The sequence below is a fragment of the Corvus hawaiiensis genome, chromosome 4 (genome assembly GCF_020740725.1).
Source record: "Corvus hawaiiensis isolate bCorHaw1 chromosome 4, bCorHaw1.pri.cur, whole genome shotgun sequence".
In the NCBI taxonomy this organism is placed as follows: Eukaryota; Metazoa; Chordata; class Aves; order Passeriformes; family Corvidae; genus Corvus; species Corvus hawaiiensis.
Window position 1 is genome coordinate 32,491,418 of NC_063216.1, and position 104,739 is coordinate 32,596,156.

At 39.4% G+C, this 104,739-nt stretch overlaps 3 protein-coding genes across 9 annotated transcripts; all 3 read right to left on the minus strand.

The window, feature by feature from the left end:
* Positions 1-2,728: 2,728 nt before the first annotated feature.
* GAS2L3 (growth arrest specific 2 like 3) lies at positions 2,729-20,856 on the minus strand. 2 transcript variants are annotated; one of them, XM_048302362.1, is made up of 11 exons: positions 20,791-20,856; positions 17,826-17,987; positions 16,948-17,075; positions 15,545-15,591; positions 14,421-14,589; positions 13,904-14,022; positions 13,052-13,193; positions 10,443-10,506; positions 9,634-9,772; positions 8,688-8,795; positions 2,729-7,306 (listed from the first exon to the last, which is right to left on the minus strand). In XM_048302362.1, exons 4-11 carry the CDS (start codon positions 15,560-15,562, stop codon positions 5,933-5,935), a joined length of 2,133 nt encoding a protein of 710 aa, XP_048158319.1. In that variant the 5' UTR covers positions 15,563-15,591; positions 16,948-17,075; positions 17,826-17,987; positions 20,791-20,856; the 3' UTR covers positions 2,729-5,932. The 2 variants fall into 2 exon arrangements, with proteins under 2 accessions (XP_048158319.1, XP_048158318.1); XM_048302361.1 differs by lacking the exon at positions 20,791-20,856 and adding an exon at positions 19,665-20,482.
* Positions 20,857-21,316: 460 nt separating this feature from the next.
* Positions 21,317-58,551, minus strand: NR1H4 (nuclear receptor subfamily 1 group H member 4). 6 transcript variants are annotated; one of them, XM_048302428.1, is made up of 11 exons: positions 58,400-58,545; positions 54,472-54,628; positions 53,495-53,634; positions 44,630-44,992; positions 38,533-38,685; positions 34,411-34,544; positions 33,780-33,878; positions 33,089-33,188; positions 32,004-32,150; positions 23,221-23,334; positions 21,317-22,170 (listed from the first exon to the last, which is right to left on the minus strand). In XM_048302428.1, exons 3-11 carry the CDS (start codon positions 53,577-53,579, stop codon positions 21,932-21,934), a joined length of 1,434 nt encoding a protein of 477 aa, XP_048158385.1. In that variant the 5' UTR covers positions 53,580-53,634; positions 54,472-54,628; positions 58,400-58,545; the 3' UTR covers positions 21,317-21,931. The 6 variants fall into 6 exon arrangements, with proteins under 6 accessions (XP_048158385.1, XP_048158388.1, XP_048158384.1 ...); XM_048302431.1 differs by lacking the exon at positions 54,472-54,628 and having other exon boundaries at positions 38,545-38,685; positions 58,400-58,544; XM_048302427.1 differs by lacking the exon at positions 54,472-54,628 and having other exon boundaries at positions 58,400-58,544.
* A 13,119-nt stretch (positions 58,552-71,670) lies between these two features.
* Positions 71,671-100,938, minus strand: SLC17A8 (solute carrier family 17 member 8). Its single transcript, XM_048302469.1, has 13 exons — positions 100,876-100,938; positions 100,321-100,528; positions 93,837-94,089; positions 91,137-91,255; positions 87,720-87,834; positions 87,162-87,249; positions 85,220-85,306; positions 84,161-84,300; positions 82,493-82,642; positions 79,801-79,933; positions 78,972-79,082; positions 77,483-77,610; positions 71,671-76,867 (listed from the first exon to the last, which is right to left on the minus strand). Exons 2-13 carry the CDS (start codon positions 100,461-100,463, stop codon positions 76,529-76,531), a joined length of 1,806 nt encoding a protein of 601 aa, XP_048158426.1. The 5' UTR covers positions 100,464-100,528; positions 100,876-100,938; the 3' UTR covers positions 71,671-76,528.
* Between the last annotated feature and the right edge of the window lie 3,801 nt (positions 100,939-104,739).

Sequence of the window (104,739 nt, forward strand, 5' to 3'; positions counted from 1 at the left end):
TGAGGTGCTCCATCCCTCTAATCATCTTCATGGCCCTCTTAGGACTTGTTCCAACAGGTCCATGTCTTTCTTATGCTGAGGCCCCAGAGCTGAACACAGTACTCCAAGTACTTCATTTATGCTAGTGAAACAGTTGCACTTACCCATCTGAATTACAGGTTTCTCTAAACTGTGAAGGTTTGACTTTACAGTCCTAATATGTTACTTTTACAGACCAGTGTGAATGGAATGGGACTTAGGGACCCAAGTCTTGGGGAAACTCATTGGGTTTTAAGCAGGAAATCACAAAGAAACTTCCCAATATTTTTCTTTAAACAACAAAGCCCATCCATAATCTAGCAGACATTCCTAAGGCCATTGTCATGTAATCACCAAAAATGCTTCTTCGTGCATATATTTGTAAATATTTTAACCTAGCAAAATATCCTGCTACAGCTAAGGGTGTTTTGAAATGCCAACTATACAACTGTGTAGTCACAAAAGTCTCCCAAATCGAATGTGTTATACAGGAGCTTAATTCCAGGGCTTTAGACCCAGACATGTATATTTAGTTTGATTTTTAAATAAACTCATTCTGCTGCTCTTTCATTTGGTTGCAGCAATAAATAATGTCATGGTACTTCAAGGGTCAGTGCTGCAATGTGTACACAATAAAAGTAATTTATTATAGTTTTGTTTCACAGGTGTCTATAGAGTAGTGTACTCAGCAAAAAAAGGAAAAAGAAAAGCTGTGAAGCAGCATATTGTTCATCTGGATGACACATCACAGTAATTATTTCTGTTCTTCTGGGAATATAGGTCCAAGGCACTTTTTGTTAACAGCAGCAGTTCAGAAAAGTAAATAATAATAACAAAGCTTATATGAAAGATCAGCAAATTAGAGGATTCTGAACCTGAATTTCAACAATTACTTTTCTCTTAAAATGCAGGAGGTAAAGGATATGCTTTCACTGAAAGATGCATGTAACTGACTTTAATATAATTCTTATGAGGTGCCATGTCTGAGTATTTTGACAAACACTAAAGTATTCCACTTTTCCTGAGTGAATATCCAAACAGGGTGTTTGTTTGAGGGAGCATGGAAGTTTGGCTTTGTTAGTAGGACCTCAGCTTTGCACAGTACTTTCTGACCCAGCAGTAAAGGCCAATTTTACAACAAAAGTTCTATGCTGCAATCCTACCTTCTAAAAACTCTTAGCACAACTAACTTGTCAATACTTTCTGCCTAGCTACATTCCTTGGAGAAACAGCCAGTTTCCCCCATGCTGTAAGGTTTTTCTTCCATCTGGAGCAAAATACTTCACACAAAATACATGATAGCATTGATTTAGACATCAGTACCCCTCCCCAAGCAGAAAGCCATGCACTGCTGGCATTCCCACCAGGTGACACACTTGAAAGTTCATTTCTGAGTTAATGGGGATTACTGGCTAGCCAGATCTGAACTGTGGGCAGATCTCACCCCTAAAATATTTTAATGTTTTGCTTTTTATTAAGACATCTGAAATGTATAAGAATTGAGCTTATTTACATTTCACACAATTTATTTTCATAACTTTTAGTAAGGAAGTGATCTTCAATCTTGGCTCTTAAAAAAAGAAAATAATGAAAAGGAGTTTTTCAAGAATGTATTTGCATGAAATGAAAGGGTCTTACAGCATTAAACAGCTCTTGCATTATTTATTTCATGCCAAGTCTGGATTTTGTTAGCTAAAAGTTTTATTTGAATCAAAGAGGAAAGTTTTGCCTGTGCATTTCTAGAGAACCTAAGGGGATTACATTGCCAGAGTAGTCTCTATAAAATTAATAGACACCAGAGGGCCCCACAGCACTCAGTCATCTAACAAACAGATTTCAGTTTCCCTGTAGAGAAAAAGAGAAGGAGCTGCACGGTTTGATGTTCAAAGCTATGGCTGTTTGAAATTTTAGAAGGAAAACTGTCCATATATATCTATTATATATATGATTAGGATATATAAAATAGGGTTAGGATACTTACCTGAGAAAATCTTGGACTGCCTTTGCATTTTATTGGCCAGCTGTAACAGCATCTCTTAAAAAAAAAAAAGCTGCAACACCTCTGCAGAGCTTGGTCCTGTAGGAACAAGGATGGCAGATGCCACAAGAATGTGCTTACTAGACAGAGCTGCAGTGGAAGGGTAAGTCTATCCATGTGATTGGGCACCAGCATCAGACTGGCAGGAACTAAGACACTTGGGAACAGGCAGAGAAAGGCAGGCATTAAAAGAGTTTTAAAAAAATCAAAATAGGGAAGGGAAAAAAAAAAGTTAATTAAGTGGCTCCAGTGAGAACACCCAATTCTCTTCTCAACAAAACTAATTAAATTTCTGTCATTAATGGCAACAGACACAGAGATAGGTCTTAAGTTTGTTGACAAGATATAAGCATGACAAATATTGGCATGAAAGTGCTTTATATTTCAAGTAGAGCTGCAAATACAACTTTCAGAGGTATATCTGAAACAATTAGGCTCACTGTCAGCTAGGAAAGAGTAGGAAGCCCCTTCTACACAATCAGTCACACTGAGACCAGGATCAGAGTCAAAATGTCTTAAACTCCAAACAAAGCAATGGGTTAGATGCAGCTATTTATGCCTGAGATGGAAGCTACTGTTTGTGTGGTGGTAGAGAGAAAATGTGAGCCTTCTGAAATGCATTCTCTTTCCCTCCCCACAAAAAGATGTCAGGAGAAAAAACACGTGTGCACATTAAAAGGTGCAGTGTTTGTTTATTTTAAATAAGTATTCATACAGAGAACATCGATATCACATGGAGAATTCAGTCAGATTCTTTCTCCAAATTATCTTTCCCTCACAAAAAGTAATATAAACTGAAGATTAGACTTGCTATTTGACAACATAAACATTGCAAAAACAGTATGTATTTCCATTAGGAGGTACTTTGTTAGACCTTATTCTTGGCTCACCTTGTGTTCCATGACGCAGTTAGAATGCAATTATGCAGTTGGTGACTGCAATTTTCACAGAAGTTGGATCATGCATAAATACACTGTTTTTATAATAAAACAAAACCAAGTCTACCCATGTGTAATGGGTGAGATCTTTAGATTAGCTGATTAAGGTTTCAACTGCAACAGCTTATGCATTTTTATTTCATTTTGAACTTTAAAATTCAGTCTATTACATGACATAATAAATCACAAAGATGAAGTCATTTGCTTAATTTTCTCTGTAGTTCAAAAAGGTAGATGTTAAAGTTGCCCTACATTGAGATCCAAGAGCCTCAGTCTTTAAATTGCTGCTAAAAACCTTGTAAAGGGTTTAAAAGGTGCTGTGGGTTGACCCCACCCAGCAGCCAAGTGCCTGTGCAGCTGTTCACTCTCCTTATCTCTCCTCCATCCCCGGCAAGATAAGGAGAGAGGAGCAGCAAAAGCAAAACTCGGTGGCTGAGATAAAGAGTTTAATGAATGGAGGAAAGATGAAAAGTAAACCACCAAGTGATGCAAAGGCAATCCCTCACTACCACCCACAGACAGACTGATGCCCAGCCAGCTGGCAAACAGCCACCTCAGAAGCCACACAACCTGCACCCCCTTCTTTCTCTACCTCTTCCTTCTTTTTATTGTTCAGGTGATGCTCTATGATATGGAATAGCCCTTTGGCCCATTCAGGTTGCTCAGTTCCCAGCCATGTCACTCCCAATCACTTGCCTACTCACTGTGGGGGCAGAGCAGGAAAAAGAAAGACTTGACCCTGGCAAGGGCTGTTCAGCAACAGCCAAAACATGAGTGGGTTATTTTAGATTTTAAATCTAAGACACAGCCCCATATGCAATGCTATGAAGAAAGGTAACTCCATCTCTTCCAGACCATTACAGAAAGAGACCCCAAGAATCAGCTATTAATCTGCATGAGATATATCCCATGTAACTCACCATTTGGAAGCCCAAAAGTCAAAAGCAAGTCATCTACTGTAAAATGCTTTCAGCATATGAAACCCTGTGCCAGATTTATCAAACCTGACAGCAATCCACTATAGTCAATACTCTGCCTAACATTGTAGCAGAGGCTTTGACCAGTGTACTTAAAAAACAAGCAAGCCCAAGGCCTTCCCCAAACATACAACTTTGTATGTGATCTTGTGGGACCTGTGTCCACGTTATCAAAATTGATGTTTTCCTCCTACAGTTTGGATACTGGCATCTACTGCTTACTCCCAGCAGGTTGTGAGCAGTATTGTACAGTAGATATGCATAAATAGAATCATAAATTAAATAAAATAAGCTAACAAGATGCTCAGAAAGGCAGCTCTATGACTCTGCCACAGCGCATGAGAACGCAGTTTACGATACTTGCTTACTCTATTCCGGGGGAAAAAAAAAATCAAAAATAAAACCCCATAACAACAGAAATTACATATTCCATGGAATTCTTCTCCCTTTAAAAAGACTTCCCTGTCCCACCATCCAGGAGCCTCTATGGCAGACACACCCACTCCTCCCCATATATAGACTGGGAAGGGAGGGCAGAAGTGATGGTCTGTGGAAATCATCAGTGTCTCTTCCCAGACCTTCAGAGCTCCTCAATGTCTGTAGGGACAGCTGTTCATTAAACCCAAAAACAACTCAAACAGCATTAGTCCCAAAGACAGTAGTTTTCAATCTACCATGAAGCTCACTTCTCTTAAGGGTAAAGGTGGTGAGCACCACAGATGTTCAAGCCACTGAAAGATTTCAGGAGCTGAGTGCAAACAGTGCATAGCTTTCTGGCACTTTAAGATGCTTAAAGGCAAACGCAGTCCTACATTCCTCTTTGGGGAAACTACTTCTCACTCCAGAGAGCGATAGAGGAGAGCCAGGAAAGAGGTCTCCGTAAATAAAACAAGAAAGGCCACTGCAGACTAGAGTGCCCACAAAAATTAACCTGTAGCACTGAAAAAAGTATTTAGCAATTCAGTCTTACATGCAAAGGCCACTCCTGCAGAGCAGTAAAGCTCTGCTAGAGCAGGTCAGTGCTTACAGCTCAGTGTTGCTGCAGCAGGAGCTGTTTTGGGGCTCCAGCCCAGGAGAAGGAGCTGGTATGGGGCTCCAGCCCAGGGGAAACTGTTTTCCCAGGAACTCAGGAGCATCTCTCCATGCAGCAAGAGCTTTCTAGGAAAGCTTGGGCTCACTTACAGTCAGATTTGAACATGGACTAAGCAAGGTTATCTGCCCTGGGTTTTAAAGGCAATATTGCTCACTGAAGAGTTCTGTTCTAAATTTGAGAGGCTAAGGCACAACAAAAGTGAGAAATCAAGGCCATGATTACAATTTAAAACAAACCAAGCTCCACTTTCAAGCGAGCTGAATCCACTTTAAGGCATATGGGGGGGGGGGGGGGGGGCACAGTGAACACTGATAACAGCATCTGTCAAATCAAAACGACTAGAAATTTCTTTCTCTTCTTAAACATGTGACCCAGATTTGGGTTCTGGGATACCAGTGAACTAAAACCCACAGTTTTGTTTGAGGTATTAGAAATTTTACAGCTTGTGCACGGCTCTGTTGCTTGCCACACACCTCAGTGTAGATGTGTCAGAACCACCAGAGTCACCAAGGCTCTGCCCTGGATAGATGTTTCTCGGGCAGGCTCCACTCCCTTGAAAATGAGCAGCAGCAAAAGCAGCAGCCTTAACTCCCCTTTCCTCTCCCACTCTTTTCTACAGCAGGTCAAGGATATTTGCTACTCCACAGCGCTACAGAGCGAGCAAGCTCACTTCTAAACATGTCCAAACAGAAGTTTCTAAACCGCAAAATAAACACAGCTCTTAGAGTAAGTTAGGCAGCAAAAGGCAGGTTATACCAAAATTTCTTATTAAATGTAGTGTTATTTAACTTTTTTTCCTTGCCCTCAGTGAAGCAGAAGAGGCCCCTTTGAACAAAACAGACACTTCCACAGAAAGTAACAAATTAGTTTACTTTCTGGGCTTTTTACTCCCTGTCATAACAAAATAGTGATCATCTTGCCTGCTCTTCAGAAGAGGAACTTTTGACACACCAGCCGTTCCTTTGTTGTACACCTGCTCCTTTGGGAGCGGCTTCTTGGCTGGGGCTGAGCTTTTGCTCGTTTGCAAGTTTTTGGTTGAATGCTGACCTTTTGTGGAAGGCTGTGCTGGCTTTTTGGCCACTGCTGCTTTGGCTGAAGTTTGAGGAAGCCGTACAACAGATAAAGGCGTGCGTTCAGCAGGTTTGGCTAAAGAGGGTGCAGCCTGAGGGGGATTACTGGCATTTGGCTGCTTACTGCCAGCTGATGACACATTTTTGCTTGTAGGTAACAATGAAGGTGGTGACTTTGATGCTTTGCTAACTGGGAGGGAAGGTGCAGAAGCAGATAGTTTTAGGTCTGAAGCAGTTTTCAAGTTCCTTGCTAGGTGAGAAGTTGTTTGTGGGACTTTTTGAGGATGCTGAGACCTAGCACCTGAGATCTGAATATCATTTTCAGGAGGTTTTGCAAGGAGCTGCTGAGAATGTGCAAACTTGGCAACAGCACACAGATTTGTAACTGGCAGCCGAGCACCCCTGGGAACGACTGAATTTGCTTTGGTTTTAGTGGCAGATACAGGTTTGCATTTAGCAGGGACACACTTCTGCTTTGAAGTCGTTGTTCCAGCTGTCCCAGACAGGAGAGATGGTTGTTTTTTAGAGGGTGAGAGGGCAGGGTGGAGTGCAGGCGCTGGGGAACCCCGAGGCATGGCAAATTTCGCCTTGGTAGCATTGGGGGACTGAATACGTTTGTGCAATATTTCAGAGGGAACAAGAGCTGTTCTTGTTCCAGCACATGAAGAACTTTTGCTTCCAGCCTGTGAAGGAGTGGAAGCTGGTGAGTTGCATGCAGGAGACTCCAGCTTCTTTGAGGTGCCAGCTAATGGTTTGAAAGGAGACTGCACACCTGTCACTGAAGACCCTTGTAATTTGGACCTGACTGTCGATGACTTGGCAGTGGAAGATGGGGTCACTGGCACTCTTGGTGATGCCAGCGCAGGGGACTGAGGGCATTTAGATAAAGCCTTCTTGGCACTGGCCCCAAGACCTAAAACAGGAGCAGGAGGTTTTGATGGCTGCTTTTGAAACATATTGACAGCTGACATTGGATTCATAACAGGAGGCTCTTGATTTCTGGCTGACGAGCTGGGGACACTGCCACTGGTGACCCCTTTCTGAAATGCCAGGATTTTTTGTTCCAGAGTTGCAAACTGAAGCACTCGGCATGGATCATATTTGAGAAGAAAACCTTGAAGAGTGTCCCAGCCTCCACCAACACGTACCATCACATGCTTGCCATGTAGCATCTGAGAATGGGAGAAGAGGGGGTGGGAGCAGAAGAACAAGAGACATCTTTATCTTGTTTTATTTTTCTTCATCTTGCATTACCACCTATTGAAATAGACTAAAAATAACACCTCCTTTCTTACAGAGAAACATTTTAAAACAGAGAAATGATGTGATAAACAAGGTTTCTGCTTCCCAATTATTTTATTACATAGCTTCTCCTGCAGAGACAGTAATTCTGTGTCAGGAAATAATGGAAGCATCTTTACAGAAGACATTTTAACCATTCTGTAAGAATCTTTGTTTAGTATACAGAGTTCTGGACATGGGTTCAATTTAAATTATGGATGTCCTCGTAACACAACCTCTTATGACTGCTGATGGGAGTACTCAACTGACACTGAACCATGCCATAAATCAAATCCCTCCTGATGGGAGAGAATTTTCTAAAAGTCCTTGCAAGGAGTTTCAAAGATAAACCAAGACTTTTCCTTGAGTTTCAGTGCTGCCGGATAGTTGTTTGTTAAGTCTTATCAGAGGAACAGAGCCACTAGCGTGACCCAGGTACAGCATAGAGCACAGAAAGCAGGAGTGAAGTCTCTAATTATCAAGATTTACACAGCCTTTTAAAGATAATTTAACCAATAGTTACTAAAAACATATATTATTTTCACTTTCCTACCAATTATTCAGTAACATGGGCAGGAACTGCAGAATTCTCTATCCAATCATTCCAAACTACTTTTACTGCAGAACATGAAGTAGTAGAAGAAGGAGAAGACGGTTTAGAGAACAACAACAATCCTCCATTTTGATATTTTTTACTCTTATCTATTTAGTACAAAGAGAAGCCCAAAACCTCTAAATTTTTCACCCTGTGACAATCTTACATAGTAGTCTATAACCTAATTCACACCACTGTATTTTCTAGTTCTTGTCTGATCGTTGGTAATTTTTTCCAAGGTTGGAGGCTAAAACAGTGCTGTTCAGGGGGCTAAGAACCCTTAAAAACAGGCAGAGAAATATTCTTGGCACTCTGGGTTCCTACACTCAACTACCCCACAAATTATAAACCCCAAGAGCCCAGGTTTTGAACAAGCAATATTCTCAGGAAATTCTGTGGCATTACCCTTATTTATGCTGCAAGTCATTACTGAAATTTTAGAGACACCACAGATAAGCATTAACTTAGTTTAGTGTGGTTGTAAAATCAATGTTGGTAGATCAAAGATGTAAAGAATGGAGTAACTACAGCTATTTAGAATAGGGGTTGCATGACAACTTGTCCCAACCTAAATAATTCTGTAATTCTAAAACAACTCCATAAAAACGAGGTATTTCACTTAAAAGCATTTCTCTCCCCAGTATAAATATAAATTGGAGTTCTAAAAAACTACTTACTCGTATGAAGAGTATTTTATCTCCCAGCCTATAACGTCCCTCTGATAAGTATTCAATTGAAAATCGATGGGAACAACTGCAGGGAGGATCTTCTGCTATATGTTTTACCTAGTTATTAAAATTGAAAGCATTTGTTGGTATTTTGACAGAAGCATGAATTTAACCATCTTTCAGTTAAGTTTCTATTAAGAAGGAAGACCCAAGAAGGAAACCACTGAAAAAAAGGAGAAAAGGAGTCCCCAAATATGTGCTGGGTTAGAGAAGATCTGCCTCTTAGAAATGTAAAAAATTGGAAGGTCAAGACTATTGCCAAAAAGGACAAATAGTGAGTTTTCAGAGAGAGCAAGGATCTGGTGGCTGACATTCCCAAAGAAACAGAATTTTTACATGAAAACACAGAGGACCTTTAGAAACAAATAAATTTTTAAACAGAATAGGAAAATAGTTCATAATTTCCTTTGGACCAGTTCACAAGCTGTACAAATAATTTCCTTTTCTGCATACATATTAATTTCAAATTGGTACTGCTACAGAGGTTTGATTTAAAATCTTTTTTCAAAAGATTTTCATCAAAGCCTACTTTAACATTTGATGAAGATTTATGAAAAGATCAAATTGAAAAGAAACATTACAGTTGTAGAATATTGACAAACCAGAAAAATTGAATGAGAGCATTTCTTATACTCAAAGAAGCAATGAAAAGGAAGAGGGGAAAGGAAATCAATGTCGGTGATATGCACTCCAAAATATATAGAACAGCATTTTATTTACATTTTCAAAACAAAACAAATTGCTAAAAAGAGGTGCATACCCTTCTGTTTTCTGTTTGAGGAGGCTTCCACATATTAGATGAAAACCAGCCTGTGCTTACTGAGTCAGATCATACAAGCACGAAACTTAAGAGCTTAATTTAAAGCCCATATCACACTAGGCAAGTAGCACTTACTGCCTCGTGTAGCTCCCCATGGTGACAACATGACTTTGGTGTGCTAATGGGTGATGGTGGCCCAGAGGTCATCAGCAGGGTTTCTTCTAGCTCAATTTCCTTCTCTAGTTTTACAAGTACAGGAGGTTCAACGCCATACCTTAAATACCAAAGCAGAGTTTAATTACTTATTTACTAAAGAAAACAAAAAGAAACTGATGATAACAAACTTGCAAGATTATAAGTGGCTTGAAAGACAGGGACATCTGAATCAGTCAGAGGAATAATTGCCTTGATAATCCAAAGAGAAGGAGCATCTCTGAGTTTCAAGCAGAAGCCCTTCCTAAGGTAGCCTTGGTGTTACCAGAGGATGCAGTAAAAATACTGCCAAAACTACACAATTGAGGTCACATCCAATATAGACAGACTATCTTAAAGCTTCCAGCTCTGCACTTGAAATAAATTAAAAGCCTAAATTTAGAGAATAAAGAAATACCTCCCAGAAAGCTGAAAAATTTAAACCCTTAAAATCATATTTAATGCTCAGTGAGTTCTTCCAAGGGGTACACATAAGCTGAACGTATCATTTAAACACACAGCTATAGAATGCAGCATGGAACAGCACCTCTCCATGGGAAGTCTGACAAATACTCGAAAAACCATTCATATTGTATGATGGTCCTAGAAAAGCTACTCATTGCTTTCTGCACAGAATTAACATCCACTGTGTTGCACTTAACAACTGCAGATAATGTCTTAACTTTGTCTTAGCTTTTACTTAGTAGGATGCATCCTCAATTTCTCATTAGGAGCACATGTGGATCACGTACCCAGATACAATGCGGCCAATTTCCAGCAGACAAAGATATACTTGTCTTGGATCCTTGTGCAACACTAAAAGGGAAGAGAATAAAGAGGAGTTATAGTTCATATTTATTGCAGGAGGTCTATGCAATTAGGTACAGCCAAGAGAAGGGAAAATAAGGTATCCATGACTATAAATTGCCCATTACCCTACTCAGAGGCAATGTACATTATCACTGATAAAGCACTACATGCTTTACAACTCTAATTTTCTATTCTGTAAAATCTTTAAACCCATACTGGCACTCCTGAAACCACTCTTCCTCCTAAGAGAAATATGTTTTATGATCTTCCTTCTTGATGAGAACAGGAAATAAAGAGATGTCAATGCTTTCCCTTCCCTACCCCCCAATGCAATATCGCAGTCTTAAAGATGAAAAGCATTTAACAACTACCAATAGGAAAATACACCCATCTGTTCATGCTCATGCCTACAGACACAGCTAGGTACATGCACTCTGGAGGTTACCATCTGCAGGAGGATACACTGCTAGGGCCCTAGCTGACAACTGGATGGCTACACAGCCAGTCAGCCTGAGTGGTTTTAAACCTTGGCTGGGAAAGAACAATCTGGGTGACTGTTACCAGTTCAGTGAGCAACAGATCTTTTTTCTTATCACCAATTCAGAAGTTCCAGCTCTATATTTACAGATGAAATCCAACATCTTTCTGACGTTCAATTTGATATTTAGAATGCCTTTGCTTTAAATGTGTTCCCTAAAGTGTAAGTCAGATATGAAGTCAGATTTTCTTGTTTATATCATCTACTCCAGTTTGTAAGTCTGCTTTTTAAAAGATCTGATTATGAAGGGTAAATCCAGAATAGAAAGTTTTCACAGCCATAATCTAAAAGCTACTAGAGGTCAATTAATCTTTTAATGTGTGTGCATATTTGCCAGATGTAGCAGAAATGCTTTAATTTGCCTGAATCCAAAAGGGAAAAATCCAAATATACCCTTAGCAGAGATCAAGACATTTGTTTTGGTTTGATGTCAAAGGGCACCCCACGATTCCTACTCTTCCTTTCTGCTGTCTCTGGAGCCTCTTGACTTATTTCCTTCCCAGTCATCTACACTTTTCAGGAGGTGTTGCTATATGTACCTGATGGGAAAAAGACAATTGTCAACTTATCCTTCCCCTATTTCATTCATGAAGCATGGCTTGAAAGTCTGATGGAAACCATCAGTGGAAAGAATGTTTCATCTAGGAGGCTGCAAGTCTGCTCATTTCAACTGCCAAAAAGGCCCACAGAAGATACTTACACCACAAAGCAAGCTTGTGTCAAGAGTTACAGACTTCAAAACACTTCTTTGCTATGAGTGAAAGCCACAGCACTAGGAAATCCTGTCTGCTTATCTCAGGGAAGCTGAACAGGTTCTAGTTACCCATCCACTTACAGGAACTAATATGTTTAAGCAATACAATTCATACAAGGAACTAAAAAAAAAATTTAAAATATTCTTGTAGCTCAGTTCTACTTATCTGTATTTCCTGGCACTGAAAAAAGATACACTCAGTAGTTAATCAAAATGAGACAGATCTAAATGATGGTGTTTTCTTGACTATTTTAAAAGATGACTTATCCAGCGGAGATGCATGGGCAGTACAACAAGCATGTAAGTGGAACAAAGACTTCAAAACCCAGTAAATATTGTGACAAATTAATTTGATTAGTGAAAACAAAGGTAATTCTCAATTTTTTTGCTATTCTGCTGACAGGCAGATATTTTGCTTGTTAAAAAAAAAAAAAGCCAAACAACAAAAAACAGTATTTGGCTTGCCACATATTGCCACACACAATAAGTTTTGTATTAATTAATTTTTACTGACATAATAACTGGTAGAAGAGCACTTCCTTATTTATCATGTGATGGAAGTACAATCCTCTTAACTAGCAGTCAAAAAAAATTTATTCCATCTGTATCAGTCTAGAAGCTGTTTGTTAATAAGGCACCAATTGTGCACTGGGGCAGGCATAGTCAGAGCTGGCAATATTTATTTTCATAACTATCCTATTAAATGGGAAAATACAAATGGTTTAGAGTCATGTTAAGTGGGTCCTGAAGTAAATGTTAATTACCAACAGGCTGTTGCCATTTCAGACACAATGCCCTAATATCATTACCAAATTTAACCATCATGAATGTATTATTCTGAGGGATTTTTGCAAGAACGAGCTCTAATACCAAATAAAGGATCTCATTGTGAGTTGACTCCATGGCCCTGTGGTCTTCCCACACACAGAAAGAGAAACCACACTTTCCTCCTCTGTTTCTCAGTGGTTCTTTTTACTGAAGAAAAACATGGTATCTTGTTGCACAGCTCTCAGTCCCTGCTTCATCCCACACAGCAACTTTCAGAAGTCTGGAAAAGCATCGTGCAAGTTATAGCAGTCACTGAACTGATTTTTTTTTTAACTTGGACACTTCCTTAAGATAAATAAAAGCATTAATAGTTTGCATGAGACATGCAGAGTCAAGAGAAAAGGTTCAAAAGTGTATACATAAGGCATCTCCCCGACCAGGGAGCTATCCACACAGGGATCAAAGCAAATCTTACAAAAAGAGAGAGTTACCTAAACCTTCAGATTCAAAGAGATAAGTCTCATCAACTCCAATGGCCCTGCACCAGTTAAGAAAGTTGGCTGTATTATCTCTGGCAAAAAAAGATCCCGATGGAGCATCCTTCTTACATGGAACTTTTCTCATAGGAAAATTCTGGCAAGGGAAGAAAACAAAAAGTACATTGTGCACATCAACATTGCCAACAGATTTCAAAGCATATTTGCAAAGGAAAATACACCCTAAATTCAGAGTACAGAAACAGTTGTAACTCTTCTGTGTCCACCTCACTATGTATTCCATCAAAAAAGCTACACTAATATAGAAGGCATTCTACCTTATCACTGTGAACACTCACTGAGTGAACAATCCTTAGTTCTGCAGCCTTTGTACTCTAAAGTAACAGAGACTTGCTTGAGATTCACATTTCAACTAAGCATTGGTTGTCAATAAAAACACTGAAGCCCATCTCCAGGTTTGGATATTTTTATGGCTGACCTGTACACTTGAGTTCAGCCACCACTTTCTGGCATAAAACATACTACTAAGTGCCAATGGATATCTTATTAACAACCCACACTGATGTCAGGGGAACAAACTCCAGACTTGGACTAGACCTTCTGCTGGCAAGACTTCTACTGAAATCAAACTAAAAACCTAGTAAAGACCTTAGGATGTGATTAGCAAAGCAAGTAATTTGTTGCATGAGTTTATCAATGTACAAAGCCACTTTGTTGTTAATCAGTCTCTGGATAGAGAGCATACAAAACACTTCTTTGGGAAGCCTCATTCACCTGCTTTCCCTATAACTACTATTAAAATTTAAGACTTTATATACCCATTTTAAAAATCATTATATGACTCACCCTTAAGTTATTTGTGCTACAACATTTCTTAACTGTGTTTTGAAGAACACCAATCAATTGGCAAAGCAGAACCCCATTATCAAGTTCTTCTAGCAGCTGTTCTGCTTTGACTTCCATTCCTTTAAGAAAAAGAAGGTCAATATTAGACTTACTGCACAAAAGGTAAAGAAGTTTCACGTGAACTTACAGGCAACTCAAACAGCATTCCAGTGTTAAAAACTGAAAATGAGTAGAAACACCTAAGTAAAATAAAATAAAATAAAATATTCATTTAATTAGATTTTAATTAGAATAACAAGATTCAGAAATATAAATTAGAATTATTAATTGTGCAACCCTTAAGAGGTGGCAGCTAATAAAACTGAAATCAAAGCATGCACTTTAATGCAATTCTCCCAGCCATTCAAACTCAAATACACCAGATCTTAATAGTACTATAGATATTAAGTGTCAGTGCTGACTAGAATATTGGAAGTGCTTTGAAATTCATTCAACAGTGATTTATTTTTATGCTCACCCAGCAAGCCAGACAGCCAAATTGAGAGATCTTCTTGCATAGGCACTAAAGTGGCTTCATGCCGCACAGAGATCCACTGGTCATACAGGCACACATCTGCCAAACCCGGCCCGTGTCTCGGAGTCAGAGGACTTCGGGGACTCAGGGGAAGGTCATCTCCAAACCACACCTGCACAAGATTTCAGTAAGCTGAAACAGGAAGCTCTAATATTTGCAGTCAGATGACAAAAACTTGTGGTTCTGAATTACACCGAGGAACTATTATTCAAAGAGTAAGCGTTCATTTCCCTTTCTGCAAACCAACACAGCAATCAAATGGTTCTGCTCTTGTTAGTAACTCCTGCATCAAAGTACTATTGCACTCGTTCTCATGACTTCTTTGGATTTAAAATTACATACTTTCCTGAATATAGAATAACGAGAACATGCATTATATGCTTGGGGGTTTTTTAACTCAGCACATTTTAAGTTACAAAATCTGCAAATTATCATACCATTTACTGCAGACTTCCGATTTCTTGATCAAACATTTCAGAGGCATTTTGTGCTTAAATCATTAAAAATTGTAACATTAAAAGAGGAAATGTTCCCATGCAAGGACAAAACACACTTCTTGAACACAAATATCTAGCGTTTCTCTTCAGGACTGCATAATTTCTAAATGACAGGTAACTTACATGCCAAGAAAAGGACCACACTGAAATTTCATGAAGAAAAATTTCCAAAGACAGTATTCTTTCTGGTATTCTTACCTATTTTCCTTCAGTTCAGTGTGTATATAAAATACATTTATTTTATTTATACTTAAATGATTAAATAGAATATAAGGTTTTTTAAAAAAAGCTTCTTAATCGTCATGGAAATTTTTCAATAATCTCAGCCTTTGACTTCAAAACCTTCTTACCTAACAGCACTAAGAAGTGAAAGGGTCACCTATCTCATAATAACAGTGGGTTATCCATCTTGTCACATTGCTCCTTGTAAAAGGGAAAAGTATTACTTTTTTTTTTTAATCAGAGGTAACTAGAGAATCTAGTATTTCATCTGCTTCAGAGTAGACTTTTGCATTAAAAAAAAATTATTATACATGTATACAGGATTCAAACACTTCAAAAGGCATTTACCTGAACTGCATTCTGCATGGTCACCTGCTTTACATTAGTTTCTCCTCCTGGGGAAAAATAAGATTTTTAATACAGTCTCTCCTGCTTTCATGAAAATCCTGAGAGAAACCCATCAGTGCTGTTTTGGAAAAATAAGAACAAGTCTTATAGGAAGGGAAGGGGAAAGAGGGAAATATCTTAGTAGCTAAGGCTTTGATCCAGTATTCAGTACACTTCAGCTCTCTGCCCTTAGGTAAAAGTGCAGTTATTACAGCACAAAGTAGCAACTAACTCTGTATGCATAAACAATACTCCAAAGTTGGCCAGATTTTTAGGAGCTGTATGGCATTTATTTTGCCAAAAAGCAATACACATACTTCAAGCCATTATTGAATTTAACACTGTTGGCACTGATTTTTCTTTTTAAGTTATCACAGCTGTATCCTGTACATGTGTGCAGACAGATATATGCACCCTGAGTTTACATTAAATACTTGGAAGATCATGAAAACCTTAAAGCAAAGAAATAATTTTGAAGAATAAGATTCTTTCTTACACATTCTTAAAGACTCTTGTGGGTTGGAAGGGACCTTAAAGATCATCGAGTTCTTGCATAGATACATGAAAGAAATCAATATTTTTATTAATCTCTGTTGGGATTGCGACATTGCAGGCAGCATGCATACACTAAGTTTTCAACAGAGTACTGCAAACTTTTGCAGCAATATAGTTATCAGGATAAATCCCTGGCAAAATTAACATTAAGGAAAGTTTTAGAGACAATCTGGTCAATGCTTGCTCTCCCAAAGCCAACACTGTATTTTCCAGCAATGCTTTCAACCATGGGAAAATCCAGCACAAGCTCTACACTGGGCTGAGGATTAGTAAATCTTTCCCTGGAGGCTCCAGGTCTAGAGATGTGCAGCATTGCCAGGTTGGCTGCATACACATACACAGAAGGTATTTCTCCATAATAATTTTCCACAGTGGTACTTTCCAATGTCAAAAAGTTTCTATCTGTGTCTTGAAGCCTGTTAAAAACAACTTATTTGCTCTGTTACTTAATAGCTGCAATAAAATTTCATCTTCCTGATTAAACTGAAAACCAGATTGCAGACATTATCAGACATTTTTAACTCATCTGTTTTCATTTAAAAATAAGTAACTTTCCTCTCCTGTCCCAGATATTTAAGCTTTGTATGTAGACAGCATCCTTCTCTCCTGCACAACCTGACCTTCCTATGACAAAAAGGCTGAATCACAGCTCATCACAGAAAACACAATTCTTGTAGAAATTCTCACCCTTTCATCCTACATAGAAAGCACAATGGTGTGTGTCATTGTCTCCCCCTTGTTCCTTCCCCCTGCCTTAAACCTCGCACACTAAGTAGGACCACATGTATCAGGCATTTCAAACAACTTACCTCTATGACTGGCAAAAGAACAACCAGTTTGGTTTCAGGTGAAGCCACTTCCTTGTACCAGGACTGCTAGCACTTCTCAGACCTTATCAGAGACACTCCAAGTGATATCTTTCCCCTTCCTTTTATTTCTAGGGAAGGAAAAAAAAAGAAAAAGAGAGACATCCTCTCCTTGATGTCATTTTTCCTTCTATGAATGAACAAGGGAAGGGAAGGGTATATACCAAGCATTACTAATGAGCATGTTATGCTTCCCACAGCTTTGTCCAGGGGAATACATTTTCCTTTGGCATAAGAAAGCTATTGTCCTAAGAGAAGCTCAGTAAGAGGCTTCATTGATTAAAAAAAATAAATAAAACAACAGCAGAACAGCCAGTAGAGAAGTTGGTCTCATTAAAATAAGGAGTTCCATATAGGCTAACAAGAGCTCTAGCATATTAACTGCCAAGGGAAAACAAAAGGCAGCCTAATTCACAGGGTGCACTCAAAACATGAACAAAGCAAAATATTCACACTGCAGCTATCACAGGAATGCTCAGCATCTGCAGTTTAGTGGCATGCCTAACAAAAATCAGTCTTGCCAAAAAAAAAAATAGAGGAGATTGAGAAAAATTGTGGCACTTGAACTTCAAGGGCCTGCTCTTCTAAAACAAGTTATTTTGTAAGCCCATATGTCAGAGTTCCCTAGAAAGTCAAATGGCTTCACTTATTATCAGGGCATCTGAAAAACACTTAACAAAAACCCCCTCTGATGATGCAGGCTACAGTGCATGAATTTTGAGTTGAAAAAGTAATATAGTAACAATTACCCATTTTCAGATGCCAAAGAGCTCAGCTCAGAGATTGCAGGGAATACAGATTAATGTAGCATTATCACTTACTGTGAGAGACACTGGATGAGAAGACCCAGATCTGCCACCTTCAAGTAGTCAGCCTGCAAATGTGCAGAAGGTGCTGTGTTGAGGTGAATACTGCCGTACCAGGCAGAGTCATAACCAAATCTGACTTCTTCTAAAACCAGTTGGGTTCCCTGCATCAAAAAGCTGTACATAATGAATGAAGTAAGTATTTGATACTGAATTTTGGCAGCTCCAGATAAGACTGTATCAGTTCCCACACATGCCAGTTTTACCAACTCTCATTCAACAGCCATTTGATGTTCAGGCACTGAGGTTTGTGGAAGAAAAGACCTCAAAATACAAGCACACTGTAACACATCCCCCGCATAGCTTTAGGCCACGCCATTCTCATTTCCAGGCAGACCTTGATACCCTCAAGGTCCCTTGGGACAAAAGACTTAATAAGCCCATCACAGTAGAAACAATTATTTTAATAATTTTTCCCCTTCTTTCTGGTGTTTCCTCCCCATTTTTCCATCCCTGCTTCATCCCTTAAAACAAGGAAAACACCAGAAACTTGCAAGAATTTCCCAACCAGGGGGCAACCAGTCCAGTTCCAAGCTCAGCAAGCGTAGAGGTCCCCCACCACCAACCCCCCTCTCAGGAAACACCTCATTTCTGCTGGTACTTCTGCTGCCAATGGCTCTGTGGGATGGAAGGAGAGGAGATGTCACCTAGCCACACCTTACAGCTGGATCAATACAGAGACACTGATTTACTGGGAGACAGGTGGTCAGCCCCAAATGATATATCAGGAGAGGCAGGAACTGCCTTTGGCTGGCTGAGTGCCAAACCTCCAGTGAGGGACTAATGCTATGGATCAACACTAGGTAAGAGACATGAGAAAAACATCCCTATCTATTGACACATGGCATAGGGACAGGCATTCTTTGGGAAAGGGGGTGCAGACACACCCTGGACATGACCCACAGTCTTGTGAGACCACAGTTTGCCTCTGCTCTCCACAGAGATGCCCAGCACTTTGCCCCCAGACAATGTGAGAAACAGCAGAGTCAGCAAATACTAAAGCATTTTACACAAATACTTAAGGGTGCTAACACATGCTCTTAGATGCTACATGAGATAGCCTGCTTAGAATCAGTTGTATCAGGATTTATAGATCACTCACTGGGGCCCAACCAGCAAGACATGCTACACTAATTACAACCCATTCCGTAGCACAAGATGAACCGAGTCCAAATCCCATTTTACTTGACTGAACAGTTTACAAATAAACAAACAAACAAAATCCACAACCCTACAGATAGCTGAAACATTGATGAAGCAGCCATTAACCTAGCTTAAGTAGAACTTAAAGGCATTCACAGGAGGCTCATTAAAATGCCTCCGGTTAATAGGCTCATTAAAAAAAACTTGGATAGAAACACTTTTACATCTTCACCCTATATTTAAAATATATAGCATCATCTTCTATTCCATCATCACCCAAAGGCAGTCACAACAGTCTAACCCAGAGCAGCTGGATTAGTCTTGACAGTACCTACTGAAACCCACGTTTATAAACACACCAAAATGAAAGAAGCTGTCATGTCAGTATCTGTTGAAACCTACTACAGAATAGTCAAGATTTTTTTATGGACACATCTGCTAACATGCAGAAGAAAAGGGGTAGGCACTAGAGACATCCACTGAACGGAGCGCTACTCCCTCCATCACTACAGCAATTACAGAGCCTTTTTGTTTCATTACTGAGTCAGCAGGAGCTCTGCTTCCCTGGGGAGGCCTCAGAGGCACAAAAGAGAAAGAACCAGACTAGTCAGTCCGAGCTCATTGGCTTTAAGGTGGCAACCAAATCCTTACATTAAGGCACGATGACTGCTCTCCTCAGAGACTGACTTTCCACACCTCTCCATGAAGTGCACACAAGCAGAGGAAGTGAGCACGCTCTCCCTTTCCAAATGGCAACAAAGGCCCTGGATACACCTGTCAGGGCAGAGAAACCCACTTGAAATCAGGGAGGAGCACTTCATCTCAACAGCTGGCATCTCTGCAGGAGACATGCAGATGGCTGCTTTCCCACAGGAGCATCCAGTTTGGGCAGAGGCTGGTTAACACCAGACACACTACCCCAGCTTCTCCCTCACGTTCACAGGCAAGCTCTTCTCTCCCTCCTATTTCTTCCCCACACTTCTTCCAGCAAAGCAACACGGACGGGAGCATTTTTTGATGCCCGTTCAGCAGGATGCTGGCTGTCCACAAACAGGAGGAGTTTATTATGACTTCAATATAAAATCGTGTCTTATTCTGAAAGATCCACCCAGTACAATTTCAAATGCATAGGCCAGTTAGGCCTTATAGCTCCTAAAGGAATACATGTAGTTTTTCCCACGTCTTGATCTGATACTATGCCAAAGGTGACACACAGCATCCCTGGAACACGGCCAGCTTTTGAGCAAAGAAAGGAGCCAGACACTTTTCGGCTGATTAAGCAATATGAATGAGTGTTTTAGCCAAGAGCACTGGGGCAAATTTCCTGCAGAAACAGCACTGCATCCCCAAACGCCTGCGTAGGGCACAGGAGAGACTGGTTTGAAGGCTGTTATGCAAAGCCTCCTCCCTCTCCCTTCCCCAGGGTAAGTTTCTGAGGCACTTCCCTTCCGACATCCATGACAGGACAGAGACGCCGGATGGGAACTGCTGCCGCTGGACGGGTGACCGGGCCGATCCCAGTGACCGGCTCAGCCCAACACCGGGCTCTGCCTGGGGCTCACCGGCAGGCGGGACGCTCAGCGCGTTCGCACGCTGACCCTGCAGACAGGCGGGACTCCCCGAGCGCCGCCGCTCCGGAGCTGCGCGCCCGAGGCACGGACGCGAGCGCGGCTCCGCCGCAGCGCCGAGACCGGAGCCGCTGCCCCGCGGCCGCTCCGCACCTCCCCCGCGGGCCGGGCTACCGCCACCCCCCGGTACGGGCTGCCGTGACACCCACCGCTCCGCCGCGCTGTGCCGTCCCGCGCTGTGCTCCGCCGTGCCCTCACGGCGCACCGCACGCCGCCGCGCCGGCCGCTCCTTTCGAAAGCGCCAATCGGCGCCGGGGGGCGGGGCCGTGCCGGCCGCACCTGGCCCGGAGCCGCGGCACCGCCCCGCTCCCGGCACAGCTGCCGCGGGCTGGGACATCGCCCCCGGGCTGGGACATCGCCCCCGGGCTGGGACATCGCCCTGCTGCACCCCCGGGAGCTGAGAGCCGAAGGGGCCCCGTGGCAGTCGGCGTTCTGCGCCCGGAGCCTTCCGCCGCGCAGCGCTCGGCACACCGCTGCTGGGAGCGGACCCCGGTACAAGGAAACCCCGCACCGTGCCTGCAGCCCCCGGCCGCATCAGAGAGTCCGCACCGCCGCGCGCAGCATCCAGACACACTTACCAGTTCCAGGGATGCTGCTGATGGTGTTTTTCAGAGCCATTAAGCACCAGCAATCAAAGTCATAAAGCAAAATAACCTGTGACGCACTTCCACAAAGTAGAGATACTCTGTAATTTTTACTTTGAAATAATAATGCAATTGAAGTTACATGTATCATGAAAAGAGATTTTGTGTGTGTGTGGCTATTCTCCATTACATAATTCTTCATCTTGTGAAGAAATAACACCTTGCATACCTCACATGAACACATTTCAGAGTTGAACAGCAAATGACCGTGGTATTAACCATTTCAGCTGGTTTATTACTGTAACTATCTGGAATATATTCTTTGACAGATGTAAAGAACAAAAAAGCCCTGCAATGAAAAATTATTAATGGAAACTTACTTTTCCCCATTTCTTTCCAGAGGAACTGTAACTGCAATCAGCTTAGTTGCAGCCGGAATTAATTGGGTTCCTCTGAAGAGCTGGAGGGCTCTTTCTGATCAGAGGGTATAAATACAGAAAAAGTTATACTCATGTGTTAGGATCTGATAGCTGTACAATATTCTGTGCATAGTGAACAAAATGACTTCTATGAATCCATGGCATGTTTCTATAAAAATGCAGTAAAGAAAATATAATGCACCGTGGGATACTTTTCTATGAAAATAAATGCTATGTGGTCCTTTTAAAAGATATATCTCCCAAAATAAAATTAAAAAAAGTATCCATCACTGCACATCCCAGATCTCACAGAGAAGAGGTGTGAATTTGTGATCATTCACTCTCCATGACATCAACATCTCTGCGTGATGATGGTTAAATGTCCGTAATTCTGTGAGACGACCCAGAAGACATGCAAAGTGTTGAGGGTTATCTGGATGGTGAAGTTTGCAGACTTTTTGTAGAATATCCAGTAGTGGTTCTTGAAGCCTTTCCACAGAATCTCTGTCCTTTATGTATTGTCGATCTGATTATGGTTTTAAAGAAAAGAAGTAATTAGCAAGTATATTCTCTGATACATTGCAATTATTTGCACTGATAACTTAATATAAAAATATTCAAATATTTTCACTGACCACTGATGTTCACAAAGAATATTTATTCTGAAAATAAGATGAAATAAAAATGTTTAATGCTGTATTTTTGCTTTAGGGCTTTCATGTAAGCTTCCCACTTCTAGCTAGAGAAAACATTTAACCTTCTCAAAAACCAAAGTGTTTTAACTCTACAATGTTTCACTGGAGTTCTATCATCATCTTTCCATGTGGTTCTGCACCAGAGTATGTCTTGCAGTGCATTGCAAGAACTGAGCAACACCCTAAGTTCTTGGGGGTGTAGTACTCCTGGGGAATTTAGCCAGTTGAGAAGAGTGTACAAGCAGGTCACCAGGGCAAAATCAAACATCTTCATCCTCATATTAAATTTCTTTGTTAGAAAATACTTATCTTTTTATTTTGTTCATATGGAAGCATGTGTTTGGATACTTGGATTGGGAGGGAAAGAGGAGAATGGGATTTTTGGTGTAAAAAAATCTCCTGAGACACACTGACTCAAAGAGTGATGGAAATGCTTCACGTTCCCATCCTTCATGAAACCTGATTTGGAAACCTCCCAATAAAGGCTGAAGACCTTCATTGTCATACTCTATTCTAAGCTATAGGGTTTCCCAATTTCCCTCCAAAAAATGTGGCATTCCACGGTGGTCAGTAGTGATGTGCATGTAGCCACATCTGGGGTTTTCTGAAGGAGGAAGCCTGTTTTGCTAAGCAGTGAAGAGATACCAGTAATTCTTTAAAGCAGGTTATTTAAGCAGTTTTTTCCTTGTATGCAAAACCAAATGGTGTAGCAGGACATTTGGAGTTTGTATTTGTGTGCTTGTTTTCTGGTTTAAATATGACAGAATGAGCACGTACGCTCTCTTACTCCATGTAGAATGTAAGTTTTTACAAATCTCACATCATGCTCCTCATGCTTTCTTTCCAAAATCACTAATATTTAATTCTGGATGAGAAGTTACCTGGAGACAGGATAACTATGGCTGTGAGCAGTGCATATTCCTCCTGTGTCATCTTCAGCTCTCCAATGCTTTTATAAAAATTAAACATGGGAGTTATGAATTCATCTGAGATACCTGTGAGAAGGAAAAAATAGTTACAGTATGTCTTAATTATTGAAGCAGTCGGTTTATTGCTACCCAGCAATTATTTCATATTTTGTATTGACTGTTTTGTGGGAGAAATCTACTACAGAAATCATGATGCAAGACAATTAGTTACAAAAGTGCAAGCACATCCTTGTTTTCCAGAGCAAACTAGACACAGGCAAGCACTGGCAATTTCTTTTTGCATAGTTTCAAAGTCTTTCTTTCAAACAATTTATTTAACTCTGCAGGTTTGTCCATCTGGCTCTTCAGGACAAGTCTCATACGTGGTTTTCTCGTTGTCTGCTGATAATCCTCTTTGCGAAGCAGTGCCTGTGTTCCCTGTCTCTGCATTAGTTATACGGAAACCTCTCAGGGTGTATGGTTTAATTCTAGCCCAACTCTACTCTACAGCTAACTGCCTTGGGCAGTTGCTTCAGTTGTCTCCATAAAGATGCTTAATTACTCCTTTTATGTAGCCTGAAACTCTTGTTAGGTCTAGGATTACCTGTACTCCAAGATCAACTTGCTTGCAATAACTATTACCTTAAAGCATGAAATAATTATCAAAATATTATTTTATTATTATAAAATACAGAGCCAAAAATAGTTAAAATCCAGGCCTATTTAAGAATGGGATCATGTGATTCTCTCACCATCAGCGAAAGCCTTTGGGGTTTCCAAACTAAGGCATACCAATGAGGCTTCTTCTTGCTGACTTTGTCATCAGGTCACAATGTTCTTAGTTAGCCTTAAATTACAAATGTACTCCATCCTGCTCTTTGGTGTAAAAGAGAAGTAAGTCTTGTGACATCAAAATTATTCTTTTTTTAAATGGTATGTGAGTCACTCAGAGCAGACACTAGACTATTGACAGCAGCTGCTTGCAGCTCTGAAGCAGTGTAGACATCCAAACCAGTGGTTCTGCAGCAAGAGTCTTTTGGCCTTCCTTGGCTGAAAGGATGGAAACCTCCTTGGTTCCCACAGATGAGGGCCATAGGATGTCTTGTCGATTTAATCTTAATTTTGAGCTGTTCTAGAAGTCTTTATAACTTGCCTTGGAAACCACATGAAATAATGCAGTTTTGAGTGTTATGTGCAACACAAAGCTGAAATCCAGGACTAGGGAGGTTTGGAGTGCCTCCAGTAGGGGAAATTCAAACTGAAACTCAGCAGGTGGAACTCAAAGAAAGGAAACATGAAGTCACTTGACTTAACTATGAAATAGTCACATTTTGCTGTGACAGTGAATTTACTTCAAGCAGTGGAATAGTTTTGTGTCCCAGCAGTGAAAGAATGGTCTTGCAGGGTGTGGTTTATTTTATGGCTGAGTCATGTGTTTAAACACATGACATAAACAACCTATGTTCACTTCAGATTACAAGCCACAAATCCTGTTTTTGTGATGAGTTCAATACTACTGAGTCTAAGTAAATTAAGCAGATATATATGATGCGGGTCAGCTCGTCCTGTAGAAGTTAGTAACACAGCTGGACCTTCTTACAGAGCAAACAATAGTCATAGCATCTAATGTGCTGCAAGGCTTATGTTGTTAGTCATCAACCTTAACTACTTAAAATTTTGAATACTTGTTATTGCTAACTTTTTGGGAACCACCTGTCTTTCCCTTGGGTGGTTTTAAATGCCAAGGTTCCTTATAGTGTGTAAGTAGCACATATATGCAGCACAGTTTGCATGAAACTAGAAACAAAAAATAATAAAAAGCTGGGCCCTAAAGAAGAGCAAATGAATTCCTTTCATGGATATGAGTACCTCAGCAACAGCATGAGAAAAGTCCAAGACAAACTTGATATTTTTATAAGTCTCTGTGCAAGGTATTGTGCCTCTGGGCACAATAGTCTTGACAGGAAACAAGAAATGGTAGGAAGTGATCTGTGACTAAGACTCCCATCATTTGTTTCTCATATTCATAATTTGATTTTTTTTTTTGAAGGTCAGGTTTGCTTTCAGCTGGATGAAATAATTGCTTTTGGTGATCCCAAACTCCTCAAATCCTGTTGTCAATATAGCAGAAGAAGGATGAAAGTGTTGCTGGCAAACAGGATGTGGGAAAACTAATTCAGTTCCTCACTGGTCCAAACAATGCCTAAGCATATAGTAAAACAATCCCTGCCCAGAAAGCTTATAAGCTAACCTTAAGAAACTGAAGTATAAATAGGTGAAGAAAAAATGAGTATAGATGTGGAAGCAAATGAAATTACTGCCGAGAACTCTGCATTAGTGTACTGCAAACAGAGAAATAAAACCGTAGAGATGGGAGGGAGTAGAAAGGGATGTTTCAGCAATTCAAGTGTTTTATCACTTTTCCTAAGGAGAACAGAACTTCAAAATCTTTGAATTGATATATGTCACAAGGCAATAATGAAAAAAAAACCCCATTAAAAATTAACAATTACGAAACTAGGATAATGGACTCTTTCCTTGGTTAGTAGTTTTGCTGTCATCCCGCCTATGCTGGAGTTTCCCTGTTAGTACTTCATCTTCCTGTATGCACATTACACAAATTGCTTTTTCGTCACAAGAGGGGGCTGTTTTCTAATGTGATTGTAAACGCTTCGGTTTGGATTTAATAAGCTCCAACAGAAAGAAAAAAAAGGCAGGAAACATAGGAAACAGATGTTTATAGTTCTTACTTTTTTTCCTAGCTACTGTACGAGATGTTGTCACTTCAATTCAGATTATCAGAACAAGAATTAAAGGTGATTTGGTGCTTGTAACTGGAAAGGCTAGAGAAGAAATGAGTTATGTGATTTTCCCAATGTCATTAGTACAAGTTATACCCAAAAGTGAAAAAAAAAATCAAATAGATGAAATTATATTTCTGGCCTCATTGAGAACAGAAAAGTTAGTTCCGCCTAACCCTCTATATTTAGATCAGACAAGAGCCCTGCACAGTGCTGTCAGGCAGGCAGAGCTTCCTGGTCACTGCTAATAGTACCTCCTTCCTAACTTTTTTCAAAAGGGTTTCAAAACCCTTGGTTCATGCAGCATTGTGGCAGTAAGAACATGCTCATCCTTCATATGTCATTGGGCATCTTTCCACGTTACACAGATCCCTACCTAACCGCCAGCCCAACTCCGTCAGCATACTGCAGGTTGTTTGATTATTTCTTTATGTTCATGTATGTCTGGCTGTAAACCCAAGCGTAGTCAGTGGGAAATAAAAGCTTTACTGAGTGCAGCTTTGCAGCATCAGACTAGAGCAGATTTAAACCCATGAACATTATTCATTCAACACCCCTTCCTTGCACAACTTCATCTCCATCTGTAGCCCAAGAAACAGCATTACTCTACACCTTGCCTTTTTTAGAGTTTTGTTGCTATGATTTTTCTATGAAGGTAAGATCACTGATACTTTCATAAAGTTTGCAGTTTCAGGCCGTGAATAATTATCTGTTTAACATAATCCTGGAATAGGTGTTTTTACTGTTATATCAAGTCAGTATTGACAGCTTTTTGAGACAGCATTCTGTCTTCTATTTTTTTCTGTTTTGTAAAACTGAATAATTAATCTATTGCAAGAAGAAAGCTTGAGAGTAAATGCTAATTAACAGTAACTAGCACTGTGTTATTAATATAGATAGAGATCGTTTTTTCTTGATAAAGATTGAGGTGTTAGTGAATATGAAACCAAAGGTATATTAGTAGCTGCTTTATGCAAATAAAATATTCTAATTACTCACAAACTTACATTTTATCTTTCACATTGTTCCATCCACCAGAATTGCTTTTCATGCTGCTTATTAGCTCTCCCTTCTGAGCTATTCAAATGCATCAGTGATCCTTTAAACACTGATCAAATTCACCCCCTTGATGCTGAGTGCCAGATAGGGGAAAATCTAGCCAGGAGAGAAGACACAGCAGAGCATAGGCACATGCTCTTCTGTCTGTCATTATCTTGTAGGGGTTAAATAGCCAACTTAAATGAGAAGTTAGCATGTGTGGAGCAGAACTCAAAACGAAGTAGCAAACCCCCCCCCCTTCTTTAAAGCAATCCATAGGACCTCTGTTAAGTCATAATTGCAAGCAAAGAAGCCTTAGCTTAAAAAAACCCAAACAAACCAAGCCTGCAAGGAGGGTGCAAATGACCTTGCCTCATACCCTCCTTTGGCAGTGGCCTGAGTGCCTGCAGTCAGGAGAGAAATGTGGTCTGGCACACAGTTAGCAGCATCTGCACTGCTTGAGCTAGTCTTCATAGGCAGAGTCTAAAAAAGTTTTTGGCCTGAAGAAGCACACTTATGCAGAAGAAAAGAGGTCAGGTCCCTGACGTCTGTTCTTGCTTTCATGGTATAGATCTATTCTGTATATATGATTTAAATAATTTTAGCAACTGTATTTATTACTCAGGAACCTATCACTGGAAGAGTCGGTGTGGTAGATTGTGCAGGAAAGGTGTGTGAACAGAAAAGCTCTTTCCTATATTTTGTATTTTAAAGTGGTCCAAATTTCTAAATGTTTTGGGCAGTGTGCCAGTTTTGCCTTGAGCCACAGGATGATGTGTCTCCTTCCACGAGGATGCACACGACTGTTGGGAGAGTTAGACACTTTGGACACGTCAGTGAAGATCATTTCATTTCTCTGCACAAACCCCGGCACAGTGGGGTCCTGAAGCAGCACCCTTGCTCAGTACTAATAACTAAATGATAGAAGACAAGGGCAATGGAAATTATCCGTGTTCCAATAACAAACTTTGCTTTTGGTTGCAGGAGCCTCTTATCCAAATCAATGTGAACTTTGTATCCCACATTCAATGGCAAAAGGTGGTCTCTTGCCAATGCTTTGAAAGTGCAGCTATTTTTTTTTTTTTTACTTTGGATCTGAGTGTACTTCAGCACCTGTAACCCATCCAGGAAGACAACAGTGTATTTCACAATGTCACATGTCCTGCTGCCAACTTAAAATTTGGGTCCAGATATTCCTTTTCTGTCAATACCAGGTAGTATTTTATTTCCCAATACTCAAATTCCTAGAATTGCTCTGTAGAGTAAAATGATGAAATAAAAATCTCTGTCTTTTCATGACCACTGAAACCTGGTATCTTTAGCAAAACAAACTACAAATGCTCACAGAGAAAAATTTCTGTATCTCAGCTCTGTTTTTTTAAAAATACTGTACTGCTCAATAATGGGGAGAATTTGCTTTCAAAATAACAGAAAAACACTAAGCATTAAATTACTGGAATGTCAGCCTTTCACCAAGTGAGTCAATCACAATGTGGTATATGCACAGTGAAGCATCAAATAAGATGAGTAAATGGCACCAAATCTCAGTAACATTAAATAAAATGTCTGTATTTCTCATTAAGTCTCAATATTAGAGTGCGTAGGAGAGGATTTCAGTCACACAAGCAGCTGATGCACGAATTTTCATAAGGGGTTATGGAGAAAGACCATCAGGGCACAAAGGCAGTCTCTGAGGTGCAGCAGGACTTGAGCAATAGGCACAAGCTGAGAAATAAAAATACACCTCATCAGCATGAGAATGAAAATGAATGCTGATAACGCTCAAAGGTCATCACCACCAGATCTCTGACTTCCTTATCAGAAAAAAAACCCCAACATTCCATACAATCAGACTGGAGAAGACATAAATATTAATAGATGAGAGCAGCTTCAAAGTGGACATGGTGGCAGGTGACAGAAGTCTGGACAGCTTGTGACTTTTAGGCAGGATCACCACCACCCTCCCTGATTTTATGGATACAGGCATCAAAGCTTGACAATAGAACGTATGTGATATTCAAGCATTAGTCTGTACCTGAAAATATACGGACAGAAATTCTGACTAACAGCAACAATTAATGGCTGCTGGCATGAAAAGGTTTAGGACCTCCCTAGGAGCCATAAATAATCCTGATGCTGTTTTTTCATTTATTACCTATAAACTTGATTTTTAAACTCCCACTCAGCCATCACTGAACTTCTTCTGATGCTCTCTATTGTCTTTGTAGGTTTCAGTTTGCTGCATTTAGCCTTTTTTGTTTGTGTGTTTGTTTTTTTAGATTTTTGTTTGTTTTCCAGTGAGGTGTATGTAAAAAGAGGGATATAATCTCTTCTGGCCAGTCCTATCTCTTGGACCAGTCTATAACATAATGGGCAGTAGTGTTTGTTGTTACTGGTTAACACTGGAGAAGACTGCTTACATTTCTACTCTAAGGTCACATTGGGTACAGGCTATTATGAAACCTAGAGCCCTGGTGTTGAGTCCTATGACATGCAGGGGTGTGAACTGCATAATATTTGATATTTTTAATATTAAATATTTGTAATATTTTTATTTTACTCTAATTTATATTACATATTACTGAAATAACATTGAAAGCTGTATGTGTAAACAATGATAACAAAAGAATTCATATGCCTTTCCTTCATTTTGTTCAAACTTGGACACATGAAAATAATGAGGATTTAAGCCACAAAAATAAGCTATTTCCATAGTAGATATTTTAAAACTATTTCAAAGTTTTATTTATCTAGAAATTAAATAGGTCTAGTAGCAGTAATTAAACTACAAATGCAAAGATTTACAAGCTGCTTTTGTTATTTATTGTCACAGCCCCCTTAAAGGCAGCAGGGGAAAATGTTTTAAAGTAGGCTTGAATTTGCAGAAGTAGAGAAATAAACTATAAGGGAAAGGTTATTTTTTTCTGTATTCTGGCTCTTAATAGAAGGAAAGAATGCAGTCAGCAGCAGTAAGCTGGATAATACATTATCTTCCTGTAATACAGGGAGGGAGAAGTTCTAATATCAGTGTTTCCTCTTATGTCTTCAACTTGATCCTGGCTTGAGGGAAGATGGTTTAGAAAGCGTCTTCCAAGAGCAAGAAGATACACGTTTGTGTTTATACACGCACACATATTTTAAAAGGTACTGTGTTTCATTTCTTTAGAACTATTTAGCCCTGTTTTTTGGTCTAAGAATTTGCTTTTAATTTACCTTGGTTTTTTTCTCTGCAGAAAAAGTCTTCCTTTGGCATAAACAATACATTTGAAATTGTTACTTGTCTTGAAAATTTGTTCTACACTAAATGTTTCTTTTTAAAATCTGTGACATGACAGGTAAATAATACTAAGGCAGGATAAAATGTAGTATTCCAGCCAGTTGTGTTGTCATGAATCTAGTACAAACTAAAAAAAAAAAAATTGCATCTCATCTGGATTCAGTAGTTGCAAAGAATTAATAGAATATTTTAAAATTATGACTAAGGAAAGATTACTGGTATGACATAATGGCTTATGCTATGTTCTGGCTTCAAGTATTTCTTGCTTCTGGGGTTTATTTAATGAACAGTTGATACCCTGAACAAAGAAGCTTGATATTCACTGTACAGATTAGAGAAGGTTTCAGTAATCATGTTGCCATATGGATTTCTTTCTCTAAAACCTATTTTTATCAAAAATGGGGGTTATAATCCAGTAAAAAAATCTCTTAATGAAGACATTTGGATCCATGACAACTCATTACAGTTTCCAGGAAATATATCTGGCCTTCTTGGCATACTTCCCTGCCTGCAGAACTTGGACCAGAAGCTATTCATATCACTCTGGAAGTCCCTGTTTCCAGTTCATCAAAGAGTAACCTCTTATAATCAATCAAAATGAAAGAAATATAAAAACCTACTAATTATAAACTTAGAAACGAGTGTGCTAAGCCGAAATAAATACATACGTTCAGCTAGTGCATTATTCTCAAGTTTTCTGACTCCTTTTCAGTGCATTAAATATATAAGCATTGGCTTAATTTTGCTTACATCAGTAGAACTTTCTGAACTGAATTCAAGTCCATTTCCATGAATAATATTGAGGTTACATGTTCTTCTGTCTCTTCTCTTTCTGATCCTTAAAAAGGAAAGTCAGAAGCCAGAATCTACAGACTGACTCTCTGATTCAGAATTGTTGATTTCTTTGAATATTCAGCAATAGGTAGCTGAGGGTTGGATAAAGCTTGCTGATCAATACAGAAAAATGCAAAACATTCAGTATTGCATTGGTGGAGCACAAAGAATGCATAATAATGCAAAACACAATTTTCCTGCTCTTAAGGAACAATATCTAGCCCCATTTGGCTTTTCATAATTATTAATATTTATGTCTAGGACCAGTGGAATTTATCAGAGTCACTGAGCTTTTGATTGACTTTAAGAAGCAGAAAACATACAGAGAAAATGCTGTATTTGTAATTCTTTTATGCACTTTGTGCAGTGTGATTCAATTTTACCAAAACATCCCTAAGAATAGGTGCTTGCCTTCAGTCATCTCCAGTAACATCCTAAAATCTTTTTTTCTTTTCTTCTTATAGGGATTGCCTTTGAAAGCATAATTACCAATACTGTGTGTGAACAATTTGAAATGGTACTATTTCTTCTTCATCATTCTTTCATGCTTATCGTTGGAGACATGCACTAGTTTTATTTGATGTAGCGTTATTGATAATACTTGCAAAGTACTTGTAAAGAAACCTTTACCTTATGAACTTTAGACTCAAGGCTGAGTTAGATTTGTTCTAGTTAACATAAAAACATTCAGATAAATCTGTCTCAATGCTACTAAACAATCTTACTCTAGCTTTCCAAGGGCCAAATACTGACACAGAAGTTGCAATGGTGTGGTTTGTTTTTGCCTCACTAAACAAGATACCTACCACTATTGCGAATTCTTTCTTCTAAAAGGAAAGTATGTCCCGTAGGAAGTTTCCTGCTGAAGATCTCAGCTGAACGGAGGAACATTGCTTCTACTGCTGAGCCCTTCAGCAAAGCAATCTGGTCTTCATGATCAAGGGTTTGGAAGCCTGAGGAGACATTAGAGATAAGTCAGACAGTAGAAGTTCCCACTTCTTTCTGTCCTGAAATTCCTGCACGTGAGGTGCCACACATCTGCATAACCTTGATGCTGGTGTCAGTAGGGTTGCCAAGTGCTGCAGAAATTGAAACCCAGACTTCAGAAAGTGACACTGATTTGAACCTCCCCAAAGTTTATGAGGATTACACGTGTGTTTGTTTTCAGGGTACTTTTAGAGGATAAGCAAAATGTGGTGTAGCATAACCAATAGTGAGAATTTTGTCTAGCTCCATAATATCTTCTGTCATGTTTCCACCAGAGCTCTCTACGTGCCTTCCCCACTGCCATGCTGCTTTCAGTGTTACAATGCACCTTCCTTAGTTAAAGGGGACCTCTACCATATGCCCAGTATTCAGTCTTGAGGTAACATCAACTTGAGAGTTGAAAAAATGCTAATAAACTCAGATTTTCAGCATTTGTCCATAACACATTGTGCCAGGACCATAAATACTGGTGCCACCAACTAGAGAAAGTTCTTGCATGGGACTCACAATTCAGTGGATGTTATAACCTAGAGGCATTTCTAGAAAGGCAGCAAAGGGCATGAAGTAGAGTCTAGAAAGTGTTAATTTAGAGGCAGACTATTTGGCATTGCAGCAATATATAGAAATAAAATCTCTCTACAGACACAATCCCTTTTCTGAGCATTTTGTTTGTCCATAGCTAAAGGGTGCCACATCTTGGAGTGGCAGAGTTTGGATTGCTCAACCTACTATTCTTCTGAGAACAAAGCACCTTTGTGCTTTGTATCTAAAGTATCTAAGCAATGTGTAGAAGGAGCAGGAATTGTTTTATAGTCTTCAAAATATACACAACTATTGCCAAAAGGCAACAGAAAGGCATGTAAACCTTGCAATAACAAAATTTGCCCCAACATGCTGGATATACCTGGTAGTTTTTTAGTGAATTCCACAAGAACCTGCACATGACTGGTAGCCATTTCTGTTAAAATCAGAAAATTTCCTTCAGCACTGAATTCCTCGTTTAACTGTTAAAAATTAAACCAAACAAAATCTGTTAATTTTCACTGACATTTCACATTTAAGAGCATAAAATACAAGAACTATTGGACTGGACCAGGCAAGAGTTCCACCAAATATTGTAATTTGTCTCCAATCTTGGCAAACCAAAGTATTTTGGAAGGCAGCATAAGAAGTAGACATAAGAGTATCTTAGATACACATAAGAGTATCTTTTCCTCTAGAAATTATTTTCAAGCTTCCAGGCTGGTGTCTTTATAGAAAGGAAGATTGACAGCAAGTCAAACTCAAATCACTGCCTATACTGACAATGGAAAAACAAAGCTCCAATCAGCAAAGGTTAGATTTGATCATAAAAGTCTTATTCTAGAGTTGAAAGCTTTTTCTTAACATTTAAGTTTGATAGACAAAGATGTGGTCTAACTGTTGACTGAATGGGAAAGATTCTGCCCCAGTTTCAGCATACTTTGACTGTAAGCTTTTACCCATAGTTTGCTCTACTTTACTGTACCTACTTATGCTGACTACAAGTATTTTTTGCTGTGTAATCCTCAGCTTTATTATCAGTTTTTCAAGAATGAATTTGTCAATATACTTACTAGTTTTTTTGACACCTCCTGTGGTATTTTTTGTTTACTGTATGAATCCATAATATAATTAAGAAGTTTCTGCTGTTCTGGGGTAAATTCTACCTTCTCCTATACTGGCAAAAAAAAAACAAAAAACAACGCCCATCACGAAATGCAGTCATAGTAATGATGTAGAATTTCTTGATTTAGGCAAGATCTATACATCTATTTTTCACCATTTGAAGACCAAGGAGATAAGAGGTTTGCTTGTTACTGAGGTTTTTGTAGAAGTGTACAGAAGAGAGGTATATAATGTTTTTAAACTGCATAGGTTTGTGTGGTTATTTATCAGAAATTAGGAAATGTTTAGCATATAACTAGGTATGTTAGAGTTTTAATATCACACCTCACTGTATGTGATATATGTACCACAGAAAAAATACTGCATGGATCTTACACATGCCTTACAGAGTTTTGACTAAAAAATTATCAGAACTACTTTTACACTCAAGGTATTTCCTTGACTTGGTGGAAGATGGAGTTTTAATTAATACAGGTAGCTCCAGAGAGCTTTCAATACTCTTTATTCACTGTACTAGATGCATTTAACAAAAATCAAACATCACCACTACTGTATGAACTATTACAAGAATTCTCTTACCCTATATATTTTAGTTGTAGATGTTACTTGTTTCACATCATGGCCTTCGTTGTCTTCATCGACTGTGTGATCTGGGGGCTGCTTCACATTTTTCCGTAGCCTTTTTGACTTGCACTGTATCTCTGTTAAGAGACCTAGGACACATAATGCAACATAAAGCATTCATATATGAACTTATATATGCCTGAAGCATTGAAGAGGTACATAAACATGCCCACGAATGCTCTTTACACTAACAACCCCGCTTACCTGTGCAGATCATCTCCTGAATGCGTCATTATCTTTGGATGTGAGTCTAATGAGACAAGCTAGGTACACACGATAAATAGTCTAGCCCACATGGAGCTCATCTGCAGAGCAACACAGTTGGTTCTGCTAACCCAGCATTCACACACTGAGCATGTCAGGGGTCTTCCTTTGGACCAACTCTAATCTATTCTTACAGGCAAAAAACCTGTTAGTGATGGGAGAATTGTGCCTTTGGTTTAGTTTTATACAAGAGAAAAGCCTTTCCTGTGCCCCGAGACCTAAACCAAAGTGCAATAAATAGGAACAACTGGAAGACTGTCATCAAAATAATGCACTTTTGCTCTAATCCAGAGTAGTGACTGAGGTGCAGCTGTTCTTACACAAAGAGCTTTGGGTGTTTTCAATAATCTTTAAGCAATATTAGGTCTGTTGTGCAGAATCTTTGGAAAGAAAGCCCACTCAGAAGAGGGGACTCCAGGGCTTTAGCCATTACTGCATCTCTACACAGGTAGACCAACAGCTGAAAACGTAGACTCAGAAGTAACTCAGACTGGCAGACCTACCTTTAAAATATATTTATTTAAGAAGTTACCCAACTGGTCTTGTTATTTTGCTTTTCATTGTATTAGAGGATTGCATAAAGCCCTGGTTTTATTATAGAGTTTAACTTGCCCTAATAAAAGGATTTTTGCATTTGTGGTTTGGGATTTTTTGTTCAGGTGCTTTTGTTCTAGACTACATTTCAGTACCTTGAACCAGTGAGCATCCTTTTGTGGATGTCATAAAAACTATCAATTTTCTTGTGCTAACAAAAGAAAGGAACAATAGGTACCCTACACAATCTGTGGAAGACAGAAATCACAAATGAAAAAGTAATCACCTAAGTATTCATCTAAAAATAAACCTATCAGCACAGGACTTTCTCTTTCTTTCTTTCTTTCTTTCTTTCTTTCTTTCTTTCTTTCTTTCTTTCTTTCTTTCTCTCCTTCCTTCCTTCCTTCCTTCCTTCCTTCCTTCCTTCCTTCCTTCCTTCCTTCCTTCCTTCCTTCCTCTTTCTTTTTCTTTCTTTCTTTTTCTTTCTTTCTTTCTTTCTCTTTCTTTCTTTCTTTCTTTCTTTCTTTCTTTCTTTTTCTTTCTTTCTTTCTCTTTCTTTCTTTCTCTCTTTCTTTCTTTTTCTCTTTCTTTCTTTCTTTCTCTCTTTCTTTTCTTTTTTTTCTTCTTTTCTTTTCTTTTCTTTTTTCTTTCCTTTCCTTTCCTTTCCTTTCCTTTCCTTTCCTTTCCTTTCCTTTCCTTTCCTTTCCTTTCCTTTCCTTTCCTTTCCTTTCCTTTCCTCCCATTCTTCACCTTTAAAAATGCAGAGCAGGAAAAGAGGCTCATTCACTGAGTATATGATGTGGAGGAAGATACAATGAAACCAGTGAATCTCATTGTGAATGTTTTTAATTTCCTGTTTAAGCCCTATATAAAATGACCTACCTGAACTGCTGAGAAAAGAGGAAATTTACATGATTAAAATAAGACCTTCAAAGAATACCTTGAAAGGAAAAAGGAGGGAATAGGAATGATGGAGATAATAATTGGTATCAAGCCATGTAATTTGTGGTGCCACACAACACCATAGATTTCTTTTTCTAAATTATTCAGTGCAATCTTTGGTTCTGTTAATAGGCTTGTGCTATTTTCCACCAGTTTAGGATCTGGTCTATTGCCTTCCTAGGGAAAATTTGCTTTACGTGTGCCTTAAGCATTAAGACAGATTTTTCTCATGCTTCCTGCTAGTGAGTGTTCCCTTGATATCTTATTCTGGCTCCATTTAAGTCAGCTGAAAAACTCGTGTGTGAGACAAGACTTCACTTTTTACCTCAGAGATAGCTAGGTTTCAGTGGGTATTAAATTCCAGGAAGAGTGGCAGAATCTGGGTCTTCCCTAGCTAGACATTTCACCTAAGAAACTTGCAGTTTAGATCAAAATGACAGCAAATGACTGAAATTGATGGGTAGTAATTTTGGTCTGTCTGTAGTTTTCACATAAAGGGCAGGAGAAAGATTGCTGAGTAGCTGTGTCATAAATATTTATAATACTTTACCTCCTTGTTCAGAGGAAAAAAAGAATCCACAGAACTTGCAATTACAATCCTACAAAATGCGTAAGTGAAACAAAGTTCAAGGTAACCTTTTATTTCCTAGTCATATTTTTTCAAATAAATGCCCTATACTACTAGAAGTTTCATGTTTTACTGTCCTAGATTGCCTTGAACTAAAAGCAATTATACAACACACTCCTACTTTAAAGCCATTAAATAGTGCCTTGCCAAACATCCTCATTGCAGTGCATTAGAGCACACTTATGGTTAAGTCATGAGCAACACAAGATACCCCGTGTTTCCATTGCAGAGAGAGAGTCAGATGGCAGTGGCACCCACTGGCTTTTATTTCCCGTATGCCAGCTTGTGAAAATGATAGGCCAGTATAAAAGTTTCATGTGGTCCCAGCCAGTATTATTTACGCTGACCTGGTTTTTTTTTACAGCAGTGGGTTGTTGGATTTTTGCTGCACTGGTTGACTCAAGCTGTTTTGAATCCTCAAAATTTTGAAGCAATGGATCAGGGGTGAGTTCACAGGGGAGTTATTTTCTTCTGACAATGCAGGATGCATTAAGTTCTTCCATCAGAGTGGGGTCTGCTCATATATTTATGTATTGCATGAGAATATGTAATATCTCAGGATCTCGGCAGCCTGTTCAATTTGCAGAATGAAAGATTAATTACATTATGCTGGCGACACATTCAAAATATTGATGGAGCTTATTGTTTCTCATATAACCAACAGTTACTATAGCATCTTCTGATCAGATTGAAGGATAGAAATATATTAAAAATTCCAAGTAGATTAATTTCCGGTATGAACCTAAATTGGTTTCACACATACGTGTATGCTGAAGTGACTGGATGACTGGAGCCATCAAGAAAAATAAATTGTAGTCCTATTCACGGAAGGCAAAAGAGCAGATGTTCACAGAGTATTTTCAGGAGCAAGTTTACAAAAACAGTGCAATTACTTAAAGAGGAGCTTTAAACGTGTTCAAAGTTGTACTCTAGTATCCCCATTGTTCTAAGTTATCCAGTTTGAAGCTCAATAAAGTTTATAAACTGTCAGCCTGAATAGAATATTTGTTTTAACATGAAACATTATTAAAATCCATCAAGTTCATTTCTGGAGACCTGTGTGTGTCTATGAGTTCTACCTACGTGCCTATATGCAAGGCAGGAAAATCTATAGCTCCATGAGAAGAGCTAATGAGACTATAAAAAAGGGCCAGCCCTTACCAGGCTTTGCCTGATTGCTGGGTGAGGTCTGGGAACATACACTTGGCAAGGCCACAGAAACTTCCTGCTAGCAACACTCCTGCTCTTTTCTTGAAAATGGCATTGTTTATATGCCAAAACTTGGACTTGGCTAGCAAGAACTTGACAGGGGGAGCCACAGAAAGAGTAGGAAAGAGAAGCACCAGGACTTTCCTACTCTGGCTTCCATAACACTGCAAAATCCTCACTCCTGGGGAGTCTCCCATAGAGTCACTTCCCTGACTGCTTCTCCTTCCCACTCAAGCAGACTAATAGCTGTCATCCAGTGCAGGACTGACCTTCCTTCACTCTTTGCTCAGCTCCTATGTCCTTGCATCCCTGACCAGCGATGAAATCCCATTGCTTAAAAGTGCATTTGTCTTTCAACAGGGTTTGATGCACAGGCACAGCACCTTCTTTAATACACCTTCCACCTGCCAAATGACATCTTTTATAACTTTATTATTAAAAACAGACCACTCAAACAAATACAGTATTTAATGCATGCTCTGACTAGATGATGCAAATACCTGTATACATACATTCAGCCAACATGCCCATTTGCTTGCATTTCCTTAGACGGCACTCCTGGCATTTTCTCCTCATGTACATGTCCATCTCGCAGTTGCCTCCATTTTTACACTTGTATACTGCATTTTTTGTGATGCTTCTTCTGAAGAATCCTGCGCAAAACAGCAGTGATGTAGATGAAAGAGAACACTCAGAAGCAAAGTCATCAAGTTGAAGAGCACCTCCATCTGCACTTGTTTTTCTGAATGACACATGTTCTGCCAGACCATCAGTTTCTTTCAGTGCCTGGATGACTACATTCTTGATACTTGTATTAACAACAGTATCCAAGTCATATTTAATAATTTAATAAATGAGTTCACACACTAGACATTAGTCCTGGAATTGTGAATGTCGGGAAAATTCAGACCCAAATCTGAAACCTGCCAGTAACAGGCTGAGCACCAGCACTAGAGCCGTAGGGTGATGCCATACAAATAGCCAGTGAAAAAAAATGAGTCTGTTAAGTCTCTTGAGGAATGTGCAGAAAGAGAGCTGAGTAACTCATCACCTTTCGCCCAGCTCCTGGGAGCAACAGAAGCTCCACATATTGGTCTGCTCACCCACCCCCGAGTTGAATAAGGAAGCTGCATTCTATCTGCCTGTTGTACATGTACCCCTTTTTACAAGACTCTCCAGCCTTATTCACTGAGTATTGTCCACTTGATGAGTTAAGTAGTCACCTAATTTCACCTACACAGGTAGTTCTACTGGTACCATCACTGGATTCACTCAAAAATTGCACAGTGATCGCTGCAAACAGCAACCGATAAAAGAAATTGAGACAACCCTTCCTAAATCTGTCCAAATCTCCTATTTGGCTGCTGCCTATCACATCCGTGAGAGTGCCACTGTGGGCAAAGCATGGGGTGCACAAGATATTAAATGTGATTGAATAAGAGTCATCACAAAGCAGCAGAATCTTTGCTGTCAATGTTTCCTGAATTTTTAGTGTTACTCACTGTGCCATTACTATCTTACATTGCCCTTCATATGGCAGAGACTATTTAGCCTCAGCTACAGCGGATTTCTTCCCCATGTGAGGACAGGTTTCTGAAATAAACTCCTGGGAGATTCTCCTGGCACATCACTGATTCATACTGTGCTTCAAACTAGAGCTCTGTGTACATTTATATTAACCAGAGCTATTCAAAAAGCTTTTGCTTTCTTATCACCACTGCCTGGCACAATAAAGCTATTGTTTTCCAACCTAGCACTCTGATGCATTGAAAGAGGAGCCAGATAAGACCCAGTCTCCCATGCTCAAATCATAGAGCAAATTCAGTTGTGAATCTAAAGAATTGTCTGTGTGTTTGCAGAATTGTGTAGTCAGATGACAATTTCCCGAATTTGACCCATGGTTTTATAGTTGCCTAATCTCTTCCAAGCACCAGTGTGTAGCAACCAGTAAAACAATTCCACTACTTGGTCACAAAAAAATCTGGCATTTCTCTGAATCTTCAGTAATTCCTGCTTGAAATCTCTTCCATGCTGTCTGTTTTATTGGCTGCTCTTCAAACAAATACAGTTGACTGGCATCAGTCTCTTTTGAAATGCAGATTACTTAGAACCTCCAGAAGCCCCAGGCATTATTTTTATTCATCACTCACATGGTTTTAATACATTACCATTTACTGGTCACGGAAGGGAAAAAAAGCCTGGATTTAAGCTGTAAATTCTCACTGTCAGTTAAAGGCAACTACATCTGCTTTATATAAATTATAATTTTATTTGTTAATTTTAAATCCTATAGTTTATGACACATTATTTACTAGTAAATACTGAAAAGCTCTGCACAAATATTTATAACATTCTAAGACTGATTGATGATCGCTCAACCTATCCACAAGGTGTGCATTTACTTCTTCATGGAGGAAGAAAGAAAAAGAACTTTAGTAAATGAATTTTTTAAGATATGCAAGAAAGAAAAAGGCAAAAACATGGATGCAAAAGCTAGGAACCAACAAGATTCAAGCAGTCAGATACTTGCTCTTGAAAACAAAGGTTTTGAAAAAGTGAAATTATTTAAAATGAAAAGCAAAATAATTTTTTTTTTCAAAAAGTAGTTTTAACCCTATTCTTGCTTCATTTTTTTTTGTGAAGTGACTCTTGAATCATTGTCTTCTTGAACAGACTTCTCCATAATTAATTTTGAAATTAGCTTTTTGTATGAATGAAATTTCTGTATATATTATTCACTACTAATTCAAAATGAACTTATACTGCCAGAAATACTTATATGTGACTTTCTGTAATGGGAGGAGTTTTACTAACATTTAAAGGTATGTCAGAAACAGCATATGTTAAACTAACAAAGGATTAGTAACCCCAAAAGCTGAAGGTTTTTCTGACACAGTCTGACTTTCCTCTGATCTTGCCAGATTACAAAAAGCTCATGTTGGCTGGAAATGTTGAATTTGCTTTGTTCTCAGATAGTCATGAATATGATTAATTATGGTAGAGCTGTTCCAATGTTACTAATGCTGATTTTTTCTTATGGAAATTATGAAAGTTGAAGGAGGGCAGTTGTAAAAAGAGTAGATGAAAGCTTTGGAAGTATCTCTGTTTGACATCCTGATGGGTTTTACATTTGAAAGTTTTTGAAGCTCACAATTGCTAACGAAGCATCTGCTCTGCTGTCAGACTATCAAGACATCTTCTGGCGTTCCTTCGCCCCATGCCCCCGTGGTGGGTGTTTGTGTGAGGAGAGGATTGAAGCAGGACCTTTCTTTGCAAGAAGAATTCTAGTCTGGTGTGAGACACGTCAAGCAGTACAGGAGTGGTGTGAATACTGCAAAAACTCCTACTGCAAGCCTGCATGGAGGGGATGCGTAATTAACTTTTCATAGGGTCATAGAATGGTTTGGGTTGAAATGGATTTCAAAGATCCAAAAAGCCAAAGCGGCTTTTTGTTTCAGCAGAACTTCTTCTGTGGCTTTATTAAACAAGCTCAACAATACGTCACACTTGTTCTGTAACATCCGGCAAGGGCCCTTAAAACCCAGTATCACTATCCAGGCTGAGGCTGTACCAGAATGTCTTTGATGTCTGCCTGCAAAGATTGTTTCAGAAATGGTCTCTATGATAGCAAGTTTAAACACAGTGTATTGCTCCTTGTGCTGTAAATATTATGTAAAATATTAATGGTTCATACATATTGGTTAATGGATAGTTGTGGGGGTTCTCGATCCCCACATGTCCTCCCTGGATGGGGGAGAAAGTCCTTGCCAGGAGTAAGAGATGAACAGGACTTTTGGATCTTCTAGGTCTTCAGATTGTTTATTATATCTTATCAGCAATTTACATGCCACAGACATAGCATGAAGCAGAGCAAGTACCAAAAGACAAAATGCAGGAAACTCAAGGCGCTTTTAAAGATAAATCACCCAATTGTCACTAAGAACGTACATTATTTTGACTTCTCTACCAATGCCTCATGAACTATCTATTCACGTAGCCCTGTACTGCAGCATTTCCTAACCAATCATTCTGTGCTACCAACACTGCAGAAAATGGAGTAGGTGAAGAAGATGAAAGAGACATGAAAAACGACAGGGATCCTCCATCTTGCCTTCATCTACTTACCATACTAATAAACCTAAAACGTTAAATTTTGCACCATGTGACAAACTATATATTGTACTACCACCTAACTCACACCCTTGTAGATTCTAATTCATCCCAAAGCCTGGGCAGCTCTCTCCATGGATGAAGGTTAAAAACAGTGTTTCCCTGGGGGGGTGGGTCCCTCAGGACAGGCAGAGAAACATTCCCTGCACTCTGGGTTCCAACAGATGGTAATGTAATAAGATATATATGTATGTATAGCAGTGTATACTCCTGCATCTTCAGATTAATATTGTCATGAGGGACAATAGATAAGATCCTAATTTTATTCTATCTGCCCAAGAAAGAAAACCAAAAAGAATGGAAGCTGTTGCTGAATGCATTACCCAAGAAAGAAATTTAAAAAAATAAAAATTAACATATTCATTACAGAGGATTGAATCCCATAAAAATATGTGCAAAGTTTCTTCCTTTGAATAAGAGCATCCACTGCATCAATGGAGCAGGGGTGCTGCAAGGTGAGTACTAGTCCTACAGAAAGGGACCTGTGTATTATTTTGGACACACATTGAGCATGAATTAACAGTCTTGTTGCCAAGAAGAAGGGATAATCTCATACTGGGGTGCAAGACACAGACACGTGAAGTAGTATTCTACTGCACTGAAGCACAACTGAAGTACCGAGCCTAATTTTGGTCTCCATGCTTTGAAGGTAATGCATACCCATGTGAAAAATTCCACAGATAACAGGAATGATCAAGAGATCTAGAAAACATAGCATCTGCTTTACATTGTCAGACAGAATTACTGTCCTCAGCACATCTCTTTACTGAATCAGCTGGTACTTTAGTCACCCCTAAAGTTTATTGGAGAAACAGAATCCACTATCTTTAAGTAATTCAACTTTTACTATGTTGGTCAAGGGTACTATTCATTATAATTGATGTTGCAGTCATGAAACAGAACAAAAACATAAAATAGATTATCCCAATAAAGCAGTAAAATTCTGGTTACATAGAGTGATTCAAAATGAGTCGGTAGGGAAGTGGACAGGTTTCCTTTCACCATGGGTTTTAGTCTGGATATTTACTTGATGGCTTTAACCTCTCTTCTAGAAACATTCAGTACAAATTTCAAAGTTTGTAATTTTAGGTCTTTGAAAACTTCCTAACATATTTAATACTGAAGTTAATAAAGAGTAGGAATACCTTACTAACAGAATAAATGTATCATTACTTGAAATCATCACATTAAAATTGAGTTTAACCTGGTTTATAATGACAGCATTCATATGAGTTAATTCATAGTTTTTGACATGGAGACTATTAACTCAGACAGCAGAAAGAAATGAACCTCTTATTTATTGAAATTGTTGAGAAAAACTGTGTCAGCCTTGTGATTGTGTTCATGTTTAGAGTGCTTGACTAGTGTGGTCTGTTTTTTCCTCACAAATGATTTTGTGATAGATAAAGCAAAAGCCCCAAATTAGGTCAAGGTCCGCTCTCTATGACAGTGAATTCCACATTAAGGTATTTCAGTAATTCGGTAGTGACCATGCTTTAGTCTTTATACATTAAACAGGAATGGTAATGAAATATTCACAGAACAGATTGAAAAGCTGGGGTACTATTTTTCTGGCCGTAATGTACCTCAGCCCTATCACAGATATATTATACCTCTTCAGGTATAATTATTGACATAACCTCTTGTCCCTCTCTGCTAAAATATCTGGCAATCATGTTTACCATAATGGCAATGATTTTCTACACCACATTTATCCTGATAATAACAAGTGAATAATATTCTTCTGAGAAGCAAGGTATTTGTCCTCCAGATACAACCTTCTTTCTGAAGAAGTTCCCTCCTTAGGGATAGGGGCTATCCTTAGAAGAAAGTATAGAACTAGAAATCCTTTCATTTCACAAACCAAAAGACACCCATTATATCCTTTGGGAGCTGGGGGAAAGAGATTCCCTGGGAACAGCCCGCAGGTGGGGGCTGACAGCTTTCACTCCCCTTGAGTGGTCACTACATGAGGCACTTGGGCTGGTTTAGCTACTTTCTAGGGCAGCCTAGCACTCAGCTCCCAGGGGCCTCCATGGGCGTGTTCCTTCCTCAGGCAGAGAGAGAGTGGCATGAACAGCTTCCATAGAGAGCAGAGCCAGGCTGCCAGTCTCCACAGAGAAGCTGTCCTTCAGTTTACCAAAAGCTAGTGGTGCTCAAGAGCCACAGATTGGCCTACTATGCTGTATAACCACAGGGCAATGGTAGAAGACTCTGCCAGTCTGTCTCGGGGAAAATAGGGTACACAGGATCCAAATGTAAATCTCTAATATGTTTAATGATTTGGATAAAATTACCAAGAAAATAAATTATAAAAAAAAATAAAACCAAACAAAAAAACCCCACAAACAAACAAACAAAACAACACCCAACCCCCCAAAAATTGAGAAGCTGCTGTGCCTATTAGCTGAACTGATTTCATCCTACCTTTGCATCCTTCACAAGTAAGGGCATTGTAGTGGTACCCAGAGGCTTTGTCACCGCAGACCACACAGAGCTCATCTCCTTTCCCTCTTCCTGTGGATTGACCCAGTCTAGGCCTTTTGGCTGCAGGGATATCCATTATCTCTGTCTCCCTTGTGAAAAAGGTCTCTGAGGGTAACCTCTTGAGTTCGTACATCCCAGGGGAATACCATTCCTCATGCTGCGGAGGGTAGAAGCCTAAGTTGGAGTAATAAGGTGGCGATGAGATCTGAGGCTGAACTTGGGGAAATGGCACATTGTTGTACTGTGCATAAGGTGACACATCTGCCTCTTGCACTGGAGAACTCATTGGTTCTGAAAGGACACCTGGAAAATAGCAATGCAAAACCAATTTCTATTACTACCATGAAACTGTAATTATCAGAGAAGTTTCCACTTCTAGATGTTTATCTCAAAAACCAGGCACAAGCATAAAGATTGCATTCTCTAAACTCAGATTTGCTACACAAATACACTGCAAGAAGTTTTAAAAATAATTTATTCCTTCTCAGACACTCATTTATAATTGGTGGAAATGTCCAGCACTGGCAGTTACATAAAAAAAATCTTGAAAAATATTGTACAGGTAATCGTATAATTGTTCAGTTTACAGGAAAGAGCAATCCACACCCCAGGGAAGCCAGCAGCCCAAATTAGGCCTTAAAGCAGAATGGAACAAGTCCAAACAAATGGCAAAAACCCCATGGCACTGGTGAAAGCTAAATCAAGACTCCATGTTAATTTGTATTTAATTCTGAATGAATACATCATGACAGACAAAAACTGCACTGGGGAAAAATGACAAGGGCGAGGCTTAATTAGAAGACTAAGAAAATGAAATAAACATTCAAGAAGAGCCTGAAATAGGAAAGTGAGGTTACCAGGAAAGAACAAGAAAGATATTCCTAATGTAAGTGGTGAAATGCAACCTTCTCACCGTCCAGCCTCCATTGGCCAGCCAGACCCTATAGCCTGGTCCCCAGCCCCTACAAGCCTGTGCTGTTCGGTGCAGCTGTGCAGTTCTCATAAGAAGCACCTCTCTAAGTCAGCATTAGTCACCTCTGAGCCAGCAACAGGCCTGGCAGTGGCACAAGGAGTGGCAAAATTTCCTGTCGGGAACAACATGGTATCTGGAGGTTACCTTAACCTTGCTTGTTAAATAGCATGTTTAAAATTGCAAACAACTGAACTCTCATTTCTTTTCTGTACTCCAGACACTACAACATCTAGCAGTCCCTGGATGGTGTAGCTAAAATCAAGCCCATGTCAAACAACTGAAAAGCTGAATTTGAAAGTTATTTGCAAACTATTTCTTATTTTCTGTTGGAGAGAGCCACATCTTGCTGTTTCATGAAAACACTGACTCAATTCCTTCAACGCTTCCAAGAAGAGTCTGAGAAAAATAGTGCATATTTCCAGGCAGATGACCAGTCTACTTTTATTTGAGTCAACAGCAGTATTTACAAGGAAATCATAGATTAATGTTCGTTGGTGACCATCACTTAACAGTGCTTCAGAAGAACTCCAGAAACATTTTTGCTGACACAAAATTGGTCCCAGACAAGTGTCCTTTTGCAAGGAATCAGAAACAACAAAGAAATGTCAACAATTAAGAGGAGGGAACATCTGTAATGACAAAAATAATTAAAATCTATAGTGGGGGATCTTCCCCTCTCCTTTGTCTCACTTCAGTTAGTGCCACAAACTAACCTTTTAATTACACCTACTTTTTTGCTTTCAAGGTCTCATGCTCTTGCCCTGCAGCTTTCTGCACTTCCTACTTTACCATGCTGTAGAAGCCACGCAAGTGTTTTGGGTTTGTGTGGTTGCTCTATTATTGCCCACAGCAAGGGTTGAGGTCTCAGCTCCAGAATAATCAGCAAGATCTATGACTGGAAACATGTGACACAAAACTGAGTGAGAATAATGGTGCCCTTTGTTACTTGTAATTAGTTTAATTATGGTTGCATTTCATTGCCCCAGAAGAGGCCAAGACACCAAGTGCTACACTGGCAGAGCAGAGTAGCAGAAGGCACTCCCCAAACCCAAGGTTATGCCATTTAAACCAAGAATATAGACATACAGAGGGCATCTGGGGACACTATGGAAGAGCCTGGAAGTGAAATTACAGCTTCATGCATCAGATGCAAACTATCACTGATACCTGCCAGCCACAGTGGTGACAAAACAAGTAAAGGGTGAGGACAACGATGAGTTGATATCCAGTATAGGTTTAATGAGTCTTTAATGGGTCTTTAGCTATATTTACCACTTGTCAGGGCCACTGCTCATGAAGACTGGTCAAGGTACTTTAGGTACAAAAGCTGAGGTTAATTGTGGGATACACATTCATTTAATCTCTCTTTGGAATCTGTTCACCATGGAAACCTAAGTTTTCACTTGCTAGTTAGTAATTATTTAATTGAGTTTGCTAAAGGAAAGTGGGACAATCCCAAAATGAAAAAGAAGAAACTGTTGATTTTTAGCTTTCTGCCTCCACAGGAAACTCCACAAAAGCTGTGTACCAGCCTCCTGAACTGCTTGGACCTCTGAAAGAGCAAGAAGAGAAGGCAACATTCCTCCCCCAAAAAAAAATCTCAGGGCTTGTTAAAAACTCAGAGCTACTAAAGAACTGCAGCACATCCTGAGACAATACTGGGGGTGTATTTAAACAACTGTAGAGCCATTTGGGTTACAAATATGTTTAAAAAAATCTTCCCAACCATTGTACTCTGCTTCCAGAGAAAACAAACAAAAAAAGAGTCTGAATTAGTTAAGTTAAACACAGGAGAAAAAGCCAAACAGCCTATATAATGTCCTTTTTCCTTCTGTATCAGACTCAGATTTAAACAATTTAGCTGAACTGAGTCCATGCTCAGGTCAATGGAAAGAAAAAGGAAGAACAGACAAGGTTGAGGCAGACTGAGAGAACATGGTCTTGTTTTATGTAAAATAGACTTATAGCTAAAACTCTGGGAAGTGCTCAAGGACCAGTATGAATTTTTAAGATAATTAGGTTGCATCTATGTAGGTTTTCCCACTTTAGCTTGAAGTTTTGAGGATTTTTTGTTTGGTTTTGGTTTGGTTTGTTTTAAGTAGACCTGAGCATGATGTACCTGTAGACCTGCACATGAGAGTCTAGACCAAATAATTTCTTATCACAAAAGAAAAGTAATCTTATCTTACCAAGCGGAATGTACATAAGCTTTTCTCCAGATATATATATTAGTAGAAATCTGGGATGGACTGGTTTCATGCAGCTAAAGCATGAGTAGCCCAGTAACATCATTGAAGTTGCAGTACTATAAGCAGTGAAAGTGAAATCAAAAATGAGCTCACTGTACTACACCGACATTTTGTTTGTGTGGTCTTAAATATTTTGTAACATTTATCAGTTTTTCCTTTTGAAAGCATACTTTTCAGAGTTTTAAGGAACAACTATTTAAGTACACACAAATGTTATGCTACTTATAGCTGCAGACTTTTTCAATTTGCCAATCTTATATTTTGCAAGTAAGTGTTTTTCAATGAAAACCTTTTACAAAAATAAGGAAAGCTTACTGAAAGCAAAGTGAAACCTTCACATACATGTGATTATTGTCCTACAAATATTTTTTCTACTTGCAACTTAAATTTATTAGAGAGTTTTACTTTTATTACTTTAAATTTTACACAGAATATTCTACATTAAACTTGAAAAAAATATTTGACTTGTAGAAACAAGAGATAATTTTCCTTGCAGGAATAAACTGTTTTCAGTTCGCAGAGCTAAACTGATGTCTTGTGTAAGCTAAAGGGGATTTTATGCAGAATATTAAATAAATTACAATGAGATGACATTTTAATGTAAAAGTTATTGTTCCACTCATACAAAGCTAAACAAATTCTAAGCAGGTTTAAAATATGAACCCCTGTCTCTCCTTTGTTTTTTAATGAAGGAACATAATAAAATAATGATATTCAGAATTAGGTAATTTGGAAACCATGGCATAGCCATTAACAAAATCCTGGTTTAATTCCAAACAAATTATTTGTGTATCTTTTAAAGATCCCTTGGTTTAAAAAACCTACTAGCATCCTACAATTTCAAGGAAGAGTGCAAGAATAGATAACCAAAATACCCAAGTGAGAATAGAGCAATATCCTACCTCAGGCTGTGTTCAGTCTGACCATTTCTTGACGAAAAATACTCTCCTTAGGGTGCCTCAGTCCTCCTTTCCTTCTCTTTTTTCTTTTATACCTCCTAAAGTCTATATATACATGAAACTTCTCAATTCTGCTTTGTCTGTGTCCTGTTAACTTCTTTACTGTGAGAACTTTCTTTAAGATTAGAAAGGAGTGACACAGACCAGAGGTTATATAGTTTACTAATTAACTTCATTACGAGAAACTTGTTTGTAAATGCCGGAAATAATGTCTGTTCCCAGTGTGGAGTTACCCGGATAAAATTGGGTTACCAGCTGAGGGGATGCCTCCAAGTAGCCTAGCCATTGTATTTTTGTACCTATTGTGGTTTAGTTACAACAAAATTTTGTATCAATAAATATTAGGTAAGGCTAGGTGGTTCTGTGCAATAGATTAACCACTTCAGTATCACAGGAAGCATGTTTCTAAGCGCAGAAATGTTGCATTCTCAAAAAAAGGCCAAAGTGCTCAGACCCTACTGGACACATTTGTATGACAAGATAGAATGGTTTGGGTTAGAAGGGACCTAAAAGATGACCTAGTTCCAAACCCCCTGAAATAGGCAGGGACACCATCCTCTTGAACAGGTTGCTCAAAGCCACATCCAATCTGTCCTTCTCATTAAATTTTTTACTCACATTGCCACTCTGTTTGGTTTGGCTCTCTTCATAATTATTATGCAACCAAAATTTTCTGTTTTAATTTGTGTTGGTTTGTTTCCTTTTGATTTGGGGGTCAGTTATGAGCCTAATTATCTTCTCTGCAGGGATGATGCCAGATGTTGCATCAAATGCCAGGTGGTGCTAAAGACAAGTAGTTATTTAACATATCTTGTGATCTTGAAGCAGTTTAATCAGTTTGGACACTTGACCCTACTACCTTTTTTATTACTATTATTTATTAAGAAAAAAAAACAAACCCCAAACCAGAAAAAAAATGCAGATTTGCCTAAAAGGAGTCAACCTTTTAAGCTCCTCTTAGGCACTGTTCTATGTCTACAACAATTTTCAGTGGCATTCGTAGTTCTTTCATTAAGAAGTTTCAATATATTGCTTTTTTCCCCGCTTTGTAACATGTCATTTTTTTTCTCTTATTTTTCCTCATCCTTTTCAATACAGCTTTTAAGAGTGTTCATTTCCCCTAAAAATTCTTTCCCAGCTAGGGACATGTACAAGGAGGGTAGCATTTCTTGTCTTGTTATATTTTAATGTCACCTTACAAGAAAACATTTTCAGGCCATCAAAAATACTTAAAATAGGTCTTCATTCAAACCAAGCATACAATAGTACTGAATTATCTTTTCGGGTTCTTAGAAATAATTCCATTTCTGATATCTGAAGTTTCACACTTAGTATCTTGCATATTTACGTCTATATAAGGCAGATACCATCTATTTATTGTAGAAATGGCAGTTTGAGTCATGTATTTCAGGTGCCACACAGATATATAACCTTACACATATAAGATTTGAAGGAGAGATTTTTTTGGTGTCTGAAAATTCATTCAGTCCCTTGTGATAAAAGACAAGTGAAGACCATTGAGAGAAATAAGCTAATGGGAATATAGGTATTTAACAATGGATTGTCTCTAATATGAAAAAATTTCAAAGGCAATTGAAAGATGTTATCAAACACCTTTTTGCAACAGTCCTGCTGAATTGCCAAGCCTTAGAGCAAGGCTTGTCACAGTGCTCTGCTAATGAGCCTCAGCATGTTCTACATCACAGCTTGTGTCCAGCCAATTTGGGGCAAAGTGGAGGAGCTCAAATCAGTCTAGGTTTGTCATGGTAGACATGTCCACAGAATAAATTCATGGCTCCAAGGTGAACTACAAAGCTTCCAAAGATTTTAAAGGAGATTTCAGTCCTAAATTACAGAGGTTAAAAAAGGAAGGTTGATAGGTGTGCCACTTTCTCTTAGGTCAGGATATGAAACTGGCCCAGTCTTCACACAGCTGGCCCTGCTCAGTACAATGGGACTTGTGAAATGAAAACAGGATTTGACTGAGGAAGGGAAGAATCTCAACAGGACAGGTCTTATGGAGACCCACACATTTCTGGGATTTCTTGTTACCAAGAGTCCCTTTCCCTCACTGGGAAAACCAGAGCTGCAAGAAAGATAAAGTTGATTTTGTGTGCAGATACTATAGAGGTTGTATCATTTTATATATTTGGTTTTGGCTACTTCTTCAAAGATATATTTCCTGTAAAGAGATCTAGGATATTTCTAAATCACCTGAGTAGGGAGCTGGAAAAAGAAAAGCAGTTTTTCAGGAAGAGAGGGTGGAAGAGAAGCACCCTCACTTTTACTAGGCTAAAGATCCTTCCTCATTTGCATTTTGAGGCCCTTTTCCCAGGGACTCATAACTGCAGAAGTGAAAATCCATAGTTAAAACACACTAACTCCAAAGACATACAGAGATACTTTACCTTAGACATACGCTCTTCAAAGAGCAGCATAAAATTTTCAGCTACAGAAAGGTGAAAACCTTTTTTCTGAAACCTGCTGCAACTAGAAGCCTTGAGGCTAAGTATGTAGAAGTGCCTTGGAATCACCATGGTGGTGAGGCACAAGCAACTCAGAATTGACAACATTTCTTTTGAAATACCTGAACCTGGAGCTAATGTTTGGAGATGCAATTAGATTTGTTTTTGAAGAACACTCTCCCTGTAGACTGAATAAAGCATAATGAAAAGAAAATATATTTCCAGGGATTTTTTACAGAAGGCGAGTGTGCATCTTTGAATAAAGGAGACTGGTTTGTATAAAGGCTAATGCTTGTAAGCCAGCAATTTTTAACTTGTGAGTTACAATGTATGAGAAGACCTAAAAGAAACGTGCATTATAAGGACCATCTAAAAGAAAAGCTTTCTTCCTGTTTTCTGGGGTTCAGAAGTCACTTCCTGCCAAAACTGAATGTGAAAAAAATGCAAGTAATTTACAAAGATAAAAAACTGAGAGACAAAACCATTTCCTACAAGTGTTTTGGAGAGATAGAGTCATATTTTCACAATGAGTAAGTTTCCCTGTGGACTCAGTTGCATATTATTTCTGATAGGCTTTTTTCCAGCTATAAAAGCAAAAAAGACACCACATTAGAGTGACACCCCACAAAAAAAAAGTCATGTTAAGTGAAACACAGCAGGAGAGCTAGGTTTTCTTCCTAATGGGACCCCTGATTCAACTCCTTAATACATTATTTCCTTCTGTTACAGAAATGTCAGTTTGAATTAAATCTCCATTGTGCTGAGCTCTGAACACCTATAATGAGAGACACAATCCCTCTTCCGAAAGCTTCACAATTTGTAAGTAAGATTACCCTGTGGAGGGCAAGTATTTTACATTAACATTCTTCCTTGTGTTTTCAAAATACCTTATCATTACTCCTTAAAATAATTAAACAATCAAATAAAAAATAGATATTGGGTCAAATTTCTTGACAAAAATCTGAAGTAGCTCGGATAGGCAGGGGTTTTAAAAGATGACTGGATATAATATTTGGCACCCTAGATTTGAACATCATTCTCCTCTCTGTATATCATGGCCTGACATTGGAATTAAGAGGTAGCAAAAAAGTTGTTTAGCTGTTAGCATATTATTTTTTAACAACTCCAAAACATTTCTCCCACCAAACCCCAAAACAAAGAGAGATAAAAACCAGTAACACACAATAATGGAGTGGGTTCTGCTTATCATTAGTGATCATGCTTTAGTTTAGCTGTATGGAGCCAGGACACTGGAAGTGGTCTGACTTTTAGAGATGTTCCTGACTTCTAGGAGCTCTGCAGCTGGAGCAGCTCTGGGTGTCAGAGTCCTTCCTTCCATGCCCCAGGCACTACTCTTGCTCCAGACAGATGAAACTGGAATATGTTCAGTTTTTCCAGCACTCAAAAAGGCAGAATTCTGGTGTTATTTGGACTGTAAACTTCTGAGGTGTTGCAGCATTTTGTGGGGGTTTGTATTATGTGTGCATCCCTCAATGTGCCATAACTTAATGAAGGACCCACTCTGCTGTGATGTATTATCCTCTTTTTTTCCCCTTAGCAGTACATATATCAGAAAAGATAAGCTTACCCATGCTTATAAAATATTGACCAAGAATTTTTCACTCATTAACAAACTCATGCTTAGCCTTGAAAAATTCAGTGGAACTGGAGCAAGGAGGATCTTCCAGCCTGCTTTATAAACTTTCTTGTGTACTGAAGTTAATAGGTTAAGTTTTTAACGGTGTTTTAATTTAGGTGAAATTACTTTCATAAATTTGCATAATATGGCAATGCAAATACATTGCACTATAATTTTATTACAGATTTACTGGAAATATATCTGCTCAGCTTGATTTAAGTGACTCACATGAAGGTAACATCCAGCCTACATACAAAAGTCTGCCAAATGGTCTCTAGTACTAGAAGAGTGTCACAAAAACAACCCATAGGTTCTGCTAAGAGCAGTGATGAAAGCAATGGTGTGCAAGATTACATTAACACCACAGATGTATTGTTTGTTATTCCTTTCACAAGTGTTGAAGATTCAAGAAGGTTGGCACATTTCAGCCACCTGTCCTTGGTTTGAAATTTCAGTGCATTTTCCCCTAGGTTTCTGAGTAAAGGACAGCTTACTATTTCAACCTAATTTGGTGACTTACCAAACAAATGAGGACCTTCAGCAAGAGGAAATCCATCAGCTGTGGCTAGCTGATGATGTCCTATTAAATTCATTTCAGATCCCATTTATTCTTCAGTTCAGGAGGAATATGCTGATTAAAAAGGAGGTTGAAAAGAGACCCTGAAAAATATGAAGCAAAAAGAGTATTTAGAACAAGATAACTAACTTTTGTGTACCTAGTGTAAGGCAGGATGCAGGAGGCTAGTTCAATATTGCTGTAACAAACATTATCTTGAAGTTACAATACCTAATTCGGCCTTTAAATAAAATGCTACATCCAGCCTGTTGGGTTTTTCCTTGATGTGGCATATTTTATTTACCCTCTTTCTGTTCATTTTAAATTAATGGAGGTTTATGCCCAAATTTATTCAAATATTCAGAGTGAAGCACTGGCCTGACCTCCTGAGGGCATGCTGCCCAGCCCTCCTTCCATGCAATACCAATTGTTTGCATTATTTTTCACCACCCTTTCATCATGTCATTGCTTTCACTTACTGAAAAGTGCAAGTTTATGGTTAGATCAGAAGAACACAGACAGGAAACTTGAGTTTAATTTCCAGGGACCAGCTCTTTATCTTGCCTTCAGTGATTACTGAACAAGAGGAATGGTGGCAAACGCAGAAAGCCAAGCCTGGCTCTGCTAACCACGCTCGCCCATCCGCTCTCTCGGTGGTCTCAAGCAGCCACACAACTCTCACCTGGGGGAGGCTGGGAGAGGTGGGAAAGGGGTTCCCTTGCCCAGGCCATGTGGGTGGAGTGAGCCAACTCCAGATTGCGTTTGAGGCAGGACCAACAGGGGAATACAGAGCTCCAAGGAGAGGTCTCAGGGGCTTCTACAGACACCAAGAGGATTCTGCATAAAGTTGACAGCAATCTGTTTTCCTTTGCTTCATAGTCTTAATTCTTTATTTGGTTTTATTACCGTGGGACTGTCCCTGGGACTACATTTCCACTTACTGAATACATTTGAGAGTTACAGCCTAGTCTGCTTCCCAGTGAGATCTCAGCATGTTTCTTGAGCAGAAATGAAGTCATCTGACAAAAACGTGAATGCTGCAGGAGGCCACAATGCTGAGCAGACTGAGAAGTAGCTTGTGAAAGTGGCAAGCACACTCTGTAATTATATGTCGTAAGGATTCATTAAATTCTTTCTTAACATAAACAGAGGCCCTCTAATTAGACAGATGCATTTTAAATGTCTGCCCACAGATAATTTAAACAGTTCACTTAGAAATGTCAAAAGCTACTTGTATCGCAGACCAGATAGGGTTCTTGTGGCAAATAACATGTAAACACAGTGTCTCAAATCTAGCACAGAAACATAGTTTTGCAACAGCAGAAAAACTCCATGTATCTTGGATGGGGTTTGGCAATCAGCCCAGCCACCCCACTAGGTCCACATTTACTTCCAACCATTTTACTGCCTTGCTGCCTCAGTTGCCAGGGAAGTTATCTGCCGAAATCAAGAGGTGGGGCTACCCACATAGCTCTAAGGTCTTAAAATTCCTGACAGACAGTTTTCTCATGAAATACCCGTGACAAGCTCTAGGGATGCAATTCCTCTTACAGTGCATTACAAGTGTTCTGGAAGGAGACAGCAGCACAGTCAGGACTGCCAATATATAGTCAGACTTTCAGTGCATAACTTCTTAGCTTCTAAGGTTTATATTCTGCATCCTTCTAGTTTGTGATGCAAATAAAGAGGAAAGCAGGCAAGCTATGTTTTAAATGCTTGTAAAGTGCCTGTGTTTTTACAGCCTCTTTGATATGTCTATAAACTACTTTCTTGCTTCATTGAGGCCATTCCCTTTTTTAACATATATATAATGCCCCTCTTTAACCTCAAGATGGACTCCTTAGAATCTATTATTCTTTGCATACACACACAAAGAGACCCAACCCTCATGTTATTAATACTGCCTTGTTTATAGTAAGAATCTTGAGGACATATTTGTAAGAATCTGTGCTTTTGTAGGATGTTACAGGTTTTGTAACTTTAAGCCTTCTGCCACGTAAATTTTGGTCTGGATGGATTCAGTTCAAGCCAAATGTTCATGATAATTTTAAAGTTCCCAGAATTTTAATACTTCATTTTATTTAATATATCCAGCTGATGTAGACCATTTACTAGATTTCATGAAAGAGATTACTCCTATCTTCTTGGGATTTCTTCAAGGCACAAGATTACCATAAAAAAAGGCTGGATATATATTTTCCATTGCATGTAGCTTTGCTACTGTAAATTTCACTGGACACCAAACTCTTCATTAAATACTTATTAATGTTTGGCTTTGATTTTCTCCTGAGTCCAGTCTGCTGTGATCTATCTAACCTATATTAGATTTACCTACATAATTAATTTTACGTGTATTTAAAAGCAACAGATGCTGATTTCTAGCTGGAACACCTACACTAGGTACACAGTACAGAGAATTTAAGCTACACATTGTTAAGCTCTGGGAAATAATATAGGTCTCTATATTGGGCTGATACTCCATTCTGAGGTGTAACAACAACAAAAAAGAGCATCTGATATGTAAAAGCTGAAATAAAGGCAATAGAAGCACAGGAAATCAATATTGCTCTCCAAAATAAGATGCCTACAAGAGAAAAGAAGAGGCATGTGACAAATTAGAAAGCTTCTTTTTCCAAATAATTTTTTTAGTTAACTTTTTAAATAAACCTATTTACCCTACCACCTTTGGAGATTATCTTCATAGGCCAAAATATATAGCAAAGAAAAACAGAGATCAGTATGTATAAAGTAAAATATGTGCCAAACTGATTGAGAGTATTGTCTTCAATTACGTGTCAAGAGCTCTGAATTACATAAAATTTTATTACATTTTAACATACTTTAGAACTGTCAATCTATGTGTGTTTACACATTCTATGTTTGACTAAGAAAATTTACATGTATATTATTATTTATGGGGCTTGTTTTTCCACTGTATGGGTGCATATACATGTTTATTCAGATTTCTTATGGGAAATGTGTTCATTGAGGTATACAAATATGTATGTATACACAACTGGGCTTACCACTTAACTCTAGGTTTCAGATTTATTGTGGGCTCTTACCTGTGCACTACCTCTGACCTTGCTATGGTCAGTAGTAAAGCTCTCCCTGGCTTCTGTGTAAGCAAAGCCAAGTCTCTTAGTGAAATAATTAAAGTTAAATCAACTGAGATCACTGAAAACAAAAGCATCATGGCCCCACACTTTCAAGTAATGTAAAAATATGTTTCATCACCAGAAAAGCTCCATGACAGTCTAATTGTAATTTACCTTCAGAAGAATGATTGAATCTATTTCAATTACTCAGCAAAGGAAGATCTATCAAAGCTCTTACAAAATTTTTCACGAATATTAGTGAAGTACATTTCCTTCCACTTTTCCCATAATATTTTACTATTCTTCATACATCTGACTGCCTACTGCTCAAAGAGAAATTTCAGTAACATCATTAATCTATGGCCCAATCCAAACGTTGTTAACATCAATGGGAAGATAGATTCCCATCTCATTCACAGGCTTTTGATGTGGCCTCATAGCCTTTTTGTAGAATATTTAATGCAGTGCCTCAGTTATTTGAGAAGCTATTTTATTTGCTTACCTGTTTGTTTTAAAATGTATCAAAGAGATCTGAAAGCATTAGGGAGATTTATGCTCTCTATTTCCAGCCTGTTGCTCTCAGGTCGTTTTGGCAAGAACAGCACTACAGGCAACTGCACAGCAACTGATGCAAAATGCAAGCAACCGTAGGAGCAAGTTTGAGAACCAGAGGCAGGACTAGTGTTACTGTGTTTATTTGAAATTTTCTGTTAGATTTCTCAATATGGCATTTAAAATCAGAGCAGGAAAGAGACACCGGACACAGAAAAAAAAATTCTTGCTTAATTCTGTAGCAAATCCGGGTGTCTGAGTCCCATGTAGAACTGAAAACTCTATGAGAAGCATCAATGGCATTTCTGTAAGCAGGTAAGTAACTGCAAAAAGTGGGGCCAGCTTCTGACTGTCCCTGGGATTACCTCCTAAACACTATTTCTGTGCGTCTTTCTTTCTCCAGCATCTCTTTCATGTCTCACCTGATAAAACTGCAAGCCCTCCATTTCTAACTTGTTTTTGGACTGCCATTTAGACTAGTGGAATTCCAATTTAATTCCCAGTCTCTAGGTTCTCTGTAACACAAGCAATAGCCATAAAAATAACAAAAGCAAAATGTATTCCGCCACAATTACAGTTTTCTGAAGATAAATGAGTAGCAGAACACTCAGAATAGAATTACATTTTCTTAAAAACTAGCAATGGATTCAAATGGTAATCACTTGAAATTTGAAACCCCCTTTTGCTCTTCCTAGTTATGTGAAATATGTGCTAAAGTCTTCAACTTTGGAAGACACACTTGGAATCTGTACGCAGAACTGTCAAAGAAAAATCTACATGAAACAAATATAATTTTCCCTTTCTGGATTGCTCTCAGCTGTCCCATTAATCACATTGATAACATTTTCTGTTTCTAAAAGGATAAAAAACCAACAAATACAATTTTAGAGCTAATGCGCACAATTAACTAGATAGTGCTGTTGCAAGAAAGTCTCATTATCGAACTTACGCCTTCTGTTCCAGTGACACACAGAAGCCAGCTTTCTAAAGACAAATTTCAACATGACCTTATTTTCCACCTTACCATTTTTCCCAAGGGGAATTCCTACTGTTGAGACAGTTTTGTGGATGAAATGACTTCTTACATTATTCTTCACTTCACTTTAATTTTTTTTTTCTGATCAAAAATCCATTAACATCCACTAAATAATTCAGGTGATAAAATTACTTCTATGCTACATAACAGCAAGAACTATCAGTTTAAGGAATTATTACTTACTGTTCTTTTCTGGAAGACTGCAGATGGCAGGATGTAAGACAGTTCTGTGCTCAGTTCAGTATCCTAATGATTCTCATATAGGAACATTTTTGTTTTGTTTTGCTTTCATGTTTAGCAGAAGCCTGTAGTGATAACACAATGAATCAAAGCTTGCGTTTGTTGGCTCAGTGCCCTAATGGACAAGGATTACTCATTAACAATTCTTTCTTTGCGAAACTCTCCAAACATGGGCTGTATTAAAATGTTGTGAATTCCAACTTGACCAGCAGCACAGAGACTTGAGATGCTTGTTAATACTCTGGTCGGGTGCAGAGGGGAAGTTAACTCAAACAGTGGGGTGATAGCACCTTGTTGCTCATCATAACCCTTTCCTTGCACATGTACATTTTTATGACATTCTCAGCCTCCTTGTCTTTCCCATCCAAAGAGCCCAGGTGTTATTCCGAGACATAAACTTGATTTCTAAGTCTTTCTGTTATTTTTTACCCTTTCTAGTGAGACTGACCATTACACTGAGTACTGAAGAAAGATAGGCTATAAATTACAGCATCACAGGGACATGAGGACATTAAAGTTTAATTCCTGTATCTGCAAGAATCTCTAAAAAACTGCACCATTTTGATTTGGGCTCATCGCGTAGAGCTTTAGACAAGAAACTGAGGCCCCTAATTTTAAATCTATTAGATTCATGCACTAGTTGTGCACAGGGGGAAGAAACTGGTACCTGTAGATTGAAAACCGCATCCTTGAGTGAGCTGCACTGTATCTGAAAACACCAATGTGTTGTCACTGGCAGAAAGGGGACCTTGAACTACTACATCCCCATTTACCCTGCAGAGGAAATTAAAATGAAGTGGAATGGATGAGGCTATTTTATTTCAACATCCCACCTACACAGGAAGCATAATAATTCCCGGGTTTGCATTGCTAAACATATCCAGTGGGCATGAGTTGATCTGGCAGTGATACTGAGACAAATTTCAGTCAGAGGAGACCACTGACAGCATCACTCATGGTAAGTGAGTTCATGATTGCCACATAGTATATGATCTCTATCCTTCCCTAGGCATTTGCATAGTCTGAGCAAGGTTGAATACACAGAGAAACAGGCTGTGCCTCCTGCTTGAGCAAAGAGAGGCATTGGGCAGCCAACACAGTCCTTTCTATGTGAAAGGTGAGATCTGCTGGCCCTAAAATTACCAAGAATAAAATTCCTTCACTTTGCCTCATTTTAAGAGAAAAAAATAATACTTTAAAAAGGTATATTCATCCTCAAGCTTTTATCAGAGAAATTCTAATTCTCTATAAATTCTCCATACTTCTCATAAAAATATTATTAATAAAGAGTCCCTTTTATGTGTTCTGTCCCTTGCAAATTCACCTGGTAGCCAGCCAAACAGTCATGGTATGACATATTTCTGAAGAGAACAGTGAGAGAATGATGCTATAAGGCTGTCACTGGACACTGACTCTCAAGGGGTTACTGTTTTCAGGGAGTAATGCCTACAGCTCATTCCAGCAGGTACTGGCCATATGATAAGTATATTTAAGACTATGGCTCTCTCAGTCCTCATTTCTGACTCTCTGAACACCATCTTACTTCTGTAAACAATGATGTTTCTGTTTGACAAATTCATGTTTAGCAAAATTGACAAACTACTTTCAAGTAAGGGAATTCTTCCAAAATAACCCTACCCAGAGGTGACAGAGGGTCTGTTCAACCAAGCATGCCAACAGCCCATCTGACACTTTCCACTATATGTCCACTCCAGTGGTGCCTAGAAAACACATGCCAAAAAAACCAATTTCTTTGGTCATCCTGAGGCCAGTGATGGGTTTTGTCCCACATAGGAAAAAAAGCAGAAGTGCAGCCAAGAAGTCCAACAAATGTCATTATGTCTCATGAAGCTTTCTGTCTTTTGGCAAGTTCCAAGGATCTGAAATCTCTTTTCCATCTTTCAACTTCCCCCAGCATTGGTCTGATGTAGTTGGTGGCACAGAGAAATTGCTTTTTAGAAGTCCCTAGAGACTAACTATCAATAAGTGTTCTTTCCCAAAAAGCATTTTCCTGTGTGTGGATGTTGTTTGTCAGACAGCAAATAGCTTAGCACAAAGGAAATGGAATTTAGTCCCCCTATTCACCAACACATTTGTTGCATTAAAACATTTTTTTCTTTCCTTATGATAATAAAGAGGCAAGTGCCAAAATGGTCCTTTGTCCACTAATCGATACATTCAAGATATTACTGGAAACAGCAAAGAAATAATCCACGTGGTCAAAAGAGGAAATACTGCCTGTAGCAATGACATGTGGCATTACTGGTTAAAGCCAGGTGTTCATATTTATTGTGGTTCATGTACAAATGAGAATTGAAGAGAAAGGAATTAGAGCAAATCAAATATATCTTCTGTAGTGTTTCAGGAGATTACATACACAGCATCTCAGGAGAGAAGAGAATGAGAAAGTATTCAAACACAGATATTTATAAATGGAATATCTTTCCTAAGATAGCATTGCATTCTATAATTTTTAAAATCTCAGAATATTATCTGACATCCTGAAGCTTCTCTGGACAGTAGTAACATTACTTCTGTAAGTGACAAAGAGCATGTGTTCTACAGTACATTTATGCCATTACCAGTCCAAGTACATGTTCAGCAACAAAGCCAGGGATATAGAGAACATTCAAAGCTAGAAATCTGTCTGCCTAGAAAATACCACTTCATTAACTTCACACTCCATGAAAGAATGGGGGTGTTTGCCGTAGCTCGTTTGCTCCTCCTCCTGCTACTCTGTCTTTTCTCCACTGAAATATTTGCTATTCCGCACTTTCACTGGCAAGGAAGCTCCATGGCCTGGGTCATGGAAAGGCAAAAATAATCCTGGCAACAAAGTAGTTTCCCATCAAAAGTGTGGATGGGAAAAATCTCGTACAGAAAGAGATAGGGGGAAAAGAAGAAAAAGTAAGCTGGGCGTTCACCGTCAACATATCCTTCTCTTCACATCTGGATGAATGCATCATCACACATTAAAAAAATTATGAAAATAATACACACAAATGACCAGTACCTGCTCCTTTGTGCTCAGAAAAAATTTTCCAGCAGCTGAAAAGCTTTCTGACTACTCACAGCCAGTTTTCTGGAGCTCCAACACCACTGTACACATGACAGTTGTAGAACCGTTCAGGTTGAAGAAAACCTCTAAGGTCATTCAGTTCAACCATTAACCTAGCACCACCAAGTCCACCAGTAAACCATGTCCTTAAGTGTCACATCTACACACCTTCTAAACACCTCCAGGGATAGTGACTCAACCAGAGTTGAGTAGTAGAACTCAACCAGTTCCCTGGGTAGATTGTGCCAGTGCTTGACAACCCTATTGGTAAAGAAAGTTTTCCTAATATTCAACCTAAACCAACCCTGGCACAACTGGAAGCCATCTCCTTCCTGCATTAGACAGTCATTACCACAGGGAAGATGAGGACAAGGAGTTAAAGCCAGATAGATCTCTGCCAATGGATTAATTTCTCTGTTCCCCATGATTCAAGGGGAGAAACCTCCTGTCTTGCCAGTGGGAAAACACATCTTCTTGGCCTCAGGATTCTTGGGAACATCTTGGGGCAGGTGGGAATTGCGAGAAGGAGTAGATCTGGTTTGGCTGAAAGATAAATCAGCATTTCCAACTGGCACCTGGAGCTGTCAATACCCTGAAAACACCTGGGCATTTCTGACAAAAGATCCAATTTGCAGCAGTCACAATGAGTGAGATACCTTGCACCTGTGTTTGTTTCATAGGCCAAGGGATGCATCTTGACTGAGATCTACTTGTGCTCAAGGACTTCTTTTTCCCTATTCTCACAGCTCCCAGAATGAATGGTACTGCAGGCACCTGAGAGATCATGTGAATGAAACTGTGCTTCAGTACAAAGCATCATTTTCAGCTCAGAAAATGCTCACAACATGATCATAAAAAGTTGCCACTAAACAGCAGTCACCCTCAGCTCTTCTTTCATCCCTGCAGCACCCCTTATTTATTATTGCTACACAGATGATACACACCATCTACACCACTTTGGGCCATGGTCTGTCTCCTCAAACCAGCCATTTCTTACTCTCAGACACCCTCAGCTTTCCATTTCTGGAAAGATGTCCAAGCTTACAACAAGCTTACAATAAATTTTATCATCTAAAGATAATTAAGAAATCTTAATAGAGATGGCTGTTTCTGCACAGGTTAAAAAATTGGTGAGGAATGGGTGCAAAGTTTCAGTGAGTTAACTCTAGTGTCTGTCAATTTTTTTTTTACCTCCTGCATTTCAAAAGTGGAGGAATAACTGCTTTTAAGATTAGTTTAGTTTGTTGAATAAGTCTTTCATTAATCAGAACCTCTTCATTTTAAGTTGCTCTCTGATTATTCAGTTTCTGAGCAGGGCAAAATTTATTCAATAATCTTATATTTCGCCCTGATGAAATAATCTTTGTCACTCACATATTTTAAGTGGAATGTCATGAAGGGTAAAATGACCACAGAACAATCTGTCTGATGAGGGGGAATTCCTCCCTGGTGGCAGGCAGTTAATTGTTAGCCAGCATGGTCTAGCAAGAGCATATATGTAAGATACCATCTTATGGCTGCCTGGGTGCAAGAGGAGAGCTGAGTATACGTGGCATCAGCTACAGCATCAAAAGCTAAGTTTCAGTAGGGGAAACTTGGTCTACTTCCCTCCAGCTGACTTAATTGAAATTTAGGATGTGTTTTTCTATGAATAAGTTCTGATATTCCACATTAGATTATCTCTTATTATTTTAAATTTTAATTGAGACACTGATATTACATGTTCTTCCCCACCCCTACCCCCTGCTAGAGGTTACAAGTTTACAAGTTCCTAAAGAAATCACAGCTTTAAATTAAACATGTTGGGACAGTATTAGCTGATAAGAAGTTCTTCTAGAGGCCTTGCACTAAATATATACTCTAGTCTAACAATTTTTTCTCTTGACATTTTGATGTTTTACAGTGTGGTAGTGTTGAGTTCAATAAGGGTTAGCCTTCATTTATGTAAATATTTGGAGAGATAAAATTATAAAGAAATGTTGATCTATTCCAGTAAATGACAGCACTGTCCTTTCATTAATAAGTAGTTCTTTTAAACTAAATGTCAAAGGTGACAAGTGAAGTATTATTAATAAATAAATATTAGGATATTTTTAGATGAGTTTTTGAATTGTTAAAATAATCAGTCTAAGTAAATTCATTCTGCAAACTTTTAAACCTCTACTTTTTTCTCATCCTTTGTATAGTGTCAAGGAAAAAGAGATGTTTAAAAGAACCAGTTCAGTAGCTAGCAAGAAACCATTTCTTTCTGGATGGGAGAGGAAACGTAGACTAGATGTCATATGAATGGACAGTGTAAATCATTGGAGGTGCAGGAGGAGTTCTGCTAACACTATCTGGCAAGCCAGAGTCACTGTTAACCTCTTAAACCCTCAGTTCTATCATTTATTGTTCTAGAGGAGGCTCTACCATGCCTTGAAGCATTGCAGGCAGATGACTGCTCTCATTATTCATTGAGAGAGAGGGCTGCAGAGCCAGCATCAGATGCCCAACAGGTACCGAGGGCAAAGCCTGGGGGAATCTCCCCATCCTATCTCAAGAAGTCCATGATAACCAGGGAAAAATGGGAATATTGCACACTCAGCAGCTGATGGAGATCTCATTACATCTTTCTTCATATCCAAGAGAAAAGGGAACGTCAGATTCCACTACAAGTAATAATGCAGTGCTCAGTTTGGGAGAAGCTGCCTTCTTCCTTCAGCAAGGCAGACACTCATACATCAGGAAGGAGCAGGAGTGGTTCTGTTCCATGAGGGGATAAAACTGGAGCTAAGGATAGCTCCACAGTACCTGAGGAGCCAGGGTGCTGACAGCAACAGGCCCAGGGGAGGGAACATGGTAAATGAGGATGAGGGGCTATCCAGGTATCAACCAAGAGCAGCAGGAAGAGGTAGGGCCAGATGGAGGCCTGGAGACACACTGCTTGCAGCATCAGCCCAAGGTCCTTCCAGGAGGCAGAGCAGAGACAGGAGATAATGCAGGCTACAGTTTAACACCTGCAGTCCATCTGGGGAAAAATCCACTCATGAGCCAGGAGATGACAGGACAATACCAAACACACTTCCACAAGCTTATCACAAACCAGGGTTAGAAGGCCAGGCTTGAGCTTAAACAGCATCCTCAACACCCAGGCAAGGCATGTTGGAGGCTCCAGATGAGGCTGATCAGGCCTTTTAAAGCCTTTTAGTGCCTCAGGACCCTAATGAAGGGCAGCTCTCAAAGCTTTGTTGACTCTTCCTTGTTCCCTAACAGAATTTAGACAAATGATGAACATGGTTATGATCACTTGTGGCAGGCAAGAGGAGTAGCAGCAGAACTAGACCTTCAACATCCAACTTGCACAGAAAATACTAAGACATGTCACAAGTTTAGCTGAAGAGTATTTAAGACTCCACCCAGCTAAGAAGAGATGAAAGGAGCTGGAAATCAGATAATATTAGGACCTGGATATAGCTGAGTTATTTCCAAACTCAGAAAAACGGTTTCATGTACCAGGGCCCAGGTCAATCTGATCATCCTTTTAGTTTCCACCTAGTAAAGAGTTGGTACTGAGGAAAGAAAGGGAATTGGAGGTCAAGGAAAAGTGTGGTCATTGAAGGGAAAATTAAAGGGATATTGAACAATAGGTCTTGGAGGAATTAGTTTATTTTCCTTTCTTTCCTAATCTTCGGTTGACATCATTGCATTCTGAAAACAAATTGCTTCCCTTTTTAGAAGAAAGAAACTAAATACGGTATAAAGTTTATTAAATTTAAATAATGCATATCAGGAAATGGAGAGGTTACTTATCTCATACCAGTATTAGCTTGGGCTCAATCTGAACAAAAGCTTCATTTATCAATATCTAATCTGAATACCATTTTTGTCCAAAATTGGGTCTCATCCCAAAATATGGGATCATTTGCATTGGCAGATCCCTTATTTACGTCAAATCTCACTTGGCTGGTGTCTTTTATCTCCCCATCTCATCCCAAAACACAAAACATGTAACAAAACCAGGTTATCTAGAGTAGATTGCATGCATGGGAAGTTTAGCTAGTTCTGTTTCTCATCTTTTGTGACCCCCTCCTGCAAAACTTTCACAAGGGAGGGAATCTTACAAATCCAGGAATTTTAGGCAATTAACTGTTTCTTTAAATAGGCAGGTAGGATAAGACAATTTATGAGGAAAAGGGAAAAAAAGTCAATTCAAAGCATGGCAGCTCACCTACTCAGCAACTGAAGCCATTGTTTCTCCCTCTACACTGGCTCCTCACAAATATGGAGCCAAATTAGATGTTTCTACCCTTTTCCTTGAGGTTTCCTCAAAATTGCATCAAGTTAGTGTGGGACTGTGTCTACTGCTTTCTGAATTTACAAGCCTTCAAGCAAAACTTGTATTTCCCTTGGTCAATGGAGTTGCCTACCCAGAGAATGTGCTGTGCTCATAAGGAGATGGCCCTTTCTCAGCTGCTAATCCATGGCAGAATAACTCTGTGCAAGCCTGTGGGATTCATACCTACATATCACAGCCAATTTCAGCCATATTTGTGCTTCTTGAACATAGTAACTGATTATCACAGTGGCAAATGGGGAAAGGAAGGTGCTATCATTACAGAAGTACCACCTAGGAAGTTCTTCAGAGAAGTTGGTGGATCGAGGTGTTAACTCTTTTGTCTGGCAGGAACTGGCAAAGAACTGGGCTCCAGTAGTAATCAGGAGCCCTTCTACCAACCTCTTTGATGTACAGAACTGCTTAACAAAAACATCCCCAGGCCACACAAACCAGCCACCATGTAGTATGGAGAATACAGCTCCAGTTTCTGATCTATTAAATTTGAGTGAAAAATTAAAATGAGACAGCACCAATAATGAGAGATGCTATTCTGGTTGTCATGAGGACTACAGCTAAGTCTTAGCTGCAGCAAAATTACCCATGAATTTTTTTGGGGGTGAAGCACATATGTGTCTATATGTAAGTGCTGTTAGTTCTACTATTTCTACTAAAGGAAACAGAATCTCTACATGTGATTAAATTAACGTCACCAACAAGAGGGGCAAAAGTCACGCCCTATTCTCTTTCCAGTAGACTTTTCCCATAACAGCTACTGCTGATAAACTCAGCAGCATAAGATGATGGAAATATCAAAGGTACCAAATATTGGAACAACAGTGTGATTATTAGATGTGACTAATCCTGTTCTAATATTAATAAACTGATTACTTCCAGTATGTAACGTATACCTCCAGAAAGTCATCCTCATGTAAACACAACAACAAAAGGGGTTCCTTCCTGTATGCATGAAAATTACCCAAATACCAGCAGATGATTCTGTTCCAGATTGTGTCTCGCTAATGTGCAGTCACTATACATGCATGCTGCCAAATAAAAGATTAATAGAGGCGGAAAAAAAATGCATGTAGCAACATTAGTTTTTCAAAACAGAAAACAATTTTCTCCTGGATATGTGATGTCAATCTGGAACTGCATTCTTTTTCCTCTACATCCAGTTCATTTCAGAGAGAGCAAAGGAAGAATATACCTAGCTCTTACTACTTTTAATTTAGTCCAAGGGATGTAAGTCAAAGTTAGAAAATGTGAGGGAACTGCTATTTTCCCAGTGACAGAACTGCTGTTGAAATAGGTGATGAACTATAACCTTAACCTATGCAAGACCTTTATGTCACTGCTACAGCATGATACTGTCTATAGTCAAAAATATTTGCTCTGAAGAAACATCAAGTCTTAAATCTTTTTGGAAAACTGGCAAAGCATAACCTTTCTGTATTGTAAAGTTGTTCTAAAACTGGAATTTGCCAAAAAGATGCCTCTCCTGAAGCATTTAAAATTATACAAAAATTAATTGCCTGAGAAAGAGGATAATTAATAAATGTCAGAGGCTTTAAATAAGCAGAACAGAAAAAATTTTAGTACTTCAAATTTCTTACAACTCAGAGAACTGTTTTTTTATCTTCATACTTTCTAAATACCTTTTTAAACTAGCAGAGCTGATACTCATTTTATCCGTTTAATCATTGACTTGTTGCTTAACTTGTCTTGTTACCTAGGTCTTTTAAAGTCAACAGATAATAATATGAAATAAACAAAACCTTTGTCACTTATTCCTACATCAAGTTTTATGTAACTCTCCTAAATATGAGTTGCAATAGAAACCTTTGAACAGCCTGCCAGTAAAATGGACTGTATTGCAAAGAAGCTGATAAAATCTTGTTTGGGATATCATCATTTTTTTCCAGTAATTAACCAGATATTTTAGGCTTCTTGAGCGTAATAAATCTCTGTTCTGTTAATATACTGCTCCTTGCTTCTTCAGGTGGAAAATCTTGATCCATAATTGCCAGAATACAGTTTTTTGAGATTACCAGTAAAAGTGGGCAGAGACATAAGATTTTTCTAATTGGACTGTCAGCCAGCAGGTGCTAAAATGAAATGAGACCTTGACTGCCTTTAACCTTGGATTATTTCAAGGCAATAACTGAGGTATGGAAAAGCACTCTTTTCCTGTACCTATGCTTGATCCCTCCACTTAATTTCACAATTCAACAGTATTTTAGCAATCTACTTCCCAGTCCAGAGTTTTAGAAATTAATTAAAAATTTGGGGTGTCTCCATTCTTTGTCTTTAGATGGTGGATCATAACTCTGCATATGTCAGCATGTTGAGGAATTATTTGGAAGAATATCATGGGATATGGCTCTGGAGAGAAGAGAGGTCCAGAAGAGCTGGTTATCATTCAAAAATCACCTCCTCCAAGTTAAAAAACAATCCATCCATAAAGCACAAATCAAGCAAAGTCATCAGGTGGCCCGCATGGATGAACAAGGAGTTTCTAACTAAAATCAAACATAGAAAAGCAGCATAGAAGTGGCAGAAGCAGTGTTACATGGTCCAGGAGGAATACAGAGCATGCAAAGCTTGCAGAGACAGTTTTAGGAAAGTTAAACCACCCCATTGCATATGGCAAGAGATGGGAAAGGCAACAAGAGAGACTTCTACAGGTGTATCAGCAGCAGAAGGAAAATTAGGGAAAATTTGGGCTTGCTGCTGAATGGGACAGGGGACAAGCTGATAAACATAGAGAAAGCCAAGGTATATGATGCTGCCTTTGCCCCAGTCTTCGCTGATAAGAGCAGCCTCCAGGAATTTCAGGTACCTGTGTAAAAGTCCGGAACAAGAAAGACTTGCCCTCCATAGAGTAGAAGCAGTTTAAGGAGCATCTACACAGACTGGACATGCACAGGTCTATGGGTCCTGATGGACTAGGAGTGTTGAGGGAGCTGCTGATGCCACTGTAAGGTCACTTCCAATTGCCTTTGAAGGGTCATAACTACTGGGAGAGATTCCTGATAACTGGGAAAAAATCAAACATCACACTGGTCTTTAAGAAGGGAAGGAACCAGATAGCCTTCCTCAAGAAGAAGACAGGCTCAGTGAATAAGGGCAGAGCTTGAACTTAACAAGGCTTTCAGCACTGTCTTCATTGACAAAATCATAAAGCACATACTAGATAAGTATGAAGTGAATTTAATTTGAAACTGGCTAAACTGTCTCAAAGGTTTGGGATCAGCAGCATGAAACCCAGCTAGAGGCAGTGATTTGTAGTATATCCCAGGGGTGAATTTCAGAGCACATCCTCAACAGCTTTGCAGATGATGCAAAAGTGGCAGGAGTGCTTGGCAGCTCATCATGCTGCCACTCAGAGGGACCTTGATACGTTGTAGAAATGGCCTGACAGGAATCCTATGAACTTCAACAAAGGGAAATTCAAGTCCTGCAGCTGGGGAGAAATAGCCCTGTGGAGTAGCCAAATTGACCTGGGCATCTTTCACTAAGACGCTTGCTGCAGAAATCTATCTCTCCAAAGAAAATGTAGCATTAAAATTAAAATGTTAAGCCTACCCACAATTTGGAGAGAACACCAGGTATGGAAACTCAAACTCTACACAAGTTTGGTGGACTTTAGTTGTTCCTCCTTAGATATTTCATAGTTTCTTGGGAGAAGCACTAATGAAAATATTACTGAAGGAAATGCCTTTTGTCCTAGTAGGGTTTATACAAGGTGTTCCTGATGAGGAAATCTGCATTTGTGGTGTGTTGGGCTGGAGGTCTTGCTGACCTTCAGGTCTTGCAGCAATTTGATGGCTCAAGAAAACATCCTGTGATTTTTTTTTTTCTAATTAATATGTGTCTGTGTCCTCTGAAACCAATTCCAGCCATTGACACAAGCAGAGAACAACCTGCTAGCCAACTTCTTCTATTTGCCTTTTTGAAGAGGCAGATTCTTTTGAGGTAAGTATTTCCCAATAACTGAGTCAGCATGAGTCAGCACCGTATCTTCTCTGAAAGACATAAAATTGCCCAAGAATCATAGAATCATAGAATAGTTTGGGTTGGAATGCACCTTTTAAAGGTAATGTAGTCCAACCCCCTGCTATGAGCCAGGACATGTTCAACTAGACCAGGTTTCTCAGAGCCCAATTTACCCTGACCTTGAATGTTTCCCAGGCTGTGGCACCTACCACTGCTCTGGGGAAGAAGAAGGGGGCAAGAGGGGGGCATTTACCAAAGGTACAGCTTAAGGGCAGTGAAGGAGGGTTGGACTGGGAGCACTGATGCATAATGGACTCCTGGCTTGGAATACATCTTGGGACAGAGAAGGAATTCGATGTGGGGCTACTCCTCGTCCCAGGTAAATACAGCAGCAGAAGATGCCAGTTGACAAGGGGCATTTTAATCTGCTCACAGTTTTCCATGAAATTGCAATAGAGGTTGTTCCTTGGGAATAAGATTGCGTATGAGGAATGCCAAAACTTACTTGGAAACACCAGGTGTTTCTCAGGTCTTACAGTTCCTGTACCCAGGCAACCAACAAGGGTAGGGGACAGAGATCCTGAGTGCTTTGTCAGCAGCTTTGCCCTTCAGACCCCTACAAGCGTGACAGTTTGCTGTGTGCTCTGGCAGAGCAGAGGGAACAGGACAGGCCAGCATGGCCTTGACCTTTGGCCAGCCAGGGTAACATTTCAGCTGCCCACCATGGACCCATGGATCCAGCTGCTGCTGCCAGGAACCTTAGCACAAAATTTGCCACTTCCTAGCAAAAATAAAAAATTAAAATAAAATAAGGAATACGCTAAAAAGTAAACCCTTGCTGATTTTGACTTTGGGTTGCCCTGGTGTCTTGTACACCATTCCATCAGTTAGCAAGGGTCAGGGGAAGCCACTCATGAAAACAAGAAAATACAAGGTAAAGATATGGGTCTGGCGTGACTGCAGCACTTTTCTACAATGCTCTGTCCAAGCATTGTAACAGGTAAACCTGCAGCCAGTATGGGGCACTGGGAAATGGGAAGTGAACAGTGCAGGAGAGGTAATTCCATTACACTCCCTTGCTGAGGGAAAACCTACCTGCTGGGGTTACTCCCAGTTGCCCGTGTCTGCCCCACACAGCAGCATTATTCCATAGAAGTAACATTACATCCATTCACACTGATTGTCTTTCACCTCTTTGTCCTTAATGTTAATCTCTTTCACATCTAAATTCAAGTTTCATGTTAGTACTATGATTTCCCCCTCACCCAACATACATCAGTAAGGGCCCATAAGCCACTTCCAGCCCCCTGCAGATTTGTACCAGCACAAACTATACAACTGATCATTGCCAAGAAATAAATGGGGTCGCTCAGGACCTGCTGACATCTTTCTTTTGATTACACACCAGAGAGGGGGCAGGGAACAAGCAGATGGGATCAAAGTCCCTTCCCTAAAAGAAGAGAAAGTCCCCTTTCCCTTATCTTAAGCACTGTGTCAGTAAGTTTCTCCCACTAATTCCTCTGCTGTTCATTACAGTTATTCCCAGCTCAGAGAAAGCACCTGGCATGTTGTTTTTGGTGATGACTGCCAGCTCCAGAGAGCAGAGGTATCTTTACTGGAGCTACTAAAATACTTCCTGGTTTACAAACGTCGTTGTCTTCCTGGTTGGTGCTTCAAAGATTTGTCGGACACCTCTGGGCAACCAAAACTCTGAGCCAATGGAGATGTATTTTTCATGAGTTCCAGTGATTTCCAAACGCATATTTAACAAAATAGCCATGACCTATTCAGAGGAGCTCTGAATTTGTCATGCAGGTAGAACAAAGTCTAAAACAAGGAGCAAAATAGTTGTCAAAAGTTTGTACAGCAAGTGTCTGAGCACTGACTTTATTGAGCAGATAAATATGATTATAGATAAACAAGTGTAGTCTGTTAGCTGCTGCAGATATCCAGTGCAGTAATTAAATTGAGGGGAAGTACACAACAACATGGGATAAGGGACAACGAATTAAATGGGTCAAATTTTTATTTTGATCAAGACTTAAAATAACCAAATATTCTGTGGAAAAAGTGTGTTGGCTCTTATTATGCTACAGATCTGCACAAAGAAGTACAATCTTACCACATTTCTTACATAAATTTCCTTCTTTCCTTATGTAATTTTGCATGCAGAAGGACTGTAAAAATGATAAGCAGTATAAACACAAAAATAAAAAATGTTGAGATAAAAAAGGGACAATTTTTTCTCTCAAAGCTAAACACTGTTATCAAATGGAAGTTGAGAAATAACTGGTACCAGTATGTAAGTAGTTGAAAGCATTTTTACTAAGGAGCCTGTCAGACTGTCTTCTACATGTACGTACAGAGCTGCAATAGTATTAGTAGTGTTACCTTTCCAGCAGTGTTATCTAATCCAACATAAGCATTTGGAAGACATAAGAATGAGGAGTTTTTAATCTCTCCATTTATTGCTGATTTCATGAGAGTTAAGCTTTGACATGAGACTGGAGTGAATTCTCTGGACCCTAGGATGATGCAGAATATTAGATCTTGGCACATCCTGTAGTTTTTTAACTCAAAAATCTAGAGAACTCCAAGTTCTGTTTCCAGGATTTGAAAATTGATTTCTTATCCATCGTCAGCCCTCTGTCTGCATTGCCTTGTGGCTGCAATTTGCTTTCTCTTTTTCTCTAGTCCTCTTTCTATTCTTTAAATCACAAGAAATACTCCTCTCTCTTAAAATATGAATAATTAAATAGCAGTCTAAAATTAAGATCTTCAATATAAAATAAAAAGAAAAATAAGATAAAAAATCTTGGTTTTTACAAACCTTTTCTTAAAATAATGACAAAACTTACAGATCTCTGTAACTGTCAAAAGAAGTCAGTTGGAAACATACATGTGAAGCCTTAACACAGTTTGCATTTAAGTTGATTTTTACCTTCTTGCTATCAGTTAATTATGTTACACATGAGACTCCTCCTGGCACTTTGTTAACATCTGGATGCCCTTGTTAGATATTTTACCCCAAAGTCTGTACATTCTTTTGGACTAAGTGATTATTTGCCTGGAGAAGTTCCTATTCAGGTGCATTTTTCATAATTTCTGTCATTAATTTGTCCTTTCTCACTACAAGGAACATTTGGTTTAACTCTAACAACAATATAAGAGAAGTATTAATTATCACTAAACTTCTGCTAGTAGTGCCTAAAAAATATAAGCTGTCAAAGAAATAAAAGCTACAGCTTTCTTTTTAGGAAGATCAGTAGATAACAACACTGAACGACATATTTCTGGGACTTACTGTACTGCTTTTTCTCTCCTCAGACTTGAATTCATGTTCTGTGGACTATCCTACCATTTCAACTTACGGAGAGCTGAATCTTCCTCTGGCTTACTTAAGATCTATATTCCAGTGCAAAGTAAATTCTACTTCCTTCTACAATTAGAAAGCCATTTTCAAATCAAACTCTGACTTGTATGAGCACTGTCATATATGAAAATATGCAAAAGTTATTTTGGACACGGGGACAGAAAAATATTCAAACAATGTGATAAATGAAGTTTAATCAAGCTATTCTCCATAGAAAATATCACTTGAGTTATTCACATCCACTACCATTAGAGACACGACTTTTTAGCAGTCTGAGTGGGATATGCCAATTTCCCATATTGTTTAAATGTTCCAAGTTCTAACAGATTTTAAGAAGACAGTTTGTAGGAGAAACACCCTCAGTGACTGTACTTTCTTAGACTCCACAAGAAATTTCTATTGGAGCATGTTGCAAATAGAAACATCCAGCAAAACTGGAGCTACAAAGTCAGTTTGTTCTCAATAGGTTGTCTTTATTCTTTGTCATACAGGATTGTGGAAGCCACTGTGTAAATCAAAGAGTTGATTAAGTACAGAGATTTCCAGGAAAAAGAAGTAGTTTTCAACTAGTGCTGATGTTTACACTTCATGCAATATACCTGAAATATTTAAACAGGTGAAAAGGAAAGTGAGAAAGACAAGCCAAACATCTGACTGTGAGTGCCTGGAAAAGCACTGTGGCATGTATGTCACTTGAACTGGTAAGGATTGATATATTGGGTTAGTGGAAACAGTTAAATTTAGAAAAGAAAGAAAGGGGTATTTTAAATGCAAAAGCTTGTCCAGATGTTTTTAAGCCATTTCTTTCAGGGTATTAAATAATGCTCAAATGTCCATTGAAGTCAAACTTCCACTGAACTAAATCAGTGCAGTCTGTTTGGGGATACAAAATGATCCTGCTAAACCGAGCTGTGGCTTGTCACTTGTGACAGCTGTGACACATCTGCAACAGTAAAAAAATAGCAGCTACACTCACCAGATGGGCAACTGAGCTCTCATGGGCCAGTTGGCTATTTCCCAAACTGTTGGGATGTTTGTAGCTCTTTGTCATAACAACATTTTCTTCCTTTATGTTCCTCTTAATGACAGGAAAGTTACCCTTCATCATTACTGGAAAGGTGATGCTGCTTCTAAGCAAATGTTACTGTTTCTAGAATAATACATTGTCTGATCTTCTCTTTTCTCCATCAGATTATACTTACACAGATTCTTACATTAAATCCTTTCATAATATGGTTTCCTCTATTGGACATCCTGTAGCAACTATATGAATACTACATTACTGGAGAGGGAGGAAGAAGCTGTTTGCTTTACACATAGGCAAAGCAGTGGCCCTCATTCTTTTGTAAATTGTGGTGGATGTTGCAAAATAGTTTGACAGCAGCTGGTCCTGCTATTGTGATAGACTGATGAGAACATTTGACCCAAGCTCCTGCCAATTAAATCTGCAAATGCTGACTATAACCTGCAAGAAATAAGGTATTTTCTTATACCTATTATGCCTAAATATCAGTAGTGAAATAAGCAAGTCCAGTCTAAACTGAAGTTTTGAATTTTAAAAAAAAATTCTTCTCTGACTTAACACAATAAAGTGACAAGATTTTTTTGGAGTAGCTGATTAATAAATTGATGTTTTATAAAGCAGGGTTGAGCTGTACCATAAAACTACCCCTTTCATTAAATTATCTGCTCATACCAATTAAAAGTCTTCACTGTAGTCAAATTAGGCATGTATCCATTCAACTCACTTTCCTTCTTATTTATATACAGTTGCAGATTGGATTTTGCTGAGTAGAAGAGAAACAAGAGACATGAACAGAGAATTAGCTAACTTCCCAATATACTTGTTTGTGGGGAAGATGAATCATCCATGGATTCAAATGAATGTACAAGTGTAATTGCTCTCATGCTATTCAATTGTGCTTCAGTATAACAGCAAAATGCATCTGAGAAATGTTCAAATCTCATGTGCATCACAGTGGCTGCATATGGTACATGAGATCAGTAACACTGAAACATCACAAAGCACAGCCTAGGCTAGACAAGATAGCTTTCACTTGAGTTTAATGAGGCAGTAGTCATAATGAGAGACAAATTAAATCACAGCTTACTGAAATTATCCATTCTGAAAAGAGTATTAATGCCACAATGAGTGTCTGAGTTGCAGGTAACTGTTTGAGATGATACAGCATGCTCCACTGGCTGATTCTAAAAATGGTAGAAAAAGGCTAAAGCCACTTTATACTGTCAAATATATACCAATGGCAGAGGAGAATTACTTTTATACATAGGTACCCTGTTAACTCTCAAATGGTACAGTGCTTCATTCACAGCAAGAACAAGACTGAGGCATTGAAAAGTTACAGATCCAGAACTAAAGACTTTACTCCTGTAAGTTAGCTTGGTCACCTAAATGAGGACTCTTGTGTCGAGACCAGGAGCTCTATCAGTATAATACTAGAAAAATATATTCAAATTACTTCACAATAATGAATTGAGTGAGAATTCTAATCAAAACAGGGCTAAGATTTCCTTTCATAAGGATTAATAGTATTGCATCACTAACGATGATTTTGTATTCAAAATTATTTCATGCCAGCACAAAACCTTAGGGGGAGAAATTTTGGAGAGGGAGAAATTTTACAAATATCCATTTCATTGTCTTATCCATACTCTGTGGACTGCACATATAAAGATATCTGTCAATCAATTTGTAGGAACTGTTGAAGCAATCCTATGTCACCTCTACTACATGTTCCTCTTCCCCTTGTTGAGTGGCCATTAGTAATTAATTACAGCCTACTGTCATAAATCTGCTTTTCCCTCTGCTCTGATCTTTTAGCATGAGCTTGTGGTTTGGCATGGATTAAGCAGTTCAAATGCCACCCTACAGGAATCCTTAAAAGGCAAAGCAGGGCTGCTCACTACAGACTGTGACACCACTGGAGACCCAGGGATTACACTGTGGATACACCATCTGATATCACTTGTCCTTTCTCTGTTTAAATGAGGGAACTCCTTGCTCCTACAGTCAGTCCTACAGCTTGCATCAGGCAGGAGGCCTGCCAGGGCTGGTCATCTAACTGTCACAGAAACTCTCCCAAGGTGATAAAATGGCTGGGAGAGGATCTAGGATCACTTATCCCAGTTCCATTGCCGTTAGCCCTCTTACACACCATTACGAGGGAACTATCACCCCTCAAATCTAGTCATGTGGCCAGATGTTACATAATTGAATACGACAATAAATATGGATACTTGATGATTTGGGGCAGCTAGGCAGAAGGAGTCATGGGAATAGCTGCTATACAAATCTTACAGTTTCGAGTATTAAGACAAATCTTGAAAATTTCCATTTTCATAATGGTAAGAAGTCTGTTCCTCCATGTCTTGAGTTACTTGCTTTTGCTTCCTCCATTCCCTTCTCTGTACTTCACTATTTTGATTGGTAGCACCGTATGTTTTCTTTGGACTTACAAAAGTTTCATTGTTCATCTCTGTTTCTTCAGCCAGTTCGTCCTGATCAATTATGCCACATTTCTCTTCGCTGAGGTTTTCGGGGTCAGCCCACTCCTGCTTCTCCCCAGAAGCAAAGATAGCGTAGAATATCACACCACTGTAGTGCACCAGGGCTGCGATCAGAAAGACGTTCTGCCATTCTTCACGGGTCTGAAAGAATGGTGCAGGTCTCATTAAATTTCCAGTAATAAGAAATACTACTCTCTGAATTAGCATGGATTAGCATATATTGAGGAATGACCATGATCACTGTTTGATTCCTGATGCTGAAGACTGAACAATTTATAAGAATCATTGAAAAGACTTTTTTTATTTTTATAACTACAGCAAATATAATAAAACTTGGGTTTCTTTGTTGGGATCTTTCCTCACAGTGAAGTTTCTCTCTTGCACATGAAATATTAATGGAGTTGGAAATGCAGGGATTTCTCTAACTACATAAATACTATTGTAGATCAATGATTGCTTAGGAACCCTACCATGGGGGTATGGATGCATTGTAGAGGAGTTTTCCAAGTCATATAAGCATTGCACAGTTATATGGAGATATTGCAGAGACTCAGGCTCAGGTGGTATAAAACAAAACCTCCCTGCACAGATATTTCGTTTATAATAGCTGAGAATCAGGCCAAGGTAGTATTAAAAAGTGCATGTTTAAGACAAACAGAGACCAATGATGAAATGGAATCCCCAGGAATCTTTGAAATGCATTAACTTTTGTTGCATTACCTAACCCTTTTCCTAGAAAACATGGAGAAATATTACCTTATGTTTTGTCATTGCACCAACAATGAGTGGGCACACCATTCCCGACAGCGTCCCCACACCATTGGAGATGCCCATCAGAATGCTGGCATAACGAGGGGCTATGTCCAAGTGATTCACATTGAATCCTACAAAAAATGAGAGACAATGGTCAGCTATACAGCACTGCACTACCAGGCCAACAGGGCTTTCTACAGCCATTCTGGCTGAAGCAGCCTGAAAAGGGTATCAACGTTCCTATTACACCTCTGAAGATTATGTTGTACAGAAAATAAAGTTTAGTTTGGCTCTATTTAAAGTGTCTGTACTTTCCATTTTCTCATACTGAAGCAGTGCACTTGGAAAATATTTTTAATTAAGGAAACAATGCCTCAAAGTAGTCTTCTTTTTACTTACACAGTAGAGTTTTTTCATTCATTTATTTCAGTGGTTTAAGTAGCAGTTTAACAACATGATAAAAAAATAGAATATAAACCAGTAGGAAAAATAAGTACCCTTACTGTAGTGTGTCTTCTGAGTACATATTTTATTAAGAAATAAAAACAAATGCTAAATATCAGCTCAGATAATTACCATTCCTTAGGTAATGAAAATTAGTCATATTAACTGTAGTTGATCACAAGAAGTGACAATGAATTCCAAGTGCATGGTAATAAACTAAGTAAGAAGTAGACTACTGGGAAAATCCTGCAATAAAAATTGATTGATAGAAATGGCCAGCTATGAAAGGACCTGTAACTGAGCAGCAAAACCACTTCCCATCTGTAGAATCCTGAAACAAATGAGGATCAGTAGTTATTTTGCTGGTCAATTTTGTTCAATAGACCCATGTTATTGGCAGTCTTCTTGGAAGATCTTCAATTTTCATAACAAAATCTTCACTCTTTGTAACAAAAGGGGTTTTTTTCAGTCATGCTGGTACTGATGGTGCTACAAAGCAGCCCGAGACTACAAAACGTGGATGATACCCATGAAAGAAACAACTCTTCTGGAGAAGGGCTGGATGTAGGATGCAACAGAGGGAGGGCTAACACAGAAAGCAGAAACCAGATGCTAGGGCTGGGGGCAGGATTGCAACTGATAGCCCTTGTGCAACTATTCATTGCAGAGTAATTCTCTCTCTCTCTCTCTCTCTCGATCCCTCTTTCCCTCCTTCTCTCCCTCTCTCTCTCTCTCGTTTTAGAGACACAGCTTAAACAGGATGAAAAGGTGACAGACACTGTAAAAGTATATTAGAAAATAACAGCAGAAAGCTGATGTAAACTGGCGTCAACAAAGAGCAGGTTCTTCTTAAATCTTTATGTCCCATGTGCAACACATGTCATAGATACTGAAGTAAATTATTTCTGATATGGGAAGAAATACAGAACACCCCATAAGTAGCCACATTAAGAGCAAACATAATAGAAATTATGACATTAAAAACAGTCAGGATAATAACATCACTTTTGTCATGAATAGTAAAAGCAGGAATAAGATTAACTCTTACCTGAAATTGCAAAGCCGCTGAAGCCTACTGCTAACACCAGAAAGGAAATTGCCACACCTTTTGTGTGAGAATAGCCAACCACCAAAAGCAAGGTTGCTTCCATCCCAAAGCCTTCAAATGAAACACATGAGAATGAATTACATTTAAATTATTGTTGGTCATGAAAATACTAGTAAGCACTATCCAGAATAGCAGCTTAAAATCAGAGAAAATTCTTTTGTATCTTTTAGCTATTCTTGAACATACTTGGGAGCTTTGTGCATTTGCAGAAATACTTGTGTATTTGCTGTTTGAGAATATACTATTTTTTTCTCCTCATTCACTGCTGTATAAATGACCCAAGCAGTTGGTGAAGTCAATTCACTGAGCAATAGAGGAAAAAACCAAGAATGTGACTCTGTGCAAAAGGCAGAAAAAATCACAAACACACAAACATTATAGAGAAAGGAGAAAAATGCCTTTGATTTCTCATGGTTGTAGTGATGCAAGATATCCTTGGTAAATAGAGCAAAAGAGAGTTTTACATGCAAGTGTGCGAGCAACACAGCAGGACATCCCTGAGCATGAGGGTCTATTTGATCATACCACTCTATTGCCCATTCAATTATTAACCAGGCTTCTTGTCTCCTCCCTTTTTAAAAGCATGCTCATATAAGTAAGGATTTATGCCATGAGGCATCAGCTCTGCTTTTAGCACTTCAGATTAACCAGCTGTAAATGCAATCTTGAGTAAATCGTCTCTTGTTACAATTAAACATGGACTAAACCATGATGCTTGGATCAACTGCAGCAAACAATTGAATGTCATATTTTCAGAATCCAGTAGTACCTCCACAGTTCATGACCTTCCTTACAGTGGTAGTGGTTAAGATCTTCCTGCTCCGTAAGAAGTCAGCTAATTGCCCTCCGATGGGCACAATGATCGTCATGACCATGTGAGGAACTGCTGACAAAAGGCCAACCTGCAATTAGACAAATGAGTGCTTACTATCATTTCCTCTTCAAGATTTAGGGGCAAGAGAACAGGAACCATAACATTTCTTCACCTCTTTTCTTCTGCATTAGACGCTTTATCTGATTAGAGCAGATGCTCAAAACTGGGTGAGGGAAGAAACATCTCTTTGTGGTCCAGGAGGAGAAACCAGAGCACAAGTGAGAATTTCACCTTAGAAATGCCATGCAATATCCCTAGTACTCATGGTTACTCTAAAGAGCTGCACTGAAGACTTTATATTAAATTCTGCCATAGACATCACAAAGGCCTGTCTGATGTGTCCTGATATTGGAGTGCTCTATCTTGGTTTTCAACTGCTTTTATATATTTTTGTTATTTATGTTCTCAAGAAGCTCCTTCCTGAATAACAGATCTATCCCTGTTACCTGCCTCTGTGTAAAGGAAGGAAGAACCTGCACATTTGCATACGGACTGAAGATCATACAGCATAAAACTTGACACTATTATATAATTATAAATTATTAAATAAGCTTATATGTAAAGAAATGGATTTATTTTTATTCTTGTGGGATTACAGCCTACAAACTGATGGTCATCTTCTTTTCATTTTCACAGAAACCCATAATCCCAGAATGGCTGAGGTTGGAAGGAGCTTCCTTCTGCTCAAGCTGGATCACCTAGAGAAGGTTGCCCAGAAATGTGTCCATACAGCTTCTGTATATCTCTGAGGATGGAGATTCCACACCATTCTGGGGAACCTGTTCTAGTATACAGTCATTCTAATAGTAAAAAAGTGTTTCCTCATGTTCAGAATGAACCTCCCGTGTTTCAGTTTGTGCCCAAGGCACCACTGAAAAGAGCCTATTTTCATCTCCTTTACACTGTCCCTTCAGATATTTGTACATATGGATGAGAACCCTGCTGAGCCTTCTCTTCTCCAGGCTAAACAGTCCCAGCTCTCTCAGCCTTTCCTCATAGGAGAAATATTTCCATTCCTTACTCACTTTCATGGCCATTTATTGGACTCTGTCCAGTATGTCCATGTCTCTCTTTTACTGTGGAGCTCAGAACTGGACACAGTACTTGAGGTGTGCCCTCACCAGTGCTGTGTAGAGGGGAAAGATCACCTCCTTTTACCTGCTGGCCTTTGCATAACACAGCCCAGGGCACCATTAGTCTTTAGTGCAAGGACACACTGCTGGCTCATGTCCAGCCTGGTGTCCAGCAGGACCCCCAGTTCTTTTCTGCTAAGCTGCTTTCCAGATGGGCAAATCCCAACACGTACCAGTGCATGGGCTTGCTCCTCCCCAGGTGCAGAACTCTACACTTTCCCTTGTTTACACATTTCCTTATGAGGCTCCTGTCAGCCCACTTCTCCAGCCTGCCAGGGTTCCTCTGTACAGCAGCACAACCCTGTAGTGTATCAGCCACTGCTGCTAGTTTTGTGCCATCTGCAAACCTGCTGAGGGTACACTCTCCTGCATCATCCAGGTCATTAATGAAGATGTCAAACAGGACCAGACTCAGTATGACCCCTGAGGTAGAGCTTTAGTGATCAGTCAGTATGTCATCTTCGAGAAGCTTTTCTGTGAAGCAGTACTTTAGTGAGAAGTTTGAGTTTACTTTCTGGGGTGTGCAACCTCATTACATTGACAGTGGGTTTTACACTGGTTTTAAATTAGTGAGGTTCACAGAGATGCAACTCTAGCATTAATGAAAAGCAGCCCAGAATAAACACACGTCATTTTGTTTAATATTCATCTCCATGCTGACTTGGCCATTTAGAGTGCCATTGCTACCATGCCATAACCACTGCTACTCTTGCAGAACCTGGGCACACAGTGCTCCCAGAATAAATAATTATGTTCTTTGTTATCGGCCTTAGACTTGCTTGAAAATAATTACCACGTAACAAGTATGTATGCTAAAGGAAAGGGGTTTTAAAACTTTTCTGAAAAAATTATCCTGTATTCCTCATTCATGCTCCAAAGAGGGAGCGCAACTATTTGGATTTGAATGAAATGGCGGTGGCAGGGAATATAAATCTATAAAAAATTTTATCTTCATTGCTAATGAAAAGTCACAAAAATCAAGAAGAGGATAAAAATTACCTGGTGAAATGCTAAACAGTCAACACCAAACAAAATGTGCATTTCTATTTACTTACTTACTTTGTGGTTTTTCATGGTAAGTGGTGGCTTTTAATTAACTATTTCCCAAAATAACTTCTCCATTCTTCCTTTTTTCTAATAATTTGATGCCCACATACTTTTATTTCTATTAGGGCAGAAGAAGTACGTCATCCCAAATACTTGGAATAACCTACTGTAATGGTTCCAGGTCTATCTGGTTTCTCCTCAAACAAATAAACTGTAGCACTAAGTGCCACGTTCAGTTATTTCTTGAACATCTCCAGGGATGATGTTCACCTCCTCTCTGAGCAGACCATTCCAATATTTAACCACCCTTTCAGTGAAGAAATTCTTCCTGATCTTCAACCTAAACCTCCCCTGGTGCATCTCCTAGGATGAGGTCTGAAGGTCACTGCTTCATCTCAGACATTTACCTTGCTTATTGCAAATCCAAAGACTTCTTCAAAGTACGCAGGCTGACTTATAAGGAGCAAATAGAAGGTCCAGCTTCTGCAGAAGTTTGCCACAATGATTGCGTAAACTGGCATTGAAGTGAAAAATCTCTTCCAGGGAGTACTAAATTTCTAGGGGGGAAACACCACAAAATTGGGTACACAGAGGCAACATAAAAAACCAGTATCTTTTATTATCAAACCTGTTTGGTACATTCTTACACCAAGGATAACTCAGAATGCAAGTGAAATATATCTCTTGAATTAGTGGCAAAAAACAGGTAGAGAAATTTTCTTAGAACAATTAGGATTTTTAAGATGAATACTGCACTATTATTGCCCTGCTTACTGAAATTACATGAGGTCTTCTGGAATCCTGCTATTGGGATAACAGCATCAGTAAAAGAATCAAAGGAAACTAGAGAAAAACTTGTGCTATTCCCCACTTTTTGAAATGATGCAGTTTGAGACATTCTATTGAAAGGAGTGTGAAAAAAGGGTTGTCCAAGCTAAGAGACATGCAGGGGCACAGAAACAAGCAGCTACCTGCTTCAACCTAATTAATTTAATTCAGAAAAAAAAGGGTCTGTCGTACAGAATTTAATTTCTGTAACTTGCTTTTTGGCATTTTCAATTAATATTTTTGCTCCAATACTCCACAGAGCAGGAAACATACTTCAGAGACCTATTGATTTGTAATAGAATTCCAATCAGAAGATGAAATCTGTAGCTATGGCAATACACATTGATATTCTCCCTTTTTTTGAAAAAAATGTTAATTGTGTTCTACAGGCCACTGTATGCCTGTGGCTGTGTGTGTACCCATGAAGGTGGTACTAGTTTCCTCTGCAGTAAAACCACCGTACTGCAAGGAAAATCCATGATCTAGAACAAGTGTGTGTGTCTCCAGCCAAGACCTGAGTGACTTCAGCCAAATTTCAGAAGCATGCCCAAAAGGACAGTCTGGTATTTTACACTCCTAGCAAGGCTGTTGCCCAAAACATGTAGAGGAAAGAACTGGAGTTACTTTGTTCCAGAATGTTCAAAACAGAAAGCTAAGAATGAACGGTTTATCAAGAAACACCTTTGTTTTTCACTACTAGCAAAAAAAGTTACCTAAGGGAATGGAGAGAAATTTGATGGGAAAATAGGTTTTAACTCAAAGTTTCCAGGATATTCTCAGAGAGAGGATGAGAAGTCTTAAAGCACCTGAGCTGCTGTGAGAGTGAGCAGGGCAGAAACTCTCCTTAAGCTATTAGATTTGCAATCATCCCTAACAGGAGTTCAAAAGGCAGATGGATAATTTAACATCTGCAGTCAGATTCTTATTTAGCTAAATCCATTAATATTTTTTAGAACAAACATGACAGTTACTCAAGAGCAGGAGACCAGAATATGTGGTTCCCCCTGCCAACCCATCCCTTCCCTCCCTAGCTCAGAGAAGCTCTGTAAGCCAAGAGCTTAAACAACATTACATGTTTTCCTGTGCTCATCCTGTCCAGCTGCAAGAGCCTGATTCTGTAATTTTCATGAAAGCAAAAGCCCCTAGTTCCACCACTCTTATACAGCTAACAGTATCCATCCAGTCATATGCTCATCTTGTGCAAAGTGCTCACAGATGACAACAAGGAAAGTCCTTTTTTTACTTACACTTGCATTAGCAAGGCTGGCTCCTTCTCCTATACTTGTTTCTATATATATCCTTTCTTCATTGGTTATTGTTGGATGCGCAGCAGGGCTCTCATAGGCATGAAGCAGCCAAAACACGTACCAGACAATCCCAAACATTCCTGAAGGGGCAGGAAAAGCAACTTCATTTTAAAAGCCAAGGAAGCTGCACTTCAGTATCTGCAAGCCTTGAAGTTTGTTTCAAGTGCCAGTTAAACCAAACCTGCATAGAAATTATGCCCGGGGAAGTAACAGAATATGGCAACTAACTCTGTGTGTATTGTATGCCTGCTTGCAAAGCATTTGAGTATTTTGTCTCTTTTATTGCGTTATGCATGGGGCAAAGAAAAGGCAGGGTGAAAGCTCTCTGTAGAAGCTGGGAAAGGAAAAAGCAGACAGGCCATAATGTGGTCGCAATCTGCATGAAGGGACTCCACCATAAGATGGCAATGGCAAATCTTGTGGTGTGTCCTGAATCTCCAGAGACGACAGAGAAAACCCATCTTAACTGAGCTGCTGATGTGCAAGGCTGGGTTGGAGCCACCTCTGCCACACTGTGAGGGGAAGAATGAGGCACCACAGATCAGCCACAAGGCCATACCTATGGGACCACTTTGTAAAGATGCTTTATTAAAGATGGGCAGCATGGGGAGGATTTCTCAGGGCAGAAGTTTTCAGGTCCATTTGGCTCCCCATCAGCAGCATTTGCTGTAGCATTCACTGTTAGCATGCATTCCCACTTGTGAGGCAGGTCTCACACAAGTGTTTGTGCTGCAGAGGAACTTTCGCAACCACATCCAATCCTGTCACTGGGTGACCATGAGCTGCAGCCTGGTCATTGCAATTTTACAACATTTTGTAACAGATGATTATGAAATAAAAACTCTTAGAATCTGGAATAAGTAGAGAATTAATTGGAGTACCCATTTGCAACCTCTTCATTCATCACAACAACTTTGATCCATCCTTGTTAGACCGGTTTTAGTAAAAAACTGGCAGTACTGATCTAGTGGCAGAGGTCCTTCATGTTAAACAACTCACCATAAATATAAAAGACTGATGACCATCCTATATACTGTACCAGCACACCTGCCAGGGGCATGGCCACCACTGCACCTGCATAAGACCCTGAAGAGAAAACAGATTAGTAAAATATGTCAGCTGTGATAGGTGTGCCTAGCTTTCAGAGCAGATGATCCAGACAGGTGTTCATGAGAGCAGAACTGGAGGGATATGTTCGGCTGATTTGTTATGAACATGGAGAATGGGATGGAAGCTCCAAAGTTTTGACTGGGGTGACAGGAAGCATTGACCCCTCATGGGTCACCAGTCTCATTTTGCAGAGTTGTGCCCTGTAGGTAAACAGGATTTGCAAATCCAAGACTCTACACAGAGGCATAAGCTATATGTGTGCACTTGAGTGGGAAATCCCACCTGGAACTGTGGTGTATGAGGCGGGTTTTGGAGAAGCTAATGGCCGAAGTTTCAGAAGCCTTCGTGGGGTTCGGGAATCCTCATGACTGCAGATATGTTGGGAGGCTCTTGTCATGGCCCCAGACCCATACCCACACAAGCACTGGTAGCAGAGGTGGTGTTCAAACCAACCCTGAGTCTGTGAAACCATGTTTAATTCATAGCAACACCATAAACAAACAGCTGGAATAAATAGGCAAATGTTGACATGGGGATAAAAAAGGATAAAAACATGGTCTGTGCCAAGGTTTCTGATTGGGAAATACATAACACTGGTGAAATATATTTCTTAGTGTCTTGTGTAAAGAGATGAGTATATAAGTGCAATCTAGACATCAGGTTTCAGTGCAAGACAGTGACAGTGGCTTTTCATGTGAAGAGTGTTGCCCTGAATTATTCTAGGAAATGAGATATTTGTGGTTTTGAGAGTAGTACAGAGTTTTGTTAATAAACATTTGTTAATGTTGTACTCATTTGTAAATACTTCTCTGCAATGATTCAGAGTGATCCTTCTCCCTCATCTTCATGTAATTCATTTTTCCTATAGCAATTGAAAAGCTCTAGGCCAGAATGTAGATAGAAGAGCCAAGAACCTGCTTAACCTGCAGTTTCCTAATTTTTTCATTGCTCCTATGCACCTTTCAAGTGCAAGGATCAGTGATCTGTAGCCACTTAAATGGGTGTCAAGCTGAAGGATGAATCTTTCTCTAGAGATCCCATGCTAGGAGTTTCAAGGAGACAACATTGAGGGTGGGGAGAGGCTTTTCTTTGGATCTGTTCTTCTGCAGAAAGTAAACACCTAAATAATCACTAAAACCTGAAGTCATCTGTAGTAAAAATAAAATTCCCATAATATGAAAACATTTTCCACTTGCTTCACTCCTCCTTTTATCCTTTATCTTGTTTTTAGTGCTGTATTTTCCCCAGCCATACAACTCCACTGCTCATGGACAAAATTTTTTTCCTGTGACTTTTACATTTTCTACTGAACATTTTCTCCTCCAGACATTCATCTTCAGCTGTCAGCATTGGAAAGGGACTCAGAGAAGAGAGCAAAGTACATGTCTGATCATAACTCAAAACAGAATGAAGCAGAACAGCTACTGGCAAGAAGTTACAACACCTCCACTGCAGTATATTGAGCAGCCAGCCTAAAGTACTGAAGTGCTTTTAAGATATTTTTTAAGTGTGTGTTTGTTTAGGAGCATCCATTGAGTATGTATAATAAATGTAATCCCTAAGGATGAAGCAAATTAAAAAACACAATATAATTTCACTCATGTGAATCTCTAGACTCAGTTTATTATGAGAGCCATTCTAAGTGTTGGTTTAAAATGATAAAATGATGACATATTAAACAAAAAAGGACTCACAAGTTCCTAAGCATAGGGTACAAGCTGATTGTAGCAAAGGGCAGAGGGTTTGCACATCTCTTTCAAATAATGAAATTAATAAAACAAATCTAACAGGAATATGTGCTTCCATAAACCATATAAGCCCATCAACTCACCACAGAATGACGTGGTAGCCAACCTGCTTCTCTCCAGCGGCGGAGCCCACTTACTCCACATCCCGTGGCAGGCTGGGTATGTGACACCCTGGCAGACATTTCACACATCACATGATTTGCTTTCACTGCATTCCACTTGAAGTAGTTGCTGATACTATCCCTACTGCCTAGCTGTTTGTCCTCATGGAATGATATAGGAAGGGTTAGCTAAGTCTGGAAGAGTTCTATTGTTTGAGTATGAAGATGTCAAATCAATCCGGATTATTTATTACTTGAATAGTAATATGTTCTAAGGTAAAAACAGTTTAGTAGGTCCAGTCAATGGCACAAGAAAACTAAAATGGCTCAAACTGCAGCACTAGAAACATGAATTTTTCTTTGCTTTTAAGTAAACTTAGGAATATAAATCAGTATAATTAAAAAATTATCATCTAAAAATGAGCAACAAGTAAAACCGTATGTCGATCAGAAACCCTAATCAAGAGATCTTACAACTTTTAAAACCAAATCTCAAAATCAAACTCTGTTTGGAAGGACCAAAATTGCGTGTGCTCCTACCTCCACCAAACCTTGAAGAATCCTTACAAACATTACACAGCCATAATGCACTCTTGCTGCAGAAGGGATGATCATGTTCAGTGTAGATGTTAGAAAGATAGCTGCCCCAAATACCCTATGGAGAAAAGTAACATGAAAGGGAATACAATTATTATCTATTTTTCAGAAGTGTTTTCATGTTCCACTTCGAAATATTTAAAAACTTACTTTAAAATATTTTGTTACAATTTTTTCTTTTTTTTTTTAAATAAGTATTTCAATTGTTTGCATTTCAGTCTCTGAAAACTTATTCACAGGAAATATATGTGACTTCATTTTTGTGTCTGGTCTTACTATTCACAGTAGGATTAATGATTGTGTTATAGCATGAAAAATTTACAGTCAGAGAAGAACACTGTTTCATCTAAATTCTCTACACCTATTGACAGAAGCAACAGCCCATGCCTAGACAACTCATTATCTGAGTGACAAGAAAGCACTAAACAGATGAGCACAAAAGCAAAGAAGCTGAGTAGGCTGGCAGAGAGAAGTGACAAAGGAACTGATTTATATAGAGAACAGTCTGAAAATATGAACTAGAATACAAAGCCCACAGTCATATCTTGACATTTAGGAGACTGCTTTCAAAGCCAAGTAAACATTTAACTGAGAAATAAGTGTTACTTATCTCTCTGTTGTGATCCCTGAAGAGAAGACTTTCACCTTTTTCTTTCTTACCACTAATAGAAACATCAGGTCTGTTATCATAACACTATTGACTCAGGGAGCTACAGCAAACCATGTGAATTAGTAAGCATGTGAAAGAAGAAACTGTAACAAACAGAACATGTTTAATTATCCAAACAGCTGTCTCTAAAGATTGAGTTTCCAATCTCTGCTACTCCTTTTAATGCCAACTCTTAATATGCCTAGGTTGTAAATTCGTGATTTATACTGAATTAGAACCAGTCACTCTTCTGCTACTGTTTAAAGGGTTGAGTATTGTTTCCACAGAGGCAGCAGCTTTTCATCAGTTCCCTGACATTTATTCCAAAGAAGTTGGTCTCCATCTTGACGAAAAATATTCCATTTTTTTTCAATTAATTCACATATTCTTCTGTCCTCTCTACCACGATCCCTGGGCAGCTGCCACTTTGGGATCAAAACAGACTCCTTCAGCTACAGACTCCTCTGCCCAGCAGAGTGCTCTTACTGAAAACTGATATCAAGAGGTGCCTCATGTTTCATGCATCCACCAAACAATGCTGAAATCACATTTAGATGCGTGTTTGAGGGTAAGCAGCAAGTTAAAGGGATGGTGTCATTAAATGGTTCATGAACTCTTTGGTGGAATGGAGATCTACATCAATTTGGATAAATATATAGAGTAAATTACATAGTGTTAGAGGGTTTTGGTGCAAACCATAAAGTACTCGATATTTTCAGCCATTATGAAATCCACTTGAATCCCACATTGGTATGGATAATTATGTGCATTAAAGAAGTGCCTGGGGTGGATCATCCAAAAATATGTTCAAGGTTGCACAATTTAAACAGGTGGCAAAAGAGTCTTTGCCTAAATCTGTAAGGTCAGTAATAGGATAGAATCTCATTTCCAAAGTGCAGCTGGGACAAAAGAAAGTTTTTGTCTTTCTAGGGCTGGTGGGTGCATTGGCCACAGAACCCCTGGTTTCCTGCCCTGTGTCTTAGCAAATAACCCCTCTGAAACTGAAACTTAGCACCACTGGTGAACCTACCTAAGCAGAAACTGGTTGGGTAAACAAGGAATAAAGGAAAAAGATGGACTCAGTGAATCCTATTACTGCAAATAGAAATTCTGTCTGAGCTCAGCTATTTTTGTTCCTCAGCAAATTCTCCTCCTAAACCCAGTTATGATGGTCAAATCCATAATGTGATGTTGTGGCATTAGATTGAGTTGGAAACTCTCACAGGGATAAAAACAGAGCTTTCTGTGCTTGTGCACAGCCTGTACTTAAGGAAGCACTCTGCTGACAGAATACATCAAGTTACAGTATAAACAAGGTTAATTTTACTATTCACAAGTAAATTAAGGAAACAAAAGCCAAACTAATAATATGCTGAATTATTCAGCCAACAGTGTGCACATCTGTGTTTTGGAGCCCTTCTGCTGCAAAAGCTGGTGGCAAGACTAGAAAGGCTGGAGAAGAAATTAAGCTTAGCTAATTTGATTTGTCTTACTCAGCAGATGGAAAAATATTCTGCCTAGGCACTGCTACGTGGTAGAGAAATGAATAATTGAGGATGCTAACAGTGCTGAAGAAGCAGTGAACACTGAACTCTGAGTAACTTTTGGTTATGCACAGGAGAGAGTTGGGACTGAAAAATCTGAGCAATTCTGTGGGATGACTCTGCTCTGGAGCAATTTCCACAAGGGGATATGGGTGGGAAGAACATTCAGGCATTCTTGTAACCCCTATAGCTCTTTGAGAATGCAGAAAATAAAGTACTTTGATTTGAGGCAAAGTACAATATATAACTGGTCTTAAAGACCTTTTCCAATTCTGACAGAATTTGCAGATGTCACATCTTGTTTGCAGAGAATGAAGTTAGTACCAGCCATCTGGGTTTTTTTAGCTGAAGATCCCAAATACCCTTAATGTGCACATCTCATGAGTTCATTCACAACTAGCTGTCTTCAGACAACCTCCCTCTCTCTTGTGATCATGTTCAAAGTTCTGAAGACCTTTTGAAGCAAAGTACAAAGCCAAAGTTAACATTGACAAAGTTAGCTACTTTTCTTATTCACATTTTCAGAAGCAGTTGAATTTAAAAAAAAAAAAAAAATTGGCTGGCAAACACATTGATCACAAAAAAAAAAAATCTGTACAGATTCTCAGAGTTCACCAAGCAGAAATCAGGAGGATCTACTAGAAGTTCTATGCAATCTTAATTACAGTCAGTACTGTATCCAGCCATGGCAAGGATATTTGTGTGCATGAGGATGGATTTGTGACTTCAGAACATAAATATTTCTGTAATTCCTTTATGTTCAGCTTCAGTTCACAGGGAATTTTTAAAGGAGAAAGGTCAAACTCTGATGGAAAACTGGTGTTAAGTTGAGCTAAAAAGCATTAAGGCAACTTCTTAAAGACAAATGCTCCAACCATGGTTGGAAGCATTAGGTGTGATTTTCCTAGAACTCTCCAGAATACATTATTGTTTAGAGAAGAAATGTGTAAATATTTGAGATGAACAAGTTAAATTGAAAGAGTCAGCAACAGACCCATAATGGAAGTCTTGTCCCAGTTTTTGATTACAGACATAAATACTGAATGTTCAGTTTCAGATGTGCATTTCTCAAATACTTTAATTCACTATTTTAGTAATCATCATTTACACAGTGTAAAACAGTTGTCAGGCTCTAAAGCTTAATTCTTTTGGTTATTGTTTTCTTACCTGTTAGCAGCCAATTTGTTTGAGATGAACCCTCCTGGAATTTGTGTCACAATGTAACCCCAGAAAAAAGAGCCATGAATGAGTCCTACAGTCTCTGGATCCCAGTTGAATTGGGCTGTCTGTAAAGGAAATGGGACACGTGCTGCCAGTGAAGCATACTCATTAAAGGTAACTATTGCTTAGAAGTCACACAGAAGTCACCCCATGCTCCAAATCAAGCCCCTTTACACTGGCTGCTCAGGGTTGCTGAGCTTGAAAGGCAAAGCTAAGGCAAAAGGATGTTCAATTCCCATGTGAGATTACTGCTTTTGCTCTTAGCTGTCAGTCGAGTGCAGGGGGAAAGGTTTCAGCCATAAAGTAGCTAATGCTGGACCTTCAACTTTGCCACTTGCCACTGCTTCCCCCTGGGCTCCTTAATCTTGAAGCCTTTGTTTTCAAGACTGCTCAGAGTTATAAGAAGGACCTGATGCCTTTCAATGGACATATCCATTCTCCCAAGATTATCAAGGTTGCTTAAGTCCTTTGGGTTGATTCACTTCCTGGTCAGATTTATTCATGATTCTCCCTGTCAGGGCCAAACTCTGACCATCTACTGTCAGCATTAAATGGCATGGGAGCAGAAAAGAGTTGGGGGCAAGGAGAATATCTGGAGACAAAGCAATCTGAAAATGAAACTAGGCAACACTAGCCACTGATTAGTGTATCTTTTATCAGAAGTGATGCCAGTTGTAGGGCTGGATTTGGATACATAAGGACAGCCACAGGCTGGTCATAGGTCATTCCTAGTCAAAAATCTCTGCAGCCACGAGAAATGCTTTTACCATGTACTTCATCTTTGAATACCATGCAGTTTCAGTGTTCCCAAATTTCTTCCTGAACAAGGACTTTTCTATTTTCTGATGACATTTTTTTACATACATTGCTGAGAAGATGGATAGCCAAAGTCCAGGGCAAAACATAGAGAAAATAAAGCAAAGAGAGGGAGATCCAAGGTGCCTTTCTGCCCTCCATTCTGGGCCTGAATCAGTATACACACTATTGTAAGGTCAGTGTTAACTTTTTCTCCATGAGCCCTCAGCTCTGAAGAATGCTTTTGGAGCAATAAGAAACCACAATGCTGTGCTTTATGACTGTTTTCATGCTAATCACATGTCTGGGAAAGGTGGCTAAGCATTCTGTGAGGAAGCAGCACAGATGTCTTTTAAACTCAGAATTAAAACTGTCACTAAAATACCACAGAGAATTGGCAACTATAGTGATAATCCTTAACATCTCTTTTTTCAATATTACTTTCTGCATGTAAAAAGAACAGTTTTCCCACTACATTGATTTTTTTACTCACAAAGAAGCAAACTGAAAAACAGCTTATTGTTTGACCTGCAGGGAGATGCCATTAATTGACCAGACATGTTTACAGAGGGCTAAAGGGTTTCCCTCCCCATAAATATGCATTTTTATGTGTCCCACTTTCTTGTGCTGAAACACTTCTGTTTAAACATCTAATTTTCTACTAGCATTTTCCAGCTCAGTTTCTAGGTAGTGTTAATTTCTAAAGGCAGGAACACCATGAGATACGGAAAAAGTTCCTGATTGAGGAGGTTCTCATGCCCAAACCCTATGAGTTTAGATTTGTGGAAGGAATTTATTCCCATTTCCTGAAATTACCTCTTCTGAGCTTCCCAACCTATGCAGGCACATAGTTTCTCTTGCTTAAGTACAGAACCTGGAAGTCCCAGCAGGACCACAGGGAGAAGGGATTGGACTGAATAAACACAAATTCAGCAGGAAGTCTAAACATGGCTCCTATGATTATGAGTCATGGAGACTGGCACACTTTTAACATTGGAAACTTACAATAGACATTTTCTGCACTCTCTAACAAAAGTTAAGATATCTAGGAGAAAAGCTGATGAATAATTGCACAGCATTTCACTCAAGAGTAAAGATTCCTGTGAATTCTTTAGGACAAAAACATTCAAAAGATATCCAAAAATAAGTCAACAAGTAGAGCAAATGTAGAGGTTCAAGTTCATAAAATCCATAAAGGGACACTCGACATCACAGCTAAATACAGAGGCAGGATGGGCAATGCTGAGGTATGGATTGAACCTGCTTGGGTGCATTGATAAAGCTGTGTAGGATCTTCTGTGGACCACATGCCATCTACTGCAAATTTGAAAATAGCTTGGCAACTAGCTCTTAATAGCTCCAGACAGCAATCCACATTGTCAAAAACCTGATGCCTTATTGCCAGTGACTGTTTTAAGATCTTGAAAACTATCCACTGATATGAATAGAGTGGCTGCAGCCCTATACAAAATAATTGATGATTCCTTATGTAGTGTAATCAGAGCACATTTCCCTGAGAGATAGTAAAAAGCAAAAGCTTCTGCCACCACAGCAAAATCTGTCTACAACTGACAGATCAGGGACCTGGTAGACATGCAAACTAATTTAGTTTTCATTTCTGGTACTTACATCCTCGCTATGACAGTGCAAATCCTCAGATCTTACAGATTTTTAATATGACTTCATCACATAAATAGGAACTAAGTGCCTGCACATCTATGTGCATCAAGACTGGTGTGTCTCCCTCCTCCAGTTTTTTAATCTATCTATACGCAGGACTTTGCTGTGTGGCGCTTGGATGATTTTGCAACGGGATCTGCTCAGAAGAGTGAAAGGAAGCTGTTTTCTTACCTGCAGCTCTGGCTTTCCATCGATATAGACAGTGTTATTGTTGACCATTTCCACGATGGCCACGCCCAGGTTGCACCTGATGCCGAAGGAGATGCAGAAGCCCAGGCCGCTCATGATGGCGATGATGTAGCGCTTGGGCAGGCCGCAGCAGTAGCACGCGCACAGCGCCGGCCGGCGGCTGCTCGCCAGCACGGGCCGCCCCTCTGCTGTCAGCTCAAGGGGCTCCTCCTCCACGTTGGTGCCATCAATCTTCCTAAATGGATGAAGAAAGAAGAAATGAAGATGCCCTCTTGTCTCAGTAAAATTTGCTGAAACATGGATGGACAGTTCCATGCTCTGGTCACCTGCTAATTCCTGTTGTGAGGCACTTGTCTCCTAGTAGTGAGGTGAGTTAATGACGGGCAGGCTGTGAAAGGTTAGCAGAGACTACACTTTTTCCTGAATGACCTCTTGAAATTTGCACATCTGAGCCATCTAGCCAGACAGCCAGCTGCAAAAATGTTCAAAGGCTGCTCATGAGCATAACTATGAGACCTAACTGGAGGTCTGTTGTGATGAATTCCATTGATTCTTAGGAAAATTTACACACGGTTAAATTAACCATAATTTCTAACTGGATCTACTAAGCAGAGCTGCCAGTAGGTTTCAAGAGAGGGCAAATACAACACAAAGCATGGTTTCACTCAGCCCCAAATTTGTTTTCTCCTGTGAGACAAAAATCAGGGCTGTATTGCAGAGGAAAAACATCTCTGGCATCAGAGCCCCTACTAAAGACGTAAAAGAGACAGGCCCAAGTCTTTCTTTAGCAGAGGCATTTGAAGTCATGTGTTCGTTGCCTCTTCTCTGAAATACGCTGTGACTGCAAGGACTTCATTTGCTCCAAAGCAAACCCCTGCAAATCCTACTGTGGAACATGTTGCCCTTTGTGTAAAATACTTAACTATGAAATGAGATCTGAAGGCAGACAGGGACTTTCTGGGCAGTTGATTCACAATTCCTCAGCAGCGGAGGCTGAAGGGCTTTGCCTGGGATCAAATTTGGTGTGGCAACTGCAGTGCAGTTGGGAAGAACTGGGAGGGAAGATGCCACAGATGGGGCTTGAATAGGAGCAAATGGCACCCAGTCATATCAGCCTGTGAGAAGTTGCCCATCAGCTACCACCAACTAACACAGGAGTGCAGCTCCTCAGGCTTTGCATATCCAGCCTTTCCTTTTCCTACAGGCAATCTAGCTGAGAGATTCATATTAAACAAAATGGCACTTCCCTGCAATCTGGAATTGCATGACAGTGCAATTAAAAATTAATTTGGCCTCTCAGTCTGATTAACATCAGGCTGCAGGATCAGGCAAAGTCTCTGGTAGAAAAGGTGAGGTAAGAAAGAACTAGACACACCCACCAGACCAGGGCTAGATAATTCCTTTCCGAACATCACCTTTCCATGCATTTTTTTTAAATGCAGAGTATGGTTTTTCTGACATGCTGAAACACTTAAGGACATGGCTAGCTGTGATTACATGGTTAGCCCACTGAACACCATCCATGAGCTTAAGGTTAAGCCTTTACTAAGAGAGGCCCTAATCAGCAGCCTTTCAGTTTTGGCATCACTCTGAAGCAGTGAGCTCAGGATCCAGCTGTTTTTGTGTCTGCAATGGAGTTAAATGGAGTACTGTGAAAATCTAAAGGAAGCCCAGCTTGCCATGCTTGATGAAATTATTTCATTCACTCTTTTCTGATAAGGAATAAATTATTTCCTTCTTTCACACATCTGGCTGAGTGTACTTAAAATCCGATGCACTTCAGTTTTCTGTATGAAAATCTACTGTAAATTCTGACAGAGCATACATGGATGGGCTACATCTGACTGGGTTGGGTTTTTTGGGACAGTGTTGGTTTAATCACAACTTTCTCCAGTTGCTGTAAGTCTAATGTACTACCCATAATCTAACAGACAGTACTCTACACTAGAGAGTTTGCAGATATAGGTGGTAAGTATGGCTTCTCGTGCACTTAAATATATCTTTCCAAGATAAAGTTCTACTTAAAAAGCTCATCATTTTTAGGCTTTAGAGAGAACTAGTGCATCATTTACTATATTTCTCCTTTTAACATCACTACATAAACCCATTATTTCACCCATAGTCTTGGCAAAAAGAAAATAAGCATGCTGAAGTCCATCAGCTCACATTTTCAAGAAACACTAGAATCACAGTGTTCTGGGCCAGAAGGGAGCTCCGGGGATTATTTTATTTAATTCCTTTCTCAAACCTGTGCTCACTGCTAAGTTAGATCCTCAGCTCATTGTCAGACTGGAGCAAAGACTTTCCATTAAAGCAAGGTAACACAGAGAACGTGATCTTACTGTGGTGTTATTGAGGGTGATTGAGACCTTATGATTCACCTGCAGGGAAACAGCATTTGTTAGTGAAATGGGAGCACAGAGACTAATTCAGTCAGGCACTTTAAAAGGAAGACAGATATATTCCATGCATGTATATTCCATTCCGTGTCTTAATAGAGGCAGGTGTAAACAGAATGAGATATCAAAAATAAAGACCTCAGGAACTGAAAAAACAATTCAATAATTCTTTTTTAGAACTGTTGTCAGTTATTAACAAGCGTTATTAATAAGCCAAAAGAAATAATTTAATTGTTTTCTTCTAACATAATCTAAAATATCGATGAAATTACATCAATTAACAATTTTTCAAAATTTTTGTATATTTCCCAGGCTCTATTTATAAGAGAAATGTTAGACTTTAGTGGGTGCATTTTTTTGGGCAGCTGGCAAAGATTAGACACTTCATGCAAAGCCAAAACATCTGGATGTTTTCAACTGGCTGTCAATTCCGATAGGCATGAAAACATCCTTCTGCTCCAAATTCAGTGGACTAGGACTAGAACTATGGACCAATATTGTCTCTGCAGAGAAATTAATTATTCGGCTATTGCATTTCACTAAGTAAAAGAAGCAAGTTGAGGACCGATCCATGATCCCAAATCCACACAGTTTATTTCCTATCCCCAGAGATTAATGTTAATGCCTCTATACAAGGTTTGTCTTGGAGCAAACTATTTTTCAGTAGCAGTCCAAACCCACAGGTATTAGAGCAGTTCAGACATTCTCAGAGCCAGTGTCTGCCCTGGCTTTTTGGTTTTATTTTATATAAATACATAATGAAGATATGGCAACTCCATGAAATGATGAGAAATTTATCTTCCAATTGATCCACACATTTTGGTACTGTCAGTGAAAATTTTTATTTGTTGTAGACCAATGACTTGAAAGAAAACTACTTCAGGGTCAGTGCTCTCCTCTAATTTTCTGCCCCATGCAGGAGATGCAGGAGTGCCTTTTCCTGCACAGGAAATGTTCGGTCCTTAGATGTGTTTCTCCTTTTTTCAGCAAATGAACAACACTTGGCAAGTAAGAAGAGCTAAGTTACTTTAAGGTATCTGCATCCAGATTCTGTGCCCAAATGCTATAATAACTGTATGCAAAATTTCTCTTTTTTATTGAATACCTACTCCGGCATATACAGAATTTTGAAAAATTAAAGAAATTTTAAAAATTCCTATCAGTAATAAATAAAATCCCTAGAGCACATATACATTCAGCACTCTGCATTTTAAGGGGGTTTTATCAGAGGAATTAGTTCTTTCTTAAAATGATAAATTAGGTATACTAGAATTTAATTTCATTTGTTTAAAAACTCATCGATTCTACAGTAACAGGCAAATGTTAATATTTTTCATGTGTTAAAACACATTCTAGAATGGATTTCACCAGATGCTGCAGTCTTTCACAGGCAGCCGGAGCACAACCATACATAATGTTCACACCCCACACCTACAAATCCAGTAATTACATTGATCCCTGCGTAACTTCAGAAACCTATACACTGATTATCAAAAAATATCATTAATCCAAGAGCAGATACAATCTCCTGAGATCCTATTTACTCTTCAGGGATTTGTCCAGGTGATAATTTTCCACACTAAATCCTGTGTTTGATGCATTGGTACCAAATCCCAGTAGAGACATGCAAACTTTCTTAGGTTACTCAGGGCATGGGACATTTCTTGCTGGTTTCTGCATGGTATTTACATGAAACCCCTGGCAAGTCTCAGACACCAAGGGACTGCATGTCCCAGGTGCTGCACATCTTCTAAGATCTCACAAATTAAACAGCTGCCAACAACCTAAAGAAAGGATGGCTCTTGGGTCTCCCAGTTCAATCCCCCCTGCCTCCCTTCCAGGATCCAGACACCCTAAAGTCACCTCCTGTGAGCAGACTCTTTATTTTGCAGCACCCACCAAATAAGCACATCTGTGAGGAGGCAGTAAGATGCCTTATGCTGCTTGTGCTTTCGCACTTGAGCTGGGCTGTGGACAATTGCTATGGACCAGCTGCTCTTGCCAGGCATCAGCTTCTGGGTCAGCTCTGTTGTTTGCAAGACAGAGGATATGTGGCAGGAAGGCATAGACCAGTCACATTTACCAAAGCTAAAGAGTATTTTTCTACCCACTTTGCCAGTTTTGACATCAACACATTACAGTCAGTGAAATCACACTTGGAGCCCTAATCAAGGATGTGCATTAATACAATTCATCATCAACCAAATGCTAGAAGATAAACCAAATTCTTCGCTGATTTACACCACATTAAAACCAATTGGACTGGATGAAGAGTAAAGTCAAGGTAGAAGCTGGTATATAGGTACATGTACAATCATGTAAAAACACAAGTGTATGCTCTTATTTGTAGACTAAGCTGTAGAGAATGAAGTTCAAATTAAAAACATGCATGTTTCATTCATTTATGGAAACTTTCAAATATGACTGCGTATTTCCTTCAAGACTGCTCAAGTTGCAGCAATTCTTACTTAGATCTGACTGCAGACATACTAAAAAGATTTTATAGTTTGGATTATTTCCTCTGCTGATTGGTACATCTAAGGAAGGCTCTGGGATACTTACATTTAAAACAAAAAATAATTAAATTCAGCAAACTTTCTTGTATCTCAAGTGATATTTGGGTTAATTTGATTCAGGAGCAGTATTGCTGAAGCTGGTTGCCTGTACTATCAACTGTGTAGGAACCAGCATGACATCTTTGATACATGGCTACAAGAGGAGAGCAATCTGGATAATGTAAAGTGAGCCCAGTGTACTGCCACATCACGTATTCACTAGATACAAACCTTACATGGATTTGGTCAAATTGGCCAGAAGAGCCCACAGCAAAGAGAATTTGTCATTGAATAAATGACTTAAATCAATGTTCTAGAAGATAAACAGATTCCCTTGAATTGCTGTAGAGTATTGTAAAAGTAAAAACAGCAAAACATCAGGCTTCATCGGTAACACTGTAAATTAAAGAAAGTTAAGTTGAAACTGCATAGAGCACAGATACTCTGTTCATGTGATACAGAAATAGAGTAACTGCAATCTATCAGTGTTTGTTATGAATCTTTCAGAAGTGTATATACTGTAGTATGATACGTGTAAATTCTTACACATTTTCTCATGATCAAAGGCTTCTTTAGATACGGCAAGAACTATTTCTTTACTCAAAATAGCATTCCCAATAGAAGGCAAAGGGATGCACATGAAAGCAAGTGCAATTCATTCACTAGAAACACCTTCAGTTAAAATGTTGGCCTGATACACACAAAGATTTAAAACACAAAATCAACATCAAGCATGGAAGGAATGCCACTAACCCCTCTGGCTCGCATCTATTGATTACACAAATAAGTGTTGTCAGTAGCCATTACTAGCAGAGATATTCTTCTATTTAAATGACAAATATCTTTCCCTTTATGAAACTGGTCATTTGTTACATCAGATTTTAATTTCTCTAAAAATAAAAATCTTCCATTTCTTGGTTCATAAAATTGTCAGGTTAAGATGAAAATCTTTAATCTTTTTTCTGCTTTTGCCAGCAAACAGCTGCTTCTCTTTATTCTCTCTCTAATTTGCTAGTCTCAGTAAACACACACATACACATCTCTATTTAATACATTTTCTCTTACTAATTTGGAACAAGTTTTTAAAAACGCCAAACCCGTAATTTAGGAACATTAAACATAATTTCAAGAGTGGCATCACTGGGAGCATTAATTCCCATTAAATTATTGCTTTTTCTCATGCGAACTAAACCACAGAATTATTCATATTTAATTATTTAAATTTTTTTAATTAAACACTTTTTCAAGCTCTTTTTAATATTAGAACATTATTTCATAATTTATTGTCACCTTTGTTGTTTAATATAAATATTCTATGATCTACAGTCCTATGCTGTTGTAACTGCTCCTTTTACACCTTCTGTCTTACAGCAAGGTGTCTCACTCCCTGAACTCGGATATTAATTTTGCAACTCTATATTCTGTTCTATGTTTATACCTTTTTTCTATACTGCATTTCTCTTAATAAATTGAATCAATGGACCTGTCTGGGAATATTCTGTTGGGTTTTACCTTCTCAGATTCCCCAGCGAGTCACTAATGGTGTTCTTCACCTCTTCCTTTCCTGGGTTAAAAAATCTTTCTTTCAGTGAACCGAGCCCTTTGAAAGGCATTTTGTCTTTCTTCTTCAATAAATCCCTTATGTTAACAAGCATTCACTTCTGCTGTCATATTTCCCAATGCCAGAGTCGGGAGCCTCCACCAGTCCCCTCGGTGACCTCTGCAACAACAACCAGTTGCTCAAGAAAGGAGGGGGTAAAAAATAATAAAAAATAAAAGTCAGATCTTGCAAAGCCAGAAGGGAGAAGCTGTGGAGCGAAGCCCCCTGAGAAGCACTCGGGGCCTCGGCTGGCCCGTGGAGCAGCTCTGCCGTGCCGGTCGGTACCTGTACCGGGCAGATGTCCGGGGCTGCAGCTGGCGAGCTGCAGGTGCTGCTGAGGGCCAGCGTCCCTGGGCAGGACGTGCTGCCTGCTCCACAGGCAAACCTCAGGCTGGTTCGCTGGGGCTCATCCTCAGTGCATCCCTCCCTCCCTCCCTCCTTCCCTCCCTCCCCTGCCTCTTTCTCACCGAGATCCTGTGCAAGGTGGTGCTATAGTAACAGACACAATACCTGTCCTCAAGCCACTCCAGTTCACTAATAAGACCTCATCTATGGCACAGGCCAGAAGTTTATTAAATATTTACGAGTCCTTTCTGCAGGGAGGGAATTACTACAAGCTATAGTTCCCATTCGCTGTGTACCCTCCGCCCAGGGGAGGCCCCCTACCCCAGTGCACTTGCTGGTTTGAACCCAAAGCTGCCTTCCCATGTCTGGTCATTTATTATTGATGTTGCTGGGCCCTTGGGCAGACAGACATGGAGGTGCATTGGTGCGATGCTGTTTGAATATGCAATGGAAGACCAGCCATAAATTAAATCCATTGCATTTTTAAAACACAGAGCGGGTCAAAGAGGTGAAGCAGTCCAATTCGGTGTGACTTCATGACCACAACACACTTCTCCTAGCATGGCAGAAAGTACTTAATGAAAACTCTTGTGGAAATCCAGCCCACCACTCCACTGATCATGCCTACACATTGGCTGGAGTCAAAGGAAGAATTTCTGCTTTTGGCAAGGCCTCAGATATTGGATTTGGGATATGGACAACAAGTAAAAAAAAAAAAAAAGAAAAAACAAAACAAAACAAAACAAACAAAGAAAAACAACCAAACAACCAAACAAAAATCCCAAAACAATTTAATATATCCCTTCTCTATCAGCCCCTCCCTTTAGGTGAGGGGGAAGGCAGAAACCTTGTAGATGGCTAGGAAAATGGAGAGCTTTGAATTTGGCACATTACCTTGCTCCTACAAGGACAGTTAAATTAAGAGCCTGTCAGTGCCTCATCAGGCCACGAGCACAAGAAGAATTGATTTTCCCTGGAAGTCCCCAGCTGAGAGTTGCCATGTGGAGGCCAGGCAGCTGCCCACCCACCAACCCCAGCTCCTGTTTTGCCACAGGCCACCTGGTGTCCCTGAGCCAGTGGCCATGGCTCTGGTCCCTCTCTCCTGCCCTACACTGTCCTTATCCTTTCAGGCTCAGGGGCCACACTTTCGCCCTAACTTCTGTTCAGAGCTTGGTCTATCCAGACTCTAAAGAGAGAGAGGAGAAAAAAAGAAAGCCAGAAAGCAATTCCTCCAGAGATAGGAACTGGATCTGTGTTCTTTTCACTTAAAAACTCCTCATTTGGGTGTTTGAACTGAAGGAGTAGGTTTGAGTGGGATGTAAATCTGCGCCAAAGCAGCGCAAGGACTATGCATCCACCACTACATTCCTCCCCAGTCTCTGGGTTTTATAAGTCTCCATAACACAAACACCAAATGTCTGGATTGTCCCAGCTCCACTTTGAGGTAGGCAACGTTGGAAAATACATTTCCCCAGGGTTATGTGAGGCAGGCAAACACCTTTCACTGAAATCCTTTATTCCTAGTATGAACCAGGAGGGGAGAAGAGAGGGAGGGAGCATACTTAGGAGCTGAGAGTTAGACTTTGCTGCAGTCTCTTTTGTTGCAGCTCTGGTTAGAGTTTCTTTATCCACTTTGAGTAATTCATGTGATGTAGAGAAGTGTTGGCTCAGCACGGCCAACACATTTGTCCTTGCAGAACAGTCCTTCCATAGCAAGCATCTAGAGCATGGGTACCTCCAGATCTCAGCACTACCTACCCACATGCCTCTAGCAGGGGTTCACTGGGTGTACTTCTGTCTAGTTGGGTTGAACAGCAACTGCTCTCACTGCCGAATCAAGGAGCGACCAGTAACTCTCCCTGAAGCTTGTCCTGCTGCCCTGGGGACAGCTGCACCTCCTCTTCCTCCTCTGCCTCCTCCTACTCACACTGCTCAGGCTTGAATCTGGCCGTCTCCAAACTGAGCAAAAGGAAGAAATTCCTCCTGGTTTCTCACTCCAGACCCCTAGCCCTGGTTTACTGCTGGGGTGTGCCAACAGGCGAAGCAGCAAGGTCACCACAATGGAAAGGCCCAACACAATCACATGTGTGCATTAAAGCAGCCTCTCCAATTTTCACCAGGCACACAGATAATGAACCCCAGTAGGCCAACTGCCAGACACCAGAGGTATGTACGGGTTTAGGAATATATATATACGTGAAACAACATCATGAAATTTTCTTCCATTTAAACAAACATGTATTTGCTGGTGTTTGAGATAGTTTCCTGAATGCTCTTATGGCAGCTGAACACCTGAAACTGTGGAAGAACCCAGCTCCAAACTGGAAATGGTGTGAACTTCAGTGCAAGGAATTCACTTTAGAAGACTGAACCTCAGGTTGGAAAGTGGTATTCAAAACCCATATTTCCCAGCAGCTGTGGAAAAAAGGATTTTATCTTGCCATGCTTTCTGGGCTTCTGGTCCTGGTTTGGATAAAGAGAGCACAGAGCAGATACAAGAAAGGGGTTATGCTTAAAATTTAGTGCTTTGTTCACTTATCTACATATTCTCTAGTTGCATTTAGCACAGATATCTGAAGTCTGTCCTTCACTCATTTGGGACTGATTCAAGTAGCTCCCTCAGAGATATATCCTGGCTGGCCCCTGGCAGGGTACTTGCCCCTCGTGGGTGTAGGTGGCTCTCATTAGCAATACCACCTGCCTCACCATTAACGGAATTACACATTTCTCACAGCAGGTTTCCTCTCTCCCTTGTCTTTACTCTTTGCAACCCTTCACTGCCTGCACTTCTGCAGTGCTGCAGCAGTAGCCCCTTTTGAAATTCACTGACTCTTTCTCTAAGGTCTGAAGAAAGCGTGTTACTCATGCATCTCTGTGGGGAGGCAGCTCGACAGGAGCAGTGCTGCTTCTCTGTTTCCTCCTCCTCAGGCTCACAGAGTAGCAAAGTGCCTGGATTCCAAAACACTGCTGCAGAGACTGTCACACCAGCTTTGCAGTGCCCTGTTCCTGCTGGAGCACCATCCACAGGGGCACTACCCAATTCCCAACAAGAATGAGCTGGGTGAGGCCATGGCAATACCTAGGTGACTAATCCCAGCACACATTTTGGAGCATCAGCTGAGGAACTCTTTCTTCCTAGATAAGACCTAATATGATAACCCTTATGGACCCAGTTGTCATTGTTACTACTTTTTTCTTTCCTGATTTAACCCTATGCCCTAATTTTCTTTTTCAGAAATTATACCACATTGTGATCCTCCTTTTGCTATCTCAGACCTTTTCAAAACACAGCGAATTACATACATGTAAGTCTGCTGCTTGCAAGCTGGAGGCTAAGTCGAAGACACAGCATTTGCCTACACTTGCAAAGAAATATTTTGCAAAATTAAAACTATATAACTCACATAACTTGTAGATTCTACTGAAACTACAGGCTCCTATCCCCAAAGACCACTAGTAAGTGTGTTAAAACCGTATTTTAGACCCAAGATAGACCTAAACCAGCATGCAGACAGCCGCTGCTGTGGGCTCATATACCATCATTACCTCAGGTGTTCAAGAGTAAAGTGAGTTGCAAGAAAACTTGAAACGGATCAAGTGCACATACAGGAGATGTGCCTTCCTAACCATAGCTGTGCCTTGCAGACACAGGGCTTGATTCAGAGTAAGAAAACCAAGCATGCAAATATCAGAACTAGCAATAAACATAACTTATGTGGAAAAGTAGTTTCTAGTAAATGTACACCTAGAGGCTGTCAAATTTTTTAGTTACTTCGTTTGTTGAAAAGCCTTGAAAAAACATCTTTATGCTACTCCTACCTATGATTCCTCAACATAATGGATGGGGTAAACTTTGCCACATTTAAGAGAGATTTTTGCTACTGGTTTCAGTGCAGACTGGATAGCATACACATTTTATGTGCCGATTGTCTTGCAAGCAGCCACTTCTCCTAATGCTTGTAAAATATAAAATTTTGAACTCTTTA

Bases quoted from the DNA above. Each gene is read 5' to 3' on its own strand.
- SLC17A8 (XM_048302469.1), bottom strand. From the start codon at position 100,463: ATGCTTGTTAACATAAGGGATTTATTGAAGAAGAAAGACAAAATGCCT. The intron at 87,250-87,719 runs GTAGGAGCACAC...AATGTCTGCCAG, and splicing joins TTCTTCAAGGTTTGGTGGAG to GGTGTCACATACCCAGCCTG. The intron at 85,307-87,161 runs GTGAGTTGATGG...TTTTCTCTTCAG, and splicing joins GGCTACCACGTCATTCTGTG to GGTCTTATGCAGGTGCAGTG.
- NR1H4 (XM_048302428.1), bottom strand. From the start codon at position 53,579: ATGGGATCTGAAATGAATTTAATAGGACATCATCAGCTAGCCACAGCT. The intron at 34,545-38,532 runs GTATTTGCATCA...TATGTGTCCTAG, and splicing joins GGCTGAATGTATGTATACAG to GTCTCTTAACAGAGATACAG. The intron at 23,335-32,003 runs GTAGGTATCTTG...TCCTTCTCACAG, and splicing joins AGAAAGAATTCGCAATAGTG to GTATCTCAGATGAATTCATA.
- GAS2L3 (XM_048302362.1), bottom strand. The intron at 14,023-14,420 runs GTGAGCATAAAA...TTTTTCTTAAAG, and splicing joins TTGGCTGTCTGGCTTGCTGG to GAATGGAAGTCAAAGCAGAA. The intron at 8,796-9,633 runs GTAAGTGCTACT...TTTAATAACTAG, and splicing joins ATGGGGAGCTACACGAGGCA to GTAAAACATATAGCAGAAGA.